This window comes from Gorilla gorilla, chromosome 16, assembly GCF_029281585.2.
Source record: "Gorilla gorilla gorilla isolate KB3781 chromosome 16, NHGRI_mGorGor1-v2.1_pri, whole genome shotgun sequence".
Classification (NCBI taxonomy): Eukaryota; Metazoa; Chordata; class Mammalia; order Primates; family Hominidae; genus Gorilla; species Gorilla gorilla.
Genome location: NC_073240.2, coordinates 31236289 through 31353753, shown reverse-complemented (window position 1 = coordinate 31353753; position 117465 = coordinate 31236289). Strand labels below are relative to the sequence as shown.

The 117465-nt window shown below is 43.1% G+C and overlaps 2 protein-coding genes and 2 pseudogenes across 14 annotated transcripts; 2 read left to right on the top strand and 2 right to left on the bottom strand.

Annotated features, from left to right (window-relative positions):
• Positions 1 to 38721: 38721 nt before the first annotated feature.
• LOC115930830 (E3 ubiquitin-protein ligase HERC2-like) lies at positions 38722 to 88224 on the top strand. 13 transcript variants are annotated; one of them, XR_008672147.2, is made up of 20 exons: positions 38729 to 38856; positions 39765 to 39867; positions 41292 to 41409; positions 42468 to 42705; positions 44497 to 44628; positions 57547 to 57761; positions 63017 to 63117; positions 63573 to 63729; positions 65007 to 65117; positions 65642 to 65816; positions 66832 to 67005; positions 69533 to 69684; positions 72182 to 72339; positions 72425 to 72538; positions 73193 to 73444; positions 75388 to 75581; positions 79863 to 80063; positions 82255 to 82481; positions 82574 to 82698; positions 84062 to 85524. XR_008672147.2 is itself a non-coding variant. In XM_063698440.1 (17 exons), exons 8-17 carry the CDS (start codon positions 65811 to 65813, stop codon positions 82584 to 82586), a joined length of 1491 nt encoding a protein of 496 aa, XP_063554510.1. In that variant the 5' UTR covers positions 38729 to 38856; positions 39765 to 39867; positions 41292 to 41409; positions 42468 to 42705; positions 44497 to 44628; positions 57547 to 63729; positions 65007 to 65117; positions 65642 to 65810; the 3' UTR covers positions 82587 to 82699. The 13 variants fall into 13 exon arrangements, 2 of the variants coding, with proteins under 2 accessions (XP_063554511.1, XP_063554510.1); XR_010130941.1 differs by lacking the exon at positions 42468 to 42705 and having other exon boundaries at positions 38722 to 38856; XR_010130939.1 differs by adding an exon at positions 87221 to 88224 and having other exon boundaries at positions 57547 to 63729; positions 84062 to 84234.
• A 3342-nt stretch (positions 88225 to 91566) lies between these two features.
• On the top strand, positions 91567 to 94077 carry LOC129526880 (uncharacterized; annotated as a pseudogene).
• Positions 94078 to 97713: 3636 nt separating this feature from the next.
• On the bottom strand, positions 97714 to 109246 carry LOC115933515 (golgin subfamily A member 6-like protein 26). Its single transcript, XM_063698732.1, has 6 exons — positions 109226 to 109246; positions 106421 to 106562; positions 101249 to 101355; positions 99831 to 99937; positions 99360 to 99501; positions 97714 to 98727 (listed from the first exon to the last, which is right to left on the bottom strand). Exons 1-6 carry the CDS (start codon positions 109244 to 109246, stop codon positions 97714 to 97716), a joined length of 1533 nt encoding a protein of 510 aa, XP_063554802.1.
• Positions 109247 to 109270: 24 nt separating this feature from the next.
• On the bottom strand, positions 109271 to 114245 carry LOC101135024 (U3 small nucleolar ribonucleoprotein protein MPP10-like; annotated as a pseudogene).
• Between the last annotated feature and the right edge of the window lie 3220 nt (positions 114246 to 117465).

The window sequence follows — 117465 nt, the reverse complement described above, 5'->3', positions numbered from 1 at the left end:
AGTAAAAATAAATAATTAAATAAAAAGACCAGTGCCTAGCACATAAAAGTTCATCAGGAATTAATTCTATAATATGAACTCAATTTTGCAAAACTTCAAAGTACGTATAACTTTTAACTTACTAGGGTATACATACCAGTAATAAATTTACAACGGTAGACATGTTTGCCTACTGTAAATATAACAAAGACTAAACAAGCAGATACTAAATCATTAAGCAATTATCAGTATCTTTAATTCTCTTATACTTCTATATTTTCTATAGATCATCTTTGTAACAAGAAGAAAACAAACCAAATGAAAATGAAATGAATTCTCTCAAAAAGAATTAAGTCAAGACAGGAAGAAGGCTCGCAAAGTAATATAAAATATATCTTATGGTTTATGTAAAATTCTTAATAAAATACCTTCTTTGCTCCAAGCTGCACTCGGGCTTTGCCTTTGAGTCAGGTGGCATTTCTTTGCACGATGACTGGTTCTATTGAGTAGGCACTGCTTCAGCCCTACAGGAAGAACAAAACCTTTCTAGAACACAGCAGCATTCCTGATTCCCACTTGAGGAGGCCTAACAAAATGGCATATGCCTCAACAGCAGCAGATCAATGTTAAAAACTCTGGAGTCAAGGGGAAAAAGTAAAATTGGACCATTTCCAGAATCTCACAAAAAGCAACAAGCTGACATTCTAAGTGCCCAACATGAGCAAATTAGAACCTTAAATAAAGGTCACTCTTAATGCCTATCCCAGCATAGATTCAGCACCAAGTACAGTGTCATTTTACTGGTTTACCTTTTTCATTCTTGAAAGTAGGAGCTATGAAAAAAAAACACTAAAATTTCTCTAAGAGAACCTTCTACTTTCTATCTAACTTACATAATCAAAACACTCTATTGAGGGTGAAAATTGAATATTATAAGAAAATAATCACGTGTTTTGCGAGAAGTTGCAAATATAATGCTCCTCCACCCAATACCTACCCTTAAAAAGAAAAAAGGAAACATGCAAAATTATCTCGAGAATTATTCCTGCTTAAACAATGTCTACATGCCATTACTAAGAAAGTATGCACACAGTAAAGATGAAAAGAGAACATGCAAGCGTGAACATACTTGCTAGGGATATAGGACTATGGGTAATTTAAACATTTTAATGGTATTACTCTCATGTAATTGCTCTGAAATTCTAGTCAGTTGTTTGAAATGGCTCTTAGAACAGAATACTTTGACATTTTTATGATGTCAAAAACTAAGAACTTAGCCCTAAATATTCCAAAGAATAGGTGCAGAAGAACCCGTTTCCTTAAATGGCATTTGAGTATTCTTCACAACTCAAACTTTCTCTCCCATCCTGTGATGGCCGAGAGTTTTTCCTCTGACGACGGCACTGACCTTACCCTATCCAAAATATGAACATCTGCATGGTTTCCTGGTTCAGATTGTTTTTATCCATTGTGTCGTGAGAATCAAATGGTTCAGACCATGCAGCACCTCTCTGGGACTTCTCAAGTCCTTTCTAGATCTGAAGACTATTCTCTGAACCAAAGACAACTTCTGGGGGTGTACCAAATCTCCCATTAGAAAATTATTAAGATCAAGATGTTTTAACCTTTTAACTCTTTCTCAAACAAAATAAATTCGTTTCTCCTTTACTGTTATTTTAAATTTCAAAATACACAGATAGTATGTCTAAAATAAAATCAAGAGAATGACAGTTTTAGAACACAAACTGTGGTAATTTTGAAAACACAAAAGCTAAGTCCACTAATTAGGTCTATGTGGACACCAAGTCCACCACAACCTGTTCTGTCCTCCGGGGCTCTGCCCACGCCTTTCCCTTGCCTGAGATTCCTTCTGCTTCCTGCCCTTCCAAATGCTGTATTTCCCCCTGGATGACTTGCCAAGACCACTCTAACCTGCACATCTCCCATTCCAGCTAACCAAAGGCATCCTTGGGTTGACTAAACCAAATTATTTTGCAGACAAGGCACCTAAAAACTTCCACTGTAGACTATTCACCTTAATAATTGTTATTGTGACATTATTCAGTAATAAAATGGGGGAAAGAAGTCCTCTTCAATCCCTTATCCTGGAGAATCCAAGCAAGTGTCTTTCCCACTTGCTTTGCCCAAACGCTGGGACCTTTCTAAGTAAAAGTTTAATGGAAGGGAAAGAAAATCTAAAAGAAAAACTCTCCAAAAAATTAAACTCGGGCAAAGAATCATGGGATTAAAAATTTTTATTCTTTGTGTATTTGATTTCCGAAACATAGAAATCGCTCTCCCACTCCTTAAACCTGCCACTGGGCTAAGAGAGTATTGTACAGAATATGCACTCACTGACTTCACAGAATTAGAACATCCAGGCACTCACTGAGATTTTGCTTCCACAACCGCTCAAAGTCTAGTCATGAGTTAATGAGTTAACACCACACTTGATCTTCAAATTTTGGAAATGCTGACGGTAGACAGGGACTTGTTTTGGGAAAGGAAGTACACAGTAGACATTGTTACCCATGACCCAACCACCACCACCTTTCCTTTAAAGAACCCCACTCTTCCTTTAAGGTTGCAGAGTCTCAGAAAGTGGGAAGAAAGGAAGTTTTTGCATTTTCAGGTCAAAACGAAGTACATTTGTGCAACCACATAATGCCCATGCAAAGGTTTGTTGAAATCTAAACACAAGACGGAAGTAGTTCTAGCACCTCCACAAAAAGTAGGGTAAGTAAACTTTTCCTTAATACACACTTTCAGCAGCATCAACACCTAAAAGTGGTTGACTTTACTACTCTACTAAATTAAATTACATTCATTTTGTCAATAGGTGTTCCAAATTCATACTGATCTTTGTCTCCAAGGGGTTCCTGCTGAATATTGAGACAGTTGAAGATTACTAGGGGAAAAAATTCTTAATAATCGAAGTAAGGATCATCTAAGGATAATATGCCACATATACAGACACAGTCACATTTTCAGCTTTACAAAAGTTCAGTTATCAAAGTTGTACAGCAAACACTATCCTAAGCTTAGCGTCTTCAGGCATTTGATTTATAATCACTGTAAAGAAAAATCAGTCACAAAATGCCACTTTTGTATGATTCTATTTATATGAAATGCCCAGGATAGGCAAATCTACAGAGATAGAAGTTAGATCAGAGGTTGCCAGGATCAATGGTGGGGGAGAGAGGTACAGGGAGCGACTGCTAGTGGGTACGGGGTTCTTTTTGGGGAGATGAAAATGTTCTGAAATTAGGGAGTGGTAATGGCTGCATAACTCTGAATATACTAAAAACCACTGAACTGTACACTTGAAGGGTAAGGCTTATCATACAAAAACTGTATCACAATAAAGCTCTTAGTTTAAAAAATGTTTGTCTATGTCAAGAAACAAAGAAATAGGGTCATAGCTAGAAGATATGGGATATAAAATACTGGAACAAAACTGCTTAATAATATATCTAGAATCACACAATTCTTAGTCTTTACGCTGACTAAAATCGCGAGATTTGTGTTTTATCGGTATTTCACATTTTTTACTTCTTCTAAGTCAGCCAGTAATTCCTCCTTCTCACTTAATCGTTGACTACAAAGACCAAGCCATTTTGACTCTGCCACCGATGAGCTTTCACATTTCTTTCCTCCTTCCATTCCCATGACTACCAAACCAGTGCAGGTTCTCCTCACTTCACTCTAAGACAACAGCGTGGCCCTCAAATACTGTCACACTCTTCAAGGCTCTGTGAGCACAATCTGTCTCATATTCTCTTCTGCTGTCACCAGATTTATTCTAAGACTGTTTCTTCACTGTTACTCCCCTGTTTCTCAACCAGTTACACAGAAAGATGAATATCCAGGCATGGTGTCATGTGCCTGTAGTCCCAGCTACTCAGGAGGCTGAGGCAGCAGGATCACTTGAGAATGTGAGATTCAGACTGCAGTGAGCCATGATCATGCCACCGCACTCCAGCCTGGGCAACAGAGTGAGATTGTCTCAATAAATAAATAAATAAATAAATAAATAAATATGGTCTATCCATGCAACGGAATACTATAAAATTATCAGCCTTAAAAAAGAAAGAAGCCCTGTCACATGCTGCAATATAGATGAACCTTGAAAACATTACACTAACTGAAATCAGCCCATCACACAAAGACAAATGCTGTACGATTTCTCTTACATTAGGTTCGAAATTAGTCAAACTCATAGAAACAGAAAATAGAGCGGTTGTTTCCATAAGCCAGGGGATAGAGAAATGGGGAGTTGTTGTATAGTGGCTATAGTTTCAGTTCTCCAAGAGAAGCAAGTTCTAGAAACTCGTTACTCAACATGTATATTTTTAACACTACTGCACTGTATACTTACAAGTGGTTAATATGGTAAATTTTATGTTGTGCCTTATCACCATAATGTTTTTAAAAGAAGGGATTTGTGTTTCCCTTCGTTGTGATCACCCATTTTTCACTTCAGCATTTTGAACTTGAGATTTCCTGTAGCGGTTTTACTGAGCCCTGCAGTTACCGGCTCAGAATGTCTCCACCACCTTGTAACCTTGTAGGCAGACACTTTTCAGCATCTTATTGGGCTCCGTGTGCTTGATGCTTAAAGTGACATGGAGACATGCCACTTGCTGAGAAGCAAAGAAAGGCAAAAGGTGACTGCTTTCCTGGCATCGATGAAGGCAGAGAGAAGGGATCTTGGAGGCACAGATATTAAGCCATAAGCAGTAACATGGGTTGCCAAAAAGAGAACTAACCCCTCTCCTGGTAACATTTCCAGGTGTTTTTCACAGGGCCAGTGGATTTCACAATGTGAGTGCTGTCCAGCACCAAAGGGAATGGCCAACAGGCATGGAGCAGCCTACAGCGTCCAGCACCCAGTAGGATGGCCAGGAGGCATGGAGCAGCCTGCCTGTCCCGGGAAAGCAGGAGTCACAGGACACAACTGGACCCAGGTAGGCATGTATGTTAGTTTCCTGTGGCTGTTAGAGCAAATTACCAAAAATTTGGTGACTTAAAACAACAGAAATTTATTTTCTCACAGTTTTGGATATCAGAAGTCCAAAATCAGTATCATTGGGCTGAAATCTAGGTATCAGCAGAGCCAGCAGAGGCTGAGGGGAAAATCCATCCTTTGACTTTCGCAGCTTCTGATGGCTGCTGGCATTCATTGGCTTGCAGCTCCCCCACTCCAGGCTCTGCCTCCTTGGTCACAGGGCCTCCTTCTCTTCTGTCTGAAGTTAAATCTCCTTTATCTCCCTCTTATAAGGATATATGTGCCAGGATTTAATGCCCACGGAGACAATCCAGGATAATCTCTCCTCAAGATCCTTAACTTAATCATACCTGAAAATATGCTTTTTCCAAATGAGGTAACATCTACAGGTTCTAGGAATTAGGACTTAATTATTAGCTCCCACTTATAAGTGAGAACATGCAGTATTTGGTTTTCTGTCTCTGTGTTAGTTTCCTGAGGATTATGCCTCCAACTGCATCCATGTTGCTGAAAAGGACATGATTTTGTTCCTTTTTATAGCTTCATAGTATTCCATGATATATATGTCCCACATTTTCTTAAAAAGAGACTTATTATGGGGTCATGGCTTACATTATTATGAAGGCAAAGAATGTGCCATCTGGAAGCTGGAACACTCAGAAAAATTGGTGATTTAATTCTGTCCAAGTCAGAAGGCCTGAGAACCAGGAGAGCTGATGGTGTACATCCCAGTCCCAGGACAGAAGATGAGATGTCCCAGCACAAGCAAAGAGGCAGAAAGAAAGGGGGCAAATTTCCCCTTCCTCCCTTTGTTCTACTCAAGCCCTCACCAGGTTGGATGATGTCCATCTCCATGGGGCCATCTACGTTACTGAATTCACTGACTCAAAAGCTAAAGTCACCTGGAAACACTCACAAACACACCCAGAAACAATGTTTAATCCGAGCACCCTGTGGCCCAGTCAACATGGCACATAAAATTAACCCTCACAGTGTAATCCCAGGAGCGAGGCAGATCCCTTGAGCCTGGGAGTTCCAGACCCGCCTGGGCAACATGGTGAAACCTGGTTTTTTGTTGTTGTTTGTTTGTTTTTCAGATGGAGTTTCGCTTTTGGTGCCCAGGCTGGAGTGCAATGACGGCTCACCGCAACCTCCACCTCCCGGTTTTAAGTGATCCTCCCGCCTCAGCCTCCCGAGTGGCTGGGATTGCAGGAGTGAGCCACCATGCCTGGCTAATTTTTTTTTTTTTTTTTTTTTTTGGTGGAGACAGTTTTCTCCATATTGGTCAGGCTGGTCTCAAACTCCCGACCTCAGGTTATCCACCCACCTCGGCCTCCCGGGGGTGCTGGGATTGCAGGCGTCAGCCGCCGTGCCCGGCGCAATTTATTAATCAGAAAGGAATAGATCGGCCTAGCGTGGTGGCTCACCCTTGTGATCCCAGGAGTTTGGACGGTCGAGCGCAGCGGATCACTTAAGCCTAGGAGTTCCAGACCAGCCTGGACAACATGGTGAAACACGGTCTTTTTTTTTTTTTTTTTTTTTTTTTTTTCTGAGTGGAGTTTCGCTCTTGTTTTCCAGGCTGGAGTGCAGTGGCGTGGTCTCGACTCACCGCGGCCTCCACCTCCCGGTTAGGTGGTTCTCCTGCCTAAGCCTCCTGAGTGGCTGGGATTGCAGGCATGAGCCACCATGCCAGCTAATTTTGGTGGTTTTTTTTTTTTTTTTTTGTACAGACGGGGTTTCTCCGTGTTGGTCGGGCTGATCTCGAGCTCCTGACCTCGGGTGATCCACCTGCCTCCACCTCCCTGGGTGCTGGGATTGCAGGCGTGAGCCACCGCGCCCCCGGTCCAATTTAGTAACCAGAAAGGAATAGATCGGCCTGGCGTGGTGCCTCTCCCTTGTGATCCCAGGACTTTCGAAGGCCGAGTGCGGCAGATCGCTTGAGCCTAGGAGTTCCAGACCAAAGCCTGGACAACATGGTGAAACACGGTCTTTTTTTTTTTTTTTTTTTTTCTGAGTGGAGTTTCGCTCTTGTTTTCCAGGCTGGAGTGCAGTGGCGCGGTCTCGACTCACCGCGGCCTCCACCTCCCGGTTAGGTGCCTAACCTCGACTCACCTCGGCCTCCACCTCCTGCCTAAGTCTCCTGAGTGGCTGGGATTGCAGGCATGAGCCACCATGCCAGCTAATTTTGGTGTTTTTTTTTTTTTTTTGTACAGACGGGGTTTCTCCGTGTTGGTCGGGCTGATCTCGAGCTCCTGACCTCGGGTGATCCACCTGCCTCCACCTCCCTGGGTGCTGGGATTGCAGGCGTGAGCCACCATGCCCGGTCCAATTTATTAATCAGAAAGGAATAGATCGGCCTGGCGTGGTAGCTCATGCTTGTGATCCCAGTACTTTGGATGGCCGAGCGCGGCGATCGATTGAGCCTAGGACTTCCAGACCGGCCTGGGCAACGTGGTGAAACACTGTCTTTTTTTTTTTTTTTTTTTTTTTTTTTTTTTGAGTGGAGTTTCACTCGTTTTCCAGGCTGGAGTGCAGTGGCGCGGTCTCGACTCACCGCGGCCTCCACCTCCGAGTTTAGGTGGTTCTCCTGCCTCAGCCTCCTGAGTGGCTGGGATTACAGGCATGAGCCACTGTGCCCGGCCTCAAGATGGCAGTTTTCTAAAGTGAGAAAAATTAATTTTAAAAATTAAATTGTATGTTCAATATCTGTGTGAGATCAGGTAAACCATGTGTCTTAGAGAGGGAAAGGTTTGAAAGTATAATTTTTATAGTTTCTTATTTATCTATATTTTCCTATATGATTGTTGTTGAAATATCTTAAATTTATTTCACATTAAAATTGTCAAATATGTGAATTCATGAGCCATCTGTTGAAGACCACTGAAAGAATATAAATAAAATTGGTAGCTCATTGTTTGTCAATAACTTGTGAAGACTAAGCTCTGATTTTTTTATTTTGCCCAAATTCTTATCTAAGGGGTCTGGGGAGTCATCCCCTACTAACCATAAATTCTCATCAGATGGATTTTATTTAACCCTATATATCATGGCTTACTTTGCAATCTGACTCTGGCATAACATTATGTGACAAAGAAGAAAGTAAAAAAAATTTTACCCCAAAAGCAAGTTTCTTTGTCATATTTTGAAATGGTCCTGCAAAGCTGACCTTTGTTGGGGGACATATGCATCTGTAAAGAATCTCTATTGACATAACTAGGTCTTTTTCTTCCAAGCCCTCCCAATCCTGAAGAAATTAGTAGAAGTCCAGCACCTTTTAAGGTCTGAATAGGAAATATTTGTCATCTATTATCTCTAATGGCAGCCACTATAAGACTTCAGAAGAACCTTGGTATCCACAGTCTTTTAGCTTAACCTGAACATATCCTTTCCTTTGATCCCAGGTTTTTAGACAAACTCAACCAATTATCAATTGGAAAATGTTTAAATTTACCTATAGCCTGAAAGCAACCCCCCACCCCTGCTTTGAATTGTCCCGCCTTTCTGAACCAAACCAATATGTTTCTTAAATGTATTTGATTGATGTCTCATGTCTCCCTAAAATGTATAAAACTGACCTGCGCCCTGACCACCTTGGGCACGTGTTCTCAGGATCTCCTTAGGGCTGTGTCATGTGCCATGGTCACTCATATTTGGCTCAGAATAAGTCTCTTAAAATATTTTACCAAGTTTGACTCATCAACACTTGTTTTATTGAATGAACTGGATTTCCATTGTTAATATTACGCTAATGTGAAGAGCAGTGAAGTAACAGACTTTTTGTCAGCCTTTTACTTACAGAATAGATGACCCCGTGATCTGAGCCCTAATTTCTAACAGGGGATGCTTTGGAATGAACAAATCAAGAGGTACCTTGAACTGGAGATTGGTCCTGCTTCATGGTAGCATTTTCCCAGAAAACATGTCTCCATAATAAAAAAGAGTGACTGCATGGCAGATGAAGATATCCAGTTACAAAGCCAAGAGATAAGCCACCCATTCCAGAATTGCTACTTCCTCCTTTATCTGCAATGATCAAGTGGCAACTGTGACAGTGTCAACAGGTTGTACAGTGCACAAAAGGGATGTTCTGGCTGAGAACAGAAAGTCTGCAAATGATAAGAGAGCAAAAGGAAGAAGTCCTAAACTGAGGAGAAACTGTCCTTTAGGGACAGGAAAAGGAAAATGAGCAAGAAGAATAAAATATTTTAAAAAGAAATGAAGCTGGAAATCTATCATCATAGCCTAATCCCTAAATACCCTACAGATGTTAGAAGAATGCCAAGCATTCCTGAAGTTGATAGACACAGATATAGATAGGTAGGTAGATACATAGAGATAGATTAATAGATAGGCAGATACATACATACATGCATACACAGGTAGCTACATAGACACATAGATGTATTGAATTGTACACATACACATGTGTATATATCATATATACCTATGTATGAGAGAGACAAGTGAGATATTAAATTATAATTGGCTAAAGACCATTTACAATACCCTATACAAAGAGAAATATCTAAAGTGTTTATGGATAATTAATTCCACATTCTTTAGCAACTCATCCAATTTCCCACTGGCAGAGATTCAGGGCAAAGACATTTCAAGCCATTTTACAATGAGTCTCAAGAAGCAGTAAAATACCTTTATTCTGAGCACCATTTAAAACTTTTTAGCAAGTTGATGCTACTGCGACTCTTATTCCTGTCACCAGAGAAGCAATTCAGAAGAATTGTTAATATTTCAGAAGTTGCTTAAACTTCCTGTAAAGTGATAGGCCTGACCTCCTGGGGTTAATGTGAGCATCATAATAGTTAATACACGTAAATGCTTGACATACGATAAATGCTATGTAAGTGTTAGCCATGATTAGTATTTTCATCACTCAAAAATGCCTCTTTTCTGTCTCACACCATATTTCCCTAAAGTGCTCTGCCATTTCTTTATCTTTAACCATACTTCCCACTCTTGCTCCAATATTTCTCTCTTTCATATTTTTACTCCTTCATATACTGCTTCCAATACCTTCCTACTCAAACAGAAAGCTGCCTCTGTCCTTTAAGAATACCCACTAGTAGTACCTGGAAAGATTATTCTTCAGACACTTACCATAAGGTGGGGTGGGGTTAGCATTCACCTTTTTTCATGCTGCCATTTTTAAAACTACACTATCTCAGTCTCCTTATGTTCAGGATAACACCATTCATAATCTACCCCTTCTTCACTGGGCCTCATGCCATCATGTCCACATTTTTGGAATACACAAACACCTGTCATTTTCCTTGAGACCTCAGAGCCCCGTGCAGGTGTCATCCAGTTACCCGGCCTCACTCTTTTGTAACTGGTGTGTCAATGACTACCATCATCATTTATGCATTTCTCACCTTAATTAATGGGGAGGGGCCGGGTGCAGTGACTCATGCCTGTAATCCCAGCACTCTGGGAGGCCAAGGCGGGCGGATCACGAGGTCAGGAGATCGAGACCATCCTGGCTTACATGGTGAAACCCTGTCTCTACTAAAAATACAAAAAATTAGCCAAGTGTGGTGGCAGGCGCCTGTAGTCCCAGCTACTCAGGAGACTGAGGCAGGACAAAGGCGTGAACCCAGGTGGTGGAGCTTGCAGTGAGCCATGGTGGTGCCACTGCACTCCAGCCTGGGCAACAGAGCGAGACTCCGTCTCAAAAAAAAAAAAAAAAAATTAAGGGGGAGCTTGCCTGAAGGAAATCATTTCCTAGTACTGAATTATGACATAAGTGCCTTTGCTGAGACATTTTATATATATGAGCCATTGAATTATGATACTCTTCAACAATATTTTTGTATTAGGCAACAAAATGGATTTCATATGACTATTTGTTGTATTGTTCTTTTATTAAAAGGAGTAGGGCATGGCCCCAAAACTTAATTCAAGGAAAGAAACTCTGTTGGAAACTAAGGCAATATAGTTCAAGTTTGTAGCCTCCTGGTGATTTGATTTGACCGAGGCTAAAATTTATAATACCCAGAGGAGTGACAGCCTTCAAATGATTTTCTGTAAGTATTAAAGTTGAGGTGTTTATTAAATGTCCACTTCTGTTTGGTAACACTTTAAGATTTTCTAGTTATTTTGAAGACTCATAAAATTCTAAAAAAAAAAAAAAAATCCTTAGTAAAAAATAGTTTCCTCAAAATAAATACATTGCTCACAATTTTAATGACTCAGCATTAAAGCTAACAAGGAAAGGGGTATTATCTGTCTTAAACTATTTGTAACTGATAAATAAGAGGTTAAATTTTTCCCTACAGAGTTTTACTATTGAGCCATTATTCAATTATGAGAAAGAGTAAACTGAAATATTTGCCAAGTACTTATGATATGACAGATATAGTGCCAGGTTGTTTTACATATTGTATATCACTAAATGTCAGAATTAAACTTCTGAAAATCAAAGCTGGCTAAAAGCGGGTATTTAACTTTTGTGGACTTGTTGAAACCCAATACAGAGATGTGTCTACTTGGGATCATGAAATCAAATATTCAGAAGAAATATATTTTTCATGCATATTCTGAAATCAGTGGCTGAAACCACAAGAAATAAGTGAACAGAGCTTATAAATATTGATTTATTGAGTTTATTCGCTTAGGTTCATATCATGGAGATGCTTAAAATACTTAAGCTAGAGTTATATTTAAAGTACTGCTATGTATGGATGTAATACAACTTATTTTACAGAGCTTCCTTTTGGGGGACAAGAATTATTAATGTACGTGGTTATCCTGAGCTCCCTCTTTCTGTTTGCTAATGGGGATTCTGGCTTTGTCTGCTCAATTTCTTCCCCATTGCTCTTCTCTGAAAAGGCACTGCTGGTGGCTGACAGTGATATTCTCTTTCGTATCTCCACATCAGTACAATGATAAGAGGAAACTGGAACAAAAAGGCAGGAGGGGTGGTAGGTAAAGATTGAGAACATGCATTTGAGTAAGGCCTAGGTGAGTTTTCTTCCAGAAAAGAAAAAATATATACATAGTCAGGAGGTGATGACAAATTTTAACCAGAAGGATTTAAAGAAAGAGAGATATGGATAAAAGGATATAAAGATGTGTGCATTATATTTTATGTCTTATTCAGATATTACCAAAATACAAATACACTTGAGGTATTTTTACATTATGTTTCATTATAATAGAATGATTTATATTCCTATGAGTATATACCCAGGAATGAGATTGCTGGGTGAAATGGCAATTCTGGTTCTAGGTCTTTTAGGAATTGCCACACTGTCTTCCACAATGGTTGAACTAATTTACATTCCCACCAACAGTGTAAAAGCATTCCTATTGCATCTGTTTTTTGCTTCACTATTCACAATAGCACAGACATGGAATCAACCCAAATGCCCATCAATGATAGACTAGAAAAAGAAAATGTGGTACCTATACACCATGGAATACTATGCAGTCATAGAAAGGAACAAGATCATGTCCTTTGCAGGGACATAGATGGAGCTGGAAGCCATTGTCCTTAGCAAACTAACACAGGAACAGAAAACCAAACACCGCATGTTCTCACTTCTAAGTGGAAGCTGAATAATGAGAACACAAGCACACAGGGAGGGGAACAAAACACACTGGGACCTACTGGGGTGCTGGGGGGAAGGAGAGCATCAGGATAAATAGCTAGTGCATGGGGGCCTTAAAACCTAGGTGATAGGTTGATAGGGGTAGCAAACCACCATGACACACGTTTACCTATGTAACAAACCTCCACGTCCCGCACATGTATCCCAGAAATTAAAATTTTTTTTTAAAAAAATTACATTTCACCTTTTTTAAAACAGAGTGTTGTCATGCTATATCACGTGGATCCCATCATTATAGGCATTATGTACTCTAATAAGATGGCAAGAGAAAAAATGTTTAAGCTGTTCAGGCTGGAGGTAAAATGGAAGAGTTGAGGCTGGCCTTGGCTGACAGTCAGTTGAGTCTGGACTCTGGCCCTACCTGGCCATGTCTATGGATAAGTTTCTGAACTTCTTTTCTTCAAAATATAACCAGGCTAAGAGCAGCCTGATGGGAGTCCGACTGAGCAGGGTTTGAATCCCAGCTTTGCCATTTAGCATGATGAGATGTGAGGTAAGTTACTTAACTCAAGCCCCACGTCCTCATCTTTAAATGCAGACAACAGTATCTACCTTCAGGTTGTTGTCAGGATTAATATAATTTATGTAAAGTATTTTACCCAACATTTGGCATATATTTGTATACAGTAATTGGCGTATCTTTGGTATAAAATAAATGTTACAAAACATGAGTATTTTCCTTGTTATTGGTGTGGTACCTTGCATTTTCAAGTTGTCTTAGTCCATTCACATTACTATAAAAAAACACCTTAGACAGGATAATTTAGACAACTATAAAACAGACATTTATTGCTCACAGTTCTGGAGGGTGGGAGTTTAAGACTGAAGTGTCAGTAGATTTGGTGTCTGGCAAGAGCTTGCTCTCTACTTCATAGATGGTGACTTCTGTGCATCCTTACTTGGTGGAAGGGGCTAGGGAGATTTTGGAGGCCTCTATTATGAAGGCACCAATCCCATTCATGAGGGCTCTGCCAGTCACATTCCAAAGCCTTCATCTCTTAATACTATTGCATTGGAGATTAAGCTTCAACACATGAATTTTAGAGACACAAACATTTAGACCATAGCACAAGTCGATATGTTTCTCTTTTGTTTAGATTTGCTGAGAGAGAGAAATTGAGAGACAGATTGAGATTCAGTAAAGGGTAAAGTTCCTGAAGTTGTAAAAGTATATTCAAGAGCATTATATGGGAAATGTATAGGGCATTGCAGCAAATAAAATATAATATGGATACTGTGAATGATTTCTAAAAACTCAAGTTTACAAAAAACATATTTTGAAGACTCGACCTGTTTGAAACATTTAATCCTTGTAGATCATGAGTGGAAGAACAGATTCTCTAAACAGTGAAGAGAAATAGAGCAGTGGTCCCCAACCTTTTTGGCATCAAGGACTGGTTTCGTGGAAGACAATTTTTTTCACAGAGCTGGTGGTGGTGGGGATGGTTTCAGAATGATTCAAGCCCATTACATTTATTGTGCACTTTATTTCTATTATTATTACTTTGTAACATATAATGAAATAGTTATACGACTGACCATAATGTAGAATCCCTGGGAGTCCTGAGCTTGTTTCCCTGCAACTAGATGTTCCCACCTGGGGGCAATGGGAGACAGTGACAGATCATCAGTCATTAGATTCTCATAAGGAGCACACAACCTAGATCCCTCGCATGCTTAGTTCACAATAGGGTTCATGCTCCTATGAGAATCTAACGCTGCTGCTGATCTGACAGGAGGAGGAGCTCAGGGGGTAACACGAGCCATGAGGAGCAGCTGTAAATACAGATGAAGCTTCGCTCACTCAGCCGCCACTCACCTCCTGCTGTGGAGCCCAGTTCCTAACAGCCATGGACTAGTATGGGTTTGGAGAGCCCTGAAATAGAGGATATCCAGCAAGCCTTTCAAATGAGTGAATTATTCCATTCCAACCTCTGGAATATAAAAGATAAATAGTCTCTCATGAATTCACACTGTGTGGCCTTTTGCATTAAAGCAATCACCTAAGTTATCTGGAGCTTCATGTACATGGGCCAGATGTTGCTGGCATTGTCCTAACTCTGCATGGCTGCTCTCAAATCAGTCCTTCACCATCTCCATGAGAGTCATGCTGTGAGACCCTAATTTCCTTCATTTTTTCAAAGATGTCTATTTTCCAGGAGGACACGTCTGCATTTTTAAGGAAAACTCTGGCTACAGGCCATCAGATGTTTTTCCCCCGCCATCATTCTGGGTAACGTTAGCGCATTTGTGCAAAATACATTCAACACCCTGGCCTTACACCTTTTGATCTCCTTATCTTCAATAACATGTATTTCTACTTTAATTTAGGCACCCACATTCATTGCCTCATCAGGAATGATGACATCTTCTGTAGTTATTCACATTGTATTTTTGAATTTCAGTGGCCCTCTCACCTTTGACTTCAATACCTGATTCTTTTAGTTCTTTAAAATTTTTATTTTCTCTTCACACATTATTTCACCTCCTGTAGAACACTATTTTCTTCCACCTTTGCCTCAGTTATTTACCAAATATCTCTCCTTCTTTTTTTTTTTTTTTCTTTTGAGACGGAGTCTTGCTCTGTTCCCTAGGCTGGAGTGCAGTGATGCAATCTTGGCTCACTGCAACCTCTGCCTCCCAGGTTCAAACGATCATCCCGCCTCAGTCTCCCAAGTAGCTGGGGTTACAGGCACCTGCCAACATGCCCAGCTAAGTTTTGTATTTTAAGTAGAGACAGAGTTTCACCATGTTGGCCAGGCTGGTCTCAAACTCCTGACCTCAGGTGATCCAACCACCTCGGCCACTGCACCCGGCCAACCAAATATCTCTTAAGCACCTCAAGTGCTTTACAACATGGAATGCCAGAATATACCAATTCCAAGCAAAATCCACACAGGAGTGAAAAATTCTGTTTAGATAAATGCAACTATTCAAAAACATGCTTTCAAATAACACTTCTTCCTTAGTGCTGAGGGCCATCTTGATACTTTGTTAAAAGGATTCGATGGAAAGACAGAATAGAGAGATTGAGGGAGAGTGTGATGCTTTCTTAAATGCCCTGATCCTGAGTTAGATGTATCAGCAATGTGTCCTGGAGCTTTTTCTAAACCTCCTGTTTCCACATCTACCACCTTCTATCACACTGGATTCTTTACATAGTTTCCACCACGACACTGTAAATGTTAAGGATGTCAAATCAAGATTGAATCTTGGTTTTTCCATTGCCTTTATATTATAGCAAAGTACCTGGTACACAGTTTATAGTTAATAAGTATTTATCATCTAAGTGGATTAGTTACCCTACATTATCTTCCCAAATAAATGCCGATTTCAAATAAATACCAAATTTTGCCAAGTCTCTATTCAAACCCACATCTTTCATTTTCAGGAAATGACATATTCTCTTTAATGAAAATAAGGACATAAAGTATCACCTACCTTTATGTAGCCAGTCCCACCCTCCTATAAACTTACCTATAATTGGGTGATGAGTGATCCCTCCTCTCACCTTGTAATTTTTTCACTTGTATAATTTTTCACTTGTAGAATTGATCTAGCTCATGCCTTTCATTGTAGCTTGTATCTTTCCCCATTTGTTATTGTGTCTCATATCTCTGCCTTCAGCCCTTTCCACTTCTCTATCTCTTATTTTGCCTGTAAACATGATTGAGGCAAAATGATTGAGGTAGAATGACATAACCAAAAAGAGGGTAATTTCAGAATTTCACTCCAATGTGAGAGAGCTCCAGTGGGCCTTTTTGTCTTCTAAAATCACCCTCTTTTTTGTTATGCTATTCTCTAGCTTCCAACTACATTTTTTTAAAGAGATGGGGTCTCACTACATTGACCAGGCTGGTCTTGAAATCCTGACCTCAAGTGATCCTCCCATCTTAGCCTCCCAAAGTGCTGGGATTACAGGCGTGATCCTTCACAGCCAGGCCCCAACTACTATCTTGCTGACCCTTTTCTAACTCTCTTCTTTTGAAAGGAGTTTGCAATTTGCTACTTTACTTCCTAATATCCCATTCATGCATCAACCCAATGTAGAGTAGCTTCTATTCTATTCTAACTACTCTACCAAGGCTGTTCTTCTATACCGTTCCACTCCTTTCACTCAAAGTACTCCATATTTTTGAAGAATGGTATCATTCATGATACAATGTTCTCTAGTAAGCAGACTTGGACATGGAGATATATACTAGGGAGTGCCCTTGGATTACTACCTGTGAAAAGGAGAAGAAGGAAGCTGGATTGGGGGAAAGGGAAAAAGCTGGGCTGAAAAGAAGTCCTGGACCACAGCTTTGGCTCATCTCACAGGGGACTTTGAAGATAAAATGGCCCACTGGCATCCTTTCACATTGCAATGACATGACTGAGTCTTTATAGGCCCCAAGTCCCCTCCCCACCTCTTTCACCTGCCTCCTTGCCTCACCTCAATCAGTCATTGGATACGCGCCACAACTGGGAACCTTAGGACCTTAGGCAGGGGGAAGCTCTGCAGCTGAGGTGACATCTGAAGGGGCTCACAGCTGAGTCCTGTCTACTGATACAGCTCTCAGGGAGGACCTAGATGATGCGTCTCTGTGTATATCATATATATGAGTAATGATATTAGAGGTTTTATAATTTAACCTTTTTTCTCCTTTTTATCTTTAATCTTCACTGTATTTCAGTCATGGTCTTCAGGTTTCAAAGTGACCTTTAAGATTCAGCAAAGAATATACAGCTTTTTCAACATGGGGAATAAAACAAGAACAATGTGATAGCATAGTGTAATGGTGCCATAGAAATAAACAGTAAAAAGAATTTAAAGAGAGACCAGGAGTCAATTTCATAAATGCCACCATTACATTACTTAGGTTAAGCTTTTGAATTTATCTAGAAAAATGTCATTGGCTAAGACATTAACATTTATAGAGGAATGCAAAAGTGCAAAATTAAAGTTCCTAAGAATCAAGTCCAGAAAAATAGAAAATGTGTAAAGGCTGTTGTTCTCAGTTTGGCAAATAAAATAAAAAAAAATAAATAAGCAAACCCAGAATTGGTTAATTTCAAATAACATTTCTAGTATTTCCCACACATTTTTTTTACATATTTTAAAATCACTAATACAGCATTACATTCTAAAAAGTCATATTTGAATACCTTACCTTGAAATCATAAGATGCATTTGTTCAATGAAATCTTACAGTAAAGCAGCATAAAAAATATAAATTGTACAGTGTGATATAAATGCAAACTATTTGATGTTCAATTTAATCATTTTTTAGGAACCTCAATGTTAGTTATTTATTATTACTTTAATGACTTAATATTAATTACAATGAAAAGAATATTGCCTTTGAGATCTTCCATTAATGATTCAGTTCCCAGGCCCTGATTTCTTTATAAACTTCTAAATTCTTAAGAGACAAATGTACTTGGCTCAAATTTAATCATGTTAGAATACAGGTTCTGTATCAACTTAGTTTTTGTGGACACTATATGGTATAAGGAGACAATGTTTAATTTTATGTCAATTTCTTGCATAAACTTGTTCAAGTAATTCATTCAATAAATAGTCATTGAGTTCATATCATGTCCCAGGTACTTTTTTTTTTTTTTTTTTTTTTTTTTTGAGATGGAGTCTCGCTCTGTCGCCCTGGCTGGAGTGCAGTGGCACGATGTCCGCTCACTGCAAGCTCCGCCTCCCGGGTTCACGCCTTTCTCCGGCCTCAGCCTCCGGAGTAGCTGGGACTACAGGCGCCTGCCACCACGCCCGGCTAATTTTTTTGTTATTTTTAGTAGAGACGGAGTTTCACCGTATTAGCCAGAATGGTTTCAATCTCCTGACCTCGTGATCCTCCCTCCTCGGCCTTCCAAAGTGCTGGGATTACGGCGTAAGCCACCACGCCCAGCCATCCCAGGTACTATTAAAAACACTGATATTATATGGTGAAAAAGACTGACGGGGTCCCAGTACATAATTTATATGGAACATACTGATGTCTTTTCTAAAACCTCAAGTATAGTCTCTGATTTGCCTATATAAAGAGTGACAAGTTTTATTTTTACTTTCTGCAAAAATTCAGTTTCTTGCTGTTTTATCACCATACATACAACTTTTATTCAAATATTCATCTAGGGGCCAGGTGCGGTGATCTCTACTAAAAATACAAAAAATATTAGCCGGGCATGGTAGCGGGCACCTGTAGTCCCAGCTACTCTGGAGGCTGAGGCAGGAGAATGGCATGAACCCGGGAGGCAGAGCTTGCAGTGAGCTGAGATTGTGCCACTGCACTCCAGCCTGGGCGACAGAGCGAGATTCTGTCTCAAAAAAAAAAAAAAAAAAAAGTTGTTTCTGTTCTCCTTTGTTTTCTACTTTCTCTTAAATAGAAATATATTTATTGTACAAATAAATGCCATGAATTAAAAAAAATAAATTATGATTTTCCTTCGTGAGGATCAGTTCTCCTAGACATTGGTTTAGCTAATGCCAGCTATTTGGTATAAAAATCTCTATCAGTGGAGAGGTAAAAAAGAGCTAAAGGAAGCATAAGAAAGACAACCGAATCTTTAAGAAGTTCCTCTTGTTTTTTTTTTTGTTTTGTTTTTTTTTTTTTGAGACGGAGTCTTGCTTTGTTCCCCAGGCTGGAGTGCAGTGGCGCGATTTCTGCTCACTGCAAACTCCGCCTCCAGGGTTCACGCCATTCTCCTGCCTCAGCCTCCCGTGTAGCCGGGACTACAGGTGCCGGCCACCGCGCCCAGCTAATTTTTTGTATCTTTAATAGAGACAGGGTTTCACCGTGTTAGCCAGGATGGTCTCGACCTCCTGACCTCGTGATCCACCTGCCTCGGCCTCCCAAAAGTGCTGGGATTACAGGCGTGAGCCACAGCGCCCAGCCAAGAAGTTTCTCTTAAAAGGAATCACTTCTTGTTTTTTTACAAGTTATAACCTCACTACCCTAGAGTCACATTTTTTGATAACTTATGAATTTTCTGAAACTTCAAATACCCTATGGCCCCATGGCAAAACATCAGATGACATTTGCCTCTCATTTAAACCGTTTTTCTTTTCCTCTTTCTTCTTTATTTTTCTTAAACTCTCTCATTTCTTTTTCTCTCTTCCTATTTCTCTTTTTCTCTGTTTCTTCCTACCTCCCCTCGTGACTTTGTCTCCTCATCCATCCCCGTGCTACTTAGATGCCACATCAATTTGACTAGCCTCAAATTTACAAGGAATACTTTCTAAATTCATGCTTCTGAAACTTTTACAGGATGAAGAGGTATAAATGTCTCAAATAATCATTTGCCTGATGCTGAAATGAATGGCATTTCTCAAAAAGGCCAAGGGACTGCATCCAGAAATTTAAACAGTAACTTTCTGTTAGTGATATGGTTTGGATGTTTTGTCCCCTCCAAATCTCATGTTGAAATGCGACCTCCAGTGTTGGAGGTGGGCCTAGTGATAGGTGTTTGTTTCCCAAGGGTGGATCCCCATGAATGGTTTTGTGCTGTCCTCCTGGTAATGAGTGAGTTCTTGCTCTATGAATTCACGAGAGATCTTGTTGTTTAAAAGAGCCTGGCATCTCCCTTGCTCCTTCTCTCCCCATGTAATATGCCAGCTCCCCCTTTGCCTTAAGCCATGATTGTCAGCTTCCCGGGCCTCAGCAGAAGCTGAGCAGATACTGGTGCCGTGTTTGTACAGCCTGCAAACCATCAGCCAAATACTCCTCTTTTCTTTACAAATTACCCAGTCTCAGGTATTCCTTTATAGCATTGAGATGGACTAACATAGTCAGTTTTGACAACATGAACCTTTCATATTAAAATTTAATTTCTAAATTCACTCATTTACTGTGATTGGTTTATAGCTTTTCTGTAATAATGAATTTTACGTGTAACTTTCAATGTGCTTTAAAAATGGATTCACTTTTTAGCTCTGTTTTTGGAAACTACCAGCTTCCACTGCTGAGGCAAAAGTGTCATCATTGAGGCTCTACTGCTGAGGTAGCTGTTGTCTGATTTCCCTTCAGTTCTACTGCTGTCCCAGTGGAAAAAGGGAACCTTCACCACTTACTTGACATGTTTGCCTGAACTCTAATCTTCCACACCTGCTGTAGAAAAGAATAAAGTGGCAGTTCAGGGCAGTTTACCAATTTAGAAATGGTGTCCGCTCAGTATTTTCCTCTGTGTCACTTACTAAAACATATAAAAGAAACCATGGACATTAAAAGAAAGAAAGAGGTGTAATGTGATATTTTAATTCTAACAAAGATTTATGGGCACGTGAATCCTCAAATGCACATACCCCCTTAGTGTTTTTCATCTCACACATATCACATCAGACACATATCATACATATCAGGCACATATCACACAGAACTTACTAAAATTATCAGTTTTTGAAAAAATATTATCATTTGCTCTCTTTTTTTCTATATGAATAATTCTTTTTTTAAATATGATTTTCAGTTCTGGGTTACATGCACGGAATGTGCAGGTTTGTTATATAGATATACATGTGCCATGGTGGTTTCTTATTTGTGTTTTCATCTTACGGCTTTGGCTAGAACTAGATAATAAAAGTATGCATCAGCTTAAGAGAGTTATTTTTAGTCATGGTAAGAACATATCTATAACTACTTTGTTAAATTTTATCAATCATGCATGTTAAATATCATTAAATAAATTTCTGAAATTGGGCTGCTGTACCCGAATACCATAGACTTGGTGGCTTATAAACAACAGAAAGGAATTTCTCACAGTTCTGGGGTCTGGGAAATCTAAGACCAAGGTACCAGCCAATCTGGTGTCTGGGAAAAATCTTTGTTCTGGTTCAAAGAAGGCTGCCCTTTCTCTATAACCTCAGTTGGGGAAGGAGCAAGGGAGTTCCAGGGGGCTGCTTTAGAAGGGTGCTAAACCCATTAATGAGGGCTGCTCTCTCATGACTTAATTACTTCCCAAAAGCCCCACCTTCAAAAACCCTCACGTTGGCAGTTAGCATTTCAACATATGAATTTGAGAGGGATATAAATATTTAGTCTGTAGCAGTAAATGTACAATATAAAGTAAATAGCTTTATTGTTGTGTTGCATTATAGTAATATATATTTTCTAGTATTAAATCTTTGTATGCCAAATCACTGGGGTGGGTGATTTCTTATTAAGTGTAGAATTCAGTTCCTTTTTCTTTTAGTTAAGAATATTTTAACTATGTTTATAAGAGACACTGTTTAGTAATTTTATTCTTTGTATATTCACTACATCAAGAGTTTGTAATAATTATATTTGCTTTGTAAAATGAACTGAAAGGAAGCCGCTTTTTATAAGTTTATCTGTACTTCATAGTTTGGGGTCCATTTTATAAGATTGTTTAAACAGATGCTTATTAAAAACACTGGTTATAGAGACTTTAATAAAAAATTTTAAAATGATATACGTTTCTTGCAAAATTGATGCATGCAACCTATTTACTATTTTTAAAATTAAATTAAGATTCATTTAAGCAGTACATGTTTATTTTAGTGAAACATGTATTTAATTTTCTAAGATAGTATTTTTGTCTTTAGAACAATTGCTGCATTTTTATTTTTTTCACTTTAAATTTTATATTTTCTCAGTTTTTGTTTTATCACATTTGCTATATTTTTCTGTATTACGGGTTATTTGTTAAAGAATGAACTCGTGTATGTTTATAAATTGTTAATGTTTTTGTTTATAATTTATTGCCTTTTAACTTAATATGTAATTAGTATTCCTTTTAATTTTGCTTGTATGCTTTGCTGTACCATTTTGAAATTCTTGAGTTCAATGCTGAACTATTTTTTATTTATAAAGTTTAAATATTAAATTAAATATGTTCCATCAGTTTAGTCATTTTAATATCCTCACTCATCAGACATTTTTTGGGAATACCATATGCCTTTTCATCCAGTCAGTTTCAAGAAAATGGAAATTACTTTTTATATGTTTTGTACTGAAAGCTTGGATAGAGATAAGTCTCCACTTCCTTAAGTTGGGGAAAAAGTGATTCCTTCCAGGCTATAGTCAAAAGAGATACAATTATAGTAACTTTTTGTGTTTGTTTGGGTTGTTTTTGTTTGTTTGTTTGTTTGTTTGAGATGGAGGTTGGATCTTGTTGCCCAGGCTGGAGTGTAGTGGCATGATCTCAGCTCACTGCAACCTCCGCCTGGGTTCAAGCAATTCTCCTGCCTCAGTCTCTCCAGTAGCTGGGATTCCAGGCGCCCGCCACCGCACTGGGCTAATTTTTGTGTTTTTAGTAGAGACGGGGTTTTGTCATGGTGGCCAGGCTGGTCTGCAACTCCTGACCTCAGGTTATCTGCCCACCTTGGCCTCCCAAAGTGCTGGGATTACAGGCGTGAGCCACTGCACCTGGCCTCCACAGGGTAAACTTCTTATATGGCTGCTGGCTTTCCGCAGATCAAACACTCTAAGGGAACCAGGTGGAAAATGCCTGGTCTCTTTTTATCTCACCTTAAAGGTCAGGTTGAATTACTTGTCATACTCTATTGATTGTAGCAGTCACAAGCATGTCCAGATTCAGGGAAAGGAGACATAGACCTATTTTTTGATGGGAAGAATATCAACCTGTTTTTGGACTATGTTTAAAACTGCCACACATGACAATTACACACCAGGTAGAAGGCATTTGGGGAAAGACTTGAAGGAAATGAGGAGGAATCATGTTCTGCTGAAAAAAGAGCATTCCAAAGAGAGAACACAGCTTGGGCAAAAGCCCTGAGTCAGAATCATGTGGACTTATTCTTAGAACAGCATCAAGGAAGCCATTATAGCTGGAGTAGAATGAGGAAGGGGAAGAGTATTAGTAGATGATGGCAGAGAAATAAACATAAGAAGACGGATGATGGAATGAGGGCCTTGTAAGTCATTTTAAGAACTTTGGCTGTTCCTCAGACTGACATGGGATCATTGAAAGTTTTTTTATTGTTTATTTTTTAAATTCAACTTTTAAGTTCAGTGGTACACGTGCAGGTTTGTTATGTAGGTAAACTTGTGTCATGGGGGTTTGTTGTACGGATTATTCCGCTACCCACATAGTAAACCTGATACCCACTAGTTGTTTTTCCTGATCCTCTCCCTCCTCCCAGCTTTCACCCTCCTTTTCAAAATAAGACATACATGCAGCCAACAAACATAGAAGAAAAGCTCAGCATCACTGATCATTAAAGAAATGCACATCAGAAGTACAATGAGATACTATCTCACACCATTCAGAATGGTTAATAAAAAGTCAAAAAATAACAGATGCTGGCAATATTGTGGAGAATAAGGAACATTTCTACACTGTTGGTGGGAGTGTCAATTAGTTCAACCATTGTGGAAGACAGTGTGGTGATTCCTCAAAGACCTAAAAGAACTACCATTCGACCCAGCAATCCTATTACTGGGTATACACCCAAAGGAATATAAATTGTTCTGTCATAAAGACACATGCATGCATATGTTTATTGCAGCACTATTCACAGTAGCAAAGGCATGGGATCAGCATAAATCCCCATCAAGGCCGGGTGCGGTGGCTCACGCCTGTAATCCCAGCACTGTGGGAGGCCGAGGTGGGCAGATCACGAGGTCAGGAGATCGAGACCATCCTGGCTAACATGGTGAAACCCCGTCTCTACTAAAAATACAAAAAAATTAGCCAGATGTGGTGGCGGGTGCCTGTAGTCCCAGCTGATCCGGAGGCTGAGGCAGGAGAATGGCGTGAACCCGGGAGGCGGAGCTTGCAGTGAGAAGAGATCGCGGCACTGCACTCCAGGCTGGGTGACAGAGCAAGACTCCGTCTCAAAAAAAAAAGAAAAAGAAAAAAAGCCCATCAGTGGTAGACTGGATGAAGGAAATGTGGTATATATACACCATGGCATATTATGCCACCATAAAAGATGAGATCATGCCCTTTGTAGGACATGGATGGAGCTGGAAGCCATTATCCTTAGCAAACTAATGCAGGAACAGAAAACCAAATACTGCATGTTCCCACTTATAAGTGAGAGTCAAAGGGGAGAATACATGAACACGTAGAGGGGAACAACATTGAAAGATATAAGCAAAGAAGTGATATAATCTGAATTGCATTTCTGAGATTTCTCTGGCACTTGTGTAAAAAAAAGCTGAAAGGAATCAATGGCAGAAGCTGGGAGACCAGTTAAGGAGCTTTTGGGATACTCATAAGAGGAAATAAGTGTGGCTTACACTAGGAATCATCAAGCTGGAAGTGCTCATATTCAAATGTGGTCAGAATCCGGACATTTTGAGTGAGCCTACAGAAAGTTTTAATACTATCTCAAACTAAAGGATATAGAAGGTTTTTCCTTTCTCTTGCCCTGAAACCTTCTGTATCCTTTATTTTGAGATAGTATTAGAATTCTTACTATCTTACTGACAATTCTTACCATCTTGTTTTATAACTTGGAACATGATTATAATTATAGTATTGTAAAATATTTTATTTTTATTTTATAATTATGCTTTAAAAATATTATTTTGGTAAATAATCATAAAATATGAAAAATAAATCTTTCCATTAACTGAATCAATTGTCCCCTTGCAGGATTTTGGCTTCACAACTTCCTAATCCTTGAAATATTAATTTTGATTATTTTTCTAATATGTACCCATATGTCTTTGAGTAAATTTTTATTGGAAGGACAAATCAGTGCTGGATATACAGATGCCATTGCTTTGTATTTAGGTAAAGACAACCTCATATTTATGATCTTCTTGATCATATTTTTATTCTCTTAAAATCTTTATGTCTTCTAATAATGTTAACAGAGAAGAAGAAAAGTCTTATCTAAACCTGACTTTTTATTTTTAAGGAAGTTTTTTCTTTATTTGTAAAATTCAGGAGTTTGGCTAGTTGTTATTTAAATATGGAGAACTCTTCCTTGTTTCTTCCCCCTCCCCGCCTAGAAGCTGGTTGGTGCTTTTATTATTCATACTTCAGTGATAGCTTTGATTATTGTTTCAGATCTCCTTGCCCTTGTGTCTTTCCCCAGTAAACAAACTATTCTCGAGGTGGAACCTGTGGTCTCTGGCATACCCATCCGCCTTCTTCTCTGTCATTAGTTCATCTCTTTCTTTGCCCTCCAGAGCTCTGATTCAATTGCTGCCTGAACTTTTCAGTGTGTCAGTTTCTTTCTCCACGGATTTCCCTGTGGATGGAAAATCTGCCCTTGCACTTTAGTTTTCATAGAAGCCTCATCTCAGCTATCTCCCATTTTGTGATATGAGCCTCTTTTGTTATTGTAGCCTTCATCTCCTATTTCCTAAATTCCATGTGTTTCTCATACTGTTCATAGACAAATAGTTTAAAGCAATGTTCTATAGTTTCTTGTGGTTTGAAAGTCATATATTTTTAAATATGTTTTCTCCCCCTGAGAATTCAGCATACAGTTTCATTTTTCTCATATGCAGGATGATTTTTAGGGTTTTTTTCCTGTTACATTTTTTCCATTCTGGTTACCTAGAAGGTAGTGATTATTACCCCAAACCAGTGTTTGATATTGTGTTACTCCACTTTCATACTGCTATGAAGAAATACCTGAGACTGGGTAATTTATAAAGAAAAAAAGATTTAATGGACTCACAGTTCCACGTGGCTGGGGAAGCCTCACAATCACGGCAGAAGGCAAAGGAGGAGCAGAGACCTGTCTTACATGGTGGCAGGCAAGAGAGAGAGCATGTGCAGGGGAACTCCCCTTTATAAAACCATCAGATCTTGTGAGACTAATTCGGTTTCACAAGAACGGCACAGGGAAAAACCCATCCCCATGATTCAATTACCTCCCACTGGGTCCCTTCCATGACATATGGGGATTATGGGAGCTACAATTCAAGATGAAATTTGGGTAGGGACATAGCCAAACCATATCATTCTTCCCCTGGCACCTCCTGAATCTCATGTTCTCACATTTCAAAATCAGTCATGCCTTCCCAACAGTCCCCCAAAGTTTTAACTCATTTCAGCATTAACTGAAAAGTCCACAGTCCAAAGTCTCATCTGAGAAAAGTCACTTCCACCTATGAGCCTGTAAAACTAAAATCAAGTTAGTTACTTCCTACATACAATGGGGGTACAGGCATTGGGTACTCCCAATGTATTTACACCTGTTCCAAATGGGAGACATTGGTCAAAACAAAGGGGCTACAGGCTCCATGCAAGTCTGAAATCCAATAGGGCAGTCATTAAACGTTAAAGTTCCAAAATGATCTCCTTTGACTCCATGTCTCACATGCAGGTCACACTGACACAAATGGTGATCTCCCACGGCCTTAGGCAGCTCTGCCTCTGTGGCTTTGCAGGGTACAGGCTCCCTCCTGGCTGCTTTCACTAGCTGGCATTGTCTTTGGCTTTTCCAGGTACACAGTGTAAACTGTTGGTGGATCTACCATTCTGGGGTCTGGAGGATGGTGGTGGCCCTCTTCTCACAGCTCTACTAGGCAGTGCGGATACAGAGCCCACATTTCACTCCTCTACTACCCTAAAAGAGGTTCTTCATGAGCCCCTGCTCCCGCCCCTGCCCCCCGCCCTGCCAAAGCAAACTTCTGCCTGGATATCCAGGTGTTTCCATACATTCTCTGAAATCTAGGTGGAGGGTCCCAAACCTCAATTCTTGACTTCTGTGCACCTGCAGGCTCAACATCTTGTGGAAGCTGCCAAGGCTTGGGGCTGCAACCTCCGAAGACATGGCCTGAGCTGTACCCTGGTGTCTCCCATCCAAGCCATGGCTGGAGTGGCTGGAATGCAGGGCACCAAGTCTCTAGGCTGCACACAGCAGGGGGACCTGGACCTGCTCCAGGAAATCCTTTTTCCATACTAGGCTTTTGAGCCTGTGATGGAAAGAGCTGCCCTGAAGGTGTGAAGGTCTTTCATGTCCTGGAGACATTTTCCCCATTGTCCTGGTGATTAACATTTGGCTCCTTGTTACTTATGCAAATTTCTGCAGGAGGCTTTAGTGAAAGTCGGTTTTCCTTTTCTTTTCCTTTTTTTTTTTTTTTTGGATACAGAGTCTCACTCTGTTGCCCAGGCTGGAGTGCAGTGGTACAATCTCGGCTCACTGCAACTTCCACCTCCTGGGTTCAAGCAATTCTCTTGCTTCAGCCTCTTAAGTAGCTGGGACTACAGGTGCACGCCACCACGCCTGGGTAATTGTTTGTATTTTAGTAGAGACGAGGTTTCACCATGTTGCTCCGGCTGGTCTCGAACTCCTGAGCTCAGGCAATCCGCCAGCCTCAGCTTCCCAAAGTGCTAGGATTACAGGCTTGAGCCACTGCGCCCGGCCAAGGGTTTCTCTTTTCTATTGCATTATCAGGTGCAAATTTTCCAAACTTTTATGCTCTACTTCCTCTTGAACACTTTCCCACTTAGAAATTTCTTTCACCAGATACCCTAAATCATCTCTCTCAAGTTCAAAGTTCCATAGATCTCTGGGGCAGGAGCAAAATGCCACTAGTCTTTTTGCTAAAGCATAACAAGAGTCACTGTTGCCTAGTTCCCAACAAGCTCCTCATCTCCGTCTCCAGCCCGGACATTAGTGTTTATATCACTATCAGCATTTTGGTCAAAGCCATTGAACATGTCTAGGAAGTTGAAAAGTTTCCCACATTTTCCTGTCTTCTAAGCCCTCCAAGTCTCTAGGAAGTTCCAAACTTTCCCACATTTTTCTGTCTTCTTCTGAGCCCTCCAAACTGTTCCAACCTCTGCTTGTTACCCAGTTCCAATGTCGCTTCCACGTTTTTGGATACCTTAATAGCAGTACCCTACTCTACCAGTACCAATTACTGTCTTAGTGTATTTTTATACTGCTATGAAGAAATATCTGAGACTAGGTAATTTACAAAGAAAAAGAGGTTTTATGGACGCACAGTTGCAGGTAGCTGGGGAGGCCTCACAATCATGGCCGAAGGCTAAGGAGGAGCAAAGGCATGTCTCATATGGTGGCAGGCAAGAGTGTGTGCAGGGGATCTGCCCTTTCTGCCCTTTACAAAACCATCAGATCATGTGAGACTTACTCACTATCACAAGAACAGCACATAGAAAAACCCACTCTGATGATTCAATTACCTCCTACTGAGGCCCTCCCAGGACACATGGAGATTATGGGAGCTAAAATTCAAGATAAAATTTGGGTAGGGACACAGCCAAACCATATCATTAATATCTAACAGGAAGTGATCATTTTTTAAATGATTCTACCTTTGAGAAATTGGCTAAGGCCCTTTCTCTGATCTGCGGGGGAGATAAGGTTGATAGGCACAGCTCCTCTCAGTAGTGAGCGAGTATTTATTGGAATAGCTCAGCTAAGCTGAAGTGGAGACCTCTAGTATCTTGTCTGGCCTGTTGTACAAGACATACACAATACGTAGCATGCACGGATAATGCAGGGTGCTGGTGGTGGCAAGAATGAGTGCTGGTTTATAGATTATTGATGTTACTGCTTTCTGGGTAAAGATTATAAAGGAAGACTGTATTTTACTTGAAAAATAATCTGCAATGGCCAGTTGGTATGATGCAAGTTGCTTGTCAGTAGTTTCCTGTTTTGCTTTATAATCCCTCTACTGGATCCCCAAACTTATTAAAATCCCATTGTACCAAATAACAATGTAACATAGGGAGGGAAGGAAAGAAAAGAGGCTGAGTTCATGCTTGGAGGGAAGCAAGAATGGAGAGAAGAATGCCAGCGAGGTCATATGACTGAGACCTGGGCCACTGGAGTTACAAATTGCTAGACTGGCAATTCTGCTGCCTCCCCTCCCAGGACTTTTCTTGAGTGAACTGTGTGCCCAGGCCTGACAGGCACCTGTACGTCATTGGTTTGTTCTTATTGTATCCTCTATCTTCTAAGGAGCTTAGTATGTAAGATATGTGAGAATGGCTAGTACCTGGCCCCTCAAAAAGTATGAATGGAGCCATAAAGGAGTAAGTCCCCATTTTCTGGGACACTCCAAGAGCCTGACTCAGGGACAGGCTGGGGAGAGGCAACTACCATCTTACGTGAGTTTTTTTTTTTTTTTTTTTTTGAGACGGAGTCTCGCCCTTTCGCCCAGGCTGGAGTGCAGTGGCCCGATCTCGGCTCACTGCAAGCTCCGCCTCCCGGGTTCACGCCATTCTCCTGCCTCAGCCTCCCAAGTAGCTGGGACTACAGGCACCCGCGACCACGCCCGCCTAATTTTGTTTTGTATTTTTAGTAGAGATGGGGTTTCACCATGTTAGCCACAATGGTCTCGATCTCCTGACCTCGTGATCCGCCCGCCTCGGCTTCCCTAAGTGCTGGGATTACAGGCATGAGCCACCGCGCCCGACCTTACATGAGTTTTATATTGAGGAAATTCTTCCATTTCATAAAATAAAATATGGATGGGCCAGTTTAACTTAATTGTTCTTATAGTTAGTAAAAATTCCTTCTAGATTAGTCAGCATATTGGGTGTCAGTTTTAGTAATTAGTATTTGTTGTTGTTGTTGTTGTTTTGGGTTTTTTGGTTTTTTTGAGATGGAGTCTCACTCTGTCAGGCTGCAAATTTACTAAACTTTTATGCTCTACTTCCTCTTGAACACTTTGCCACTTAGAAATTTCTTTCACCAGATACCCTCAATCATCTCTCTCAAGTTCAAAGTTCCATAGATCTCTGGAGCAGGAGCAGTGGTGCGATCTCAGCTCACTGCAAGCTCCACCTCCTGGGTTCACGCCATTCTCCTGCCTCAGCCTCCCCAGTAGCTGGGACTACAGGCGCCCACCACCACGCCTGGCTAATTTTTTGTATTTTTTAGTAGAGATGGGGTTTCACCATGTTAGCCAGGATGGTCTCGATCTCCAGACCTCGTGATCCCCCCACCCCCCGCCTCGGCCTCCCAAAGTGCTGGGATGACAGGCGTGAGCCACTGCGCCCGGCCAATTAGTGTTGTTTTAAGTTTACATTGTTTGCTTTGTTTTACTGATTTTTTTTCTTTCTTTTTTAATGGGAACTTGGGTGGGACTCCATTACAAAGTATCATCCAGATGCTGTTTAAAGTTGGGCCAAATCAGCATTAAAATGAAATTACGCATTCATGGGATTTGTTAGTAGAGTCGGTACTGTTTTGGAATGATTCATATAGCATTTGTAAGGGCCAATTCTGAGAGATAAATCATTGCTATAAATTATTTTTTAGGTTACTTTAGTATCAGTCATATATTCACTCACATAACAAATATGCATTGAGCTCATATGGTCCAAGGAATTTGCCAAGCCCTGGAACTAGAGGATGATTAAAACAGACATACTACTTGACCTCAACAAATGTACAGTCAAGAAGGAAGTTACAAGCATTAAGCAAATGACTGCACAATTAATACTTAATTACAACAATAAGTGCATCCTGGAAAATAAATGTTATCAATCAACAGGTGCAAGGTGCAACCTAAATAATGAACAGAGAGAGACTCTCTGTTGGGGATAGGGTATTTCGGTAGGAATACATGTGCCATAGTCAACTATGCATGCATTCGGGGAGGTAAAGGAAAACAAAAGTATCTAAAGAAAAAATGTAGAGGATTACACAGTTGTTTTGACATAGTTATCCTTGATTACAAGGATCAATAACAAGGGTGGTGCCAGTCCAAGGTTGGACAGGCATTTGCTGGACATATGTCCTTGCAGAAGTGTTTTTTTGCATAAGGTTGCAATGGCAAGATTGTGGTTTTTGCAGTCTTTCGTGATAGTTCTTGTTATCAGGCATATGTGCATGAGAATTCTCCCTTCATTGCCTTCCCCGGCTGCATTTGGCATGCTCTATTTTTATTTCTAAAATAAATGACTCTATTTTAATTCTGAAAAGTTTTACATTTTTCTCTTTTGACCAAGATCTTTCCCTAAAAGTGTCACCACTCAGTCATCCTGCAGTTAGGTTTCAGTTGTCTCTCAGTGCTGGGATGGGTCTGTCCTGGGTTGTTGGTCTGATCTCACACTGGAGGCAGTAAATGGTTACTAGGGGTCAGTGTTAAAACTCTTTTAGCTGTATTTGAGCAACAAGAGAAGTTTGTAGTGAGTGACACTCAGGCTTTCTGGAGTCCATTATTAAATTCAATTTTGTTTGTTTTGTAGTCTTTGGTTATTATCTAAAATTGCTGGGCCAGCATTATTCTGTTAGGAGTAGTCCTGCAGAAATTTAACAAGTAACAGATACAAAGTTTTAAAAGGTAAAATACAAAGCAAAATTAATAGTAATATTACGATCTCAGTTTGCATAGTAGTTTTGAGTCATTAATCTAGTTTTAAAGTAAACTAATTGAATAAATCACATGATTATTATCCTGTCGTGTGAAAAAGAAGGCATTAAGAGGAGTAGAAGTCTCATTGTGATTTGGAGTTTTGTATCAGCATCTTGGGAAAAGCCATTACAGTGTGTAAACATCAATTTCTCATCCTAGTTTGCAGTTTGAATATCTCTGGTTATGGCATCAAGCAGTTTGGTGAAATCTTGTGTGGCCCATATACCAGGTATGAAATTTGCTTTTTAAAATTAATCTAATTTCAACTTACAGGGTATCAAGAACAGAGCTGTTCCCATTTTTAGTAATTCTGTGGAAGAAAGTTAGATTGGAGGAATCTAAAAGAATTCAGTATCTAATCTAGTCTATAGGTAGATAACAAGAACTTGAATATAGTCACAGAGCTACAATCTAACAACACATGTGTTAAAGATTTTTTTATAAACAGCTTTTTCTCTCTACATTGATCACATAAGAATCTCAGATTTAAAAACCCCTTCAGCCTAGGAAGCTTCGCCAAGGCAGATTTTATGTGCAGGCTTGAGGTTCCTAGGCTTGCCAGGAAGTGATAATTTTTACTCACTGTAAGGCTGGGAAGCTTTGAAGGCAGACATTCTGTGCATGTTCTCATATATTATATTCTGTTTAAAGCCTTGGTAATGGAACCAATGTTTTCAATTGTATCCTTCTATAAGGAGATGGCAAATTTTTTTTTTTTTTTTTTTTGAGATGGAGTCTTGCTGTTTTGCCCAGGCTGGAGTGCAGTGGTGTGATCTTGGCTCACTGCAAGCTCTGCCTCCCGGGTTCACACCATTCTCCTGCCTCAGCCTCCCGAGTAGCTGGGACTACAGGTGCCCGCGAACACGCCCAGCTAATTTTTTGTATTTTTAGTAGAGACGGGGTTTCACCGTGTTAGCCAGGATGGTCTCCATCTCCTGACCTTGTGATCCGCCCACCTCAGCCTCCCAAAGTGCTGGGATTACAGGTGTGAGCCACCGCGCCCGGCCAGAGATAGCAAATTTTTATTGAACTTATGCAAATAACCATATGGCCATAAAAAATAAGAATACTCATAAATAGTTTCTGCATTTGGAGGGATCAAGTAGGGAGAAAAAACAAATACTCCCACCTTTGTTCATAAAAAGTATCTTGTGCCAAATTGCTCTACACTACCAAAAGCTTAAGAGAGAAAATTTCCATAAATCTGGAAAACTAAATAAGAATCAATAATGTTTCAAAAAAGTCATAAAAGCATTATTTTCATCAGTTACTTTATCTCATGTGATTAAATTTTGTTCAGTTTGACCTTGATTAGCAGTTTCATGAATTCATCAGTTTTTTCATTACAGTTTAAAATTTTGTATTTAGTTCATTTATCTTAAAGTTATTAGAAACCTCCATTTAAGAGTGCTTTTAGAGTATTTTCCATGAATCTGATTGCAGATGCCTCTAGAGAATTCAAAACAAAAACTGTGGGTGACAAAAACTTAGAACAACTGTGGATAAAAATATATAAAAGTTTATAAGTGACAAGGAAATTCAGTTATTTAAAATAACAACCCAAATCATGACTGATAACATCACATCAGGACTATCAGACTTTTGTAAATTTCACATAATCTTTAGAATACTCACATTGATAATGTAGCCACAAATACAGCTATAAACAAGAGTTAACACTAGAAAAAATATGACTGGAGACATATTACATTCTTATTAATTTATATAATTTTTGAAACATTAATAACATACCCAGTCATTTTACTTCAGGGCAAACATTTACCGCATAATATTCTTTCTCATAAAAATTTATCCTCTTTTCTTTTCAACTATTCCTACCAAAAATACATTTTCATACTCATAACTTTCTTCACATTTCTCTCTCCTACTTACTTGTTCCTTTTTACCATGTTTTTATACTTTTCTAAATTTTTATTTAGAAACAACCTTTAAATAAGCTCCAAATTAGACAAAATTATTCTTTCTCAATGAAGCAGACTGTTATGCTTTACTTACAATTTTTTATTAAAACCATATTTCATTTTTTATATACTTTATGTACAGAATTATGTATATTAATTGTAATTTTACTTTTTAGTAACATTAATATTTAGTGAAAACCTACTAAGCAAGCAATTTTAAACTCTGTTACAAATCAGTATTTTGTAGATAAAAATTATTATATAATTTTAGAAACATGATTCCAAAGAACATAACTTGTTATGTTGTCATAGACCTGAATATATTTAGACTTTCTATAAAATATAGGAATGCAGTAACAAAATTATATTTTTGTTTAGCAATTTACATTTCAGTTTTGTATCTTATTCGAAAATGAACCAGACATTTAGTGAGTATATATCACTTAATTTAACACAACAAAATTTTAAGATTTTAAATTAAACAAAAAGCTTATTCATATACTTTATCTTTTTTATATTTATCTGATTTATTTATCTTTGACAGTTATACCTAGATACTTATGAAAACTAAGGTATTAGATAAAGCGAGTCATCATTTGAAGTTTTTTCTCTGTTAACCATTTTTATAGCCTGTGAATGTCAAGTGTTTTCCTAAATATGAAACTTAAAGTTATCTGCATGGACATTTTGCTGATAACTCAAAAGATGTAGCTGTTTTTATTAAGCAAGCAGTATTAAATTACTCTCACATATCAAAGATTTACACAAACAAAGATCATTCCGTTTCTAGGCAGACTTTATAGGTTTATAAACTTTGTGTCAAATCCTGACACCTTGAAACATCTAGCAGAGACAAATATAATCCTGTCTGGCCTGTAAACCCTAGAAAAAAATGGATGCCAATGACTTTGTATTTTTGTATTTTTATTTGTATTTTTATTTCATCACCAAATGTAAAACCAACTTGTTTATTACAGATTTGCTTAAGCCATGTGAACTAAAAGGAATTTAGGCTTATCACTACATATTTTATATGAGCAGGCATCTGTCTAAACCAATCTGAATAGAATTTTGTAAGGGATTTCTGGCCCTCTACCCCAGATTTACCATGTAGGCACAATATATACCATAAAACATGTAGATATGTATAAACATACCTAAGCCATATATACATACAACAAAAGATCTTATAGCTTTCATTCTAGAATTTTGGTCATGAGATATTAATACACATACTAACTTATAATAGACAATTGGTTCCAAATTATGTATCTGACAAAATAGGACCTGTTTACATGACTAAATTCCATTGCCCCTGTAGATAGTCTTACAAAGTCTGTGGACCAACATTTTAGATACAACTTACTTTTGAATCTCATTTACCCTTTCTCCCCATGTCATTTTTTTCATTGCAAGTGAGTTTAGGGTTAAATATTCATTGTTTACATTTTAGCTAGGAATAGCGTTATCGTGTAAGAAAAACAAACTCTCTATGTGGCCTTGAAATCTTAGTAAAAAAATCTATCATTCTTTGCTGGTCAATTTTACTTAACTAGTGAATGGGGGCAGGGAAGCATTTTTGCAGGTTATTTTTTCCAGGTATTTTCTGGCCCCTGCATGGCGTGCAAAGCAATTTTTATGTTGGATATAAATATATTATTGCTCTGAGATCAAGATTTTGACCTTTTTGATTTAAGTGCCTAACTTTTATAAACACTTATTTAGATATTTTTCTTTTAGAAATCAATTCTTCATTTATCTGTTCCATCACCCTAAGCAAGTGTTAGGCAAATGTAAATTTACATTTCCAGAAGGTGTCCAAGTTGTTGGTTGTCATGGAGCTATGATAATTTGTAAAACCGTCAATTTGATAGCCCTTCAGGACTTTTTTTTTTTTTTAAATCTTGGCTGGCGTGCCATAAGCAGTGAATTTTATTTCAACACCTGTAGTAAAGTCAGTAGATTCAAAGTAGGTAGGAAAAAATTACAGAATGTTGAAGGCTCTACATGTGAAGTGTATGATTGCAGTCTCTTAATTTGGTATTAGGCAAAAACAAGCTTGGAGATTTCAAATGATCCCCATGATGACCATTGATCCAACAATATGCATGAGGAAAAGCCATGGATCTGGCTGGAGTTCCAGAAAGCTTGGCATGCCTTACTATTAAAGAATCCCATTCCATTTTTTTATTAATCTCTTGAGAGCAAAGAAAATCCTATACATCTTGTCAAGGAAGGTCAGGAGTTTGGATTGGTGTTTAGATGGTTATGACTTCCTTAGTGATTTTCTGTTAGTCATTCTGCACCTACCATCAGAATGTTTAGTTTTGTTCTCAGAAGATTTACAGAAACAAGCAGGGGAAAGAAGCAATCACTTGCAGACATGCGTCACTAATAAAAGGAAACCCACATCAGAGTGTGCACAAACATTTTAACTCAGGTGAGCAGATCAAACAAAATATTAAATTAGGCGTGCCAAAAAAAAAAAAAGGATTAAATTCACCAGGAAAGACATGTCTCAGAGACAGAATGTAAATTTTGCAGAAACCAGAGTACTGAGGCCAGAAGGACAGTTGTCTTTAAATCAGAAAGGAATTGCCAGAAAAGATAAAAAGTCTTTTATCATCCTAGGAGGGATGTTAAGGTGTTTTACTGAAGGTGACCTTCTAACCAAACCAAATCCCCAATAAAGAAAAAAAAAAAAAAAAGACCTCTACAAAAAAGAAAGAAGGTCTGCCTGAGAGAAGATTCAGCAGGGCAGGAAAGGCGAGCACAGCTCTCAAGGGCTCAGGTGAGTCCCACACGCTGGTTCCTAGAATTGCCAGTTCCTTCTGGAAATGATCTGGCTTCAAGTCCCATGTCTGGACACCATTTATGACAAGCTTCAGAGGGAGGGTCTCTAAAATAAAATAATGCTTATTTGGGGATAGGGCATTGCCTTGGGAACTGTGCCACAGTGAACTGTGTATGTATACAGGAAGTAAAGGAAGACAATGGTTTCTAAAGAAAAAATGAGGATGGCTATGTCATTGTTTGAGATAATTACCATTGACTACAAGGTGCTGAGGTTGGACAAGCAGTGTCTGGGCAGATATTCTCACAGAAGTGTTTTTTTGTGTAAGGTTGCAATGGCCTTTGTTCAAGCTTGTGGTTTTTGTAATTATTTATGATGGTTCTTATTACCAGGCATACTTGCATGAGAACCATCCCTTGTGGCCTTCCCGGCTCTGTTGTCAGGTTTTATCTTTTTCTTTCTTTCTTTTTTTTCTTTAACACAATGAAAGCTACTCAATTTCAATTCTGACAAATTGCACAAAGAGAGCAAGTAACCTAGAAGGGATGCTCTAGTTTGGGGGTGGTACTAGTTTTCTGGGTCTGCTAGGACCAATTATCATGAACGGAGTGATTTCAATATACAGAAATGTGTTCTCTTATAGTTGTGGAGCTCAGAAGTCTGAAATCAGCATCATAGGGTGGAAATTAAATTGTCCGGAAAACCAAGCTCCCTCTAATGGCTCCAGGAGAGAATCTATTTCTCACCTTTCAGCTCTGGCATTCCTGGGCTTGTGGCTGCAGCACTCCAATCTCTGCCTCCGTGGTCCCATTGTCTTCTCCATTTCTGTCTTTTAAAAAATGGCCTCTGCCTCAGTCTTATAGGAATACATGTGATTGTATTCAGGGCCTGCCCAGATAATCTTGGATAATCCCCCCCTTTTATTATTTTTTTACTTTTTTTTATTTTTGAGACGGAGTCTAGCTTGTTCCCCAGGCTGGAGTGCAGTGGCATGATCTCAGCTTACTGCAAGCTCTGCCTTCTGGGTTCAAGTGATTCTTCTGCCTCAGCCTCCTGAGTAGCTGGGATTACAGGTGCGTGTCACCACGCCTGGCTAATTTTTTGTATTTTTAGTAGAAACGGGGTTTCACCCTGTTAGCCAGGATGGTCTCGATCTCCTGATCTCGTGATCCACCCGCCTCGGCCTCCCAAAGTGCTGGGATTACAGGCGTGAGCCACCGTGTCCAGGCCAACCCATAGTCTTTCGGTCTTCTCTCAGCCAAGGCATCCAGTGAAAATACAATTTATTTTTCAGATTCCTCTGGAGAACTAAAAAGTCTCTTTTGTAGCTGGACAGGGCGGCTCACACCTGTAATCTCAGCACTTTGGGAGGCTGAGGCGGGCAGATCACAAGGTCAGGAGACTGAGACCATCCTGGCCATAGCCAACATGGTGAAACCATGTCTCTACTAAAAATACAAAAATTAGCTGGGTGTGGTGGCACACGCCTGTAGTCCCAGCTATGTGGGAGGCTGAGGCAGGAGAATTGCTTGAACCCAGGAGGCAGAGGTTGCAGTGAGCCAAGATCGAGCCACTGCACTTGCTTCAGTGACAGAGCAAGACTCCGTTTCAAAAAAAACAAAACAAAACAGAAAAAAAAAAACCCAAAAAAGTTTCTTGCATCAAATTGCCATACTCTCTGCTCTTGGTCCTCTTTTCCATGTACTGATTCTTCAAGGATTTATTTTCTCATTGCCTGATCAAGATCATTGCAATGACCCAAAATTTTTCGGATGCTGTGATTTTTGTGATATTGCTTTAACAAGTTAATCCGATGTTGCATTCTTCAGTGTGCAAGTGTGGAGATAAGTCCGGATGCCTCTTTAAGAGAAGATGATGGGTCACAGCAGTGCCACACCACTCAAGGCCACACCAGGAGAGCTGAAGGGGCTGTGTGGCGGAAATCCCGCCTTCCGGCGCCTGCGGTTGACCCTGGCCGCAGCCAGTGAGCTCCAGGTAGGAAGATAAACCGGATTGCAGGAAGCGGGAGAGTCGGGAGGAGCCGGGAAGGGCTCCTCTTCCCCATTGGCTGCGTCCGCAGAACCGCCTTGCGATTGGCCATAAGCGCGGGTGGAGGGGGCGGCAGTCCCGCGCGGGCTCGCCCCTCGGGTCGCGAGAGGCGTTGGGATCGCGGGCGCCGCCTGAGCCAGCGGCTGCTGGGAGGCAGTGTCCGCACGCCTACAAGGGGAGGCGGCCGGGCCCTGCGCCTCAGGTCCTGGGCTGGGGCACCGGGGCGGCAGGTGTGGGAGGCTGTGCGGGCGCCGGGTTGGCGGGTTGTCCAACTGGGGCCTGCGCGGACCGCCCGCGGCGCAGCCTCCTGCCTCTCTCCATCTCTAAGTGGTAGTGGCTGTAGGTTTTTCTGCAGGTGATCCTTTTGAGTAATTTGTTTCAGGCAGGCGCCCTGCTGTTGGGTAAAGCGGCAGATTCATGCTGCTGTCACTTGCCGTTCAAACGATGGGCTTCGTGGCCGGGCGCGGTGGCTCAAGCCTGTAATCCCAGCACTTTGGGAGGCCGAGACGGGCGGATCACGAGATCAGGAGATCGAGATCATCCTGGCTAACAAGGTGAAACCCCGTCTCTACTACAAATACAAAAAAAAAAAAAAAAAAATGGGCTGGTGGCGGGCGCTGTACTCCAGGCCACTGGGGAGGCTGAGGCAGGAGAATGGCGTGAACCCGGGAGGCGGAGCTTGCAGTGAGCTGAGATCCCGCCACTGCACTCCAGCCTGGGCGACAGAGGGAGACTCCATCTCAAACAAAACAAAACAAAAAACGATGGGCTTCCTGTCGTGTGTGTGTACCTTTTGGATTTGAGGGCAGGGGGATGACATTGTGATTTGGCCTCCTGTGACTGTCCATTCTCAAGGTCTCGCCAGCGTGGTGCAGAAACCCAGCACACCCTGCCTGCCTTGGAAGGAGGCTTTCCCTTCCCCGAACCTCCCTCTCCCTCCATCTCTTCCCTGTTTCCCTCTCTCCCCCTCACTCCCTTCCCCCAGCTCTTCTCTCCCCTTTTTCTGTTCTTTTTTTTTTTTTTTTTTTTTTTTCTGCATTAAACTTTTCGGGAGTGTCTTTGTAAATTATTAAAAAGCGTTAGGTCTTCAACGTGTGTGTTTACTTGCAGGCGTGAGACCTGGGAGGAAGCTGGAGAAAAGATGCCCTCTGAATCTTTGTGTTTGGCTGCCCAGGCTCGCCTCGACACCGAATGGTTGAAAACAGATATACAGGTGGGGTTTGACATGTCTTTTTCTTGATGTGTTTCTGCTTCCATTAAATTTCTCGTGTAAGCTTTTTTTTTAGGGTATGTAAGGGGAAGTCAATTGTATCTTGCTAGATTAGAGAAGCAGGTTTATTTCCTGTAACTTAAAATGTAACAGTCTTTATGGCTGTTTTTGTAGATCGTGCACGGTTGCCTTTTAATTAGTTTTTTGGAAGTGCACGAAACTTGAGATCTATGAATAGGCAAAAATTTTTTTCCTATTTATTATTACTGGTTAAGAAATCTGCTACACTCCTAACCATATCATGGTGACTGTTGTTACTGATAGTTTTTGAGCTGTTTAGTTAACTGTGGAGGGGAAAATTGGAGAAGTAAGTTCAGTAATTATGGCCTGTAGAAACTGACTCATTTTATGAGGTCTTGTGTTTGTGTTTCTGGAGAGACAAGAGTTAGTTCAGTTGAGCTGTTTGGTTTGTATTTGTAACCAATACAAGGACTAAGGACAATTGTGTTGAAACTGAGGTCATGATGTTAGGATCTTGAGGGCTGAAGGCTCCAAATAAATGGTATATATAGAATTCTATCTGACTTGAAATTTTCCCTTTCTGGACCTCCACATGCTGAGGCTAACAGTGTCCATATTAACAGTGTCCATATTACTGTGCCTTCCATGACAAGAATCAGCGACTTTTTTTTTTTTTTTGGCACGTATCAGTGATTCACTCTGTATATTTTAAAAAGTTTTAACCTCTTCCTCCTAGCCCTCCAGTATTTGTTAATAAATTAAAACGTTTCCCAAAGTGTTTTCGGTGAAACAGTTCCAAAAGATGCTCTTAGAAAAGCTAAGTACATGGAAAAATACAAAGTATGTGTTTTATTCATTACATTTGACAAATTTTTTTGTTGTTGTTTTTTCCTCTGGAGAGGGAGTCTTGCTCTGTCGCTCAGGCTGGAGTGCAGTGGCATGATCCTGGCTCACTGCACCCTCCGCCTCTTGGGTTCAAGCAGTTCTCTGCTTCAGCTTCCTGAGTAGCTGGGATTACTGGCGCCCTCCACCTCGCCCAGCTAATTTTTATGCTTTTAGTAGGGACGGACTTTCACCATACTGGCCAGGCTGGTCTTGAACTCCTGACCTCATGATCCGCCTGCCTCAGCCTCCCAAAGTGTTGGGATTACAGGCTTGAGCCACGGCACCTGGCCCACATTTGATGAATTTTTTTGTCCTTTGTTCTTTTAAAAGTCATGGTTAGAAAGCAGAGCATAATTGTTCTTTATGTAGATCCCAAGTGATTGGGATCTTTAGGGAGATTTTTTGGCATTCAGTAAATGTCTTTATTTTTAGTGTGGCATGATGTGTGTTTTTTATTATTAGAAAATATTTATAGATAGATTTAAATATAATAAATTCCATTTTTTTTTTTTTTGAGACAGAGTCTCACTATGTTGCCCAGGCTGGAATGCAGTGGCACCGTCTCGGCTCACCGCAGCCTCCACCTTCTGGATTCAAATGATTCTCCTGCCTCAGCCTCCCGAGCCGCTGGGATTACAGGTGGCTGCCATCACGCCATGCCAATTTTTGTATTTTTAGTAGAGATGGGGTTTCACCATGTTGCCAGGCTGGTCTCAAATTCCTGACCTCAAGTGATCCGCCTGCCTCGGCCTCCCAAAGTGCTGGGATTACAGGTGTGAGCCACCCACCTGGCTCATTTTCACTCTCCATTAGCTGCTTTTTTCCCCCATTCGTTTCCTACCTTTCTGTGTATGATTTCTGAATTCAGTGTATTTCATGTCTTAACCTTCTGGATTGTTTGTTCTCTCGTTTTCCATGTTGTTAAGGAAAATTAGAGGCTAAGTGAGACTTATAAATTTGCATGTAGTTTCTCAGATCAGGATAAATGCTCACCTGTTGCAGAACGGGACTCTGCTCTTGCTTTACCCAGGATGTGTTTCCTAGTTCCTTCCCAGAGTGGGGCCACACCCTGCTCCAGCCCTCCAGACCCAGCTCTCTGCTCTGACATGATTCCACCAGACTGTATTCCAGCTGTCCTCCCTAACCTGGACCTAGATATTTTCTTTCTTTTCTTTTTTTTTTTTTTGAGATGAAGTCTCACTCGGTGGTCCAGGCTGGAGTCCAGTGGCACAATCTCGGCTCACTGCAACCTCCACCTCCCAGGTTCAAGTGATTCTTCTGCTTCAGCCTCCTGAGTAGCCGGGATTACAGGTGCCGGCCATCACGCCCGGCTAATTTTTGTATTTTTGTAGAGACGGGATTTCACCATGTTGGCCAGGCTGATCTTGAACTCCTGACCTCAAGTGATCCGCCCGCCTCAGCCTCCCAAAGTGCTGAGATTACAGGCGTGAGCCACCGTATCCAGCCCCTGGACCTAGATATTGTCTCATGACCCTTTCCAAAGCCTGATTTGCATCGATTAGTTATATGTGTGTGATAGGTTTTTCTAAAGTTTTTTAGAAGATACCTTTTTACTTTAGTATAAAAGTGCTTTGAATACGCTGAATGTTAAATACATGTTTGTTGAATTTCATTGAAACTTTAATATTAATGAGAACCATTAACTTTTTTTTTTTTTTTTTTTTTTTGAGATGCAGTCTCGCCCTGTCGCCAAGGCTGGAGTGCAGTGGCATGATCTCGGCTCACTGCAACCTCCGCCTCAGCTTCTCCTGCCTCAGCTTCCCGAGTAGCCGGTATTACAGGCGCCTGCCACCACACCTGGCTAATTTTTGTATTTTTAGTAGAGACGGGGTTTCACCATGTTGGCCAGGCTGGTCTTGAACTCCTGACCTTGTGATCCGCCCGCCTCGGCCTTCCAAAGCGCTGGGATTACAGGTATGAGCCACTGCACCCAGCCGACGTTTTTTTTTTTTATTAAAAAACATATAAAATTTATTTTATTGTGGTATCTAGTTGAGTAAATTTTGACCTCTATAGATTCATGTAACCCCTGCCATCATCAGGATGGAGAAGTGTCATCACACCAAAAGCTCCCTTAAGGTGCTCCTTTTTATCACATGTTCCCTGGCCTCGTGCCCTGGCAACCACTGATCTGTTCTCCATCAGTATAGGGTATTCTTTTTGAGAATGTCATGTAAGTAGAACCATATTTTAAGTAACATTTTGAAACCATCTTTATTTACTCCCAGCTATATGTTTGAGATTTATCAGTTGTTCTGTGTATTAATAGTTCTTTGTATTGCTGAATAGTAGTATTTCATCATTTGGATATATCACATGGTGTTTTTCCGTTCTGTTATTGTAGGACCTTATGGTTGTTTCCATTTTTCTTTCACAGTTGTAATCCTGCTGTGAGCATTTCTGTACAGATTTTGTGTGAATGTAGTTTCCATTTCCCTAGCATAAAGACCTAGTAGTGTGAAAGTTGGGTCATGTGCTGAACTGTTTTCCGAAGCAAGTTAAGGCATAGTTTTAGATGATCTTAATGACTTAAAAATACTGTGATCGAAAAAGTTTACCAAGGTGTCATCTGTGTTAAGAACTTGAAATGCACCACTATTTCCTCATTACACTTCTGTTTATTCTTTGGAAAATACGACTTAAATAGCACACAGTTTATTTGTTACCATAAAAAGTCTGACTAAATTTAAAGTTATATATGTGTATATAGCTACATATAACTATATACAGTTATGAGTATTAATATTGTATCTTTGAAATTTCATGATTGTGCCCTATTTATGCAAATGAAAAAAGTTGGTAAATATTTTGCTAATTATTACTTGAACTGATTTTCTGTGTCAGTTTTTGTTCATGTTTATTTCAGGTAACAGAGGGGTCTCTATATTTCAATATGCAAAATTTTACCACCAAAATATTTCTGTACCTTTTAGGTGTCATTTTGTTTTCATCACCAATGTTATCAAATTATTTAACAATCTTATTGCTTCTAAATAATTTCTATTTGTAAGCCTACCCGTACACTATAATTAAATGTTAACTAATGTTTCTTATAGAAAGAAGCCATCTATACTACTTAATTTTCACTCTTAAGAAACTGATTTCAGTAGAATGGCTTAAAAAATCCCATTAGGAAGTTGATGGAATATCATTTTGGAAGACATGCTTTAAATAATTTAATAATTTGATATATTGGTTTCTTTTCTTTTCTTTTCTTTTTTTTTTTTTTTTGAGATTGCATCTCACTCTGTCACCCAGGCTGGAGTGCAGTGGCGCCATCTCGGCTCACTGCAAGCTCTGCCTCCCAGATTCACGACATTCTCCTGCCTCAGCCTCCCGAGTAGCTAGGACTACAGGCGCCTGCCGTCATGCCCGGCCAATTTTTTGTATTTTTAGTAGAGATGGGGTTTCACCATGTTAGACAGGATGGTCTCTATCTCTTGACCTCATGATCCACCCGCCTCGGCCTCCCAAAATGCTGGGACTACAGGTGTGAGCCACCGCACCCGGCCGATGTTTTGGTTTCTTTATGAAAATTTTACTGGATCTGTTACAGATATGATTGATGTATTTTATTTTTAAGTTGTCAGACATTCAGTTCATGATGTGTGTTGTAACTTTTCGGGGAGGGACGTTTGCAGAGACTGACTAATGGTATGGCATTCTGAAAAGCGGTTACAGATTAAAAATTTTTTAATTCTGCAGATGATAGTGTCGAGCAAAGTGGAACAAAGAAAGAAGATCTGGATGACAGAGAGAAAAAAGATGAAGAAACTCCTGCACCTGTATATAGTGCCAAGTCAATTCTGGACAGCTGGGTATGGGGCAAGCAACCAGGTAATCTTCTGAGTTTTGGCACTTTGGAAAGCTTGATCTGACACACCTTTTCTAAATAACTTGGATGGATTATTAGTATTTTTTTGGTAACATTTTTTTTTTGTTTGAGATGAAGTCTCGCTGTGTTGCCCAGGCTGGAGTGCAGTGGCGGGATCTCGGCTCACTGCAAGCTCTGCCTCCCGGGTTCACACCATTCTCCTGCCTCAGGCTCAGCCTCCTGAGTAGCTGAGACTACAGGCACCTGCCACCATGCCCGGGTAATTTTTTGTAGTTTTAGTAGATATGGGGTTTCACCGTGTTAGCCAGGATGGTCTTGATCTCCTGACCTTGTGATCTGCCTGCCTCGGCCTCCCAAAGTGCTGGGATTACAGGTGCAAGCCACTGCACCTGGCCTGCTAACAATTTCTAAAAATGTAATTTAAAAAATTTAAATATTGTGGTAAAATATACATATCATAAAACTTAACCATTTTAACCATTTTTATGTGTACAGTTCGTTGGCATTAAGTATATTCACATTGTTGCCCAGCCATCACCACCATCCATCTCTAGAACTTTTGCATTTTCTCTGACTGAAACTCTGTATCCATGAAACACTAACTCCTTGCTGCCCCCAAGCAACCACCATTCTACTTTTGTCTCAGAATTGGACTACTCAAGGTGTCTCCTGTAAGGGGAATCATACAGTATTTGTCCTTTTGTGACTGGGTTATTGAACTTCTTGGGTCTTTGGGGTTCAGCCGCATGTGTCAAAATTTTGTTCCTTTTAAAGGCTCAATACTAGTCTATTATATATGTAAGCCACATGTTATCCCTTCATCAGTGGGCAATCAGGTTGCTTTCATCTCTTGACTTGTGTGAATAATGCTGCTATGAACATTGGTTTACAAGTGTCTTGAGTCTCTGCTTTTAATTCTTTGTGTCTATACCTAGGAGTGGAATTGATCAATAGATTTTTTTTGTTTTTGTTTTTGTTTGTTTGTTTTGTTTGCTTTTTTGAGACCGAGTCTCATTCTGTCTCCCAGGCTGGAGTGTAGTGGCACGATCTCGGCTCACTGGAAGCTCTGCCTCCTGGGTACATGCCATTCTCCAGCCTCAGCCTCCTGAGTAGCTGGGACTACAGGCACCCGCCACCATGTCCGGCTAGTTTTTTTGTATTTTTAGTAGAGACGGGGTTTCACCGTGTTAGCCAGGATGGTCTCGATCTCCTGACGTGATCCACCAGCCTCGGCCTCCCAAAGTGCTGGGATTACAGGCATGAGCCACCGCGCCTGGCCAATAATGTGGTAGTTTTATGTTTAACTTATTATTTATTGTTATTTTTGAGATTGGGTCTCACTGTGTCACCCAGGCTGGAATGCAGTGATGTAATCATAGCTCACTGCAACCTTGGACTCCTGAGCTGAAGTGATCTTTTTGCCTCAGCCTCCCACGTAGCTAGGACTACAGGTGAACGACACCACGCTTGACTAATTAGAGACAGAATCTCACTGTGTTGCCCAGGCTAGTCTTACACTCCTGGCTTCAAGCGATTTTCCTGCCTCAGACTCCTGAGTTACTGAGATTACAGGTGTGAACCACTGCACCTGGCAGTAGATGTAACTTTTTGAGGAACCAGTAAACTGTTTTCCACAGTGGCTACACTGTTTTACATTCTTGCAGTGGTATACCAAGGTTCCAATTTCTCCACACCCTCACCAACATTTTTTCTTTTTCTTTTCTTTGCTGATGATAGCCATCCTCTTTTGTGTGAGTAGGTACAGCATCTTGTTGTTGTGATTTGCATTTGCCTGATGATTACTCATGCCGAGCATCTTTTTACATGCTTATTGACCATTTGTATACATTTACTGGAGAAATGTCTATTCAAATCCTTTGCACATTTTTTTTTTTTTTTTTTTTTTTTTTGGAGACGGAGTTTGGCTTGTTGCCCAGGCTGGAGTGCAGTGGCGCAATCTTGGCTCATTGCAACCTCCATCTCCTGGGTTCAAGTGATTCTCCTGCCTCAGCCTCCTGAGTAGCTGGGATTACAGGTACCTGCCACCATGCCTGGCTAATTTTTTGTATTTTTAGTAGAGACGAGGTTTCACTATGTTGGCCAGGCTGATCTTGAACTCCTGACCTCGGGTGATCCACCCACCATGGCCTCCCAAAGTGCTGGTATTACAGGCATGAGCCACTGCGCCTGGCCCTTTTGCCCATTTTTTAATTGAGTTTTTTGTTTTGGGTTATAGGAGTTCTTTATCATGGATGGAGTTTCATAATCTCTTCCCTTTCTCCAACCCGGTGAAACCCATATATTTATTCTTTGCTTACTTTATTTTGTGTAATTAAATTTTTTAAATGTGTGATGCATTTTTGTTCCAATTAAAAATATACATGGAATAAATGTTTTCTTATAAAAATGTATAGATTATAAAGATTTCACCTGACTGCCCACCCCAATTTCAGTTTTCCTGTAAGAGTTAGCCACTATTATCCCTTCAGTGTGGATATTCAGACTTTCTTTTCCTTGAATGGACATACATGTGTAAATGTACATATATAAAAATAATCTGTGACTCCAGGCATGGTAGCTCACACCTGTAATCCCAGCACTTTGGGATGCTGAGGTGAGAGAATTGCTTGAGGCCAGCAGTTTGAAGCTGCAGTGAACTATGATTGTGCCGCTACACCCAGCCTGTGTGACAGAGTGAGACCCTGTCTCTTAAAAAAAAAAAGTCCGTATTGTGGGGTTAATAATAGTACCTACCTTGTAGGCTATTATGGGATCAGTACAGTAGGCCAGGCAAAGTGCCTATGCAATTATCTCGTATGTAGTAAGTACCAGCATATACTACCTGTTACCCAGAAGTTTGCTGAAATGTGCCTTGTATTTTCTCTCTTTCCATTTTGATCAGTTTTACTAGAAGTTATCAGTTTAATTGAGTTTTTTCAAAGAGCCAGTTGTTGGTTTTATTGATTTTGTTTGTTTTGTTTTTCATTGATTTCTGTTTACTCTTTATTATTTCCTTTTTTCTGCTTCCTTTGGGTTCCATTTGCTCTTCTGTCTCTTCTAGTTTTTTTTTTTTTTTTTTTTTGAGACAGAGTCTCGCTCTGTCTCCCAGGCTGGAGTGCAGTGGCGAGATCTCAGCTCACTGCAAGCTCCGCCTCCCGGATTCACGCCGTTCTCCTTCCTCAGTCTCCCGAGCTGCTGGGACTACAGGCGCCCGTCACCACGCCCGGCTAATTTTTTTTATTTTTAGTAGAGGTGGGGTTTCACCATGTTAGCCAGGATGGTCTTGATCTCGCGACCTCCTGATCCACCCGCCTTGGCCTCCCAAAGTGCTGGGATTACAGGCGTGAGCCACCACACCTGGTGCTCTTCTAGTTTTTTAAGGTAAAGGCTTAGATCATTGACTTTAGATTTTTTGTCTTTTCTAACAAGTGTTCAAAACTATAACATAAATTTATCTCTAAGCATTGTTTAGCCACATTTCACAAATTTGGAAATGTTTATTTATTTTCCTCTTCATTCAGTTGAAAATATTTTCTAATTTCCCTTTTAATTTCTTCTTTTACCCACTTATTATTTGGAAATGTGTTATTTCATTTCTAAATGTTTGGGGATTTTCAAATATCTCCTGTTAACAATTTCTAAATTAGTTGTAGTCAGAGAAAATATTCTGTGATTTCAATGTTGAGGCTTGCCTTAAGCCCCAGAATATGATCTATTCTGTGGAATGTTTCATGCACACGTAATAAGAATATGGCCAGGTACGGTGACTCATGACTGTAATCCCAGCACTTTGGGAGGCCGAGGTGGGTGGATTACTTGAGGTCAGGATTTCTTGACCAGCCTGGCCAACATGGTGAAACCCTGTCTCTACGAAAAATAGAAAAATTAACTGGGTCTGGTGGTGGGCACCTGTAATCTCGATTGTGCCACTGCATTTTAGTCTGGGTGGCAAAGCGAGACTATGTCTCAAAAAAAAAAAAATGTGTATTTTGCTGCCCTGTAAAGCTTAATGAGATCCAGTTGATAGTGTTCAGGTATCCTTGACTTGAAATACTTTTCTGCCTACTTGTTCTATTCACTGTTAGGAGAGGAGTTGAACTAACACACAAGGTTGGATTATCACATTAGTTTGACATGAATCTCAGAGATCTTACCCGTACCTGATTACTTAGTAACTTTAAAGAAAGATACAAGTAATATCCTCACTTGTGTGCTCAGGCAAAGTGGGGAGAGATGTGGGACAATCTGTGCAACTCCCCCAAGTCCGTCCTCTTTGAGCCCCGCCTGAGAGATGGGACCTCTCACTGAGGCGTGCCGCCCCCTCACTGAGGCGTGTCATACTCTCAGGTGTGTCATCCCCTCACTGAGGCATGTCGCCCCCTCACTGAGGCGTGTCGTCCTCTCACTGAGGTGTGTCGTCATTTCACTGAACAAGGAGCATTAAGGATGTGCAGTGTTCCCATTTTGTAGTCAGTTGGTTTATACACCTTAGGGAACCTTTTCCAGGGAGCCATGTCCCATAAGTCCGTGGATTTTAGGTACGTTTACCAAACACAATCCTCAACTAACCACATCTTGCTAAAAACATTTCATAGGTAAGGACTCTTTTCCTAGCAAATACTAGTCATTTATTTACAGAGAAGCCGTCTCAGCGTCTCAGCATTCTGGGGAGATGAGCCCCAGCGACTGGCCTTTATTTCCCAGGAGTATCTCCATTGTGCTGGGGAGGCATGAAGAGCAGTTTCACTGCTTAGTTCCTCTTTCTTCTGTGGAGAATTGAAATCTCTCATGCTAATTATGGATTATTTTCTTTCAGCTCTGCAGTTTTTGCTTCATGTATTTGAAAACTATGTTATAAGGTGCATGCAGTTTTTTGTTTTTTGTTTTTGTTTTTTGGAGATGGAGTGTTGCTCTGTCCCCCAGGCTGAAGTGCAGTGGCGAAATGACATAAAAATCCTAAAAGTGCATGCACCTGGCTGGGCACGGTGGCTCACGCCTCTAATCCCAGCACTTTGGGAGGCCGAGGAGTGCAGATCACGAGGTCAGGACATTGAGACCATCCTGGCTAACATGGTGAAACCCTGTCTGTACTAAAAATACAAAAAAATTAGCTGGGCGTGGTGGTGGGTGCCTGTAGTCCCAGCTACTCGGGAGACTGAGGCAGGAGAATGGCGTGAACCTGGGAGGCAGAGCTTGTAGTGAGCTGAGATCGCACCACTGCACTCCAGCCTGGGTGACAGAGTGAGACTCTGTCTCAAAAAAAAAAAAAAAAGGAATAAGTATAATATAATGTAAATAATTAAAATTATATAATATATATAAAATAAGTGAATACTTATTAGAGAGTTGCTGTGCAAATGACATGAAATAATGCACTTGAAGCTCCTAAGTCAGTGCCTGGCACATACTGTTCGATAAACATTTGTCGTGATTTTAAAAATCTGTTGTTTTGCCTTTCTCCTTCTTTCCCCTCACCTAGGTATCAAAGTACCTACAGTTATGGGTGGGTAACTAGACCCGAAATATACCTCTCTTGCTCAGATTAAAGCCCAGCTTGTTGACTCAGGGTGGCTTTAATGAAGAGGGTTTACTTGGAAGCTCTGCTTGTTCACAGGTACAGAGCTTTCGCAGAACCGACTCTCTACCTGGCAGCCTTGAAGGGGCTTGGATTCAAAGCATGTTCTTCAGCCACGTCATCTTTAGTCAAACTGCAGGGGGAATTTGTAGCTTTTAGAATAGTTCCTATTCCTTTCATTCCTGTTTTTCTTTTTTGCTCTTGCACCTCAACCTAAAAAGAAAAACACATTAATTTGAGCCATAGGATTTTAGAACTTGTTTTTTCTTTTGCTTAGATACGTTTGACTAAAGCTTCCTTTTTCACAGGTTTATTTTTTCCAACATTTTATTATGAAAAAGATTATACTGAAAAGTTGAAAGAATTTTACAGTGTGCACCCACATATTCATTCACCACCTGAGACTGTGCCGCTGGCATCATCCCACGTGCTTTATCACCGCTCTCTCCACCTTTTCATCCCTCTATTCATCCATCAGTCCCTCACATTTTTTTTGCAGTGTTTCCAAGGAGACCTCTGGACACTTGCTTCTCAACATTGCAGCATGTAGGCCCTCAGCAGGAGTTCAGAAGTGTACATTTCATAGTGAGCCTTCTGGGAGTGTTAACAGATCACAGCTTTTCTTTTTGTCTAACGAAAAGGGCTTGCTGGCCATTTGGTGTTGTAATCTCTTAGAAGAGTAAACTCTTAGGGACTATCTAAATCATTCTTAATAATTCTCTCTGCTGTGTAAAGTAGGTCTAGGAGGACCCTTTCTGACGTTGTTAGCATAGGTTTTAGCTTAAGTTTTTTAAATGCTGCTTATCAAAGTGATTAAGTTCCCATTTGTTACTGTTTTTTGAGCATTTTTATGCATGAGTATTGAGTTCTGTCATTTGCTTTTTCTTTTATTTTTTTTGAGACGGAGTCTCGCTCTGTCGCCCAGGCTGGAGTGCAGTGGCACAATCTTGGCTCACTGCAAGCTCCGCCTCCCGGGTTCACTCCATTCTCCTGCCTCAGCCTCCTGTAGCTGGGATTACAGGCGCCCGCCACCATGCCCAGCTAATTTTTTGTATTTTTAGTAGAGACGGGGTTTCACCATATTAGCCAGGAAGGTCTCGATCTCCTGACCTCGTGATTCGCCCGCCTCGGCCTCGCAGAGTGCTGGGATTACAGGTGTGAGCCACTGTGCCCGGCCTGTCATTTGCTTTTTCTCAATCAATTGATTTGTAATCATGGAATTTTTGTTCTTTAGCCTATTGATAGGGTGGGTTACATTGATTTTTGACTGTTGAACCAGCTTTGCATTCCTGCAGTGAAACTACTTGGCGGTGATGTGTAATTCTTTTTATATGTTGTTTAATTCTACTTACTAATAATTCACTGAATATTTTTGTGTCTATGTATATGAAGTATATTGTCCTGTAGTTTGTACTGTCTTTAGGTTCGATATCATGCTAATATTAGCTTCTTAAAATGAATTGGGAGGTTTTTCCTCTTCTAGTTTCCAGAAGAGATTGTTTTGAGTCTGTGTTAATTCTTTTTTAATGTTTGATGGAATTATCCAGTGAATTCATTTGGGTCTGGTAATTTCTTTTTTTTTTGGGGATTCTTAGAATTATGAATTCAGTTTTCTTGATAGTGGTAGGGCTATTCAAATGATCTATTTTATATTTGGTGAGTTGTAGTAATTTGTATTATTTGAGGAATAAGTCCATTTTGCCCAAGTTGTCAAATTTATGTGTGTAGAGTTGTTCCTAGTAATTCCTAATTATCTTTTTTATATATTTAGAGTCTGTGACATCACTAATGTTGGTAATTTATGTCTATTCTTTTTATTTATTTATTTTTTTGGTCAGTATTGCTGAGAGAGGTGTGTCAGTTTTATTGATCTTTTCAAAGAAGCAGCTTTTTGCTTTACTGTTTATTGTTTTTCTGTTTTCACTTTGTTTCTACTCTTACCTTAATTATTTCTTCCTTTCTGCTTACTTTTGGGTTGATTTTGCTATTTTTTGTTTCTTTTAGGTTGTCGAGGCGGGCACTTATATTATTGATTTGTTTCCAAGTTTCTAATGTACCATTCATTTAGTGCTGTAAATTTCTCATCACCCACTGTAGCTCTTTCCCATGCATTTTGATGTATTGTACTTGCATTTTCTCTCAGTTCAGAATATATTTTAAAATTTCCCTTGAGACTTCCTCTTTGATCCATGGGTTATTTAGAAGTTTATTGTTAAGTTTCTGAGAGTTAGGCAATTTTCCTGTAATTGTTCTCTTGTTGACTTCTAATTTGTTTCCATTGTTTGAGGGAACATATGTTGTGTGATTTTAATTTCAAAAAATTTGATAGGTTTGTTTTATGCCTCAGAATATGTTCTAACTTAGTATTTGTTTTGTGCATACTGAACAGATTATGTATTCTGCTGTTATTGGCTGGAGTGTTCTATAAATTTTGATTGGATCTAGTTGATTGATGGTGATGTTGAGTTCTATGTCCTGGCAGCCTTTCTGTCTCCTAATTTTATTAGCTGTAGAGAGAGATTTTGAGGTCTCCAACTATAAAAGTATAGATGTCTTTTTCTCCTTTCAGTTCTGTTCATTGTTTTTGGTTTCAAATTGCTGCATCTTAATGGTGTATTGACCAAGTTCTCATTTTGTAATATTGCCGTCTATTCCTGGTAATTATCTTTTTTTTTTTTTTTTTTTCTTGAGATGGAGTTTCGCTCCTTTTGCCCAGGCAGGACTGAAGTGGTGTGATCTCAGCTCATCAACCTCCAAACCCACCAGGTTCAAGTGATTCTCCTGCCTCAGCCTCCTGAGTAGCTGGGATTATAGGGGCCCACCATCACGCCCAGCTAATTTTTGTATTTTTAGTAGAGATGGGGTTTCGCCATGTTGGCCAGGCTCGTCTCAAACTCTTGAGCTCAGGGGATCCACCCACCTTGGCCTCCCAAAGTGCTAGGATTACAGGTGTGAGCCACTGTGCCCAGCCCTCTTGGTAATTATCTTTGCTCTGAAGTTTACTTTATTTGATATTAATGTAGCCAACTTCTGCTGTCCTTTCAGTAATGTTTGCATGATCTTTCTTTTTCTGTGCTTCTATTTTCAGTTTGCCTATTTGAAGTCACTTTCTTACAGACAACATGCAGTTGGATCATGTTCTCTAGCCTACTCTCCCAGTGTCTTTTAATGTATTTAGACTTTACATTTAATGTCATTATTGTTAAATTGAGGCTTAACACTACCATTTTATTTTGTATTTTCTATGTCTTCTGTTTTTCATTTTTTCGGTTTGGTTCTTCCTGGCTGTCTGTGGTTTACTTGACCATTTTTAGCATTTTATTTTGATTTATCTGTAGTGTTTTAGAGTGTATCTTTTTGTATAGCTTTTTTAGTGGCTTTTCTAGGTAGTATATTACATACAAATTGAGCATCTCTAAACCCAAAATCCAAAATCGGAAATGCCCCAAAATTCGAAACTTTTTGGGCCCCCAAGTAGAAAATTCCATTCATAAGTACTTAGCATGAATTTTGTTTCATGCACAAAATTATTAAGAATACTATATAAAATTACTTTCAGGCTGTGTGTATAAGGTATATATAAAACATAAATGAATGTATTTTGACTTGGGTCCTGTCCCCAAAATATCTCATTATTTATATGCAAATATTCCTAAATCTGATAAAAATCTGAAATGTGGAGCACTTGTGCTCCTGAGCATTTTGTAAGGGACACTCAGCCTGTTTATGTATGAACTCTTATTAGATTGTACCTGGTGTTGTCATTTACTAATTTCAGGGATATAGAAACTACCTCCCCTGATGTTCCTTTATGTTCTCCTGTTCATAATATACTTGCCTTAAAGATTTCATTTGCTTACATTTATAACCACATATGACAATGTTATAATTTTTGGTTGAACCTTCAGACATAATTTAGCAAAGTCAAGAGGTGAGGGAAAAGTGTATTGTATTTATGCGTTGGTGTGCTTGTCATCTCCTCTTTCCGGAAGTTCCAGGGTTTTCTTTGATGGTTGCCATTCTGCTTAGAGAACTTCCATTAGCCTTTCTTTTGGTGTGGGTCTTCTGGTGACAAATCCTGTTTCACTTCCTCTGAGAATGTTTTGCTTTCCTTTTCATTCCCGAAGGACATTTTTGCTGGATATAAGAATTCTGAGTTAATGGTTCTTTTCATCATTTGAAAAATATTTTGTACTTTCAGCTGGCCTCCATGGTTTCTGATGAGAAATTCGCTGTCATTTGACTTGTTAATCCATGATAGTTAAGGTACTGTTTTTCTTTAGTGGCCTTTGAAATGTTTTCTTTGTCTTTTGTTTTTTGGAGTTTGGTTATGATATGTCTTAGTTTGGATTTCTTTGGGTTCATCCTGTTTAGGGTTTGCTTACCTTTGATTCATAGGTTTATGTCTCTTCCCAAATTTGGGAACTTTTAAGCCATCACTTCTTAGAGTACAGTTTGAACCCAAACTTCTTTTTTTTTTGAGACAGTGTCTTGCTGTGTCTCCCAGGCTGGAGTGCAGTGTTGCAATCTCGGCTCACTGCAAGCTCCGCCTCCCGGTCAACCCCACCTTCTTTCTCCTGTCCCTTTGTGAGTTCAGTGACTGGAGTTGTTATAGTCCCATAGGTCCCTGAGACTGTTTTGTTTTTTTTTTCCCCCCGCGGGGGCATGTACTTCTTTCTTTTCTTTTCTTTTTTTTTTTTTTTTTTTTGAGACCTGTTTTCCAGGCTGGAGTGCAATGGCACCATCTCGGCTCACTGTAACCGCCGCCTCCCGAGTTCAAACGATTCTCCTGTCTCAGCCTCTCGACTAGTTGGGATTACAGGTGCCCGCCACCATGGCCAGCTAATTTTTGTATTTTTATTAGAGATGGGGTTTCACCATGTTGACCAGGCTGGTCTCAAACTCCTGACCTTGTGATCCGCCTGCCTCGGCCTCCCTAAGTGCTGGGATTACAGCTATGAGCCACCATGCCCCGCCTTAGGGGCATGTATTTCTTCTGTGTTATTCACATTGGGTAACTTCTGTCTTTTACATCACTGATTCTTTGCCCTTTTTCCTCCATTCTACTGCTGTGTCCATTCACTGAGCTTTTTATTTTGGTTATTTTTCAGTTCTAAACTTTCTATTTGGTTTCTTTTTTTTGTCTTCCTTTTCTTGTCTTAGGCTATTTTTTTCACTTATTTCACTTGTGTTTGTAATTGCTTGTTGAAGCCTTTTTATCATGACTGTTTTTAATTATTGGCCACATTATTCCCACATCTTTCATCATGGTATTTCTATAATTGTTTTTTAAAATTTGGTTTTAGATCTTCCTGGTTCTTGGTATCATGAGTGACTTTCTCAATAGAACATGTTGTTAGGCGACTCTAGGTGTTACTTAAATCTTCTGTGTAAGTGGTTAAATCTTTCTGTGACCCTGCTCTGGCAGGGATAGGGCGTGCTTCACCTCATCACTGGCAGCTTGAGATGAAGTCCAGGCTTCCCACTTTGCCTAGAGGCTCCTGGTTACTGTGAGGCAGGGGTAGGAGTTCTGACTCCCCAGTGGTGTCCATGGTTTGTGTATTTTCTCACCCACTGTTTCAAAGTGTACATGAATGATGTCATGTCAGGGCAGTCAGGATTGCGACAGAATAAGCAGGAGGGTGTCAGGGAGAAGGGCACGTGGGTGCTCAAGGGCAGAGCTGCCCTCTTGGAGCTTTGGGGTTGTTTCTGGGCTCCGCAGCCAAGCAGAAGGGAGATGTATTATTTAAAAGCGGCAAATGCAGTGACTCTTCAGGAAGGGCTTAGCCCTTGAAGTGCTGGGCCACCTCCTTGCCTGAAGGGTGGCTCGGTTGGGATGCCCTGAGAGGGGCAGGGGCACTGCTTTCTTTACCTGTCAGTCTTTCGCTTCTCCATCTTGAGCCCAGCATGCAATTCAGTATTCTTCATGTCGTTTTAAATAACTATTAGCTCTTAGCTGCTAAGCTCCAGGTCTCACATCCTACTGCTGGTGCTGGGCACAGTGTGCGTCACCCTGTGCCTTTCCAGGGAGTGGTGAGATGTTTCTCTCTCCTGCCTCCTAAGGTCCCTCCCATCCCATGGAGAGTATATCCAGGTAATGGGTAGCCAGAAAACTGATGTCTTCTGCCCAAGGGGAGGCAGTCGGTAGGGGTGTTGCTATTACCTGTCAGGATCCAGGGCTGCGAGGCTGGTGACTGCTGGCCTCCAGGCTAGTAAGCAGCAGAGAGGCAGGCCCAGAAGAGCCCAGCTCTTGCCCTACCACTGGGAACTGTGCTGTTATAGGGGATTGGTAGGAGGTAACTTATAATTCCCCTATAATGATCTGTACTCTGAGGTAGACGCATGCTTAATGGAAAGACCAGAATCCTTTGAATTATTTTCACTCATGTGATTGCCTTCTAGCTACTTACAAAACACTTCTTAGTATGGAAATTTTCAAAGATACATAGAAATAGAGAGAATAATGAAATATCACTTACTAGTTACAATGTGTATTCTAACTGGTTACTTTATCTTCTTCTAAAATATGTCCATAAATGTGTTTCATGAGTCATGCATGCTGGGTAATTTTATTACCCAGCAAGACATCGTTTTTATTTTGAATTTGGTTTTGCAACATGAAAATAATGGCTAGTGTTTTTCTCTGTTTAGGAGATGTGCTGCTGATAAATATTGACTGCTATTGACTTCAGAGTTCTGTGTTAGTAAATTTTTTTTTTTTTGGTGGGGAGACAGAGTCTCATTCCATCACCCAGGCTAGAGTGCAGCAACACAATCTCAGCTCGCTGCAACCTTCCACCTCCTGGGTTCAAGCAATTCTCATGCCTCAGCGTCCCGAGTAGCTGGAATTCTAGGCGCGCCCCACCACACCCACCTAATTTTTGTATTTTTTTTTTAGTAGAGAAGGGGTTTCGCCATGTTGGCCAGGCTGGTCTCGGAACTCCTGACGTGAAGTGATCCACCCACCTTGGCCTCCCAAAGTGTTGCGATTACAGGCGTGAGCCACCATGCCAGGCCAACTTTTGTATGATGTTTTCAGAGAGGCAGTGTGCCATGGTGGCTCAAGAGTCTCTATCATGTGCCGTGCTCCTCTGTGTGGCCTCGGAGAAGTTGCTTAACCACTTGGTGCCTCAGTTTCTTCATCCATAAAATAGATGGACAGCACTGCTTGACAGTGCTGGGTATGAGGGTTGCCTAAATTCATATGTGTAAAGTGGTTAAAACCATTGTTGCCACATATCATGCATTTGAGTACTACCTGTTGTCATCATCCATTTTCTCAACATTACAACAAACTGTGGCCACATTGTCCACAGGTGAGATGTTTTCTTGTCTTGTTTTCTAGATGTGAATGAACTGAAGGAGTGTCTTTCTGTGCTGGTTAAAGAGCAGCAGGCCCTGGCCATCCAGTCAGCCACCACCGCTCTCTCAACCCTGTGACTCAAGCAGAGGCTGGTAATCTTGGAGCACTGTTTCATTGCCTTGAACCGTTTTTCAGGAGAATGTCAAAGTTAAGTGGAAAAGCAGCATCATTTCCCTGCCTCCTGTGGACAAAAAAAGGTAATATAAAGCGAAGAAAGAATCCTAATGGGCCGGGCGCAGTGGCTCACGCCTGTAATCCCAGCACTTTGGGAGGCCAAGGCTGGTGGATCACGAGGTCAGGAGATTGAGACTATCCTGGCTAACACGGTGAAACCCTGTCTCTACTAAAAATACAAAAAAAATTAGCCAGGCATGGTGGTGGGTGCCTGTAGTCCCAGCTACTTGGGAGGCTGAGGCAGGAGAATGGCGTGAACCCGGGAGGGAGAGCTTGCAGTGAGCTGAGATCCGTGTTACTGCACTCCAGCCTGGGCGGCAGAGTGAGACTCCGTCTCAAAAAAAAAAAAGAATCGTAATGCCAGTTAAATATAAAATTCAGACTGTTTTGTTTCAGAAAGTTTAATTAAGATTTTCAGTATAGTGTCTGTCTTCACCTTCTGAAATTTATTCTTGCTTTCCCTTTTTGTATGTTTTATGTAATCTGGAGAATGGATTTGCCAATTTGCTCATGTAGTAACAGACCATACTGTGTAATCTCTGTCATTATTTATTTTATTCAATTAAATTTTTTTGTTTCTTTTTTTTTCTTTCTTTTTTTTTTTTGAGAGGCAACGTCTTGCACTGTCACCCAGGCTGGGGTGCAGTGGTGTAATCATAGCTCATTCTAACCTTGAAATCCGGGTCTCTAGTGATCCTCCTGCCTCAGCCACCTGAGTAGCCGGGACTACAGGCACATGCAACCATGCCTGGCTAAATAAAAATAATTTGGGTGTGTGTGTGTGTGCATGGGGATGTGGTCTTGCTCCTGGCCTCAAGCAATCTTCCTGCTTCAACCGCTCAGAGTACTGGGATTATAGACGTGAGACACTGCGCCTGGCTCTGTGTCATTATTTTAAAGACGTTTTTCTGTCAGTAACTGTGGAAGCCAGCCAAAGCTTTAGATCAGCTCAAGTATAAATTGGAAAATGAGTTCTGAACATTGTGTACATTTTATTTTGTTTTGCTGCTGGGTAAGGAGATAGATTGTAATGTTTAGTGCCCATCTAGTTTAGATGCTTCATGTTTTTCCTTCCTAATGTGATTTTCTTATTCTTTTATTACAAGAGATGCTTTTGGGCCGGGCACGGTGGCTCACGCCTGTAATCCCAGCACTCTGGGAGGCCGAGGCGGGTGGATCACCTGAGGTCAGGAGTTCGAGATCTGACCAACATGGAGAAACCCCGTCTCTACTAAAAATAAAAAAATTAGCCAGGGCGTGGTGGCTCATGCCTGTAATCCCAGCTACTCGGGAGGCTGAGGTAGGAGAATTGCTTGAACTGGGGAGGTGGAGGTTGCGGTGAGTGGAGATCGTGCCGTTGGACTCCAGCCTGGGCAACAAGAATGAAGCCCTGTCTCAAAAAGAAAAAAAAAAAAAGTGGGGATGCTTTTGGGCATATGAGTTTTAATTTGTTGACGCCTGATAATATATTACAGATTTCCTCTATTTGCTAACAGGCACTAGAATGTTTAAAGCTTATGTAAAATTGTACTTTTCCAAAATGAAGCTGTCTATCAGACTTTTGTCCTCAGAAGGTTAAACTACAAGATTGCCAGATGAAACTATATTTTGTGTAGTTAGGAGTGTTGGCTTTATTTGACTGTGATAGTGACTTTGACTCCCTGGAGAGCACATAGAAGGTACAGGAGGCAGGAAGAAACAAGAGCAAAACCCTGATCGTCTTGCTTCCCAGAGACAGGAGCAATACTTGTAGCCTGTTTCCTTGTTTTCTTACGTTTTAATTTTTGTGTTTGTTTTCCTTTTTTGTTTCCTTATGTTTAAATATAGTTGAAATCACATTACAGTTGGCTCTCTGTCTGTATCTGTGGGTTTCACATCCACAGATTCAACTAACTGTGGATCGAAAATATTGGAAGAAAAGCCATAAAAAACAACACAACAATTAAAAAATACAAACAACAATACAATATAACAACTAATTACAGAGCATTTACCTTGTAGTAGGTGTTAATCTAGAGATGATTTTGTTTGTTTGTTTGTTTGTTTGGACATGGGGGTCTCACTGTTACCCAGGCCAGTGGGGCTATCATGGCTCCCTGCAGCCTTGACCTCCTGGGCTCAAGTGATTCTCCCACCTCAGCCTCCCAAGTAGCTGGGACTGCAGGCGTGTGCCACAATGCCTGGCTAATTTTTGTATTTTTTGTAGAGCCGGGGTCTCACTGTGTTGCCCAGGCTGGCCTCTAACTCCTGGCCTCAAGTGGTCTGCCTGCCTTGGCCTCCCAAAGTGCTGGGATTACGAGCATGAGCCACCACGCCTGGCCAATTTTTTTTTTCTTTAATTTGTATAGATGGGGTATTGCCATGTTGCCCGGGCTGGTCTTGAACCCCTGGGCTCAAGTGACCCTCCTGCCTCGACATCCCAAAGTGTTGGGATTATAGGTGTGAGCCACTGTGCCTGGCTGAGATCATTTAAATTATACAGGAGGATGTGCACAGGTTATATGCAAATACTACACCATTTTATATCAGGGTCTTGAGCATCCTAGGGTTTTGGTATGGAGCCAGGGGTGGGGCAGGCCTGGTACCAATCCCCTGCAGATACCAAGGGATGACTGCACGTTTTGTATTTTTGAAAATAGTTTTAGAGTAAATTAAACCAAGAGACAGATGAGAGTCCTACCCATTTGGTAATAGGAGTGCCATCAGGAAGGTTCTTTCCTTCCTTCCTGACCGGCTGTGATGGTCATGAATCAGAGTGTTATGTACAGGTGGGCGGTAGGTGCTAAGATTGTCCAAGCACTGTTGTGTGTTTGTCGAATCAAACTGAATTCCCTCAGCTGCAGAAATGGCTGAGAGCCCAGCTGATTTTTCTCTGTGCTGTTTCCTTTGTGATGACATAGGGTTGATGGATTAATTGGAATATAGCTTTCATTAATTGGAAGAATTCCTAAAATTTAAAAAAAGCCTCTTTTTGAGATAATTGTGGATTCACATACAGTTGTAAGAAATAGTATAGAGATTCTTTTACTGTTCGCCCCATTGCCCTCAATGGTAGCTAGTTGCAAACTATGACACAGTCATCAGAACTAGGGTGTTTACTTTGGTAGTCTGCCTATCTTATTCAGATTTTCCCAGTTTTACATGCTCTCAATTGTATGTGTATTTCTTTGCAGTTTTTTCATGTGTGGATTTTCTGAGACCTCCACTGCAATCAGGGTACATAGACAAGGGCCCTTTATACCCACATTCACATCTTCTCTCCCCACCCTACCTGCTGGCAACCACTCATCTGTTCTCTGTGTCTATTATGTGATTTTTTGACATTGGCTTTTTAATTTTTTATTATCGTTATTACTGTAATTTTTGGAGACAGAGTCTCACCCTGATGCCCAAGCTGGAGTGCAGTGATACAATCATAGCTCACTGCAGCCTCAGACTCCTGGGCTCAAGCAGTCCTCTCATTTCAGCTTCCTGAGTAGCTGGTACCACAGATGCATGACACCACACCCAGCTCATTTTGTATTTGTAGAGACTGGGGTCTTGTTATGTTTCCCAGGCTTGTCTTGAACTCCTGGCCTCAAGCAAGATTGACTTTTTTCACTTAGCATAATCCCCTTGACATTTTCCCAAGGAGGTCGTTGCATGTATCATTATTGCTGAGTAGTGATTTTTTTTTTTTTTTTTTTTTTTTTTTTTGGAGACAGTCTTGCTTTGTTGCCCAGGCCAGGCTGGAGTGCAGTGGTGCGATCTTGGCTCACTGCAGCCTCCACCTCCCAGGTTCAAGCAGTTCTGCCACAGCCTCCCAAGTAGCTGGGACTACAGGCATGCACCACCATGCCTGGCTAATTTTTGTATTTTTAGTAGAGACGGGGTTTTGCCATGCTGGCCAAGCTGGTCTCAAACTCCTGACCTAAAGTGACTCACCAACCTCCTCTGACCACACTTGGCCCATGTGCTTTCTCTTGTAAGGACTGTGTGTCCTGTTACATGTCTGTGTCTTCTCATGTTCATATTTCTCATTTAGGATTCAGGAGCAAAGATTTCCGTCTTCCAGGTACCCAGTGCCCTTCTCAGAGGTTCTCGTGTTTCCTCTCTGAGCTCCCGGTGCATTATTCAGGCACTTGTGGATAAGCGTGTACCGTTGCCCTGGCCAGCCGTGTTCTTCTTTGCCATTTTTATTACACGTCGTATCTTGGGGAGATCCTTCCATAACATCCCTGTTTGTTGTTTTTTTGTTTTTTGAGATGGAGTCTCGCTCTGCCTCCCAGGCTGGAGTGCAGTGGTGCAATCTTGGCTCACTGCAGCCTCCGCCTCCCAGGTTCAAGTGATTCGCCTGCCTCAGCCTCTGAGTAGCTGGGATTACAGGCATGCCACCACCACACCTGGCTACTTTTTATATTTTTAGTGGAGACAGGGTTTCATCCTTTTGGCCAGGCTGGTCTTGAACTCCGTATCACCTGTTTTTATAGCGTATCCCCTGATCATGAAAGCAAATTTTAGTAAATTTGGAGAATATAGTCTATAGTAGCAATACTGTAATATACATATATTACAAATATGATATAGTATAAAGTATAAAACAAAATTACTTTCTATGCATGATTGAGTTGAGATTATGCCTTTTTGTATTCTAGGCTTTTCTCTCTTGTACAGGATGATTTTTATGGTGTACCATTGCATAACCTTTTACTACATGCGGAATGAAACTGTGACTTGTGAAATTAACATACACAAGTAGTGAAGAGCTTAAAAACACACAGGAGGGTGATGAGCACCACCCTCAGAACAGGGCAACTCCCCATGGGGTGGGTCAAGCACACAGGGCTTCACCCATGGCCAGGAGCAGACCCCGAATGGAGGACGTCGGAGCTGGGGCGAGCCAGGCTACCCCGTGCGGCTCTGCTGCTCTTCTTCCAGCTCCTCTCTGGCCTGGTCTCCCATGTGGGGTTTATTCTCCCTCTGTTTATGTATTTATCTGTTTATCGTCTGCTTCCTCCCACTAGAATCTCACTTTGGGAGGTCATTTCATGAGCATTTTCCCAAGACATTTAAAATTCCTTATACATTTCTTTGATTCTTAAAGAGAAAACTTTTCATTTACAAAAGACATTTGATGAAAGTTGTTAAACAACAAAACGAAAAATCCACTTGTGATCCTGTCACTTGAAGAAAACCATTGGTCGGATTTTGGTACACACCCTTTCGTAGTATTGATTTTATGTAGTATCTGCACCCTCTGCTGCTAACTGGTTGTATGTTCCGTGTGTGTCATCTGCAGTTCCCGGCCTCTGAGGAAAGGTGTGGAGGGGCTCGCCAGAGTGGGATCCCGAGCGGCGCTGTCTTTCGCCTTCGCCTTCCTGCGCAGGGCTTGGCGATCGGGTACGGTCCCTGGTGTGGCACATTGTTCTGCTTCCCTAACCCATCAACAGACTGGGTTTCGAGCTCGGTTCAGCCACCATGTACCCTTCGGCTGATCCCATGTGCTCTCTGTGCCTCAGTTTCCTTGCTTGTGAGATGAGAGGCTGCAGAGGCTGTTTGCCTTTTCACGTCTGTGCTTTAAAGAAAAAAAAGAGTGCATGCACCCTCACCCCCACGTCAATCACTACCATGGAACACCTGAGTACAGACTTAATTCTAGAAGGACAAGAAGTTAGTGTATTGCTCATGTGACAGCCGTGAAACACAGAATTGACTGGAACAGCTGCGCTAGATTTTGGCCTGTTGAGTGAGGGATTGGAAAGGTGACAGTGGCGTTGGCTCTCGCTGAGGGGTGGGAAGCCCAGCGGGAGAGTGAGGGGAGTGGGCGGGCTCCTCTGACACGTGTGTGCGCCCAGGCGAGGATGCGGACCTCTGCAGTGAGCTGTTGCAGGAGTCCCTGGACGCCCTGCGAGCACTTCCCGAGGCCTCGCTCTTCGACGAGAGCACCATGGCCTCTGTGTGGCTGGAGGTGGTGGAAAGAGCGACCAGGTTCCTCAGGTCCGTCGTGACGGGGTGAGTTCTTTCCTTTCTTGCCTTCTGCACGCAGACAGCTGGCCTGCTTGAGGCTGGTTCTTACCACCCTCGCTTTACAGCTAAGAAGCCTAGTAGGTTGGTTTCTCACCTCTGTTTTCAGCGGGCTGTCAGTGCTGTAATTCCGGGTCTGTGTTCTCAGCTTTTCAGGAGATTTGATATATGATACTCTGACTAGACCCAGGAAGCTGTGATACTAAATGAGATGGATGAGGGAGGATGCTTAGAGATTTGGCCATCAGTCATTCGTGGAGGGTTGAGCGCTTACACTGTGTGTCTCTCTGTGATTAGGAGCTGCTGTCCTGAGTGCAGAGTGGCGCTTGGTTTGAAGTTTTATAGATAATGTGGGAGTAAACAACTACTCAACATCAAATAGTTCAGTCCTGTAGCTGGTCTTTTTAGTGTAAGAAATTTTGAATAGGAATCATTTGTATGTAAGAAAAACATGAACTCTGGTCTTAGGTGCTATGCATTTTTGTTAAGGTTTTTAAATTTAAAGAAAATCTAAAATTCAACAGGAAGGACAGATGCAGAGGGAAAGTGAGGCCACTCCTCACTCTCCTTGCAGAGGTCAGCACTGTGCCTTCTTGCAGCCGGCAGGAGGCCTTTGGCGTTTGCGTCCCCGGCTCTGAGTCCACTTCCTGAGCCTGCTGGTGAAGGCATCGCCACAGAGTTTTAACGCTGGAGGCCCTGAGCATAGGCCTGGACTTGATTTCACAAATTCAGCTGTAATATTGATGCCATAAGATCCTTTCTCTGCAGTCTTGGGATAGAGTTTTAAAAAATTTATTATTAACATAGAAAAGTTAAAAATATTTCATTGATCAGAGATAAAGATTAGTGTAAACATTTTGCCTCCAGATTATCAGGTGGTTTTGGAGATTGGTTTTCTAATTCCGTAGGAGAATGTTGATACTGTTATAGTCTTACAAGTCATTGAAACTGGAAAAGATAGCTAGATATTGTTCTACTCATGTTTTTGATAATGAGAAATTATTTTATGCTTCACAAACTTGGAGTATGTCATCTACTATAATATAGTATCTGAATGAATAATTTAAATAAAATGTATTTCTGTAAGCTAATTGTTTTTAAAATCTGTGAATAAATTTGAGTAGCAAGTCTCAGAAACTTGATTCTAAATATTAAAAATACATCCTTCCTTGGGAGGGAGCATGTAGTAAATATGTTAGTGTGATTGTAAGCATGCTGTCTTTCTGGAGGTCGCTTCGTTCCTGCATCCACTGTTTTCATTTCAGGGATGTTCACGGAACACCAGGCACCAAAGGGCCAGAAGCGTCCGCCTGCAGGACCAGCACTTGGCCCTTGGCTATCCTGCTGTTGGTGGCTGTGCAGAGAGGCACGCTGAGGTGAGGGCTGCCGCAGACTGGGAACGCTTTGGGGAAGCGCCTCTGTATCCAAATACCTGTTGCATTGTGTGCGTTTCACTGAATCGTTTGTGACTGCAGCAGATGTGGTGCTCTGTATGGAGAACCATGTCCCAGGGCTCGCTCTCTCTTTGCCTTTTCTTCACTTCCTGTTTTATGCTTAGTTTTCTAGACTGGGAATTGTTTTTTGTTGTTGTTGTTGTTTTGTTTTTCTTTCAGTTTTCCTCATTTAATTATTTTTATTCCATGAATTTAAGATCCTAGATCTTTCATGTAAACGTGCTCTTTGAGCTTCCTAACTGGTCTTTCCTATCAGCAGAAGGCGATGACTTGTGCTAAAATCTTGGTGTCAGTTCAGTGATTTACTTACCACGGCTTTACTTTCGTTTCCTTTCATATCCCAAGTATTTGTTCAGTTCTGTCTAGCTGTTTGCTTTTATTTTTGATCAACCATGAAAAAAAAGTTAATCTGTTTTTACTAGGAATAAATATCTTTTCTCCTTTAGCCTCCCAATGTTGTCTGCCATCCTGTTATTGCTTCAGCTGTGGGACAGTGGGGCACAGGAGACTGACAATGAGCGTTCTGCCTAAGGCACCAGTGCCCCACTTTTGCCCTTGCTGCAAAGGTTCCAGAGCATCATTTGCAGGAAGGATACACCCCACTCCGAGGGCGACATGCACGTGAGTGTCATGATGGAACTTTGTGTGTAGGTGGCACTCGAGTCTAGTTATTTTTTAAGCAAGACCAGTGTGCATGTCCACGGCAGTGTTTTTCTCTGGTGTGTGTGTGTTTGGTGGTAACAGCATTGAGTCAGATGAGACAGGTGTGGGAGGCCACTCGTTTGTGGAGAAGACTCGGATCAGTGAACACTGACTTCTTTGTCAGCAGAGAACCAAGCTTGAAACATGCACTTTTAAATCAATACCAGAAAAGAACAACGAAAATAGTGGCCTGCTTTGTTGGCCCTTCCTATGTACTGGGCTCTGTGCAGGGCATGTCACCTGAGCTGTCACTCTGTTTAGTACCAGCTCCCCGCTTAACAGGTGTGGACACCGAGCTGGGGGAGGAGCAGGCGTGCGGGGCCCTGGGCGTAAACCTCCAGGACTGCTGGTCTTTACAGGTCAAGTACAAGTTGGATTTTGCCGGTCTTTTTGGGAAAGTCTTAGGCATTTCAATATCATGCTTTGGTTTTTCTATTATTTGCAGTCTTTAATGATAATAGGGCTCTTCTGCCTTTAGAAGAATTAGAACTATGATTTAATTTGCAAATGAAAGTAGGTGTTCTCCAGAGTGGGCAACATTTAGATTAAAATAAAGGTTTTGGTTTTAGATTTCAAGGCCAGCTTGAGATGCTGTGCTGGGTTCCCACAGAGGTGGTTCTGCCTTTCTCCAGGGGTCCTAGGCCTGTAGGGTGGTTTGGTTGTGTTAGTAATCTGTGTGGATTCAACTTACCTGTGGTATCATCAGTGTATACATGCACAGTCAATGTTGTGTACGTGTATACAGCAAATTTAGACATTTACACAGTTTATATGCTGCATAAATATATAGATGTATAGTATAACTGTATCATCGACATTGTCATTTGATGGGTCAAATGAGTCAATACCAAAATATAAAGAGTAATTAAAGGCTAATTGTGTTACTTTAATTTTTCCCACCGTTTCCGAATGTTTGTTTACTTTTCCTTTCTAGCTTTTGTCTGGTCCTCTGAGCCCCAGTGAGAGTTTCCTGAGGTACCTCACCCTTCCACAAGACAACGAGCTTGCCATTGATCTGCGACAAACGGCGGTTGTTGTCATGGCCCATTTAGACCGTCTGGCTACGCCCTGTATGCCTCTGCTGTGTAGCTCTCCGACATCTCATAAGGTGTGTGTGCAAGAACCGTGTTCTCCATGTGTTTTGTAGCTAGTACCACTTGTAGGTTCTCATCCTGGGCCTGTGTGGAGACTTGTTTCTTCTGGTATTGGTATGGGGAGCTGGCCTGTGGTTTTTAAACGTGTTTGCAGTTGAAGGTGTTATCCGTGTTGAGAGTGAGTGATGAGCAAGCTGAGGCGCACAGGCCTGGGGACCCAACCTGGGGGCCCGGGTTCCAGGTTCAGGTGGCACAGCCCCAGAGAGCTCCCCTTTATCCACAGCCCGAGGCCCTCCCACCTTCTGCAGGGGGTTCCACAGCCTTCTTCATACTCTGAACGCAGGCTGTCTTAGTATGTCATGCTGGTTATAGTAGTGACAGTATAATTATATATTATATCTCTTATGTAATAGTAATGGTAATAGTAGTGATTTGCATGTGTGGAGCACCTGTAGGGTGCAGGCCCGCTGAGGACCTCATGCACGCTGTTGTATCTCATTATGTCAATGAGAAAACTGCCTTTGGGAATGGTAGTGAACTTTGCCGGTGCAGAACAGTAATCCTAGTTTTGAATCCAGATTTTTCTAAGATTTTATTTCTAGTATGAAGAGTATTTATTTTGTTTTACAGTCATTTAAAAAAAAAGGGGTACAGTCACATGGTTCAAAAATCAAACCTAGGCAGAGACACACTGTCGCTTCCCCTGCCCACCCCTTCCACCCATTTTCCCACCTGCTCCCTCTGACCTTTCAGTCTCCTCTGTAACCTCCTTGTTCTCTGGAATGAGTATGCTCGTGGTAGCATGTTGCATTACTTGTGTTGCTTGTTTTTTTTTTACTAACCATATATACTGGAGTACTTTATCAGAGTGTTGCTCTTTGTTTTTATAAAGCAGCTTAGTCTTCAGTGTGCGGATGTGTCTTCTATGTGTCTTTCTTTAGTGAGTCTCTTATTGGTGGACACTTGGGCTTATTGCCGAAATGTTGCTATACAAATAGTGCTGAGGGTCGGGTGTGGTGGCTCACGCCTGTAATCCCAGCACTTTGGGAGGCCAAGGTGGGTGGATCACCTGAGGTTGGGAGATTGAGACCAGCCTGGCCAACTTGGAGAAACCCCGTCTCTACTAAAAAATACAAAAATGAGCCAGGCATTGTGGCACATGCCTGTAATCCCAGCTCGGGAGGCTGAGGCAGGAGAATCGCTTGAACCTGGGAGGCCGAGGTTGCAGTGAGCCAAGATCACGCCATTGCACTCCATGCTGGGCAACAAGAGGGAAACTCCGTCTCAAACAAAAACAACAAAAAACACAAATAGTACTGCAAGTCCTGACCTGGGACATGTGTCCTCCATGTGTGCACGCATGTGTGCCTCTGCACATGCACAGGTGGGGATGCATCTAGTGTGGGCTGGTTGTCACCAGATTGCTCCTGTACAACTTGATATCTCTCACCACCAATAGGGATGCTGGTCTCCCAGCCTTGTGTGTGGGCTTTTGGGATTTTGCCTGTTAAAGCACAAAATGGTGACCCTGATATAGTTTGAGCATTTTAAAATACATTAGTATTTAAGGGCCATTTATACTACTTTTTAATGGGCTCTGTTGAAATGAAATGCAATGGAAAGGAAAAAATAGCCTGTTCAGTTGCTTCATCATACCTGTTAAATGAGGTAATACAGCATGGTACGAGCTATTTTGATGTTTTGAATCAGCATATTCTTATCTTACAGGGATCATTGCAAGAGGTCAAAGGTTGGGGGTTATTAGGATGGAAATACTATGCCAATGTGATTGGTCCAATCCAGTGCAAAGGCCTGGCCAACCTGGGAGTCACACAGGTTGCCTGTGCAGAAAAGCGCTTGCTGATTGTAACACAATGGCCGCGTGTAAACACAGGCCTACAATAGTGACACACTGGTGAGTGTTTGGGCACCGCCTGCAGTGTTCCCTTGCGGGGCAGGGTCTGTACTACAGATGCACAAGCTCTGGTGTTTGTTTAAGCCATTTGATTTCTGAAGATTGATGAGCTTCTGTTTATTGTATATTATGTTTAATGATCTCAGTTGTAATATTGTCAAGATTTGGGTTGTGAAGATTAGGAAGTCCTTACAGTGAAACTCATTGCTAATCATGAGATTCCCATTTGTAAACTCATTTCCATGTGTAAACTCATTTGACTTTGGGGCCAGACAGGTGACAGATGAGGGAGTTGGGCCTCATGGGGATAGTGGCAAATTGGGACGTGGCATATTTTCATTGAAGCAAGGTGTTCCTCCCTGTCAGCTGCATGTCTCTGTGGCATGGGGCTAGCCTGCCCAGCTCCTGCATCGGCTCTGGTCTTGTCACAGAGCACTTGGAGGCTGCCCGCTGTTCTGTTGGTGCTGGGTGGGAAGGGCTGGAGAGCCGGCCCATGCCCCCAGAGACTTATGCCCCACTTCCAGTTAGAGCAGGCTTTGCTCAGGGATACATGATAAAGGAGAGCTGCACTGGTTTCATTTTCTTTGGACTGATGACTACTTTTCTTCGTATTTTTCCTTTTTTAGGTCCCACAGCTGGTCCAAGGCCTCGCCTCCAGAAACGTTGTAAAAATTGCTGCCCATTCTGATGGTCACCATTACCTAGCCTTGGCTGCCACTGGAGAGGTGTACTCCTGGGGCTGTGGGGATGGCAGACGGCTGGGCCACGGGGACACTGTGTATGTATCGCTCATTCCTGTAGGGGACACACTCTCCTTTTATGTTGCTATATCCTAAACAGGATGGAGTGCAGAAGTGTGTCCAGGTGTTTTCCAGCTGCCCTGACATGTAGTGCTGGGGTGGAGCAGGACACTACGATATGCCCCCTCCTTGGTGATGGCTTAGGAGCTCTGCCTATGCGTGGAGGGCAACAGGAGTTGGCCTTTCGGCTCTTCTCCACCCTGTGCAGCCTTGGCCAGCCTTCTGTCTACTCAAACTGCATCCCCACTGTGGAGTGTGTCAAAACAAATCCCACACCACTGTTCCTTCATTCACAAACAGTTCACCCTGTCTCCCATGGATAAGGTTGTCACCCTTTTCTTGAACCATAATATTATTTTTACAGGAACAAAAATCAGCAGTTTCTTCCTAATATTATCCTATTCGGTGGAACCTTTTATTGTGAAGGAACAGAGATAAAACAAAGTTGTTATAAATGCCAGGTTGTAAGAATTGGGAGGTCTGCCAGCCCCATGGAGTGATGGGAACCCTCTTGTACTTTGCTGTTGTGTGTGGAACTTTGGCATTAGGTTTAAATGAAGGATGTGTGTACGTACCAACCCAGCAAACCCATTTCATGTGGGCCAGAGCCCTGAGCAGGGAGCGGGCAGTGCAGAGCTTGAAATGAGCGAAGTCATGACTGCACTTGTGTCCCTTGAGAGGAGCCTGGGGGGCATGGCCCATGCACACCACAGGGTGGAGTTGAGGGCATCATTGCCGACAGCATCCGCTGGGAAGATCCCAAACTGGGAGAAAGGCAGAGTGATGCGTATCGTGTGGTACATGTATGCCAAGCTCAGAACAGCCCAACCCTGACAGTGTTGAAAGGGATTCAGACAAATGTAAGACGAGTGAAAAAGAAAAGATTGATCTCCATGGAATTTATAGCTGTTACTCTCACACTGGATTGTAAAGGCTGGGATTGACATGGGGTACACGGGACTTGAAAGGCATCGAGGTACAGGACAGGGTGGTATGTCTGCTTACCTCCTTTATGGTATTTATAACTGACTTTGTATAAAATATTTCATAGTAAAACAATTCTCAGTGGAGAGTAAGTGCTGGGATGAGTAACTTATGCCTTATTCTAGGACTTTGAGGCAGGAAGAGAGATGAGTGCAGATGGCAGAAGCTGGAGATAACCTTTTGGGGAAGTTGAAACTTAAGCTGAATAAGGGAGAGTTTGTACTGAGTAGAGTCGTTGGGCTGTCCCTGTGTGCGCCTGTGCCACTGTGTGTGTGTATTTTGCAAACTAGTAGGTCACAAAGTGAGTAAACCATGTCGTTGTAGAGGCCTGGCTTCTATAGATTCTCAAGAAAATGTCATCCATCGTAGGAACATATTCTGGATCCTAAGAATAGGGTATTTTGCTAACTTTGCAATTTCTTCAACTAGTAAGACTTCTCTACCCTAATCCCCACTGCCTCATACTTTTCATTTGTAAAGTATAGATTGCAGAGTGCTGGCTTCATTCCATCCACATTCATTTAACAAATACATATAAATGTCGGTCAGCTTTATGAGGCTTCCATACAACCAGATGACTGAGTTTCAGATGTAGAGTTGGATGGGTTTTGACAAGTGCACGCAGTTGGGTCACCGCCATCAAGACATGGGGCGCTCCCATCGCTTCCGGGGATTTGAGTCGATGCCCCCTTCCTACCACCAGTTCCTGACAACCTCTGATCTGCCCTCTGTTGTTATCATTTTGTCTTTTCCATAATTTACTGTAAACAAAGCCATACAGTGTATGGTGTTTTGTTTCTGGCGTCTTTCACTTAGCATGATGTCTTGAGATGCAGCCATGTTGTTGGGTGTGTGGGTAAGCCATTCCTTCTGTTGCAGATGGACCATGGTTTTGGGCCATTGTGAATAAAGCTGCAATGGACTTTATTGTACAAGTCTTTTTTTTTTTTTGAGTTGGAGTTTTGCTCTTGTTGCGCAAGTTGGAGTGCAATGGCGTGATCTCAGCTCACTGCAACCTCCACCTCCCCGGTTAAAGAGATTCTCCTGTCTCAGCCTTCCAAGTAGCTGGGATTACAGGAGCCGCCACCATGCCCAGCTGATTTTGTATTTTTAGTAGAGATGGGGTTTCACGATGTTAGCCAGGCTGGTCTCAAACTCGTGACCTCAGGTGATCTGCCCACCTCGGCCTCCCAAAGTGGTGGGATTACAGGTGTGAGCCACCGCGGCTGGCCTGTTGTACAATTCTTTAACAAACACTATTTTTATATTTCTACTGGGTACCATGTTTGGCATCGGGTTCCAACTGAACAAAAAGTCATGGAGGTGTTAGGTGTTGGAATTCTCTCTTCCTTCTTTCACAAGGTACCTGGAAGGTGAAACTGGCCTGATGCTGTGCTGGTCTAAATTTGGATAGTGAATTTCCTTTAATAACATTAATAAGAAATAACACCAAGAAGAAGGGCATTCATGTTTGTTCCCTTTCTCCCCGAGGCCTCTGGAGGAGCCTAAGGTGATCTCTGCCTTCTCTGGAAAGCAGGCCGGGAAGCACGTGGTGCACATCGCTTGCGGGAGCACTTACAGTGCGGCCATCACTGCCGAGGGGGAGCTGTACACCTGGGGCCGTGGGAACTACGGCCGGCTGGGCCATGGTACATCTGCTCTGCATGAGTGGGAGCGTGCCGCAGGAGGTGGCCTCTTACAGGACTTAGTCATGGCCGTCCTATCTGTTTGAAGGCTCCAGTGAGGATGAGGCCATTCTGATGCTGGTAGCTGGGCTTAAAGGACTGAAGGTCATCAATGTGGCACGTGGGAGTGGGGATGCTCAAACCCTGGCTGCCACTGAGAATGGTACGTAGAGCTCTCGCCACCCTCGACAGGCCCTCGAGGACATGCACGGCAGCTTCCCTGGAGGAAGCCGCCCACCCTGTAGTCCAGTGGGTGTGGGGCTCAGTGGCATTGGTGAAGAGGCCCCAGTGGTTACTGGGCTTGTTTGCCTGGGGTCTGTCAGCTGGTTCGCAGCTGCCACCATCTCTGTGTGAGCATTTTATCAACTTATATAATTATGCTGATGCATGCAGTTGGGAACACGTACAGTGGTACAGTTGACCAGCAGTCCGCACGGTGGCAACAGAAGCAGGCAGGCAAATGGGAGGGTGGTCCGCAAGCGTCTGCAGTGTGCCGGGCCCCAGTTACTGTGTGTAATGGAGGCAGTGGGCTTTTGGTTCTGTGAAGCAGTGAACATTGAGCCCAGGCTAGTAAGAGTCAGGACTTTGTTTTTCATGGAATGAAAACAGAAAACTCAGCTTTCCCTGTCTTTATTGCTTCTTTTTCAACCTCAAGTGTCATCTAGGTTTCATTTGCTCAGTAGCCACCCTTGTGGTGTTAACTGTGCACATGGGTGGTCTAGATTAGTGTGCATTTTTCATTATATTATTTTCAGTCATTTAAAATTTTCATTAAAATGCAGAGCTGTTGTTATTTACATGCATTTGTATTTTTTAGGACAAGTGTGGTCTTGGGGAGATGGTGACTATGGGAAATTGGGCAGAGGTGGTAGTGATGGCTGCAAAACCCCAAAGCTGATTGAAAAGCTTCAAGACTTGGATGTGGTCAAAGTCTGCTGTGGGAGTCAGTTTTCCATTGCTTTGATGAAAAGTGGCCAAGTTTATTCATGGGGAAAAGGTGACAACCAGAGACTTGGACACGGAACAGAGGAACATATTTGTTATCCAAAACTCTTAGAAGGCTTGCAAGGTGAGTGCAGACGTAAACTTTTAAAACCCTTCAGGACAGTTTGTTTAGTAATCTTTTAAAGTTTGCAGGTTTTATGTTCTTAACCTGACATTCCTTGAATGGACTGTCATTAGAAACTTTTACTGCCAGCTTGGTGTAGGTATTGATACTAAGTGGACAGTGGGTGTGTGTCTGTTACAAAATGACTTTGAATTATTCTTACCAAATTTAATTTAAACCCATTGAGTTATACAAACATTGCCACTTTCTGTGGCAGGCAACGCATTCATCACTCCGCAGGCTGGACTCAGTAAGGGTTCCCTCTGTGTGGTGAGGTCACCTGTACTTGTACTGCAGGCACACTGAGACCGTGAGTGTGTGTTGTACTGTGGAGCCACATTGGGAGGTGGGATTGGGTCCACCTGGAACGCCCTCATGTGAACTCATCCTTGGTGGGTGATTCCTGCTTGCTCAGTTGCAAAGGTGTCCAGCATGCATTGTAGTTGGAGGGAACAGATGGAAGCCAAGGTATGTAGATAAGAGTGCCGGCGCCTTCAGTGTGGGCTGCCGGTGCAGGCAGAGAGGATGGGAGCCTCTGCAAGAAGACCCTGAGATTCTTCTATGGTGTTCTTACTAGGGATGTTATGCTGCAGGAAGTTGGGGTGGGGGCCATCAAAACTATGATGTTGGAGGGATTTTTCTAAGGTAAAACTGGACTTTTCTGTACCACTTGGCCTAGTGGTTGGGAGATAGTCTTCATCCTAGTTGAGAACTGGTGAAGGGCAGGCATGTTGACAAGAAAGTAGGGAAGAAAGGAAAAGGCAGTGAGAGGTCCATCAGATGGACTCTTTAGGGTTCTCTCTCTCAGGGTGGGTAGCCTTTTTCTTAAAGGGCCAGATTGTATTTGAAGCAGGTGGACCTGGCTGTGTTCCAACACCAGTGTCTTCACAGAAGCAGGCCTTCGGCTGCGTTCTGTTGGGGGCTGTAGTTCGTTGGGTCCTGGTTACTATATACATTCTTTGTGTGTTTGCTTCTTTACCAAGTGGGTTTGGAAGTGGGACTTTTAAGTAAGACTTGCCAGTTCCTTTCTCCGTTAGTTTTATTTTAAAGCATGTTAATATCTTGATGTCTAAGAGTTTTGTGTGCCCATACGGTATTTATTATTTTCTAAGCTTCTGAGATAAGTTGCAGAGTAAGAAGTTTACTCTGTGTCATTGAATGGTATTTGAATTTCACTTGCCTCCTTGTTTATATTCCCCTCCATTAGTATAGGAAAGCTACGACAATTATTAGATACAGAAATTGTTTACTTTGAGAGTATTTAAATTACTGTTGAAAACACCTTTTGTTGTTGCTGATGTTAACTTATGGTAAGCTCTTAGGATAGAATTGTTCCCCTTACTGCAGTGTGGTTTTTCAGCTGAATTATTTTATATGTTGACATTTCTGCGAAACACCCTTTGTGTTGGTCATGTTAGATTTACCAGGAGGGAAAAATAGAATATTTTGTTGAGTGTTTACATAGAAACAACATTTTAAATAGTGATATCACCTAACTCTGAGAGAACAATAGATTTCTTCTTAGGAAGCCTTCCTCAGTGAAGAGTGTGCTGTGCGTTGTTATATCTGGGATAGGAGAATATGATCTAATAGTTAATTAAAAGCACCTTGTTTCTTTCTGAATGAAAATCTGAATGAGGAGGAGAAAAAAGAACAGATGCTTTTCGTATCCCAGCATTATGATCTTTGTAGGCTGTGGGTCCTAACAAATTGTAGCTGACAAAATATAGGAGTTTTAATAACACACCCAAAGCAAATGAATTGTGCTTAATATTAAAGCAACAGATTATCCTCAAGAAGTTAATATTAAAAGCTTTCTGACCTGAATGGCCTAGTGGAAATATCTTTCTAGGCCATATAGGTCATAGGCTTGAAGCTGCATCTGCATCCCTCTTCCGTTGTAGGGAAGAAGGTGATTGATGTGGCTGCAGGCTCCACCCACTGCCTGGCTCTGACTGAGGACAGCGAGGTCCACAGCTGGGGGAGCAACGACCAGTGCCAGCACTTTGACACCTTGCGCGTGACCAAGCCAGAACCTGCAGCATTGCCAGGACTGGACACCAAACACATAGTGGGAATTGCCTGCGGGCCTGCCCAGGTACTGAATATAGAGCTTGATTTGGTATTTTGGAGGATTTTGGTTTCCAGTTGTTCATTACCAGTATGTAGAAAATACCACTGAGTTTTGTTTGTTGTTCTTGTGTCCTGCAGTTGTGCTAAACTCATTTATTATGAGCTTCACTGTAGTTTCCTTGGGTTTTCTTCATGGACAATTAAATGCTATCTGTATAGAGGGGCAGTTTCATTTCTTCCTTTCCAGTCTGCTTGCCTTTTATGTATTTTTCCCGGCCTGATTGCCCTGGCCAGGACTAGCAGTGTGAAGCTGAATAGGAGAGGTGACAGTGGGCGCCCTGCCTTGCTCCTGACTGTAGGGGAAGGCAGTTCAGTCTTTCACCATCAACTGTGATGTTAGCTGCGCATATTTATGTTGGTGCCTTATTACCAGATTAAGGCAGTTTCTTTAATTCCCCCCCAAATTTTTTTTTTTTTTTTGAGACGGAGTCTCGCTCTATGCCCAGGCTGGCGTGCAGTCGCGTTATCTCGGCTCACTGCAAACTCCGCCTCCTGGGTTCACGCCATTCTCCTGCCTCAGCCTCCCGAGTGGGTGGGACTACAGGCGCCTGCCACCGTGCTTGGCTAACTTTCTGTATTTTTAGTAGAGATGGGGTTTCACCATGTTAGCCAGGATGCTCTCGATCTCCTGACCTCGTGATCGGCCTGCCTCGGCCTCCCAAAGTGCTGGGATTACAGGCGTGAGCCACCGTGCCCAGCCTTAATTCCCCCTTTTAGAAGCTTTTAAAAAATCCTAAATGGGTGTTAAAATTTGTTAAATGCTTTTAATCTCAAATGAAATGGTCATGCAGTTTTCCTTCTTTAGTGTGTTAGTGTGGTGTATTACATTGATGATTTTTACTTTTTTTTCTTAAACATTTTTTTTTTCTTTTTTAGAGATGGGGTTTCACTGTGTTGCCCAGGCTGGTCTTGAAATCCTGAGCTCAAGTGATCTGCCTGCCTTGGCCTCCCAAAGTGCTGGGATTACAGGTGTGAGACACTATACCAGCCTGATTTTTAAATACTGACCAAGCCTTGTGTTACTGGGATAGGCACCACTTGGCCACAATTTACTACTCTCTTTTTTTTTTTTTTTGAGACAGAATCTCACTCTGTCACCCAGGCTGGAGTGCATTGGTGCAATCTCAGCTCTCTGCAACCTCTGCCTCCTGGGTTCAAGCAATTCTCCTGCCTCAGCTTCCTGAGTAGCTGGGATTAGAGGTGTGCACCACCACACCTGGCTAATTTTGTTTGTTTGTTGTTTGTTTTTAGTAGAGATGGGGTTTCACCATGTTGGCCAGCCTGGTCTCCAACTCCTGACCTCAAGTGATCCACCCTCCTTGGCATCCCAATATTCCTATGATTACAGGCGTGAGCCACTGCGCCCGGCCCTATTCTGTTTCTATATTGCTAAATTTGACTTGCTAACACGTTTTTGAGGATTTTTCTGTTGATGCTCATCAGGGATGTTGGTTTGCAGTTTTCTTTCTTTGTATTATACTATCTCGTCTGGCTTTCTGTCAGGGGAAAGCTGACCTTATACAAAGTATTGGCATGTGTTCCCTCCTTTTCCATTTTCTATAAGGGATTGTGTAGAATTAGTGTTATTTCTTCTTTAAATGTTTTTGAATCCATCTGAACCTGGAGATTTCTTTCTAAAAGATTTTACGTCGGGTGCGGTGGCTCGTGCCTATAATCCCAGCACATTGGGAGGCCGAGGCAGGTGGATCACCTGAAGTCAGGAGTTTGAGACCAGCCTGGCTAACATGGTGAAACCCCGTTTCTACTAAAAATACAAAAAATTAGTCAAGCTTGCTGGCGTGCGCCTGTAATCCCAGCTACTCAGGAGGCTAAGACAGGAGAATCACTTGAACCTGGGAGGCGGAGATTGCAGAGAGCTGAGATTGCACCAATGCACTCCAGCCTGGGTGACAGAGTAAGACTCCGGCTCAGAAAAAAAAAAAAAAAAGATTTTACAAATTCAATTTATTTAACAGATACAGAACTATTCAGGTAACCTGTTTGTTTCTAGGAGGATTTTCCTGGTTTGTGGCACTCAGACATTGCTTTATTTCATCTACGTTGTCTGATTTTTAAGTGTCAAGTTTTCCTTAGTGTTCTCTTGCTAACCGTCTGAAGTCTGTGGGGCCTGCAGTGATGTCCCTTCATTCATTCCTGATACTGATAATTTGTATCTTTTCTGTTTTTTTCTTTGTCAGTTTTCCTAGAGTTTTTCAATTTTGTTGATCTTTTCAAAGAACGATCTTTAAGTTTCATTAATTTTTCCCTTCTTTTTTTCCTTTCAATCTCATTAGTTTCTGCTTTTATCTTGTCATTTGTTCCTTTGGTTTGTTTTGCGTTCACTTTGCTCTTTTTCTGGTTTCTTAAGGTGGAAACTTAGATTGCTGATTTAGACCTATCTTTTTTGTAATATATAATGATTTGATGCTATAAATTTTCCTCTAAGCAGTGCTTTAATTAAACCCACAAATTTTGGTGCATTTTCATTTATGTTCAAAATATTTTCTAATTTCTTTTGAGAATTGTTCTTTGACCCATGGATTATTATTATTATTATTATTACTATTATTTTTCTTCAATATGGAGTTTCACTGTTGTTGCCCAGGCTGGAGTGCAATGACATGATCTCGGCTCACTGCAACCTCTGTCTCCTGGGTTCAAGCGATTCTCCTGCCTCAGCCTCCTGATTAGCTGGGACTACGGGCACCCGCCACCATGCCCGGCTAATTGTTTTGTATTTTCAGTAGAGATGGGGTTTCTCCATGTTGGCCAGGCTGATCTTCAACTCCTGGCCTCAGGTGATCCCCCCAACTTGGCCTCCCACAGTGTTGGGATTACACGCGTGAGCCAGTGCGCCCGGCCTGACCCATGGATTATTAAGTATGTTGTTTTATTTTGAAGTGTTTGCAGATTGTTTTGTTAATGATTTCTAGTTTAATACCATTGTGATTGGAGAACAAACTGCATATGATTTCTTTTAAATTTGTTAAGATTTATGTGTCAGGTTATGTTTTCTCTTAGTGAACATTCTGTATGTGCTTAAAAAGTATATGTATGGTCTGTATATGTATGGTCTGTATATACAAATATGTATACATATATGTGTAAAAAGTATATGTATGGTCTGTATGTGCTTAAAAAGTATATGTATGGTCCAGCACTTTGGGAGGCCGAGGCAGGCAGATCACGAGGTCAGGAGATCGAGACCATCCTGGCTAACAGGGTGAAACTCCATCTCTACTAAAAATACAAAAAAAATTACCCGGGCGTGATGGCGGGCGCCTGTAGTCCCAGCTACTTGGGAGGCTGAGGCAGGAGACTGGCTTGAGCCTGGGAGGCAGAGCTTGCAGTGAACTGAGATCATGCGACTGCACTCCAGCCTGGGCGACAGAGCTAGACTCCATCTCAAAAAAAATAAAATTAAAAAAAAGTATATGTAAAGTATATGTATGGCCGGGCACGGTGGCTCACGCCTGTAATCCCAGCACTTTGGGAGGCCAAGGCAGGTGGATCACGAGGTCAGGAGATCAAGACCATCCTGGCTAACATGGTGAAACCCTATCTCTACTAAAAATAAAAATTAAAAAAATAATAATAATTAGCCAGGCGTGGTGGCGAGCACCTGTAGTCCCAGCTACTCAGGAGGCTGAGGTAGGAGAATGGCGTGAACCCAGGAGGCAGAGCTTGCAGTGGGCTGAGATCGCGCCACTGCACTCTAGCCTGGGTGACAGAGCGAGACTCTGTCTCAAAAAAAAAAAAAGTATATGTATTTTGCTGTTGTTGGGTGAAGTGTTCTATAAATTAGATCCAGTTTATTGAAGGTGTTCTACAGTTCTCCTAGATTTTTGCCGATTACTTGTTCTCTCACTATGAAAGGTAGTGTGTGTGTTATATGTGTCTAACAATTCATTGTCTAGTTAGAGTTGCTATTATACCACTTCAAGTGGATGGAGAGCCTCACTGCCATCCATTAATGTGCATTAATCATTTTGAGAGTGAAAAGATTTTTTAAAATGTTTTTACTTTTTTAGGTATGGCCAAGTGAGATGGGGCTAGTGAAATGGGTGGGAGAATTGGAAGTTGATAGTGTGTGAGCTAGACACCCATGAATGCTTTTCCACTGGGCAGTTAGAGGGATGATAGGTAATAACATAAGGCAGCTCCATCACACAAGCTGGTGACTCCTGTGCGACAGACCAAGAGCTGCATTTGGAGATTCATTTCCGATTGTTGCGTTTCCTCTTAGAGCTTTTCTTGGTCATCGTGTTCTGAGTGGTCCATTGGCCTCCGTGTCCCTTTTGGGGTGGATATTTGCTCAGTGACTTTTGAGCAGCTGGATCTCCTGCTTCGGCAAGTGAGTGAGGGGATGGATGGCTCCGCGGACTGGCCCCCGCCCCAGGAGAAAGAGCGCGTGGCTGTGGCAGCGCTGAATCTTCCCCGACTTCAGGTATTCGTGATTTCCCTTCCTCTTGCTCCTTTTATAAGTGTCTTAGCGATTTGTAAGAAGGTTTATGTATTTTGAAGGACATAGGTTTTAGCCTGTTGGGTGAAGTATTTTAAAGTAAGATTGTAATGCACTAATAATGGACGCAAGGCTTAAAAAACTTGATCTGTTTATTTTATGTTTGTCCTGGAAGTCAGCCTCGGCATGCAGGAAGAGTGTACATGGATTGTGTTATTTTTGCTATAATCATTAGTTTGTTGGCATTCTTACTGTTTTACTGTTGTTGCGTATGGAGAAATGACTGGGTGAGATCACAGGTGATGGAGAGAGACAGCGCTCAGCTGAGAGACCAGTGCTGGCCTGTCTCTCCTCTGTACTGTGAAAACCCTGCTCCAGGAGGGTCCAGTCTTTTGGTTTCCCTGGGCCACACTGGAAGAAGAATTGTCTTGGGCTACACATAAAATACACTTATGATAGCTGATGAGCTTAAAAAAAAAATCCCAAAAATATCTCATGATGTTTTAAGAAATTTTACTTTGGGCCACATTCAAAGCTGTCCTGGGCCACATGCTGCCCTCGGGCCGTGGGTTGAACAAGCTTGATCTACTCAGTAAGCTCAGCTCCCAAAGCAATACCTTCCTTTCCTCACCATGAAGGCTGTGGTTAGGGTCAAAATAAAAGCTACGAAAGTCTTCCTCCCTGGCAAAACTAAAGCTGAAGTGTTTGATCATCATCTTTTCTTCATCTTTGTAATAAAACCCTCTAACTTAATGACAAGAACCACGGTTTTCTCGACATAGTAATTTTTCCCTTTTATTACAGTGGTTTCTGTGTAACAGCCCATCGTGTCCCTCTTCCAGCCCCTCCCCTTTTTGCCCTGCTTCTAGAATGTACAATACTGAGTGTAGTGTTTAGTTGCAGTAATGAACTGAGCAGAGGTCAGGAGCATGCTTCTCCTCTAGTCCTCTGTGGCACTCATTTATCACCATGCCTGTGGCGTCCTGGCGTTTGTGTGGGTGCGCCCTAGGTGTTTGCTGCCCCTCCTGGTTTGCAGTGATGTGTCTGTTCTGGTCGGTGCTGTGAGGCATGGCCTTGTGTATGTCTTAGGCTGTCGAGGTGTCCCAGCGTATGGTTTTGCATTTGCCTCTCCAGGGTCCTGAGGGTTCTGTGGGTTTCACAGACTCTAGGTGAGTTTCGGTGGTCATTTCCTGACCTGTGATATCTATACCTAGATGAGTGGTGTGCTTTTGATTTCACTTCTACTCACAGGGCAAGGCCGGGTCTCTGATTTCTCATGGGGCCTCTTGCTACCCAAAGCCTGGGACGGGCAGTGTGTTGCCCCCTGGCTGCGGTTGGCTGGCAGGCAGGTGATCCTGAGTGGCTCCCAGCCTTCTGCAGGAAGCTCGGGTTCAGTGGGTCCTTGTGTGCATTCCCGTGTGGGAGGTTGTGCTGAAGCCTGGCGGCTTGGCTCTGCTTTCAGAGCCCGGAACCTCTTGACTCCTGCTGTGTGTGCCCATGTGAATTTTGGTTTTGCACTTGAGGAGTTTCCCTGTGTACTCTCAGCTCCGCAGTCTAATTTTTAGCAGCTCTTTTTTTTTTTTAGACAGGGTGTCACTTTGTCACCCAGGCTGGAATGCAGTGGTACAGTCTTGGCCTGCCAGGTTCAAGTGATTCTCTTGCCTCAGCCTCCCAAGTAGCTGGGACTACAGGTGTGTACCATCACACCCGGCTGATTTTTTTATAGAGATGGGGTTTCATCATGTTGGCCAGGCTGATCTTGAACTCCTGATCTCAAGTGAGCTTTCCACGTCGGCCTCCCAAAGTGCTGGGATTACAGGCATGAGCCACCGCCTGTGGCAGCTTTTGTGGTTACATTGTAGCGATTATTTCTGTGTTTGGTGCAGATTGTTGGGGCGGGGTGGAGGTTGCTGTTGCTAGTTGTTTAGCTCTTCTGCTCATCTTGAGCTTTTCCATATATGTATTCATAGTGGGGTTAAAAAAAATTCCTCTAGAAAATACTTCAACTATTGTGGGTAAGAGTTTTTTTAGTCCAGTTTTTAAAAATACGTAAACTGAGAAGTTATTTTGTCTATTTAAATAATACTTCAAATTGACTTTTATTCAGTGTTTAATAAGACTTTGAAATTCACTCATTTTTAGGGGTTCTAAGCGAAAATTGTTTTTCTCCTTTCAGTTGCATGCTGCCATTAGTCACCAGGTTGACCTGGAATTCCTTGGTTTAGGTCTGGGCAGCGTCTTCCTGAACAGCCTGAAGCAGACAGTGGTGACCCTGGCAAGCAGCGCAGACGTGCTGAGCACGGTGCAGTCGGCCTCCCAGGCCATGCTGCAGAGCGGCTGGTCCATGCTGTTGCCCACCGCCGAGAAGCAGGCCCAGGCACTCTGCTCTCCTGCCCTGCGGAGGTGGGCTCGGGGAAGGAACAGGAGAGGGCATGGGTCAGGGTGCTGGGAGGGGATGGCGTTTCACTCAAATTGGCACACACTTTCTATTTCAGTTTCAGGCAATGAAGTGAACATAAGTCCAGGTCATCGATTGGTGATTGATCTTCTGGTGGGCAGCTTGATGGCTGCTGGAGGGTTGGAGTCAGCCTTATACGCAGCCATTACTGCAGAGATCCAGGTATGGCCTTGGAGGCACACGTGACCTGGTGGTGGGCTGAGATTGGAAATACCACACTCACACATGTGAAGAATAACTGAAAACAGTAAAACTCTAAACTTATATCCAAGTATTTTTTTAAATTAAAATTCTTTTTTGTGCTAATTTTAAAAATTATTGAGATGATTTGTGATAAAATACTGCATGTTGTCTGTTTCAGTGAAGTTAACAGGTAACCTGTTCATCATGTAGACCATTCCCGTCACCCGGAAAGATCCCTGTGCTCCTTGGCACTTGCAGCCAGGATACTCCCCTGCCCTGAGATTAGATTCATTTTTCCTGCTCTGAGTGTCGCAGCAATATAACTGTATAGTATGCACTCTTTCCTGCTTTGCCTTGGAGAATGATTTTCAGATTCACTCACTGTTGTGTGTATTGCGACTTCGTTTTTATTATTGGGAAGTTTTCCATTTTATAGGTGTAGTACTGTTTGTTAGTTCATTCTCCTATTGAAGGACATGTAATTGTTTTTGGTTTTTGTTTTCTTTTTTTTTTTTTTTCTGAGACAGGGTCTTGCTCTGTCACCCAGGCTGTATACAGTGACCTGATGTTGGCTCACTGCAGCCTTGTCCTCCTAGGCTCAAATGATCCTCCCACCTCAGCCTCCTGTGTTGCAGGGACCACAGACATGTCACCATGCCCAGCTAGTTTTTTGATTTTTTTGTAGAGACAAGGTTTCACTGTGTTGCAAGGCTGGTCTTCAACTCCTGGGCTCAAGTGATCCCCCGACCTTGGCCTCCCAAAGTGTTGGGATTACAAGCGTGAGCCACCGCGCCCAGGCTTTCTGGTTTTTGGCCGTGTAGAGCTGCCACGGTTGTGCTGTGAACAAGTACTTTAGTGAACATACATTCTCCCTTTGGGTAAACACTTGGAGTGGAATTTGTTAGGTCCTGGGGTAAGTGTGTGTTCATAGTTTCCCAAAGTGGCTTTGCCATTTGCATTTGAACCAGGACTTTTGTGTGTGAGAATTCTAGCTCCTTCTTGTCCTTACAGAGCAGCTGGATGCTGCGTGTGTGGGGCAGATCACACTGGGTTTTGTGAGAGCCAGTAGCAGGGTTAAGGATTTTAGGGACTTCACAGAAGGAGGCTGGAGAGCATCAGCAGAGGCAGCCTGGACCTTGGATCTGTAAAAAGAAGACACTGTTTGAAACTGCACAAATGAGTTGGGGTTTCCAACAGGGCAGGTGGGGGCCTGTGGGTGGGTGTGTGTGGCAGCCACAGAGGCTGGGATAGCTTGGCACTGGGGTCAGGGCTCAGCCAGCCTGTGTGCCTTCACACCTGGTAATGAGATCACTTGTAAACAATTTCTGTTTATCAATTACAGGATACAAAAAAAGAAGCATGGAAGGAAAAAGAAATTGATGAACAGGAAGCGAATGCCTCAACATTTCATAGAAGGAGGACTCCATTGGATAAAGACCTTATTAATACGGGGATCTGTGAGTCTTCTGGCAAACAGTGTTTGCCTCTGGTTCAGCTCATACAACAGCTTCTTAGGTAAATCATATTAGCTGTATTGTATTGTGTTTTATTTATTTACTTTTTTTTTTTTTTTGAGACAGAGTCTCGCTCTTGTTGCCCAGGCCGGAGTGCAGTGGTGCGATCTTGACTCACTGCAACCTCCGTCTCCCAGGTTCAAGTAATTCCTCTGCCTCAGCCTCTCGAGCAGCTGGGATTACAGGCATGCGCCACCATGCTCCACTAATTTTGTAGTTTTATTAGAGACGGGGTTTCTTCATGTTGGTCAGGCCAGTCTTGAACTCCCGACCTCAGGTGGTCCATCCACTTTGGCCTCCCAAAATGTTGGGATTACAGGCATTAGCCACCACTCCTGGCCTATTTATTTACTTATTAATGGTGTTTTTTTTTTTTTTTTTTTTTTTTGAGGTGGAGTCTTGCTCTATCGTCCAGGCTGGAGTGCAGTGTCACGATCTTGGCTCACTGCAACCCCCGCCTCCTGGGTTCAAGCTATTCTCCTGCCTCAGCCTCCCAAGTAGCTGGGACGACAGGCATCTGCAACCACACCTGGCTGATTTTTGTATTTTTAGTAGAGATGAGGTTTTACCATACTGGTCAGGCTGGTCTCAAATTCCTGACGTCAGGTGACCCACCTGCCTTGGCCTCTCAAAATGTTGGGATTACAGGTGTTAGCCACTGTGCCTGGCCTGTATTGTATTTTAATAGGTGATTATTGGTTTTCATATTAAGATAGTGAAATCTAGCACAAGGATCTCAAAAATTTGTTTGGTGAGTGAAGGAATATTCTGAAAATTACCTAGTATAGATGTTAGGATAAAGAGCAGACCCTTCTCAATATAGGTGAGAGGAGAAGTTGGAGGGTATGATGATACTCAGAAGTTTTTCACAGAAGAGAAATTGGGGTGTGCAGTAAACATGTAAAAAGATTCTTACTAATAAGCAGGTGGATGCAAATGAAAATCATCATGGAAGGTTATTTTTAAAACTGATTGTATCATTGCCTCACCTTATATATTACAGAGTTATACATACTACTTTGTAAGATAACTTTTCTTTTCAAAACTGAAGTCAATGTGATAGAATGGTGAGCATTATTTTGGAAGGCCAGACTAGGAGGAGGTGGGAGGAAGAAGTCAGACTCAGCCTGTGAACAGAGGCTAACCTTGGCAGAAGCCAAAACAGTCAGACAGTGTTGTCTAAAAATGATCATTCAAGAAGAGTGAAACAGCAAAGTGATTTGTGAAAGAGATTTATTAGAAAATGAAACACATTTACACCTCTGTTCAATAAAAATCTGCTTTTTGTCAACTGATGCTCCTGGTTTTTGTTTCTACACATAGAGAAAGCAGAGCCCTGGCAGCTTGGGTCAGGCAGCCGAGTACAGAGCAGGGAGCCCTGGGCAGTGGCTGCAGCTCTCAGCTGACCTGTTCATGGGGCCATGGTGGGTCTGTGGCGTGGGGTGGGCCTGCGGCGTGGGGTGGGCCCGCGGCATGGGGTGGGCCTGCTGTCCACAGCCAGAAAAACTTAGTGGACACACAGTGAAATTTTGAAACAGGAAGTTTTAGAGCTAGTTTCTGTCATAGATTTTAGTAAATGCTATTTTGCAAAACCTTTTTCTGATGTTTGTTTTGTTTTTCTAATCTGATAATGCATATTTCACACATTCTGGTCTTTAACAAATGGAAATAAAGAGAACTAAACAATATAGTTTGTGTTAATGGAAAGAGCTTGGGATTTGTTCTCAGAAAATTTCAGTTACAACAGTTTGTTCATATAGGTGGACTTCCAACACAGTAACTATAGGAGTAAGAATAAAAGCCGTGTTTACTTTCACAGAGTTAATTAAGAATACATGAGAAAATGGATGTTAAAAACCTTGTAATTAAAATGTACAGTTACATGCAAAGTTTTAAAGTGAGCATTTTCCAGAGGTGCTTTTCTAAGTTCTTGAATGCCTCTCCCTTTTCTGAGGTGGCTGCTTCGTGGGGCTGTTGTTCTTTGGCAGGGGGTGAGTGCAGGGTTCCTGTTGTGGGTCCTTTGTTCTCACGAGGGCAGTGCCCGTTTTCCCCATCTCCTGCTTGCCCAGACTGTTCCCGTGCGCAGAGAGACTGGCCTGTTTGACCTGCAGCTGTGCTGTTTGAGCTGCAGCTCTGTAGCCTGCGCTGGCCCGTCTGGCTACACTCAACACCGTTTGCTGATCAGCACTTGAAGTCTGTCCGTCATAGCTGAGACACTGAATATTTTATCTGTTTAATTTTTATTAATTAAAATGCAGGTTTGAAAATTTGATTCTGTTATTAGAAAGCACTTAAGTATGTTTAGAATCACTTGGCCTTGGGAGTCTACTTTGTCAACTGTATATTTTATGAGTCTAAATGGAGATCAGATGTTTTCAATGCAAATTTCACTGTCCAAATTGAAATGTGTTACATATGTAAGCTACTCAGATGGTTTTTGAGGACTTAATATGAAATAACCTATGTAAAATATCTCAGTAATTTTTCTTATATTGATTTCATGTTGAAATGGTCATATTTTTGATCTGTTGGAATAACTATGATACATTATTAAAATTATTTTTATTTTTTAAGATGGAATCTTACTCTGTTGACCAGACCAGAGTGCAGTGGTGCAATCTTGGCTCACTGCAACCTCCGCCTCTTGGGTTCAAGTGATTCTCCTGCCTCAGCCTCCTGAGCAGCTGCGACTACAGGACTACATACTCCTGAGCAGCTGGGACTACCACCACGCCTGGCTGATTTTTGTATTTTTGTAGAGACAGAGTTTTACTGTGTTGGCCAGGCTGGTCTCGAACTCCTGACCTCAAGTAATCTGCCCGCCTTGGCTTCCCAGAGTGCTGGGATTACAGGCATGAGCCACTGCACCCAGCCATTATTACAATTAATTTTATGTGTTGTTGTTTTTCTTGTTGATGTGTGTGTGTGTGTTTTTTTTTTTTTACTTTTGTTAATGTGACTAAGAACAATTTTTTTTCCCCACCCAGAGATGGATCCTCACTCTGTTGCCTGGACTGGAGTGCAGTAGCACGATCTCAGCTCACTGCAGCCTCTGCCTCCTGGGTTCAAATGATTCTCCTGCCTCAACCTCCTGAGTGGCTGGGACTAACAGAAGCATGCCACCATACCTGGCTAATTTTTGTATTTTTAGTACAGATGGGGTTTCACCATGTTGGCCAGGATGGTCTTGAACTCCCAACCTCAGGTAATCTGCCCACCTTAGCCTCCCAAAGTGTTGGGATTACAGGCGTGAGCCACCGCACCTGGCCATGTTTATTAATACGACTAAGAACATTTTGAATTGCACCTGTGGCTCCGTTGGTGTCCTGGGCAGGTGGCTCTGTGCTGTCCACACAGGTTGTCTCCTGTGTCTTCATCTTCGCTGCGTGTGACTTTTTGGTTCCTGTGGCATGTGGGGTCCTGTATGGGACATTGGTTCTACAGCAGATTTATAGTAAGGATGTACCTACTAAAAAATACAAAATAAAAAGAATAGACACAAACATAGAAATAAGTATCACCTCACAAAAATTTTGGAAAGTAGAAAAAGAAAAATGCATTCGCAGCTTTCCAGTAGCCGATATCCAGGCTGTCTTCATAAGCATGGATGATGTGTCCCTCTCCTGCATGGGTAGACACTGTTTTCTCACCTTAAGTGTTTGTGAGTGAAGGATTCTTGATGTGTTGACTTGGCGGATGCAGTTGTTGAACAGTAGTTTATCTAAAGATTGTAAGAGACTTTTGGAGACATTTCATGTCCTTTTTTCCCTTGGAAAACGTGGGTTGGAGAAATTGCTGCTTGCCAAAAATAAGCCATGAAACGTATTTCAGAGTAAATCGTTATTTACATGCTGGCAAGGAGCCACAGAATACCATTTACATTTGAAAATAGAGCGCTGCAAAGTTTTTATAAGTAGTGAATCCCATCAGAATTACACATTTTGATTATGGCTCTAAATTTTATATTAAATAAACTAAAAATTTCATTGTATTTTATTACCATCTCTTGCTCCTTCAGGTGTAGCATACATGCTAGATCCTAGACCTGTTTCTTGTGTTACAGTGGTGTTATCCAGGCAGGGTATCAGGTAGTGAAGGTGATGTCGAGTGGTGGTGGTGAGCCCAGTGAGGGCGCATCCTTGCCGTGTGTGATGAGGGCCTGTGGGTTGCTGTGGGATTCCCCAACCCTGGCTCCTCTGTCTCCTGCTTCTGTCCTTACTCACACTGCTGGTAGTTTTCTGGTGTGAGCCACGGGGGCAAGTGGGATTGACAAGCCTGCTGTCCCATTAGGAACCTGAGTTAAAGTGGAGGTGAAAGCATGTCCTCGCTCTTGATGTTGTGCAGAGAGCCACCTGTGCTCCTGGCTCAATGGGGCGGGTGCGGTGGGTCTGGAACCAGGCCCTGGTTTGGCTCTCCTCCCCTCCATGTTCCCCTGTCCTGTCTGATTTGCTTCACACTGACATAAGAGTTACTTTCCCTCGGCCTCCCAAAGTGCTGGTATTACAGGCATTAGCCACCGCGCCCAGCCAGCATCCTTTCAAGTACTGGGGTACACCCAAGCTCCCAGCTTCTAGCTAGGAGTCATTTGGTCCCTCTTTATCCCAAAGGACTTGCCACCATCTTTGGTTCCCAAAGCCCAGCAGGGTCCAGGCTCTTCAGCCTCCAACCACTTTGCATTTCTTTTCTTCTTTTCGTTCATGGAGATAATTAACTTATTTTTCAGCCTGGGCATGTCTTTTTTATTTACTTTATTTTTTATTTTTATTTTTTGAGATGGAGTCTCACTCTGTCACCCAGGCTGGAATGCAGTGGCGGGATCTCGTTTCACTGCAGCCTCTGCCTCCCAGGTTCAAGTGATTCTCCTGCCTCAGCCTCCTGAGTAGCTGGGACTACAGGTGTGCACCACTATGCCCAGCTAATTTTTACATTTTTAGTAGAGACAGGGTGTCGCCATATTGGCCAGGCTGGTCTCGAACTCCTGGCTTCAAGTGATCCTCCTGCCTCAGCCTCCCAGAGTGCTGGGATTACAGGCATGACCACCGCACCCAGCCTTTATTTACTTTGCATATCTCATCTATTACTGCTGCAGTTTGCAGAAGAGAGGATGCCCTCAAACCTAACTTCTCCAAACCATCCCAAATGGGAAGTCTGCTCCACGTCAACAGCGTTGTTGGCTTTTAAAGACTATACGTCAACATGCCAGATTATAGCAAAAGGATGTCGAGGGAGCAATAGGTAAAGCAAGCCTGAGAGTCCTGGAGAGAAGGTGGCAGAGCTGCCTTTTGAAGGTGGTTCCTTCCTTAGACCCTGCCCTTCCTGCCTTGTTCCTCCAGTTGCCAGATTTGCTGTTGGAGCTACTCCACGGGCGAAGAGGTGAGGTTGGACTGAGAGGGAGATGGAGAAGCTGCCAGAGGTTCTTTTGGATCTAGAATTGAGACAGCAGTTCCAGCCAGGTCCAGAGGTGGGGGCTGTCACCCAGCCCCCAAGGGAATGGTACTGATTGCAGAATGTGGCAAGAACTCCCTGGCTGGGAGAGGGAGGTGCTTGCTCCCTTGAATCACCTGAGCCCAGGCTGGAAGGCCCAAGGGGGAGGACGAGGCCAGCTCACTCCAGCTCCATCCCCTCCCTTTAACCCTAAGCTAGTTAACCCTCCCAGACTCCAGTCCTTTTTCCTAAGTGCCCTCCCTGCAAAGTCTGCACCGAGCAGCGCTCCTTTGCACCAGCTCACCCTGCACTGTCTTGTCTTTCAGCAACCCCATGGGTTTGAACTTGAGACGATTCATTTTCCTAAAAGCCTCTTTGGGCTGAGGGAAGGCATGGGTGGCTCTGCCAGTTTTGGAGTGGGGGCCGACTCTTCTCAGAGCCGCTACAAGGGCCAGGGCCACCCTCCCAGGCAGGTGTGTCTGGGCTGGGCAGCAGCTTTGTAGGCAGCCTGGGTCATCCCCACTGGTCTGGGAAGCTGGGGGTGCACCGGCTCCTGCTCCTGATAGGGCCAAGGCACCTTCCTTACCTAAGAGCTGACTTTCTTGAAGAGTGGGCACAGAGGAGCTGGCAACCTGGGCGGTGTAGGCACCCAGGAGAAAATCTGCAGCTCCGTGTCAGAAGTCTCCACCAGCACAGCTGTTGTAGAGATGGGGAAACTGGGCTGAGAGGGAAGGGGGCTTGCCCAAATCACCAGCCCTGGAATGTTTTGAGCTTTGGGGGTGGATCTCCCAGGAAACGTGTTTTATGGCACCACCGCCTCTGGTCACCCACCCCGAGGTGTGGCGGGCCTGGACAGCCAGCTTGACTGAGGGCCAGGCTGGTGAAGTCAAAACTACCACTCAGAAAGAAGACCTAGCCCTTCTCCAGACAGAGTTCAAATGTGAGGACTGCCTTCTTTGGGCCTCAAATTCCCCACATGAATTCCAAGGACCCCTCTAGCTCCTACACTCTGGGCCAAGGTTTCCTCTGAGCCGCAGTCAGCCTAGAGGACCTAGGATACATCTTCCTTGGACAGAGACCCACCATAGGGGCAGCAGGAGGTAGGGGTGGGGGTAGGCAAGATTCCTGTGGGGAGGTGGAGCTGTCATCAGAGATGCTGTCTGCAGGCAGTGGGTATATTGTGGCTCTGCTACTACTTGCTGGGTGGCCCCGTGACATTTCTTTCCCCACTCTGACCTCAGTTTCCCTATCTGTTCTGTGGAGATAAGATGCCTGCCTACATATTTGTGGACTGGGATGTGTGTGAGCCAGTTGCAGTGTTTCTTGGTGTGGTCCTGGGGCAGCCTGCACCACCCCATAGAGATTTCTGGGCCCCACCCTAGGCTTATAGGACCAGAATCTCTGGGAATGAAGCCTAGGAATTTGCATTTCCACAGGCATCTGGCTGATTCTGACATGACTGAAAAGCACTAATAGTATATAGCAAGCTCTTTATAAAAGGTAAATTCATAGCTGCCTTTTACTAAACATAAATCTCACCTTCCCTTCCTCAGTTAAGGACACACACCGCAGTTGAAAATCACTGTGCCTTTCCAGATGCAGAATCTGACCTTTCCGATAAGATTCTGTTAACTGCTGCTTTCTGCAGTTTGTATTCCAAAACAAGGGGAATATGTTTCCATTTTTTCAATACAAATGTTTAAGTCGGATATGCTTTCTCAAACTGGACACACACTCACACAGCTTAGGGTTTCAGCTATGGCTTCCTCTCAAATTATTAGCCTCTTTCTGCCAGGGAGCAGTTTTTCCCAGACAAGACCCTGGACAGAGGCTGGTGGGGCCCTCCTCATCAGAATCACTAGATTATGACTGACCCCTAGAGGTGGCTTTTCTGCTTAAGTGTCAGCCCATGGGCTGGGTTGTGACCCCCAAAGCTGCGGCAGAAGCTTCCACCCATCCTGGGGCCCCCCTGCCATCTATGGGGAAAGGCCTGTCCCTTGTCTTCTGGGCCCAGCCGGCCTCACAGGCATTCAGCAGATTGGAAAGTCGAAGCATGTGCTGTGCTTGGCTGGGCTCTCCTGCGCCCCTTTTTGGGGTGAGGTGGAGTGCATCCAGCCCTCAGAATCCCTGCCGTTTATTCCCACCCCTCATCCCCACCCCCATACACACAAGTACAAACAGAGGCGCAGTCACCAGCACACACCACTCTGGACAGCACCATTTCCAGCCTCAGCGGGGCAGTTTCCTTACAGGGAAGTTAATGAGGCACTAAAGAAGGCTCAGGGGACAGGGGGAACCTCTATCGAGAAGAGGCTCCTAGACCTGGTTCTGCCTCTGAATTGCTGGGGGTCCTTGAGAAAGTTGCTATCCCTCTCTGGTCTCAGTTTCCTCAGGTGAGAAATGGGGGGCCGGCCAAATGGTCTAAGGTTCTGGGAACCTCTAAGTCAGAGCCTGTAGCTGGTGGTCAAGATGAGGGAGAGGCCCTTAGGGTCAGCCGAATGCCTGAGAGGCAGGACAGGCCCAAAGGTGAGCAACTTGAGCACATCAGGTGGGCTCAGAGCTGGCGCATGAGCCCCACAGCCTGCAGAGCAGCCCTGTACTCGGGAGCCCGCTCGCACCAACCCAGTGGGACTTCAGAGATGTGGGGTCCAGCCTCTCCTACTATTGCTGGGCTGAGGGCTGGGAGCTGCAGATTCTGACCCCATAGCTGCCTTAGACATGCCAGGTGGTCTGGGGCAAGACACACCCCTCTCTATGAAATGAGCAGTCAGTCCAAATAGGTACATTAGAGAAGGGCTGTGGGATGGACCCAGCTGTAGCCTGGGGCTACAGACTGGCTTCCGGGGTACTCAAGCAGCTGGCCTCTGGGGTAGCAGCCCCAGGTATGAGAGGCAGGACTCAGAATCTAGGCCAAGCCTCCATAGGAATCCCCTCTGGAGAGCCTGGGCACTCTGCAGGAGGGGCAGCAGGTGCACCAGGAGCATGTTTCACAAGGTGCCCAATATCGCATCTGCTCAGATAGGCAGCGAGTTGGAAAGTGGATGCAATAGGCAGGGTGGCGGCTGCTCCCCACAGCCAGGAGTCCAGCCCAGCACCCACCTGAGTCCGCCTCAGTCCTGCTCAATTGGGTTATCCGTGCTCTTGGCCCTCTGGTCCCACCCACAGAGGGAGGGCTTTGGGGCGACCAGGTGAGCTGGCCCTTGTGGGAGGATGTAACTGACTCCTGAGCCTGGCGAGCCAGGCAGCCCCTCGCCAACGTCCCCACCCCCACCTCTCCAGCCCCCCGCATTCCCTGATCCTCCCATCCGCTCCCCTGACCCAGCAGTTTCCTCTGCTCACTCTCTTTTCCTGCTCCCAGGCTCGCCTGGTCATGTATCCTTCACTCTCTTCTGAGTCTCCCTCTTTCCAAGCCGCCTCCACTCTACTTGACACACTCTCCCTTAAGACACCAGAGTACACAAGCGCAAGTCCCTGCACCTCACCTTTACTCCAAGACATGGGAGGGAGATGACATGAAGACCCAAACGCCACTTGGCAAGAGATCTGGGGTATGCAGAGGGGCAGATCGGAGGCTGGAAGCTCCAGGGGCTCCCTGCAGGAGGCTGCATGTAAGCTGGCTATTGAATGTGGCTCTGAGCTGAGACCTCTCCCTGAAGCTCCAGACCAGGAGCCAGCTGCTAGCTGGACCCCTCCATTTGGTGCCTCAGAGAAACTTTGCACTCTGTAGGTCTAACTTTGAACCCAGAAAATTCCCCCATGTCGGCCCTGTCTCTTCATAGGGAAAGCACCACCTCAGACCCAGTTCTGCACCAAACCCACATTTGAGTCACGAGGCTCCTGCCCTGCCCTGTGAGCACTCTGGATAAGCCAGTGCTGAGGGGGAAAGAGCTCTGAATGCCAAGCCAAAACATGAGCTTCAACTCCACCTCCAGCTGTGAGAGCTGTGGGTAGGGAAGGGCCCTAGTCCAGTTTGCTGTAGAAAGATCAGTCTGCCACTGTATGGCACATGGATGGCACGGACAGAGTGTGGGTGGAGAGAATAGAAGGTGGGCAGGGCGGGGGAGGCAGGGACATGGCTGTAGCCGTGGAGATGGGAGGACAGACAGGACTTGGTGGCTACTTGGGTGAACCAAGGGAGGAGTCAGGAAGAGACACCCAGTTTTGTATCAGATGTGTAGAGCGTGGGATGCTGTTCATTGACGGAGGGAGGAGGAGGAGGAAGAGGTATGGCATGGGAGGAGGTAGCTGAGCTCTGTCATGAATGTCATTTGAAGTCCCCAGGGAGAGCCAGGCCCACCAGCCCCTTCACTGCTTCAGCCAGCTCTCAGGGTGTCTGTGCTCCCTGGCCCTCTCAGCTCCTGCTTCATAGCTGTCAGCTGCAGTGGGAGACAGCTGCACAAGGGCCCAGCATGTCTGTGTGTTTACCTAGGGGACTGCCGCATGGCCCATGCTGAGCAGAAACTGATGGACGACCTTCTGAACAAAACCCGTTACAACAACCTGATCCGCCCAGCCGCCAGCTCCTCACAGCTCATCTCCATCCAGACGGCGCTCTCCCTGGCCCAGTGCATCAGCGTGGTAGGTGCAGAGGGCACCTGTGGCTCAGGCTCAGGCGAAGAGGCAGCGCGTGCCCAAGCCCTAAGCAGTCAATGTCCAGAGGAATGAAATGACTAGAGTTGACTTAGACTCACCAGTACACGGTGGGGAGGCTGGAGGAGGGTCCATGAGGTTTATAGATGTCCAATATTTAATGAGGTCGTGGTTTTGTTAACAAAGAAGAAATGAGGGTGGGAGCGAGATCACTGGCTAGGCAGCCAATGGGCCTGCAGAGACTCTGCTCAGCTGAGTCTCCAGCATGACCATGAGCTTCTCCTCCTCATCCTCCCATCCCCACCCTACTTTTCTCCCCCAGCTTGCTCAACAGGTGACCTTACAGGCTCCCTACTCTTTGCAGGGAATAAGAACCAGACTGGGGGAACTGACGGGTACAGAGGCCCAGGTGTAGGCGCAGGACCACAGGCAGTGAAGCGTCTACTGACCCAGGCGGGTGAGGGTCTGGAGAGTGGGCATGGCTGCTGCAGGCATGGAAAGCAGGCACAGATGGCGGCACTCCCAGGGCCCATTGTCAGGGTCTCCACATGTGGATGTGTGCAGAGGTGGGGGTGCTGAGGGAGGAGGGGCAGGGAATTTCTCATCTTCTCTCTACTGCCTCTGAGTTGGAGATGTCAGAGGGAGCCATGGCCCACTGTAAAGTAACACAATGTCCCCACCCACAGGGTTAGAACCCCTCCCCTGGAAGCAGCTCTGAGGGGAACAGTCACATGTGGAGAGTGCAGGGCTCTGTGTCCAGGTGGGGGAAGGAGGTCACCAAGGGGGTTGACCCCCCTCTGGCCAGGTGGCTGCCTTCTGACACACCAGCCTCTGTCTCTAGCACGGTGGCCCCCACACACCCAGCCTGTGAAACCTACAGCCCTCAAGAAGGCTTTGGCCAAATTAATGAGCAGCTCCCTCTCCCAGGAGGAAGCACAGGTGAAGGATGTGGAGGGCAGTAGAGTTGTGTGTGCTCCGCCCCCTTTCTCCACAGTCGGATGGAAAGAAGGGGGCTTTCAGCCAGGCTCGCCCAGGCTGGGGTCTGAGTGTCACTGTCCAGCTATTGGCTTCTTGCTTAATGGGTGAGCCCAGCTGCTCCCGTGCAGCTGCCGCCCTAGTGAGGGTGAACCGGCAGGCGAGTTACATTTCTGAAAGCCCGGGAATACAGTAAATATTAGGCTGTGGGCTGCTGGGCCAGGAAGAGTTGTTTATTTTTCAGGGTTTGTTAATCTATTGACTTGATGAGGGAGGGTTATAGGTACAACCAGTTTAAAGATGGAAATTTTGAGAGAGCAGGCAGGGATTTAGTGCTGGGTAAGCCTGGTCAAAGCGGCTCTTTTGGGGCGGCCAGAATCCAGTACCAATGTCCTCAGCATGTTCATCAGCTGCTGGGGGAGTGCGGGACAGCATGAAAGCACAGGAGAACTTTCTGGATGATAGAAATACTCTGTATCTTCAAAGGAGGTGGGTTCCATGGTAATGTTAAATAAGTTAAAACTCATCAAAATGTAAACCAGACCTGTGCATTTCACTAATAGAAATTATACCTCCAATTAAAAACATTTTAAAAGACAGATGGTCTGGATGCAGTGGCTCATACTTGTAATCCCAGCACTTTGGGAGGCTGAGGCAGGTAGATCACCTGAGTCAGGAGCTCGAGACCAGCCTGGAAAACATGGTGAAATCCTGCCTCTATTAAAGGTATAAAAAAAAATTAGCTAGGCATGGTGGCACACGCTACTCGGGAAGCTGAGGCAGGAGAATTGCTTGAACCCAGGAGGCAGAAGTTACAGTGAGCAGAGATCATGCCATTGCACTAGAGCCTGGGCAACAGCGCAAGACTCCATCTCAAAAACAACAAAAAAAGGACAGATGAAGGTTTTCAACTTTCAATAAAGGCAGAGGATCTTGTTACAGATTCACCTCCCCACAAGAGCAGTTAGAAAAACTGGATAAAAATGTGCCCCGCCCCCAATCAAAAACAATTGTTGGAAGGTAATTGGAGACCTCAGCCAGGACTTGAGTGACCAGGCCTGGGAGGTGATCCTGACAGTCCTTAGTGCTTTTCCCACATTTGGTGATCGGTCAACAGTAGAGGGCTAAGAGGCTAAGAAACTGAGTATGAAGTGATAGTTAAGAGGCTGGAGAGCCTAGCTGAATGTTTGGCACTCTCACAGGGCTGAAATGACATAATGAGAATTTGGGTCCCAGGAAGGAGATGGGACCTTGGTGGGGACCCTGGAAGGGCCACCCCTAGGAGTCCAAATGAATAAAACATAGACCAGCCATCAGAAAACCTAAAACCTGCTTTGAACCAGCTTAGTCCCAAAGTAGATGAAGGCGATCTGCCCTTACTCCCATTGTGTGCCATAAACTCAAAGTCAATACTCTCTGGAGGCAGATAAAAGTTTACTACGAATGCCAAAAGACAACACAAGACTAAATGAGAAAGACCAAGAAGAAAACTAATAGAAACATACATGTAAGGAAGAAACTTTTTTTTTTGAGATGGAGTCTCGCTCTGTCACCCAGGCTTGAGTGCAGTGGCACGATCTCAGCTCACTGCAACCTCTGCCTCCCAGGTTCAAGCGATTCTCCTGCCTCAGCCTCCCAAATAGCTGGGATTACAGGCATGTGCCACCATGCCTGGCTAATTTTTGTATTGGCCAGGCTGGTCTTGAACCCTTGACCTCAGGTCATCCATTTACCTCGGCCTCCCAAATTGCTGGGATTACAGGCGTGAGCTACCATGCCTGGCCGGTATTTTGCCACAATTTAAAATAAATAAAAATTTTTTTTCAGGTTTGTGCTCAGACTATATTCTAAACAGTCACATGGCGGCTTACTCTTCTCCAGGCCTTGCTGCTGGGTTTTACATGTTTATTGTCTTTGCCTTCTTGTCATGTGCTCATTAGACGGCAGCTTCCAGGTGCTCCTAAGGGGCCAGGAAAGAGAGTGAGAAGGCATGGAGGTTGCCAGGTCATCCCCCTTGGGGCCCCGCCCTCATCAACTCCCTCAACCGGGTCTCCTGCAACTATCAGTGGGCCATCTTGGCCACTGCTTCGCCCTGAGCTTCCTGCTGCTGCAGCTGGGCAGTGCCTCCTTCTCAGAGGCCAGCTGCTGATAGGTGGCCACGTACTGCTGCAGATGACCCAGGTGATGGTCTCGCTGCTGCTGCAGACTCAGCCTCTTGGCTCTTCAGCTCCACCTGCAGGATAGGCGTCAGGGTAGGTAGTGGCTGGCTTCCAGATTCTGGGCCCATAAACAGGGTAGTGAGGGCACTGCGGGGCTCTGTCGCCTGCCCAGGCCCCTGGCCCTGGCCCCTTCCTCCAGGCCTAAATGACTGCCTCCCTTGCCTAGAGGCCCATGCCTCCCTCCCCAGCCTCAAATCTCACACCCTTCTTCCCACCATTTAAACTGTAGGCCACAGACTGGTGGAAAAGCAGAGGGAGCCAACCACCATCTGCTAAGTTGTGGTGAGTTTGTTCTGTATGATCTCCAGGGTTTGCACGCACCTCTGCCTGCTCCCCCTCAAGAGCTCGGCCTTCTGCCCCAGCTTCCCCAGCCTCTCCTCCAGCTCCTGCAGCCTCACCTCCTGTTCCTGCATCTTCTCCTCCTGCTGCCGCAGCCTCACTTCCTGCTCCCGCATCTTCTCCTCCTGCCTCCGCATCTTCTCCTCCTGTTCCTGCATCTTCTCTTCCTGCTTATACATCTTCTCCTCCTGCTCCCGTATCTTCTCCTCCCGCTCCCGTATCTTCTCCTCCCGCTCCCGTATCTTCTCCTCCCGCTCCTGCATCTTCTCCTCCCGCTCCCGTATCTTCTCCTCCCGCTCCCGTATCTTCTCCTCCCGCTCCCGTATCTTCTCCTCCCGCTCCCGCATCTTCTCCTCCCGCTCCCGTATCTTCTCCTCCCGCTCCCGTATCTTCTCCTCCCGCTCCTGCATCTTCTCCTCCCGCTCCTGTATCTTCTCCTCCCGCTCCTGCATCTTCTCCTCCCGCTCCCGTATCTTCTCCTCCCGCTCCCGTATCTTCTCCTCCCGCTCCCGTATCTTCTCCTCCCGCTCCCGCATCTTCTCCTCCCGCTCCCGTATCTTCTCCTCCCGCTCCTGCATCTTCTCCTCCCGCTCCTGCATCTTCTCCTCCCGCTCCTGTATCTTCTCCTCCCGCTCCTGCATCTTCTCCTCCCGCTCCTGCATCTTCTCCTCCCGCTCCCGCATCTTCTCCTCCCGCTCCCGTATCTTCTCCTCCCGCTCCCGTATCTTCTCCTCCCGCTCCCGTATCTTCTCCTCCCGCTCCCGTATCTTCTCCTCCCGCTCCCGTATCTTCTCCTCCCGCTCCTGTATCTTCTCCTCCTGCCTCCACATCTCCTCCTGTTGCTGGTTCAGGCGGTTCCACAACTTGTTCTCTTCCACCTGGGCTTGGAGCTTTGCTGACACACTCTGCAGCTCCTTACCCACGTGGTCAGCCTCCACCTGCAGCTGCTGCTGGAATAGTGAAAGTGTTTTTTTGAACCTCAGAAGGAAGCAGAATCATGAGCTAGCCATATAAATGTAATCTATAGGCTGGGCGCGGTGGCTCACGCCTGTAATCCCAGCACTTTGGGAGGCCGAGGTGGGCGAATCACGAGGTCAGGAGATCGAGACCATCCTGGTTAACACAGTGAAACCCCGTCTCTACTAAAAATACAAAAAATTAGCCGGGTGTGGTGGGCACCTGTAGTCCCAGCTACTTGGGAGGCTGAGGCAGGAGAATGGCGTGAAGCCGGGGGGTGGAGCTTGCAGTGAGCCGAGATTGCGCCACTGCACTCTGGCCTGGGTGACAGAGTGAGACTCCTTCTCAAATAAATAAATAAATGTAATCTATAAAATAATGGTTTTCATCCATGATCCTTTAAAAAAATATTTTTAAGCCCTAACTCTTGAGATTCTGATTCCCCAGGCAGGGCCCCAATTTGTACATTTTTAGTACACTCTAGAGGATTCTATGGCGGGACCAGAACAAGGACCCAAATTTTCCAGCTCTTGGCTGGAGCCTCCCCATACCCTGCATGATCCCTAGACCATGGTCCCAGCTGGATGGGGCTCCCACAACCCCCGGGGCTGCAGCCGCTCACCTGTGGCAGCAGGAGCTTGGCCCTCTCCAGTTTCCTTTTTAGCTCCTTTACGTTGAGCTGGATCTCAGACTTTTCAGATTCTACAAGTTGAAGTTTTTCTTGTAGTTTGGCATTTTTCTCCTTCAGCTCCTCATCAGTTATGCTGTGGCCAGAGGCAGTAGAGAAAGGAATGAATGAAGAACATAAAAGACCGCTTTGGTGATTGACCCCCTACCCTCACCCCACAACCACAGAACCGTGGCGCTGGAAGGGACCCCAGGAATTAAAAGTCCCAGGTGGCAGGCCAGAGAGAAGACATGAGTTGCCTGAGGCTATCCCATGAGTCAGTGGCACAGCCGGCACTAGAGCTTCCGTGTGCACACATGAAAACATGTATGAGCCTCTCCCCATGCTCACCTGTACCCCTCACCTCCCAGAACACCACCCACGCTAAGGGCCCCAGACCTCCCATCCCACCTTCCCCCATCCTACGTGTTCCTGTACAGTTCCAGACTCAGGGCGTTCCTCTCCTTTGTTAACTCCTCAGTGTATTGCAAATACAGAAAGGTTAAGTCAGGATAGAGCAGGCAGAGCAGTAGCTGGACGACCAGGAACAACTGCTACAGTGACTACTCCACAGTAACACTTCCTCACTCTCCATCACACCTGACGTGTTCTCAAGGCATTTCCAAGCCCATGGTCTCATTTGTTTTTCTTTCTTTTTTTTTTGGCAGAGTTTCATTCTTGTTGCCCTCACTGGAGTGCAGTGGCACAATCTCAGCTCACCACAACCTACACCTCCTGGGTTCAAGCAATTCTCCTGCCTCAGCTTCCCGAGTAGTTGGGATTACAGGCATGTGCCACCACACCAGGCTAATTTTGTATTTTTAGTAGAGACGGGGTTTCTTCGTGTTGGTCAGTCTAGTCTTGAACTCCTGACTGCAGGTGATCCGCCCACCTCAGCCTCCCAAAGTGCTGGCATTACAGGCGTGAGCGAGAGCACCTGGCCCTCATTTGTTTTTCAAAGAACTCAGTGAAGGTGGAAGGGACAGGGAAAGAGATTGAATTTAGGGCTGGCTAACAGGGGCCCAGAGCGATCAGATAATATTGCTATTGTTATTACTGTTATCACTACCATTGTTGGAACCTTTATTGAGTGCTTCACCAGGCACTATGCTAACAATCCCATTTAATCCTCACAACCTCCATAGGAGATGGTTACCATTATTACCTCTATTGTGTAGATGAAAAACATGCGGTATTAAAGGTTAAGTGCTGCCTAAGATCACTTAGAGCTGGGATTTCAACACCCAGGTATATCTGATTCTCTAAGCCCATTCTTTCGCTGGAGGTAGGGGCACAGTTAAGAAGGAGGAAATTAATCCTTTGTTGAATTTTTGAAAGGATGATACGTTCGCATAGTCCAAAACTCAGAAAGTCCAGAAGGGAAATATCTCCCCCCAACATTGTGCCTCTATCCTGAGTTTTTTTATGAATCCTTACAAACGCGTTTTATGTATATTACCATAATACGTACACACACACACATATACACCTGCCCCCTCTCTCCACACAAATAATAACATACTCAAGATACTCTTCTGTACCTTTATGGTACAAGTACCCTAACCGCCACTTAGGACTTGGCCAAGGCCACAGCCAAGTATGGGCAGGGCGGGCACTTGGCCTCTGAGCTCTATGTCCAGTGCTCGCTCCCCACAGTGCTCCCCAACTCACCCACAACAGCCGACTCAGCCCCAGTCTGCCTCTAACAACCACACACAAAAGCAGCAAGAAATGGCCATGCTGCCTTCTGGGCAGGACACTCCATCCTACAGAAGGGAACTTTAGGCTCACTCCTCCATCTGCGAAGCTGGGCTCCCAAGGGACGGGGCCGTGTTTGGACTCACCCTATCCGCCTTCTTCTTCTGTGTAGCGACAGCAGAGAGAGCCTGCTCTAACTCTCCTGCAAACTTCCATGAATCATGCAGGTGGCTGATCAGAACCCTGGCCTCTCCTGGAATGAGAGACATTCAGATGTGGCCCAAAGGATTCCCCCTAAAGGCCTGTCAAAGTGCCAGGTTGCCGTATGTTTATTGCGGCACTATTCACAATAGCAAAGACTTGGAACCAACCCAAATGTCCAACGATGATAGACTGGATTAAGAAAATGTGGCACATATACACCATGGAATACTATGCAGCCATAAAAAATGATGAGTTCATGTCCTTTGTAGGGACATGGATGAAATTGGAAATCATCATTCTCAGTAAACTATCGCAAGAACAAAAAACCAAACACCGCATATTCTCACTCATAGGTGGGAATTGAACAATGAGAACACATGGACACAAGAAGGGGAACATCACACTCTGGGGACTGTGGTGGAGTTGGGGGAGGGGGGAGGGATAGCATTGGGAGATATACCTAATGCTAGATGACGAGTTAGTGGGTGCAGTGCACCAGCATGGCACATGTATACATATGTAACTAACCTGCACAATGTGCACATGTACCCTAAAACTTAAAGTATAATAAAAAAAAAAAAAAGAAAAAAAAGGAAAGCTGCCTATGCAACCGCTGTCCCCGCCCACTCTAGGAGAGGGGCGGGGCTGGCTTTCACTTTAAAAACTTTAAAACTTTATTACCTCAATTGAGGTATAAGTCCTATTAAAATGGAAATTTTATAGTGTGCTTGATGATTGATAAAGCAGACTATATTATCCAACATTCCAATAAGATAATCACAATGTTTTCTCTTTTTTGGAAAAACTTTCTCTTATTCTCCTACATTAGTGTTTAGTTTTTTTAAAAAAAAAGAAAAACAAGAAACATGTCTAATATCTTTAAAAATACAAAGCTTTGAGCCAGACGTGATGGCTCATGCCTGTAATCCCAGCACTTTGGGAGGCTGGGGCGGGTGGATCACCCGAATTCAGGAGTTCAAGACCAGCCTGGCCAACATGATGAAATCCTGTCTCTACTAAAAATACAAAAGTAGCTGGGCATGGTGGCAGGTGCCTGTAATCCCAGCTACTTGGGAGGCTGAGGCAGGAGAATCCCTTGAACCTGTGAGGCAGAGGTTGCAGTGAGCCAAAATCATGCCACTGCACTTCAGCCTGGGCTGCTACAGAACGTGACTCTGTCTCTAAATACACACACACACACACACACACACACACACACACACACACACGGCTTTCCATTTAATAAGCACTCAAAGTTCTTTACAAGGTTAAAGCAAATACAGGACCCTTCTAAAGTAAGGCTAAATGCTAAGTGATGGGGGAGAGAAAAAGAACATAAATAACTCCTACTCTCATGAGGTTAATCACTAAATCCGATTTTTCTAGGATCACCTGGCCTCTAAGCCCTGAAAATGAAACTGAATTTCTCACTCTATACTTGGCTATGACTTGCAATCATGAAAACCAAGAATTGTGTTATGTCACTGTGTATTGCTTGTTACCTGGGATCAAGGGTTGACTTTTTCATGATTTGCTCCATTACCTGTGTGCTTCTTCTCCCAGTCCAAACTACGTTTTTTTCTAGAGTTCTACAATTTACAGTTAGTATGTAAGGGTGGCTCTCAAACATATAGTCTCTGGACCAGGAGCACCTGGGAACTTCTTATAAATGTAAATTCTCAGGCCCCACCCTAGACATGAATGAATCAGAAACTCTGCAGTAGGGCCCAGCAATCCGTGCTGCAATAATCCCTCCAGGTGCTCAGGAACCTCTGCCATACAGCAGGTAGAAAAATGTGTTTCCTTCTGTAGGTCCAAAGCCAGGGATATTATATGTTCTGTCTCAATATGAAACAATGACATGCAATTAAAAGACATAAATCTCCTTCCTACTTCCACCCTCCAGCCAGTGTGTTTTATTTTTATGAGTTCAATAAGAAAACGTGTGGCAATCAGAGATTTCATCTAAAAAATATATCTACAGGTATCAGTTCTCATCCAGCCTGATCTCATCCAATATCATTTCTATCCTCTTACATCTAAAGTTTTAGAAAACGATTTTCACAATGTAAGACTCAGGCTCACTAGGAGTTCTATGATAAAAGACCAAGTAGATCTGAATATCCAAACTTACTAGAGAAGAAAAGTGGACTCATTGGCTATATTTTCAAATTGCATTCAACAGGAAATTAAAGTTTTGAATTTTTTTCACCTTCATCCTTCCAAGTTAATAGAATTAAACCAGAATACTCCATTCTTCCAAAGCCTGTAGCCGGGCAAACTTTTACTGTATTACTTCTTGCTTTTCAATGGATATAAAGCAGAGTCCTGGTAGGCACGTTTTGTATACCTGCAAAGATGCAAAACTAAACAGTTCCCTCTGTTCAATATTAAAACAAAAGTCCTGTAAACCTCAGATGGTGAGTGTAATACTTCAGCACTAGCACGAAAGCCTCAAATATAAAAAGATACCAAGAACCTTGCTAGCAAACCAAAGTAAGCTCTTGGCCGGGAGCAGTAGTTCACGCCCATACTCCCAGCATATTGGCAAGCTAAGGTGGGGTAAGTCAGGAGTTAAAGACCAGCCTGGGCAGCATAGCGAATTCATATCTCTACAAAGAAAATTTAAAAATTAGCTGGGCTTGGCGGCACACACCTGTAGTCCTAGAGCTACTTGGGAGGCTGAGGTGGGAAAATCACTTGAGCCCAGAAGTTTGAGGCTGCAGTAGCTATGATCATGCCACTGCACTCCAGTTGGGGTGACAGAGTGAGATCTAATTATTACATTCTGTCCTGCTCCTGTTTCCACTAAAATCACTAAGTTAAAATGTGTTCATTCAGCAGGATAAAAATTAAGTGAAATTTGACTTTGGTGCTTTGCTAGCAAAAAAATAAATAAAGTGAAATGACAAATTACTTACTGGGAGAAGATCTTTGTAACCTCAATGACAGATTAAAGGTTTGTATCCTTAGCCTATAAAGAAATCTTTAAAATTACTCAGAAAAAAAAATGATTTCCAGCAGAAAATGGGCAATGGAGAAACCAGCACTTCCCACAAGAATAAAAATGGCCAATGAGCAAATGAAAAAGATGCAAAAGCACTAGAAATCAAAGAAAGGTAATGAAAACAATGAGATTTTCTGCTTAAAGACCAGCGAAGATGACAAATGGAAGGGGGAACCTGGAGCTCTGTCCCTGTTGGTGGGAGCATAAACTCAACCAATTTTCCTATAGGATGATTTGAACATTTCTTTTAAAAATCCTAAAACTGTTTTATATTATTTTCTTCTAGAAATTCTACTTCTATGAATTCAGTGCAAAAATCCTCACTCGAGTCCATTAAAATATATGTAGAAGGAAATCCACCTCTGGGGTGGCAATGATTCACTTAACATACATCCAGCTATTGAAAGTGATGATGCCAGGATATATTTCTGCCATAGAAACATGCTTAAAATATAGTAAGTGACAAAAGACCATGTATTGTGATTCTACTTTTTAAAATGTTTACAGCATAAAAAGTGTGAAAAGCAACAAACCGGAATGTTTTGAGTGGCAAAATTAAAGATTTTTCTTTACATTTTGTCATCCAAATTATTACAAAAACAATGTGATTTCCTTTATAATCATGGAAAAGTGTTATTTTCATTTATTTATATTTACATTTCTTTTCTTTTTCTTCTTTTTTCTCCTGTATGTATCCCACATAGGCTACAGAGCTTAAATCCCTGCCTCTTGAGAGAAATCAGCCCATTTTCAGGACATGCAGTACACAAAGCTGCCCCATCTTCCCTTTATTTTTATTTTTATCTTATTTATTTATTTATTTATTTTGAGATGGAGTCTTGCTCTGTTTCCCAGGCTGGAGTGCAGTAGCGCATCTCAGCTCACTGCAACCTCCATATCCCGAGATCAAGCGATTCCCCTGCCTCAGCCTCCCGAGTACCTGGGACTATAGGCATGCACCACCATGCCCAGCTAATTTTTGTATTTTTAGTAGAGAGGAAGTTTTACCATCTTGGACAGGCTGGTCTCGAACTCCTGACCTCAAGTGATCCGTCTGCCTTGGCCTCCCAAAGTGCTGGGATTACAGGCATGAGCCACTGTGCCTGGCCTGTCATATTATTTCTAAACATTTGAGTGACATTTCAATTAAGTGAAATTTAATTCTTACTGAGCTGATCTCTTATCCTCTGTTTAATGATACCTTCCAGTTGAAAGGTGTTTCCTCTGTAATCACAGGTGCTAAAGGAAATACAACATGTATTCATTAGGTGGATGTCCACTAAACCACGGATTCACGCACTGCAGTCCTTAGACCCTCAGCATCAGCAACACGTGGGAACTTGTTAGACATGCAAATTCCTGGGCCAGCCCCACACCTCCTGAATCAGAAAGTGGGGAAGAAGGACAACTATCTGTGCTTTAATAAGCCTTGAAATGCTCCCTGAAGTTTAAAAACTACAGAACTAGAATACATATGGTAGTAAGTGCTCATACTTTATCCAAGGTACCTAGGGACTCTTCCCCTCTTTTCCATTCTGTTTTCCATTGAAATAAAATGAGAGCTCCTTTTGACTTAATGGGTATAAGAAAGAAGGCAATGAGATAACCAGGGTTTCAAGTTAGAGTTCAAAATTTAATCAGTGGACAGTGACAGGATGCAAGCCTTCTAAACAGATTGCTGCAAGGAAGCTGATTATAATCTATACAGTAGGTATCATTAGTGTATTGATGTTAAATTTTTGGGGTGGGATTAATGGTATTGTGATTATATAGGAGAACGTCCTGGTTCCTAGAAGATATCTGCGAAAGTACTTAACAGTGAAATGCCATGATACTGGTAACTTACTTTGAAATGATTCAGGGGGAAAAAGGGCACATATACAATCTTCCATATGCGGAGGAGAGAAAACAAGTATGACAAAACCTTAATTGGTGAATCCAGTTGAATAGCATACCGATGTTCACTGTATTATTTTATCAACTTTTCTGTGTTTGCAAGTTTTCAAAATAAAAAGTTGAGGGAAAGAAACATCACCCCAAATCTTTCTATGAAATGGGACCATAGAAAAAGCAGAGAAGTGAACACTTGCAGAAAAGAGCACCGCACCCATCCGGACAGCATGGTCAAAGTGCAGGCTCTCCTCCAGGAGGCTCTTCTCTGGTCTCTTCTGTGCTGTCACTTCCCCCACACGCAGCCAAGGCTTTTTCCTAACAACTCTTTTTCTAAAGGTGTAATTTTTGTCATTCATCTAAGAAAGAGAAAAAAAGAATTAGTATACATTTAGAAAATAAAATTACACTTACATTTGTGAAAAAGCAAAAAATACTTTGAAAAGTGGGGAAGCAAGAAATGTACTGTTCTACAATTCTGTTCTGTTCTTAACATCTTTTTATTCTGCCAATGACTTCCTATTCCTGCTGTGTATGGTAGGGCGAGCTGCAAATGATTTCTTTTCCTCATTGATTTAAAATGTCATGTTTATAATGTACTAAACTCCCCCAGAAGCATTTGGGTTTATTTCTGGGCTCTATTCTCAAGTGATCTATCTGTTCACAAGCCACTATGAATTTTGATTCTTGGAGCATCCTAAAGTTAAGTAATTGTTGTTTTTGTTTTTGAGATGCAGTCTCTCACTCTGCCGCCCAGCTGGACTGCAGTGGCGTGATCTAGGCTCACTGCAAGCTCCACCTCCCGGGTTCATGGCATTCTCCTGCCTCACCCTCCCGAGTAGCTGGGACTACAGGCACCTGCCACCACGCCTGGCTAATTTTTTGTATTTTTAGTAGAGATGGGGTTTCACCGTGTTAGCCAGGATGGTCTCGATCTCCTGACCTCATGATCTGCCTGCCTCGGCCTCCCAAAGTGCTGGGATTACAGGCGTGAGCCACCATGTCCGCCTAAGTAATTCTTTGATTCGAATATTAGCCCCTTTTGACTCTAAACTGAAATTCTTATTATCTCTAACTTCTAAAAGACAACAATTATGACTTCAGTGTATAACATACCAGCTTTTTCAGCTATCTTACAGAATTCTCTTATTTTCCTAATATCAATTCAGTTTATCCATTCAGTTTTGTCTCCAGACACTAATGTTTTCATTTTAGTATCCCTAATCTTTTTTTTTTTTTTTTTTTTGAGACAGAGTCTCACTCTGTTGCCCAGGCTGGAGTACAGCTGCACGATCTCAGCTCATTGCAACCTCCGCCTCCCAGGCTCAAGCAGTCTCTCACCTCAGACTCCCAAGTAGCTGGGACCACAGGCACATGTAACACACCCAGATAATTTTGTATTTTTTTACAGAGATGAGGTCTCACTATGTTGCCCAGGCTCGTCTCAAACTCCTAAGCTCAAGTGCTGGGAGCACCTGAGCTCCCAAAGTGCTGGGATTACAGGTGTGAACCACTGCTCCCAGCAGTTTTCCTAATCTCTTTTTTTTTTTTTTTTGAGACGGAGTCTCGCTCTGTCACCCAGCCTGGAGTGCAGTGGCGCGATCTCCGCTCACTGCAAGCTCCGCCTCCCGGGTTCACGCCATTCTCCTGCCTCAGCCTCCCGAGTAGCTGGGACTACAGGCGCCCGCCACCACGCCCGGCTAATTTTTTTTTTGTATTTTTAGTAGAGACGGGGTTTCACCATGGTAGCCAGGATGGTCTTGATCTCCTGACCTCGTGATCCGCCCGCCTCGGCCTCCCAAAGTGCTGGGATTACAGGCGTGAGCCACCGCGCCCGGCCAGTTTTCCTAATCTCTTATCTTTACCTTTTGTAGTTGCGCTGGCTTATGTGGTTATTAACTGTTAATGTTAATTAACTGCAGTAACTGTAATACTGGACATTTTGTCTTATTCCTGATCTTAAAGGGATGTTTGTAGAATTTCACCCATCATGCATGATGGCAGCTTTTGGATAGATATATTTATAATCCACTAGGAGTAAAAAAAAAATAGAAATAAATATTGAATTTTATCAAAGGTCTTTCTAATATATATGGAGGGAACCGTGTATTTTCTCCTTAACATCTTGCAACCAGGAATCATACCAGATCTTCTAGTAGTGATTCAAGGGAATGAGCTTCATGTGATTGTGTGGCATAATTTTCCCACTGTGCTATGTTTGCATCACTAGTCATGAATGAGAGAGTGTGTGTGTTTTAATGCTACATTTGTCAGGTACCTTTGTCAGGTTTGGGTTTTCATGTTCTAACAGTTTCAAAAGAAAAAAGTTTGAAAGTTCTACTTTATATGTGGAAATTGCAATAAATTATTTGTGATTTACTGAAAACTTCACTTGAAGGTCTGGTATAATTTCATAGCAAAACCAAACCTTTCTTTCTTTTTTGTGGGGGGAGGGTGGGAGGAGTAGGATGGGAGGACACTAACTCATTGATACTTTATGTTTTTTTTTTTTTCTCCTTTAGAATTTATCTTCCAGGGACAATCTGACAATGATGAATTTAACTTAGATTCACAGATTTTAAAAATAATTCTTTTGATATTCTTGGTATCGTTTATTTGCTTATTCTCCAGCTCTGTTGCCCAGGCTGGAGTGCCATAGTCCAGTCATAGCTCACTGCAGCCTTGAACTCCTGGACTCAAGCGATCATGCCCAATCAGCCTGTCGAGTGGCAGAGACTATAGGCTCACGCTACCACACCCAGCTATTTTTTTACATTTTTAGTGGAGACGGGGTTTCACTATGTTGCCGAGACTGGTCTCGAACTCCTGGGCTCAAGCAATCCTCCCTCCTCAGCCTCCCAAAGTGCTGGAATTACAAGTGTGAGCTGCTGTGCCTGGCACGATTCTCGTTTTTATTATAATAAAATTTGAAGATTGGATAAATAATATAGCCCAATTATTGGAGCCAGACTACATCTACTAAAATTAAATGAAATTTCACTTGTCTGAAATCATGACATACTTTGGAAGATATCTTTATCATGGTATTAATTAAAATTATGGCTATTTGGCACTCACCAAAATCCGTGGAGCACCTTAAAGACGTAGGCGGCATCCTCCAGAGCAGTCAAAACAGTTACAAGAAGAGGCTCTCGGGATAGCTTTGTCAGGAGAGACATGCTATACATATAAAGTCATAAGGGAGACAGAAAAGAAACAACCATTTTACACACAGGCCCCAAGTTGAAAGCTATAGGCTGGGTAATGCAGGCACTGATTTTTGCAAATCACATGCTTTCCATATGGCATCTCTATATACTGTGCTTTTGCTTTACAGAGTAGCAGCAAGATTTTCGGTTTTCTGTTTGTTTGTTTGTTTGTTTGTTTGAAGACAGGATCTTGCTCCACCGCCCAGGCTGGAGAGAGTGATGTGATCAGAGCTCACTGCAGCATCGACCTCCTGGGCTCAAGTGATCCTCCCGCCTCAGCCACCTGAGTAGCTGGACTACAGGCATACACCACCGTGTCCCACTAATTTTTGTATTTTTTGTAGAGACAAGGTCTCACTATGTTGCCCAAGCTGGTCTTGAACTCCTGAGCTCAAGCAATCCTCCTGCTTCAGACTACCAAAATGCTAGGATTACAGGCGTAAGCCACCACACCTGGCCAACATATTTGTTTTCAAAGGATGGTTAATAGTTACCACAAGAAAAATAGGGAAGGTTGGGGCACGGTGGCTCACACCTGTATCCTCAGCACTTTGGGAGGCCAAAGCAGGAGGATCACCTGAGGTCAGGAGTTTGAGACCAGCCTGGCCAACACGTTGAAACCCCGTGTCTTCTAAAAATACAAAAATTAGCCAGGCATGGTGGAATGCACCTCTAATCTCAGCTACTCAAGAGGCTGAGGGAGAATCACTTGAACCCAGGAGGCGGAGGCTGCAGTGAGCTGAGATTGCACCATTGCACTCCAGCCTGGGTGGCAGAGCAAGACTCCATCTCAAAAAAAAAAAAAAAAAAAAAGGAAAGAAAAATAGGGAAGATTTGTTAGTAGTCTGTGAGTTCCACAATCATGTCAAGCATATTAAAAATTCCTTAAATTCCTAACTATCTTTTCCTGTCTTTTTTTCAAAAGAGGATTTAACTTCATCAGAATTTTTCTTTACATTTAAAACACCTGCATCTTCAGTTGCCTCATCATCCGGCAAAGTGAAGGTCATTCTTCTCAAGCTTTCTTTACATTGTTTACTGTCTTCACTTTCTTCCAGGTCATCATCTTCATCCCTACACTACCAAAACTCTTATAAAAAGAAATATACTGCTTTCCATTAGAAAAACAAAAGGAAACATATTTTCCCTTAATAAAGTTCTTCTTTTATATGCCTAATGCCACCAAATACTCAGAACTTCCAAAATCTTTCAGGTATTAAGGAAGAGAAGGTATCATTTAAATGAAATGCTATGTAAGAAACGAACAAAAAGTGTCCAATATAGAGAAAATAAATTATTCATCAATCTATAATACAAACCTCCTATCTCAGAACAATAACAGGATATTTTGGGCACAAAACCAAATCAAAGTTCCTGGTAAGAAAGGTTTGATTGCTACTGCCAGTAGTATTTTTCTTCATTAAATGATCTGTAAAGTCCCTTTAAATCCAGACTTTCCTCTGGCTATCTTGAGAATATCTGACAGGAGAGAATCTAACTTCTTAAAACAAACATGTGTGAAAACCACAAGTACCAACACATGATTGGACAATTCCAGCTCACAATGTAAAGGATGGTTCAAAATACTCACATTTCAGAAATGCTTAGTTCTGCTGCTGCTTCTTCAGCAATTTCATCAGCTTGTTTGAACCAGATCATCATCATCATCACTTGCTATGTCTTCATCACTTTCAACTGGATCAAAAAAATCTTTGTACTTCACATTTCTGGAACTTTTATCTGACTGAAATAAAAAGATTTTTAAAACTATTAACTAGGAATAGAAAAATACATCATTAACACATGCATATATATTTGTGTGTATACTGTATGTCTACGTTACTTTCTAACTTAATAACACCAGAAACCAAAAATAGTTATTAGGTGAAATTGGCAACTAAAAACATTACCATAAAGCTATTATAAGAACAACTGGAACAGAAACTGAATGGAAGTACAGATTCATTTATAACTGATAAGATAGAGCACAATATTTCTTAGCTCCAAATCTTCTAACTACAATTACATCTCTCCTAGAAAAACAAAACAAAAGCTAATTTGAGGAGGAGGAAAGTGCTCTCTCCTCGCTCAAAACTTTACCTGAAGTTTTTTACTTCCAAACAGTGCCCCTTGATCTTCATCAGAATCAATATCTTCAAAAAATCAGTATCTGCCACCTCATCATCATTATCTTTTCGTTCCTCTTCTTTTTCTCTGTTTTCAAAATAGGGCTCCATTTCAGAGTTGGAAGAATTTCTCGTCTACTATGGACTTTTCTCTCGGTTTTCCATGTCCTTTGCTTTGCACCTTGCTCTGCTGTTCCAATTTGTTGATATCAAAGTCAAGGTCAGAATCCTCATCACTGAGAACTGGGCTTTTCCTCAGATTGAATTTGCTTGAGTCTTTTGTTTTGTTTTGTTTTTTGAGAGGGAGTCTTGCTCTGTCACCCAGGCTGGAGTGCAGTGGCGTGATCTCGGCTCACTGCAAGCTCCGCCTCCCAGGTTCATGCCATTCTCCTGCCTCAGCCTCCCAATTAGCTGGGACTACAGGTGCCCACCACCACACCTGGCTAAATTTTTTTTTGTATTTTTAGTAGAGATGGGGTTTCACCATGTTACCCAGGATGGTCTCTATCTCCTGACCTCGTGATCTGCCCACCTCGGCCTCCCAAAGTGCTGGGATTACAGGTGTGAGCCACCGCGCCTGGCCCTGAATTTGCTTGAGTTTTTAGCTCTCTCACCCATTTCAGGATTGTCACCACCCATATCTGACACGTCCTCCTCCTCCTCTAAATCTTCTAGGTCCTCCTGGCCATCAGCCTCTGTTTCTGAACCATCCTCTTCATGCTCCTGTTCTTCACTCTCTGGGAGAAGACTGATATCTTCATCTTTCTTTCACTAACCGCATTCTGGAAGCACTGTAAAATTGCTTCATTTTGCAATGCCAGTTGTTGCAAAGTCTGCTCATCATCAAAACTTTCTATCACAAGTTTTTGTAAAGAGCTGCCATGGATTCTACCATTCTCTACTGTTTTATTAAAGTCATACAGCACTTTTATTAAAGAAGTGAACTTTGATGCCAATCCATCTTGAAACCTATTGGGAGGAATTAAATGAGATTTAGAATTATAGATAATAATTTCACAGCCCTCTTAATTAAAAGAAAAATAAAACCCTCAACTCTTCTGTAAAATCAAATTTGAATAAAGTGTAAGTATAGATTCTGGCCCCAACAATATATAAGCTGATGAGCCACAATGATATATAAAACCTGTCAACCAAGTATTTGTGAATCAGCTGTATAGATTGTTGGCAGGAAAAGCATTACAAATCTATTTGCTTGGAGATATATAGTGAATTAGCCTCAAATTATCTACTCTGCTACATTATATACCACTCCATTCATTCATTCCCTTATTCACTCAACGATCAACATTTGCTTTGGCTACAGTGGTCAAGGAAAACCTCTCCTAGATGTGACATCTGAGATGAAACTTACAGACAAGTATAGTCTTATAAAGATTGGGAAACATGTATTCCAGGCGGAAGGAACAGCAAGAACAAATTCTCTAAGATGCAATTGAGCTTGGTAAGCCTGAGGAATAAAAAAGTGAGCATGGCTATAGCGTGAAGGAGGCAGAAGGTGAAGTTGGAGAGACTGATGGGAGCCAAATTCTGCAGGGCTCAAGGGTAAGAGTTTGCCATTTTAAGTGTAATAAAACGTGAGAAGATTTTAAGCAGAAGGATGAAATGATGATTTACATGAAGAAGAAGAAAGGGAGGCAGGAGGAGGAGGAAAGTAGAGTGATTAGAAGGTTGATGCAGCATTCCAGGCGAAGGATGATGGTGATTTAAGCTGGAGTTAGAGTAGTGAATATGCTGAGTACAGTTTGGAGGTAGAACTGACAGGATTGCTAAGGAATTAGATACAGAATAGAGAAAAGTGAAGACATCAAAATAGCAGCCTAGTTTTATGTGTGAGCAACTGGAGAGACAGAACTGCCATTTACTGCGATAGGCAAGGCTTGAGTGGTGGAGCAGGGGGAAAGGACTTCAGCGGATGGCAGAGTGTAGGTGGGTAGAAACAACATTCTACTGTATTTTGGACACAGTGAATTTGTGATGCTGAGAGGACCAAAATTTAAAAAATTGTTAAAACCGTACGGTGCGGATATCCCAGTTGTGCGCTACTGAATTCCAACTAAGCTCAGTCTGTAGTTGCTGTGAGCAAGGAACTCAAGGGAGAGGTTGGAGTTTGAAACATAAATGAGTCATAATTTTATAGATCATATTTGAAGTTCTTCAACAAAATACACATAAAACGTTTGTGTTGGGAAGAGACATGAAAGTTCTAATTCTCAAGAAGCTTAGTGGGGTGGACAGACAAGTGACAAGCTTGTGCTTTCAATAAAGCATGATGGCAGATAAACACTGAGTGCTTTAGGAGCACAGGCGGAAGGAGAAACCAACACAGTTGTGTGTAGGGGGATGGGGGCCGTAATAAGCCTCAAGGTGAGCTTATAGGCGTTAATAACTGAGGTTAGGTTGATTTCAATAACATTCAACTGAGAGATCCATACTGTAAAAGTTTTAACAATTTTTAAAATTTTGATAGCCTAGGTCCCCTGAAATGTGGGGAAAAGTGATTTACATTTCCCCTTACCTTCCCCCAGCTCCACAATTTGCCAGGGGTCTGCAACCAGTGTCCACGTGCGACCGCACTCGCACCCGAGCCCGGGATCTGTGCACTTACGTGAGGATGCACTCGGGCCAGCCAGTGGCTTTGCCCACCTCCCTCAGACACCGCTCTAGGGTCCGTCAGCGCCAGGCCCATGGGCCATGGCTGTCTACGACTCCCGACACAAGCTACAAGGCAAGAGAGCTGCTGGGAAACCGCACCGCAAGGATGCGAGCTCAGAGCGGAAAGTTCCGCGGCTCACAGGTTCGGGACTCACCCCCAGCCAGAGCCAATGGCAGCGCCAGCGCTTTCGCGTGTGCAGTGGGGCGGGAAACAAAAATTGCCGCTGGTCAACCCAAGCGCCTTTGAACTGTGTCCAAACTTCCTTTTGTACTTTTCAGGGGCCCACAAGGGATGGCGCCTCCTGGCTTTAATTTCTGCTTTAGGTAAAGTGGGTGTGTTGTATGCAGTAGGCAATCAGCGGCCTTCACCACGTCCCCTGCGGGGTCGCCCCGCCCTCCACCGCGCATCTGGCTTGGTCAGCGGCTAGTGAGGACACAGCGGAGATGGCGCAGGTGCTTAAGTGCTGCAAACGCCTTAAGTGAATACCGGGCGCCAGCGAAGTCGCTGTGGGTCGCGCATGTGGGAACGGAAGCCAGGGAGAGAAGGGGGCCTCAATGTGGCCAAAGCACCTTGATGATGCGCTCTGTCCCCCGGGGCGCGTTCCGCGGCCACTGCTGGCACCTAGGCACAGGGTACCTTCCAGAATCGCCTCAGCTTAGCGCGGGGATAGCCTGTGCATGAGTCCCACTGCCACCCGGGTGCTGTGCACCCTGGGCCTGCACCTTCCAGTATGTGGGTGGGAGAGGCAAGGGATCTTGCCCAGCGGGTCCGACAGGGCAGGGACTGAAGTAAGTGGAAGCCAGTAGGTAAGTGTTATTTTACCGCATACCCATGAAGAGGCTGGGGAGAAACCAGAAAGGAGAGCAAGTCTTGTTAAAAAATAAAAATAAAAATAAAAATAAAAATCCAGCTGAACTGCAAGCATGACCAGCATTCTGTTGGGACCACTCAAAGGTCAGTGTTGTAAGGAATACAGAAAGAGTTACTTTCCTTTTTTTTTTTTCTCTTTCTCCTTTTATGAGAGGCAAGTGTTTCCCTTAATCTGAGATTAAGTGCCAAGTGGTAAAGCCCCAGAATTACTCCGGGACATTCGTGATAAATCCTTCTAGCACCAGAGCCCACGTTCTTAACCATGAGGCATACTCACTTCTTAGGTGATACACAAACTCGGAAGGTGAAAACATAAATTTAAAAATGAATATTCGGGAAAAGGTATTTTTATATCTGTATTTTTAGAACTGCACACTTTAATGATTGATGGCTTGTTTGGGAGGAGTATGACTTCCAACAGGCCATATACTTACTGCAAGAACTGAATACAGATAAAGATGCATTTTTGTTTTGTAACTTACACATCTTGGCATAAAGTAAAGGAAAAATGAAAATAGTATATTCCAAAGACTGGTTTTGATTTGTCCTATTAAAATACTTGAAACTTCATGGCTCCATTGTTTTTGTGTGTGTGGTTGAATATATGTAAAGTAAAATTTAGCATTTTAACATTTGTAAGTGTATAGTTCAGTGGCTTTGACTACACTTACTTTGTTGTGCAACAGTCACCACCAGCCCTCTCCTCAACCCTGTCATCTCACCAAAACTGAAACTCTGTACCCATTACACAACACCTGCCCATTCTCCTCTGACCCAGCTCTTGGCAACCACTGTTCTACCTTCTCTGTGAATCTGACTACTCTAGGTACCTTGTATAATGTGGAATCACATATTGTTTTTCTTTTCTGTGTTTGGCTTCTTTCACTTAGCATAATGCCCTCAAGGTTCATCCATATTGTAGCATGTGTCAGAATTTACTTTTTTTTTTTTTTTTTTTGAGAAGGAGTTTCTCTGTTGTTGCCCACTGTGGAGTGCAACGGCATGATCCCGGCTCACTACAACATCTGCCTCCTCAGTTCAAGTGATTCTCCTGCCTCAGCCTCCTGAGTAGCTGGGATTACAGGCATGTGCCACCACGCCCGGCTAATTTTGTATTTTTAGTAGAGACAGGGTTTCTCCATGTTGGTCAGGCTGGTCTCGAGCTCCCGACCTCAGATGATCTGTCTGCCTTGGCTCCCCAGGGTGCTAGGATAACAGGCGTGAGCCACCGTGCCTGGCCTACACTCCTTTTTTATTAAGACTTCTGTTCTTAAGTATCTTATGCACTTATCCATACATAGTTATACACTGCAGTTTATTCATGCAAAGCAACCTTTATTGGAATAGTCACAAATTATACATTACAGTATTCAAAATAACGCAATTCTGCTGCACCATTCTGAAATGGGAGGCAGAGAGACCTAAAACTAAAGAGTTGTGAATTTCTACCAATTGGGGGCCAACCTGAAATAAAAATATCTTTAAAAAGTTAGCTTGATTGTTGGTAATCACTTCATAATTTATACCTATATTAAAGCATCACATTGTACACCTTAGAGATACATAATTTCTATGAGTCCTCATGCCTCCAGCTGGGAAAAAAGTTAAAGGAGAAAAAATAGTAAGAGTTCAATTCACAACAAACTTTTCAGGAACACATTTTTATTAAATATAAAGCTCTGTCTCATTTTAACCCCTTTTTTCAGGGTTCTCCACCCAGTTTGCTTAGTCTACACAGTTTCACCTTTGGATTTTTATTGTTACATCATCTCTTCTTTTTTTCTTTTCTTTTTTTTTTTTTGAGGTAAAATTTACATAACAAAATTAACCCTTTAAAAATGTACAATTTGGCCAAGTGCGGTGGCTCACGCCTGTAATCCCAGCACTTTGGGAGGCTGAGGCGGGCGGATCACGAGGTCAGGAGATCGAGACCATCTCTGGCTAACACGGTGAAGCCCCATCTCTACTAAAAATAAAAAAAATTAGCCAGGCGTGGTGGCGGGCGTCTGTAGTCCCAGCTACTCGGGAGGCTGAGGCAGAAGAATGGTGCGAACCCAGGAGGCGGAGCTTGCAGTGAGCTCAGATCGTGCCACTGCACTCCAGCCTAGGCGCCAGAACAAGACTCCGTCCCCCAGCCCCCGCCTCAAAAAAAGGACAATTTAATAGCAATGATAACATTCACAGGTTCATGGACCATCACCTTTATCTATTTCAAAACATTTTCATTGGCCGAGTGCGGTGGCTCACTCTTGTAGTTCCAGCACATTGGGAGGCAAAGGCGGGAGGAACACTTGGAGACCAGGAGTTCAAGACAAGACCAGCCTGGGCAACATGGCAAAACCCCATCTCCAAAAAAATACAAAAATTAGCCAGGCGTGGTGGC

What these genes read in the sequence shown, in the direction of transcription:
- LOC115930830 (XM_063698440.1), top strand. An exon ending in CTACGGCCGGCTGGGCCATG is followed by an intron (nt 72,340 to 72,424) that starts GTACATCTGCTC and finishes ATCTGTTTGAAG; the next exon opens with GCTCCAGTGAGGATGAGGCC. An exon ending in CCTGGCTGCCACTGAGAATG is followed by an intron (nt 72,539 to 73,192) that starts GTACGTAGAGCT and finishes TGTATTTTTTAG; the next exon opens with GACAAGTGTGGTCTTGGGGA.
- LOC115933515 (XM_063698732.1), bottom strand. Translation starts at nt 109,246, where the DNA reads ATGATAAAGATATCTTCCAAA. An exon ending in TGACCATGCTGTCCGGATGG is followed by an intron (nt 101,356 to 106,420) that starts GTGCGGTGCTCT and finishes CTCTCATTCCAG; the next exon opens with GAGAGGCCAGGGTTCTGATC. An exon ending in CCAAGCTCCTGCTGCCACAG is followed by an intron (nt 98,728 to 99,359) that starts GTGAGCGGCTGC and finishes CTATTCCAGCAG; the next exon opens with CAGCTGCAGGTGGAGGCTGA.